The sequence below is a fragment of the Rutilus rutilus genome, assembly GCF_951802725.1.
Source record: "Rutilus rutilus genome assembly, chromosome: 14".
NCBI lineage: Eukaryota > Metazoa > Chordata > Actinopteri > Cypriniformes > Leuciscidae > Rutilus > Rutilus rutilus.
In genome coordinates this window covers 25,836,091-25,957,986 of record NC_140219.1, presented here as the reverse complement: position 1 = coordinate 25,957,986, position 121,896 = coordinate 25,836,091, and the positions used below count along the sequence as shown (strand labels likewise).

At 38.9% G+C, this 121,896-nt stretch overlaps 6 protein-coding genes across 18 annotated transcripts; 3 read left to right on the top strand and 3 right to left on the bottom strand.

The window, feature by feature from the left end:
• Positions 1-1,103: 1,103 nt before the first annotated feature.
• Positions 1,104-37,525, top strand: ctbp1 (C-terminal binding protein 1). Of its 11 annotated transcripts, XM_084429935.1 has the most exons (12): positions 1,104-1,185; positions 1,291-1,406; positions 3,906-4,018; positions 16,147-16,301; positions 23,344-23,488; positions 23,582-23,788; positions 28,680-28,894; positions 28,976-29,106; positions 31,681-31,808; positions 32,004-32,118; positions 34,311-34,361; positions 36,237-37,525. In XM_084429935.1, exons 3-12 carry the CDS (start codon positions 3,997-3,999, stop codon positions 36,421-36,423), a joined length of 1,356 nt encoding a protein of 451 aa, XP_084286061.1. In that variant the 5' UTR covers positions 1,104-1,185; positions 1,291-1,406; positions 3,906-3,996; the 3' UTR covers positions 36,424-37,525. The 11 variants fall into 11 exon arrangements, with proteins under 11 accessions (XP_084286061.1, XP_084286058.1, XP_084286064.1 ...); XM_084429938.1 differs by lacking the exon at positions 3,906-4,018 and having other exon boundaries at positions 1,137-1,185; XM_084429939.1 differs by lacking the exon at positions 34,311-34,361 and having other exon boundaries at positions 1,137-1,185.
• A 4,158-nt stretch (positions 37,526-41,683) lies between these two features.
• Positions 41,684-49,824, bottom strand: ppp2r2cb (protein phosphatase 2, regulatory subunit B, gamma b). The gene is given in 11 exon segments (XM_084430758.1): positions 41,684-41,895; positions 41,898-42,186; positions 42,300-42,391; positions 44,351-44,520; positions 44,966-45,130; positions 46,475-46,652; positions 46,723-46,835; positions 46,928-47,069; positions 47,971-48,068; positions 49,110-49,208; positions 49,774-49,824. Coding segments are annotated over 11 exon segments (1,467 nt in total). The 5' UTR covers positions 49,781-49,824; the 3' UTR covers positions 41,684-41,781.
• A 1,363-nt stretch (positions 49,825-51,187) lies between these two features.
• LOC311303387 (uncharacterized protein) lies at positions 51,188-55,783 on the top strand. Its single transcript, XM_084429832.1, has 8 exons — positions 51,188-51,268; positions 52,737-52,832; positions 53,169-53,252; positions 53,331-53,387; positions 53,479-53,559; positions 53,801-53,899; positions 53,994-54,293; positions 55,624-55,783. The coding sequence occupies exons 2-8, from the start codon at positions 52,737-52,739 to the stop codon at positions 55,648-55,650; spliced, it is 744 nt and encodes a 247-aa protein (XP_084285958.1). The 5' UTR covers positions 51,188-51,268; the 3' UTR covers positions 55,651-55,783.
• Positions 55,784-55,966: 183 nt separating this feature from the next.
• Positions 55,967-58,793, bottom strand: LOC311303388 (uncharacterized protein). Of its 3 annotated transcripts, none has more exons than XR_014629746.1 (6): positions 58,609-58,793; positions 58,236-58,388; positions 58,017-58,116; positions 57,576-57,706; positions 56,480-57,470; positions 55,983-56,381 (listed from the first exon to the last, which is right to left on the bottom strand). XR_014629746.1 is itself a non-coding variant. In XM_084429833.1 (5 exons), the coding sequence occupies exons 1-5, from the start codon at positions 58,660-58,662 to the stop codon at positions 57,177-57,179; spliced, it is 732 nt and encodes a 243-aa protein (XP_084285959.1). In that variant the 5' UTR covers positions 58,663-58,793; the 3' UTR covers positions 55,967-57,176. The 3 variants fall into 3 exon arrangements, 1 of the variants encoding a protein (XP_084285959.1); XR_014629747.1 differs by having other exon boundaries at positions 55,983-56,391; positions 56,486-57,470; XM_084429833.1 differs by having other exon boundaries at positions 55,967-57,470.
• A 306-nt stretch (positions 58,794-59,099) lies between these two features.
• Positions 59,100-62,036, top strand: smim19 (small integral membrane protein 19). The gene is made up of 3 exons (XM_084429835.1): positions 59,100-59,369; positions 59,594-59,721; positions 61,418-62,036. The coding sequence occupies exons 1-3, from the start codon at positions 59,143-59,145 to the stop codon at positions 61,477-61,479; spliced, it is 417 nt and encodes a 138-aa protein (XP_084285961.1). The 5' UTR covers positions 59,100-59,142; the 3' UTR covers positions 61,480-62,036.
• A 43,525-nt stretch (positions 62,037-105,561) lies between these two features.
• egr1 (early growth response 1) lies at positions 105,562-109,082 on the bottom strand. Its single transcript, XM_084429831.1, has 2 exons — positions 108,524-109,082; positions 105,562-107,830 (listed from the first exon to the last, which is right to left on the bottom strand). The coding sequence occupies exons 1-2, from the start codon at positions 108,732-108,734 to the stop codon at positions 106,515-106,517; spliced, it is 1,527 nt and encodes a 508-aa protein (XP_084285957.1). The 5' UTR covers positions 108,735-109,082; the 3' UTR covers positions 105,562-106,514.
• Between the last annotated feature and the right edge of the window lie 12,814 nt (positions 109,083-121,896).

The following is a 121,896-nucleotide window of genomic DNA, read 5'->3' as shown; positions in this document are numbered from 1 at the left end:
TTTAATATTCAAATAAAAATACACTTGATTGTTTTAAATATTGGTGTGAGAACAAACATCAAGCTGAAACACCTCTCTGATAAAGTCACCATAAAATCAAAATTGACTAAGATTTATTATTTATTATAAATGATTTATCCGTTCACTTTTTTTTGTGTGTGTGTAACCTTTAATCAAAATAACTTTCCCTCTCTCTTGAAACTGTGTTTACTGCTGTGAGGGCGGGACAACGTGTCACTCACATGACATCACAGCAGCAAACCACAACCATCCAATCAATTCCCCATGGACAAAATCAAGCCCCGCCCTACATTTGTTCTTGTTTGAAAGGCTGTTTCACTCGGATATACATCACAATAAGGAAGAAAAGACTATTGAAACTTACATTTCATGTCGACCTTACAAAACCGAGGACAAAACGTGTCACATAAGAAATTAAAAAGTTTTCTGACAGAGAAAATATAAGTATGAAAAAGTATAAAACTCACAAGCACCAATACTGACCTCATTGTAAATGAGTTGTCAAGACCTTCAAGATAAAACATAGCTTTGATTATGCGGATATTTTTTATATATAGTTTCATTTAATTTTTTAAATAGCTGACAATGTTGACAAAATGTACGCACACTGTAAAATCGTATAAAAAATGTAAAGGCCTGTAATATTTATTTTTTTATATATGAAGTATTGAGTTATGGTCTGAGGACAGCTGGGTTTAAGGGGTACATCTATTCAAGCTATATTACATTAAGTGTGTACCCCTTCATACTTCATTATTTAAAAAATGGAAATGTTGCTATTTTATAAACTAATGGTAGGAAAAGTTGTGGGTCGTGTTTTGCTTATTGTCTCATTAATCATGTATTTCAGTTCGATCCGCTATTTTAGAAAAAAAAAAAAAGTTTTTCCCTTTTCTCACCCTTCACCTCCTCCACTCTCACTTTCACCCCACATCGCGCTCACATTTCTCTTTCCTGCACGAGCATGCGACTAAACCCTCCCCCACCCATCGGTGTCCGCTGGAGCAATGAGTCTCGATATGATTGGTTCTCGTCCAAGCGCATCCTACCCTGATTGGCTGCCTCACCGGTCAGACGGCCCTGATTGGTCACATTTTCGTAGCATGTTTTACCCGAATCCCGGGCACATTCAGGGACTTTAGCCTTCAAAGCGGGTGATGCAAGGTTTGTGATTGTTTTGCTTTTCTCTTTGAGCTGTCCTGGGTGCGTGTGCTTGTCAAACCGCGCTGATAGAGCCCTGTTTTCATTTGCGCTTTTCATTTCTGTCAGGCAGATGAACGCGGCTGTGGACTGGCGTTGGAGTGGCTTTCCTAGCTAACACACTTGACTTGCATTTAAGGGCACTTAGTTGTCAACACTGTGGGAGAGTTCGGGTTACTTTGAGAGTAAGTGTGTTCACAGTCACTTGATATTTTAAATGAATCATTATTCCCTTTAAACAGCGGCAACAAGTGAGATACCGAAGCTGGAATTAGGACGTGGTAAATAAAAACCCAACAATATCTATAAAACTTTAAGGGTTTGTATAAGCGATTTAGTATTGGAGATGTAAAAACTGCAGAATCCAGTCATGCATACGTGAATTGGAACAAAATCTAATTTATGTTTGTCATTACATCTTAATATCAACATTTGTGTGATTTAGTCAGTGAAAACACATTGGAGTTTAATGTTGTATCTCTGGAAAATAGTGATCTATGACATTGTATTATGTTGAATATAACATGTTTGTGTCTATTTGTTAATGAGGGATTTGTGAACACATTCATGTTTTCTAGATTTGTGGAGCAAAATTTTTAGTTTTTATTCTGACGTAAAATAAGATGACCCTGCAGAATGGGCACAGAAGGCCTCAAGCGGCATGTTGTTACTAGGGTTATTATTCAGTATTTCCATAAATTAGTTGTACATTTCAGACACCTTCGCCTTCATTAAAACTTATAGGGTAGCTGAGTAAAATCAGTAAATTTGCATTCATAGTGTTGCTATTATGACTTATCTTCAATGAAAATATGGGCAATTAAATATGTAAGAATTCATATGTCTGTACATAAGTCACAGAATAATTGTACCTTTCAGATTAATAACTACTTGGTCTGCCATTGGTTACTCAGTTATTCAAATAAATTGTCAAAATTCAATATTAAATAGAATAGTTGATTTAGTACTTTACATTAATGAGACTTTAAAAATGTATATATAAACGTGAATCAGAATTATATCAAATGTAATTTATATAGGCTATTCTGTAAAAGTTTAGGACCCCAGATAGGGGGCCAGTAGTGGGGTAAGATGGCTTCTTTAAATGTTTTTACATCTTGTTCTATTACAACTAAATTAGCCTATTTTTATATTTATTTTCCTATAATAACACATTGGCTAATGAATCATCATCCTGCACATGCTAAACTTAAGTTAATAGCCTATATAAAAATCAAATTGGGCTGTGAAAGTGCTTGACATTTACATCCCTGAATGTCTAAACTGCAGCTCATTCATTTTCATTACCTATTAGTAATAGTTAGTTCCACCTTATTTATTTATTTATTTATAAAAAAGCATTAACTTATTATTTTTCCTCCCACCACCATGTCCCCTTAGGGGCTCCATAATACGATGCATAAGAGAAAGCCAGTAATTTTGACGCTGTAATGTTGTTCACAACTTTTAATCATTCTATTTTTTACCACCCTGTGGTGTGACAAATGAGTTTTTAAAATTACAACTTAAGTGCTTCATAGTCTCAATTAATATGAGGTCATAAAAATGGCATGAATAATAATTATACAAGAATTACAAAAATCTTTTTACAATAGATTTAGAGGGAATTTAGCTTGTTACACCACATATCAACTTCCTCAAAGTATTTACTTTGGTTGCAAACACTCTTTTTGCTACTGTCCGGATTTACTAAAGACACATAAACCCCTTTTCCACCATACCAAGGCAGTGCTGGTGCCGGTTCGGAGCCGGTGCCTACTCGCGAACCAGTTCTTTGTGTTTCGACAGCCAAAGAACCGGTTCTCGGCCAGGAAAATTGATTCCAAAGCGGCACCAACTCTTTACTGGACTAGAACCGTTCTTTTACCACGTCATGCTTACGTCGGGGGCTGGGGGCGGGGTTATTGTCGAACTTCTTCTCGAATGTAACCTGTGTCTGTAGTAATCCAGACGAGCAGCACAAATGTGTTCTAAACGTCTTCTGACCCCAATATAGGATCACAAAGCCAGGAGAAACATTTGCAGAAAGACGATGTAGTCCAACATTGTAATTGTTATGCTTGAAGTTGGTGCAAGCGTTTCTAGGAAAGCTAAGATGTAGCCTATGGCAACGTACACAGTGACGTAACGACGTCGTTCGCTGGGCTCTCTAGTCAGTGGAAAACCAAACTTGAACCAACTTTGAACCAGTACCAGTTCTGAACCAGTTCTTTTTTGGTGGAAAAGGGGAAAATTAGCATTGAAAAGACATGGGCAGGCTTTTTTGCAGGCTGACCTTATTGCATATGCATTTGTAGGAGTTTCCCTTTCAGATGCAAAATGTATGGGAGGAGAATATTTAAATTAATCACGCATGGTGATTTACTAAGGTTTGCGTTCGTCAAATTACTGGCACTTGCGCCATTATTTAAAGCCCCAAATAAGCATGTCTCAAACCAGACGTTAATTTTTTGCTGCTCTTGGTAGATTGTGTTGGTCATTTTGGAAATGATCCGGCTGCGTCTGCGTTCATTAATTTGCACGGCGTTAGTAGATCACGCACAGAACTTTCCACTCCTATTGGCGCTTTTTTGGAATTGCGCTCACATGCTAATTTGCCCTGTTTAGTAAATCCGGCCCTTAAATCAACACTAAAGAACTTTTCCTCTTCGGTCCCCCTACAGGTTGGAAGTGGAATTGTCCATTACCGCTGTCGTAAATAATTTAGCCTACTGTTGCACATACGCTATTTGTATATCCAGCACCGGCTTTGGAATGAACGATGTCCACAGACAAGGTAAGAGTATGTTGCATGATTTTACGAAAAGTATGATGTATTTCGACATCAGAAACGAAGAAAAACAAAATAATGACTATTGTAACGCTTGCCGTAAAGCAAGTCAAATTTGAAGTTTCTTATGTCTCATTCGAACTACAGAAACGCTACCCGATCTGGCAAACTTGCATAGTGCGGTTATATCAGATATAGGGCCGCAAAGCGAGTGCAGAAGTGCCTTTCACCCTGTTATGAATTGATGAACCACTGAAACAATTTTGGAAACATTATTTTAAGGTAAAAAATAATCTTTAGTGTTGCTTTAATGTCACTTGCCCTTCAGTCAGTTTTTGGTGTGTTTAATTTGTATTGATTTAATGTCATATTTTAATGTATAATTTGTATTTACTAAGTGGTTATGATGTGTGCAGTCTCCTTTGGTCATATGTTTAGTGTCTGTTTTGTCTGTAGTTGCAGAGCAGAGCAGAACGTCGAGTGCTTTCATAGGATCCTGTAGAATTTTGTCTGTTGTTGTTTGACTGAATCACAGCACCAGCTGCGCCAAGACTCCAAGAGAGAGTAATCTTGATCGAATCGATGCCTGTTTTCTGGCGTTCACCATGTAGATATTGCATAGATACAATCTGTTAATGGACTTTGATCTAATAATGGACTGTTAGGTCTCAGCGGGTGTTTTAATACAATTCTCTTGCTTCTGCACTCCCCGATTGCAGCCAAGTTTAATAGGATGCGTTCAGTCACACTGAATTTATTTAGGGAAATGTTATCCGTGCACACTCTTCCCTTCAAGATAGGCTATGTGAGGGAGTTTACCCATTCGCCACGCTGCAGTGTGTGTGTGTGTGTGTGTGTGTGTGCTGGCAGGGAGGCGGCATCAGCAGTATGTGTCTAAAGCAGCGTAATCTTTCTCAGGGGCATCTTTCTTATGCTCTTTGCCTCTCCCCACCTCTATTTTTCTCTCCTTTATTGTCTACAGGTTTTTGAGCTTTTCACCGGTGCCAGTTGCAATATTCCTCATTCATCATTGATTGTGTCCTCTGACAGGTTCTTTTCCCAGCTGTCCTCTTACCGTGGCTCAGAATTGATTTGACTGTGGTGGATGTGCGGTTTGATGTTGAGTTGGTTTTCACCTTGTTCTGTCCTTGCGCTCTTTTACAAGGAGAAAATATGCCCAGTTGGTTTTAGAGAAAATATATTGTAGTGGCAAAATTGACCAGCTATTTATTAAGAAGATTTTGACTTTCCTAAGTCACATTAAAGTCGGCATGAAACAGAAGTTGCGCAAGTCTTTTCTTCCATATTGTGATGTATATCTGAGTGAAATGTCTTCTCGAACAAGAACAAATGTAGGGCGGGGCTTGATTTTGTCCATTGAGAATTGATTGGATGGTTGTGGTTTGCTATTGGTGGATCTGGTGACAGGTTGTCCCGCCCTCGCACCAGTAAACACATCATCAGAGAAGAGATGATGTTGCAAGAGGGAGGGGAAGTTATTCTGATTAAAGATTACTAGACACATAAGTAAATAAAACATGATGATGTGCACGGATAAATCATTTACAATACTGCAATATTCCATACAGAAATAAGAATAGTCAATTTAGATTTCATGGTGACTTTAAAGTATAGGGTAACACTTTACAATATTAGTTAACATGAACTAATATTGAACCTTACTTCTACAGCATTTATTAATCTTTGTTAATGATAATCTCAACATTTAGGCCTACTAATACATTTTTAAAATCAAAAGTTGTATTTGTTAACATTAGTTAATACACTATGAAGTAAAATGAACAAACAGTGAACAGCTGTATTTTTATTAACTAACGTGTACAAAGAACAAATACAGTTAAATGTATTGCTCATGGTTAGTCTATGTTAGATAATACATTAACTAATGTTATCAAATGAAACCTTATTGTAAAGTTGTTTGCAAGGGTTGTTTAGAGAACAAGTTGTACCACGAATTTGTAAGGTGTGACGATAATTGTTTTTACAGATTTTAGGTTGTGTCATAGCTCGTTAGATAGCATTTATCTGTCGCCTGGTGTCTGGAATGTTATATTATGAAGTAATAAAACTAGTTACTTTAGTTTAAAGGGGTGGTATAATGCCCTTTTCACAAGATGTAAAATAAGTCTTTGATGTCGCCAGAGTGTGTATGTGAAGTTTTAGCTCAAAATACCCCACAGATATTTTTATATAGCATGTTAAGTTGTCACTTTTTGAGGGTGAGCAAAACGCTCCGTTTTGTGTCTGTTCCTTTAAATGCAAATGAGCTGTTGCTCTCGCACACAGGGGGCGGAGCTTCAAGAGCTCATGTCCTTTTACCTCACACAGACATGCACTGAAAATTTCAAAAACGTTTAGCCTTTTATGTTCAAACCAGAGTCAGACAATGAAGGAGAGACTCAAGAAGAAGTGACATGTAGAATGCAACAGGACATTTCTGAATGGTTAGTTGATGGATTTATGTAGTTTATGTGTAATCTTCTAGTCACTAATTAGCATATTCTGTCTTGATAATCTATAAATCGTGTTCAGGGGGCGGGTTTATGTAAATTGTGGGGTTCATGATGTCACTAACTCGGGAGGAATGTCGTGTAGTCCCAACCAGCCGTTTTTTGTAGTCCTTAAAAAGCTATTTCTTTAAAAGAAAATATCTCCCTTTGCTTTGAACTTTGAGCGCTGTAACTTTGCAGATGTTGTTTATGCTCAAACAGCAATATTACACACAAACTAAAGTTAGAAAAGTGAAATCATAATCAACCACCACTTTAATGGTTAATTGGAAGTTAGTTAAACCTGACTTTTCGTGAACAAATCATGGATTTTCCATAAAATTTCCTACTGGATCAATGCATGAGTGGCGTTTTATGGAAGAGGCATGATTAGCCAGCTTATTCAATGTGGCCAAAGCACTCGGATCGCATACGTGACGCATACTTTGTGCTGCACTTGCCAAAACCAACGGTCCCCTGAGGTCCTGACCAGAGCTAATGAATTCACAAAGAATGGGGCTCTTCTGCATGAGTGCCAATCTGTCTGACTTCTCCACTGGAGCGCACACACGCAAGATACAGTATGTCTGTGTTCCCAGACTGCCTTTTTATTAACGTACTGTAGCAGAGGCCTAGCAGAAATACAGTACAGTACGCCACACAACATAGCCTACAGTACATACATAGCCTTAAGGTGGAGTGTGATTTAACTGATAAATGTTTGTGAAAACTCAGCGATTCATTAAATAGGCTACATGAGAAGAGGATAGTATGTTTTAACAGTTCATGTTAAGGAAAACCTTTATGTGAATCAGTTAAGAAACTGAACCTGCATTAAATAATGTTTGGGGCTCAGTACAAATAGTTAAGGACAATATAGAGCTTATACAGCTTGTAATAATTCAATATTTTGTGCAGTAATGCACTTGCAGTGGAAGTCTTTGAGGCAAGATATTGATCTGGGATAACGTTCAAATAAACATCGTTTGAAAGTATAGCCAGTAGCCACTATAGGGCTGGATCATGTGGTGTTTGAGAGATTCAGCTATACCGTTTATACAACTGGTTTATGCCTGGTGTAATTAATAAATTCCCAGACTGAGCAGAAAACTGTAATCTACTCCGCAAAAGCAAGCGACTGCTTCCAGTGTAGGCAGCTTTGTTGATTTTAATGGGAGCGGTGTAGTTTTGAGGAGTTTAACCACACATTTCCAGAGTAATAATGATGTAATGACTAAAGTTTTTCATAATGTAAAGCTGTTTTTGCGCTGATGCCAGTATTATCATTCATTAGTTATGAATAGTATCTAAACTCAATATTCTTAACATTATAACATAGTATCTAAAGTATGAACTTAGTTATATCTACATTGTATCTAATGTATGAATATTCTTAACATAGTTTTAACTAAATAGTTATTTATTATGTAAAATGTTTTGGGATCGTATTTCAGCAAATAACTTTTGAGATTCTTGAGCATTAAAAAATTAGACTATTGTGGTAAAATTGCTTACTAACATTGTTTGCTATATCAAATCCTTTATCTCATGTCATGACACACTAAATGAACACTATCTTTTGCATGATAACAGAAGGATACTAGAAAGGAAGTGGCCTCCACTTAAAAGCATCTTTATTAACAATACAATTTTTCTGTGTACGGAACTACCAAAAGAAGTCTCTTATGCTCACCAAGACTGCATTTATTTGCTAAAAATGCAGGAAAACCAGCAATACTGTGTTTTCAGCATCATTCCTCCTGTCTTCAGTGTTGCATGATCTTTCAGAAATTATTTTAATATGAGTTGCTGCTCAAGAAACATTTCTTATTATTATCAATGTTGAAAACAGTTGAGCTGCTTTATATTTTTTTGTGGAAACCATGATAAAAAAAAAATTCAGGATACTTTGATAAATGAAGTTCAAAAGAACAACATTTATTTGGAATAGAAATTTTGTAACATTTTAAATGTCTTTACTGTCACTTTTGATCTATTTAATGTGTCAAAAAATAAATAAAAACTGTGATGACCCAAACTTTTGAACGGTAGCGTAAGTGCTTTAACAAAAAAGCATCACATTACTCCTTTTAAGCCTCCAGAATAGACTTCCATTGTAAGTTTGCATACTGTAAATGAAAATCCTTTGTTCATTTTTACAAACTGAGGTATGTGGTAATCAGCAGCATGCATATGATACATGCAAACGCCCTTTGACAAATTTGCATAGTACTGAATAATGGGTTATGTGGCCAGTGTCAACTTAAAAGAAGATGACTTGATCATAGCTTTGATGAGGATTGTGAGTTTATCTAAATGAATCAGCTGACAAATTATGCATGTTGCAGCTGAAGATGTTTGCTCAATCTGTTCTACCATTGAGCAAATGACTCATTAAGTAAAAGTTAGAATGACTTTTTAAAAACATGGTAAAAGTGGTAAAAAGTACGGTGACCGAGAGAGCTCCTCGCGCTGCAACTGAAGAAAACACATGCAAATAGAAAAAACACCAGCAAATTAAGAAAACATCTTCATCAGTTTGACAACACGTGCTGCAAGTAGCCTACTCATAACACAACCAAATACAGAAACGCACTGCATGTACTCAAAACTCAACCATATACAGAAACACGCTGCAAATAGCACAAACCACAACAGAAATGTTTCCAGGGGACCCCCAACAAGTGTCAAACCTGGCTGGGACATGCTTATTGTTCAATGTCTATTCATCAGTGGTGTTGTCGATGACCTTATAGGTGAGTTGTCTTTGCCTTGTGAGTATTTGCAGCGCTTTTCTGTGTTTAGTTGAGTTGTAAGTATTTGCAGCGTGTTTCTGTATTTGGTTGAGTTGTGAGTATTTGCAGTGTGTTTCTGTATTTGGTTGAGTTGTGAGTAGGCTATTTGCAGTGTGTTTCTGTATTTGGTTGAGTTGTGAATATTTGCAGTGTGTTTCTGTATTTGGTTGAGGTTATGTTTTGAAAGACGATGTCCTGTAGCTCAGGCACGGCCCCACTTTTCAACAGGCCCACCCAAAACATAAAAAAAAAAATAATAATCACCAATAAGCTCATAATTTGTGCTAAAATAGTGTCGTTTTAAAAACCATTTTAAAAAAAACGTGTTATATTTTGATGTTTCTGCGCAAGTTCAGCAGACAGTGAGGTTCGGGTTTGTTCCGATCAGAGCTCGTGAGTCTCCATGTCGTGATTCAGCTATATTTAATTCTTATTTATTAAATCCAGGCAATTGGTTCATGAAACATTGATTAAAATTAAGATATAATTAATTCAAAACGAAATTCAATTTAAGGAAAGGCAGCTGTTCTGTTTGAGGTCTCTGTGAAAGTTATGAAGCAGTCTTTTAGTGCCGCTTTCAGAGCACTCACGTCCGTAACAGAGAACTGACACGTTGTTTTTTCCCTCATAAATGCGAACACGAAAAATAAAATGAATATTATAATGTTTTTTTGTTGGGTCAGACAATGATTACCAAATTTCTCTCTCATATTGCTCCTCATAACCACTGAAAAAGAACTTGTCATAAATAAGGTAATGTCAACCAGAAAGTGACATTAAAGGTTGTTTTTGTTTCATAAATTGGTCTGATTGAATTTGTGCTCATTCTAGGATAGTGTGATCAAGAGCCGAAAGACTTGTATGTTTCCATGGCACAAAAGAAGGAATAAATAACAAAAAGAAAAAACATCGGCATCGGCCATCGGCCAAGTTGTTATGTTAAACATCGGTATCGGTATTGGCCCAGAATTTCCCAATCGGTGCATCCCTAGTGTTTCTGTATTTGGTTGAGTTGTGAGTATTTGCAGTGTGTTTCTGTATTTGGTTGAGTTGTGAGTATTTGCAGTGTGTTTCTGTATTTGGTTGAGTTGAGTATTTGCTGTGTGTTTCTGTGTTTAGTTGAGTTGTGAGTATTTGCAGTGTGTTTCTGTATTTGGTTGAGTTGTGAGTATTTGCAGTGTGTTTCTGTATTTGGTTGAGTTGTGAATATTTGCAGCGTGTTTCTGTATTTGGTTGAGTTGTGAGTATTTGCAGCGTGTTTCTGTATTTGGTTGAGTTGTGAGTATTTGCAGTGTGTTTCTGTATTTGGTTGAGTTGTGAGTATTTGCAGTGTGTTTCTGTATTTGGTTGAGTGTGAGTATTTGCAGCGTGTTTCTGTATTTCAGTGTGTTTCTGTATTTGGTTGAGTTGTGAGTATTTGCAGTGTGTTTCTGTATTTGGTTGAGTTGTGAGTATTTGCAGTGTGTTTCTGTATTTGGTTGAGTTGAGTATTTGCTGTGTGTTTATGTGTTTAGTTGAGTTGTGAGTATTTGCAGTGTCTTTCTGTATTTGGTTGAGTTGTGAGTATTTGCAGTGTGTTTCTGTATTTGGTTGAGTTGTGAGTATTTGCAGTGTGTTTCTGTATTTGGTTGAGTTGTGAATATTTGCAGCGTGTTTCTGTATTTGCTTGAGTTTTGAGTATTTGCAACGCTTTTCTGTATTTGGTTGAGTTGAGTATTTGCTGTGTGTTTCTATATTTGCTTGAGTTGTGAATATTTGCAGTGTGGTTCTCTATTTGGTTGTGTTGTGAGTATTTGAGGTGTGTTTCATTATTTGCATGTTTCTGTAATTGCTTTGAGTTGTGAGTATTTGCTGCGCGTTTCTGTATGTTTCTGTATTTGGTTGTGTTGTGAAGTAGCCTAATTTGTAGTGTGTTTCTGTATTTGGTTGTGTTGTGAGTATTTGCAGTGTGTTTCTGTATGTGTTTCTGTAATTGCTTGAGTTGTGAGTATTTGCTGCGCGTTTCTGTATTTGGTTGCGTTGTGAGTATTTGCTGCGTATTTCTATTTTTGCATGTTTCAGTAATTGCTTGAGTTGTGAGTATTTGCTGCGTGTTTCTATATTTGCATGTTTCAGTAATTGCTTGAGTTGTGAGTATTTGCAGTGTTTCTGTATTTGGTTGCATTGTGAGTATTTGCTGCGTGTTTCTGTATTTGGTTGAGTTGTGAGTATTTGCTGCGTGTTTCTGTATTTGGTTGCGTTGTGAGTATTTGTAGCGAGTTCCTGTGTTTGGTTGCTGTGGCGAGCAGGACGAGGCCGAGGGTCTTGAGAGAACGGCGCGAGGCCGGTGGCGTGATTGATAATGAGTGACACCTGCGCGTGGGCAGGGGACGTTTACACGACAAGGATATGCTTAAAACGGATACGTTTTTCCTTTGAGTTTTCCGCGTACAGACGACACCACTGTCAAAACAATCCATTCACACGGATCTGCGAAAACGACTAAAACGCTGTATTCTGCTGCCAGACCAGTAGATGGCGATGAAACACTATAGACTGAACACGTAATGCGCATGTGCATGGCGTCATTTTCTTCCGAGATTTGCGTTTTTGTTGTTTACACGGAGACCGTTTTCTAAAACTTCCACTTTGAAACCTGGTTTCAAAACATGGTGTTTTCAGGCACCCAAAACGCTGTTGTCGTGTAAATTAACGACCAAAACGCATAAAAAGTGTTACGTTTTTAGTTGAAAACGGTGTCGTGTAAACAGCCCCTAAATGTCAATAATGAAAATGAAAGTGAAACAAAGGCAAAATGTGACAGTACGAGTAGTCATCTACAGTTGGATGTGACCAAAAATGCGAATATTTTTTTTTTTTATTCTAATACAATCATAAACAATAACATTTTTAACAATAGGAAATACACACCCAAATTTCCATTCCATCATGTTGTTTCTTGCACAATTTTCCTTTTTTTTTTTTTTTTTTTGCCCCCTCTCAGGAAACAAAAGATCAATTTTGTGCGAGCCCAGGCTCCACCCCATTCCTCTTCAGTCTTTCTTGTAGCCACCTCACACTCGTTCCTCTCGCTCTCTCTCACTCTCCCACTCCCATAAATGCAGTGACACTTGCATTCTGTGTGTGCATGCGTGTTTGTCCGAGAGAGAGAGTCGAAATAGAAAGTGAGGGAGCAGGGGGGGGAGAGAGGGAGTTGGAGAGAAAGAGAAAGACAAGGAGGGGTGGGAGCGTGCTCGTGTGTGTGTGTTTAAGCTAGCTACTCACAGAAAAGAAGGAATAAGAAAATTGAAGTAGCCGCCATATGCTGAGGATTTTGGTGAATGCCTTGCTGAGGAGACACGCTCGTTTTTCCGGCGGATCCTAAGAGATGGGAAGCTCACATTTGCTGAACAAAGGCTTGCCTTTAGGTAAACGTTTACCTTTCCTTTCTGCATGGGGCCACACGTGAAAGTGTTGTACGGATATCTGTGCCAATATTTGAGCGTTCGTTCGGCTGTCGTACAGTATTCTGGCTTCCCCTCCCCCTCTTCCTTTCCTCCTCCCCTCCTCTCTGCTCCGCTTTTCCCTCTTTCCTATTATCTTTCATCTCAGCCATTCATCCGAGTACAATTGCTTGCTTTCTGCTTTCTGTTGCAAAAGACAATATTCATCCGAGTGCCGGGGCTACGGACCTCTGATGGCTCGCTTTATTAACTGCATAAATCTTCTTGAGCTCGAAAGATAAAAAAAAAAAAAACACACACACACTATCCCCTTTGGAAAATTTGAGGGGTTGGCAAGGACATGACTCTCTCTCTCCTATGGCCCTCCCGCACATTGTGCAGTGGAAATGTGGCTTCCAGTTCCGGCCTTGACTTACTTCCTAATTTTGCTCTCTTCAAAAGAAAAAGAGTCCAAAAACGACAATACTTAGCCTTAGGAAGAATAGGGTGTTTCAGGATTTCATTGAAATAGTTATGCCGTTGCTTAAAATAAACAATTCAAACATATTTGTTTGGGAGATATTCCTAATCTGATGGTACAAGAAAATACTTCATATTTTTAGGTTGATTGATTAGGAAGGTTGGGTAATGAAAGTTAAATACAGATAAAAAATGATTACAATTTTCTAGTGACTCCCTTTCTATCTTTTTGAAGAAAATTCCCAAGTGCACATTTCCAGGAAATCTTGGATGAGAACAATGCATTGGCTTTCCACAAATTACACCAAAAAAACCAAGATTCACCCCAGCTCACTCATGTGACGAGCAAAACTGTTTCATCAAAAACAGGTTTTGTTCTTTTCACACCGTGAACGTGAGGTTGGGATTTGAAATTGGCTTTCATTTTCACCAGAAGACAACAAAGGGGGGGGGATGTCAGCTTGAATTATCGCCTGTGGGCAGTTGAGGTCTTTAGACGCTATGTGTGACTGACCCTGTTGGTTTTTGTTGCTATGAACTGGCTAATTCAAACGGATCCAGCTCGCCCTCGGGGCAGGGCAATATGAGCAGAGCGCCTAGGGATTTTGACAGATAAAATGGTGCGAGAAACTACCATGTGTTTTTTTTTTTCCCAACGCAGGATTCTTGATTCACCTAGCTACATTCAAAGACGGAGAAAGTCAAAGATTGTTCTCATGAGCAAAATGTGTCATGCTTTTCTTCATTGTAGCATTTGATCCCAGAGCTGTGGGCTTTTTATGTGTGCTTGGAAGCATCTATTGCATGTTGTTGGCAGTTGTTTGTCCTAATCAGAAAAGGGAGATAACAGTGGCTGTGTTACAAGATAACCGGATCCTGCCGGGATAGTTTAGATGTCACCAACACATAATTTATGGTTGTAAAAGTTCACCTTCATTACAAATGGAGAAAACAGCTGGTTCTGTGTGGAAACGGATGCGTGAACGCAAGGGATCTTTTCACAGAGGTAAACTAGGTCTTGTTTGTGCATAAACGTGTGTATTGTGTGTGTGTGGGTGTGTCTGTGTCTTTTGGACATGATTACACCATGTCTGCACTTGCCAGACTGGGAGAGGTCACAGGTGTACATATTATACTTTTGTCAATGTATCATTAAAAAAAAGATAGGGCTCATAGAGATTTTTGAAAGAAATTAGGCCTTTTATTCAGCAAGGGTCGATCGAAATTGACAGAAAGGACATTAATGTTACCGATAATTTTTATTTCAAATAATAATAATAATTGTGTTCTTTTGAACTTTCTATTCATCAAAGAATCCTGAAAAAAGAATCACTGTTTCCACAAAAATATGAAGCAGCACAACTGTTTTCAACATAATAAGAAATGTTTCCTGAGCAGCAAATCATCATATCATGTGACACTGAAGACTGGAGTAATGATGCTGAGTAAACTCAACTTTGCATCACAGGAATAAAAAAAAAATTACAATAGCAAACAGTTATTTCACAATATTACCGTATTTTTTATGAAAAATACAGCCTTGGTGAGCATAAGAGAGACTTCTTTCAAAAATCGTACCGCCCCCGAACTTTTGAACGGTAGTATGCATATATAAATTGATTATCTGTCTGTCGGTAGATGTTTTTTCACTGACACTAGGCAGAATGAAGCCAAGCAGCAGACTTGTCGCCAATGTCAATACAGCGCAGCAGTGACGGCCCACTTTTTCAGCAGCCTTGGTCCTGGAAGTGTCTTTCCCATTTATAATATTTTTAGGGATTTGACCCAACCAACCAGTCCTGAGATGAATCAACATTACAAATATTTACTGAAAGCAAAAATATGTGAAAATCAGATACAAAGACAAGATTGTGTACTTTTTTTTTTTTTATGTGTGAATGAACTGCATTCCCATATAGCATTGAGAATGCTGTAGGCTAATAGAAAAAAAAACAGTGGTTTAGTATTAAACAGTAGATTTAATTCAACATATTTGAAGTTTATTCCAAAGGGTTTAAATCTGACTCGATTACATCAATGGCGAGTGGGCGACTGACCGCTGATAAGCACGTTTGGAGTGGTTTTTATATGGTAGAAGCAACGCATGTGGGTCTGTAATGGGAATTTGGCTCAAAAATCTGCCGGCATATATTGGCTTATCACAGTAAAATGATAACGTAGGACTGAAAATGTTGAGGAGCTTAAAAACAGAACAGTTTGAGGTACTGGGATAAGGCAGGTGTTCATGTCTTTATTATTCATCATCATCTGTTACATCAGCTGCAGTTACATTAAGATCATTCATTCATTGTTTTTCCTTTAAAGCTGATTTCACATGAGCACTTGTGTATTTCATCATCAGTCAGTTATCTTATTAAGTGTTTGATATCAAGTGTCTGGTTGAGTATATAGGCATCACAGCCTAGTTAATTCTGTTATCATATAGCCATTTTTTTGGACAAATGTTCCTCTTCAGTGCAACTGGTCATCTGCGCAGTGGAACGGAAAGATACATATAATCAACTGAATGAATAAGCAATGCACATTTAAATGTAAGAAAGGTCTTGTTCTCAGTAAAATAGCAGCATTAGTCCTTTTGATGTGTCTTTTACGAGTGGATATAAAACCCACAACAGCTCTCTGTGTGACTGAACAGCAGCTGCAAAACGTGAAAAACATTTTTAATATTGAGCAATAAAAACAGGAATCAGCTGCTAATACACAGTGTTGTCTTTTTCTGTGTTTGTGAGGCACTTTATTTTTAGAATCTGAAACTTGGCATTCAATATTTGTGTTTATCTTTGAGCCAAATCATTTGGAAAGATTGATATTAGAACGGTGAATTCACTTTGCTTATGCAGACCAAATGAACACACCTGAACACAAGCTCAGGACATGTAACAAATGTGATTTATTACTCTCTACAGGCATCAGGCCTCCCATAATGAATGGGCCCATGCACCCTCGTCCTCTGGTGGCACTGCTGGACGGCCGGGACTGTACTGTGGAGATGCCCATCCTGAAGGACGTGGCCACCGTGGCCTTCTGTGATGCCCAGTCCACACAGGAGATCCATGAGAAGGTAACTGTACAGTAGCACTTAAAGGGATAGTTCGGCCAAAAATGATATTAAACCCATGATTTACTCACCCTCAAGCCGTTCGAGATGCATATGTCAATCATTTTTCAGACGAACACATTTTCAGTTATTTTAGAAAATGTCTTAGATCTTTCAGTGGTTATAATGTCAAGTTATGGGGTCCACTCCTTCAAGTCCCAAAAATGTGCATGCATCCTTCACAAAAGTAATCCATCCAGCTCCAGGGGGATAAACGAAGGCCTTCTGAGGGTAATCCGTGCGGTTTTGTCGTAAAAATATACATATTTAAAACTTTATAAACGAAAATAACTGGCTTCCGGCAACGGTCGACGCGCGTTCACGGGAGATGGATGCCTAAATCAAATGCGCTGTGTCATATCATTACGCCTGCTGGACTCATGGTACGGCAGCAAAGTTTCTTGATATAGAAATAGTTCCTAGCCATATCAGCCTAGAAAATCGCAACTTTACATTTTCCGTCGGTCTTAGTACACGATGTAACTACAGAAGTCAAGTTTTAAATAGGAAAAATATCGAAACTCTTTGGTCATTTTTTTGAGAGAGATGCTAATGGTCCTGTCCGATTCAATGATCTATGCTAAGCTATGCTAAAAGTGGTACCGCCAGACCCGGAGTTCGGCTGAATGGATTCAGAAACGGTAAAACTCAACTGTTTAACTCTGGGGGAGTTGTAAAATTAGCCTATTTCCAAAAAAAGTGGAGTATCCCTTTAAGTTTGGGCTTTTAGGGAGGGAAGGTATAGTTTTAACTCCGATATTTCCGATATACTCCAAAATCGAAATAAAATTTTCTAAAATTACAATAATCACACAGCTCTAAAGTACAACCAGACTAAACTTGTGTTTATTTCTCTCCTTCATTAAATCCTGGCCACAAATTAAGAATTCGGAAGATGGAAAACGCTTGCCATTAATTCCCACTATTTCACTAAGGAATATGTCACGTCACAGAAGTCAAATGCATTGTGAATGCTGTTCATGTGTAGTTATTACTGTATGGAGTGGTATTTTTTCATCACTGGTTCATACAGATTAATATATCATGTAATGTATGTTTGAGAATGGTTTTGCAATTTATCATAGATCCCACTGGCTTGATATGATGGAGCCTCTTTGGCTTTGTTACATGGAAAAAGCACTTCATCTCACAGGCTAAAGAAGTATATTGCACAATGGGGTAATATTTATGAGTCTGTGAGCTATTCTGCCAGAAATGAGTCGAATGATTCATTACTGTAGATGAATTCACTGGGTAGCGTGATGAAATCGCACAGCCATCCTACCAGCTGTACTTCATGTGATTTATTTATTTCATTCTCAGTCTCTTGCTTGGCAGCCATTGATCATTCATTTTCTTTAGCATTTGTTAAACCTAGATCTGTCATGTTGTTTCCTTGTGAAAGAACAAGAACACGTTGCTCTTTGTCAATCATTACGAATGGTGTTTGACATGTTTCTCAGCGATGAACTCCAGTGTCAATGACTCCAGTGTCGTGTCTCGGAAAGAAATGTGCACCTGTAAATTAAATTCGGTAATACATTAAAATAAGGTTCAATTATATATTATGAACTAACAATGAACAACAATTCTTGCAGCATTTATTTATCTAGGGAAGTTTCTTTGTTTTTAAGTTAATACTTATATTCTGCATTAAAGGAGACATATCATGCTTTTAAATCGTTCCTTTTTACATATAAATCATACATTTGTGGTCTATATAAAGCGGAACTGCAATGCTCAACTTTTCTGTACTTCTAAACACTCCAAATATACAACAAAATGCATTTAAGGGCTAAAAAAGTGGATTTAGCATGATATGTCCCCTTTAAACCGATCAAAATGGACAGTGAATACATTTTTAATGTAATAAAAGATTTATATTTTAAGTAAATTGTGTTTTTTTTTTTTTTTTTTGCTTTCTATTCATCAAAGAATCTTGAAAAACAAGTATCACAGTTTCTACAGAAATATGAAGCAGCACAACTGTCTGAACAGCAAATCAGCATATGAGAATGATTTCTGAAGGATCATGTGACACTGAAGACTGGAGTTATGATGCTGATTCAGCTTTGCATCAAAGGAATAAATACATTTTAAAATATATTTAAATAGAAAACAGTTATTTTAAATGGTAAAATATTTCACAATTTTACTGTATTTTTAATAAAATTATTGGCAGCCTTAAATGTTAAAACCCTTACCCACCCCAAGCTTTTGAATGGTAATGTACCTATACTAGTACATTTTTGTTTATATTTAGAATACATTTAAATATACTATTATTCATTGTTAATTCATGTTTGTTCATAAGACATTACTCAACGTTAAAATATACAACTTGAAAATGTATTAGATCATGTAGAAATCAACATTAACCTAGATGAATAAATGCTGAAAAATACTACTGGCTGGAACAAGAGCAAGTGCACCGTTTGATAATGTGTTCGTACACAGAGGAAACCTGATTTGCTGCTGTCAGTGATGGTTTTCTCTTTCACACTACCCGTGAACCTAAATGAAATTCATTTGCTCCGTTCATTCGACTGGCTACACACGAAAGACCATCCATAAACCATTCCCTCTCAACACAATTCCCTTAATTCCATGTCATATATAAATATTTGCTCCCTCTGAATGCCTTAATGCTCATTCAGACATTTAATGTAGCCAGGGCCCGCATTTGTTTCCTGCCGAAGTGCTGATTCTGGCATGTTTTGTGTGGTTCTGGGCGGCTGCCAGGTTGATTCTCTAAGAACACTCCCCAGGCCTGCACAGACAGATGGCACTCGCTTTCTGCCCCTTCCCACAAACCTGCAAACAGCCTCCTTATTTGACTTATTTAATCGCCCACTGCTGAATGGACAGAAACTGTACAGTCTCTTCATATGGAGAAAGAACTTCTGATAAGATGCTAAATCAATTAGCAGGTGATAAAGTGACATGGAAATTGTGCAGTTAAATGTAAAAATCTCATTCTGTTGTTGCTCGTAAACAACACTGATTGCTTGACGCAGTTCTCATTTTCACGTCCAGCGCCATGTCGTTTAAATAGCAAATGCGTTTGCGCCCATCTGTCACCCATGGGCGTGCTGGTCTGAAAAGGAGGTTACCTTCATAGTCAAGTGTTTTCAAGTAAACTGATTAATCATCATGAACCCTTTGTTAGTGAAGTTGTACAGTGTAGCTCTTGTTTTTGGTCATCAGCAGAAACGAAACTCATGAGTAATATTACTCTTTACGCAGGCGTAGAGTGTGTGCGTTTACTGTCCTCAAAGAGTCTACATCGGGTTTTCCTTATCAGATTCACATACAAACATGATCACTGAAGCGCATATTATCTCATGACAATGAAACGCATCCCCACATTCTCATTACCATATATATGAAAAACATTGCTATCATTGCTTCAACCTCATAACCACGTTTTGTTCATCTTCCATTTTATTTATTCATTGTAAAGTATTTTTACATCTTGGTAGTATTTTTTGCAATGGTACGCAGCTGAATTGATCTTGATTAAAATCAGCATGAGTTAAATTCAGTACGTTTAATACCACCATGATGTAAAGTATTCTACAATTCAAATAATATGTTGTCGTTTCTGAATTGTTCAAAGAAAAATGCGTCAAACATAATGTAATGTAATCACACAATGTGTGATCAGATCTTTAAATGGCAGTTGAATAATCTGTTATGCATCAATGCAGCCATTTAAAGATCTGATCACACATTGTGTAATTACATTCATTACATTACATTATGTTTGACGCATTTTTCTTTTTCTTTTGAAATCTTTTGTAATGACTTCAATTCATCTGGTCTAATGTTTACCCGTATGAAGGTGTAGAACCTGGAGTTTCACTTAATTTCATTTCATAGCTTAATTTTCTTGGCCAGGATGAAATTGGCTCAGGTCTGCAACGCTGTCCGTGTTAATAATGAGCATTAATATGCACAGCATTGCAGGCTCGTGCCAGTTTCATTCAGCTTTCAAATAACTTGCATTGTGCACATTTGAAAATATAAAAAATAAAATATTGTTCTTGAGAAATAAAAAATAGTTCAGAGTTCATGTTTTTTTTTTCTAAGGAACGTTTATAAAAGCTACTTAACTCTTTCCCCGCCAGCATTTTTGCTCATTTTCACAAAAGTTTCATGGCCCCCAGAATACAGTCTCTCTGCTTTCAAGCAAAAAAAGTTTTATTCTAGCTTAATGCATTCTTTTTGATCAACAATTGAAAATGGGTATGGGTAAGCAACATTTTGAGCAAAAAGCTGAGAAAATCACATTTTTGTCAAAGACTACGTCTGAATCAGATTCAGAATGATGATCAAAACTTGTCCTGGGTCAACATTTCATTCAATAACATTAGGCAGTTTTGATTTATTCTGTTTAATGTTGATGATCACGTTAATTTACATATGCTATCGCTTGTTTCTGCTTCTTCTTCTGTGTTTTGATCAGATTCAGTACTCTTTCAGAAGATGTGTAATAGCGCCCCCTACTGTATAAAAGTGAAAACACAGAAAGCCGGAAATTTCCAATAGAGTCTGGCTGCAGACTTGCACTTGCACTCTCAGGCCCTGTCCCAAATGGCACCCTAAGCACTCGTGGTCTTCCTACGAGTCCGCACTTTCGTGACGTAATCCCGCTTTGACTGTCGGGAAGAAGTCTGCTGCGGAGCCCGAGGGTGCGCATCGAGGGCGCATATCTCGTGTGATATCAGGTCTCGCGATGTAAACAATTGCTTTACGGCCAAAAGAAATCTGCTAAAATGCCGTCATTATTGCGCTCCCTCACGCTGTCCGAACCCGAATGAAGAAGCCAACGAGTTTTTACTTGGGGCGCATATCGACCGCAAAGGGGGCGCTCGCGAGCACCCTTCTGAGGCCTAAAATGACAAATGGGACACCCTGCGGTCTCACAGACTTAACGGACACGCGCACGCGGCAGCCATTGTAAGTCCACAAGACCGAAAGTGCATATGAAGTGTGCCATTTGGGACAGGGCCTCAGACTTGCACTTTCAGACTTGCACTCTCAGACACCAGCGCTTCCTCTGCCTGTGACGTCACTTTCAATCGACACAAATTAACCGGAAATATGTTTCCAGCAGTAAATATTGTTATATTATTTATTTTTTCAGAAAAAAAAAAAAAAAACCCGGCATATTAACACAACATTTCCCCAAAATCATGTTTAATCGGAGTTACGAGATTTATGACTTGGGAGCAGGGAGATACGAGTTTACGCTGTCATTGATTAGAATGGTACGGACACAGACGTCGCTGCTGCCAGCAGTGTTCATCAAAGTCTGCGGTTGCGTTCAGCCTTTTGACAAGAGATAAGGCTTTAAGAGCTATTCAAATCTAATGATTGTGGTTACATAAATCTTCCTAAACTCCATTTTAAAGGTTTAAGAGCTATAAGTGAAGCAGAACAAAAAACGATGAGGTGACTAGGCTGTAATAGGTGGAAATTAGCCTAATCTGCACGCAAACTTAACTCAGTGGTTCACTCGCTTTCTTCTGCACCGAAGCATTGCATCGATTTTTAACAAAACAGGCCTACTCAAATGTATCTAACCTAACTATTTTCACTCGTTATTGTCTAAAAAAGAGACAGAGTTATCCAAAGATAGGCTAACTTACTTGGCGCCAGTAGACAGACCCTTTTTCTCCTATAAATTAAAACCTTGCTACTTGGGGTATTTTACATGCACAGTGCCAACTTCGAGTCAGTAAAATAAAAATAAAAACAATAATTTAATGCTGGTATCCAAAACATTTAATTCAATTCAAGTATTATTTTAGATACATTTTAAAGGTGAACTAAGTAACTTTTTTTACCTTAACTGAACAGCTTCGGAGTCATTGGAATGGTTATATTACTTATTTCGGGTTGAATGATGGTCGTTTCGCACCCCCCTGGTGCCCGTGAGCGGAAAATACGCACTTGCAACTTTGGGGCGGCGGGCCACCGGCCGCCGCGTCAGGAAGTCTCGTGTGATATCAGGTCTCGCGATGTAAACAATTGCTTTACGGCCAAAAGAAATCTGCTAAAATGCCGTCATTATTGCGCTCCCTCACGCTGTCCGAACCCGAATGAAGAAGACGTTTTAAAGAATGTCCCATCTGCTTTGATGTCGTTGATCTACTAGCCTCTGGTGTCTGAGAATAGCCAACGAGTTTTTACAACAGTGTTGTCAAATATCTATTCCGAAGCTGTGGGGGGAGCTCTAGAGAGAAACCTGCGAGCAAAAAGCGAGAATACAGCGAAGAAATCCCGAAGTTACTGAGCCCCGCTTTAAAACTTCATATAAACTTATAATAAGCCTAGTAATAAGTAGACATTTAAAATACATCAATAACTGATATCATAGTTTAACACAGATAAAATCAGAGTTAAGGCTTGCTTTACGTGTTGCTCGACGAGGATTTCTTAAATCTTGCGACTTTCAATCTTGAGGAGACAAAACGACAGCGACGATATATATTTATTTATATGTATATACTTACAGAAACAATTTTTGAACGACATTGATTGGGAGCTGTTCTCAATCCGACACGAACCACACTACGCGTCGATTGCAAGTGACGTCACTTGCAGAGGAAGCGCTGGCATCTGAGCGTGCAGGTCTGAGAGTGCAAGTGCAGCCAGGTCTGCAGCCAGACCCTTCTCGAAATTTCCGTCAATGGCGGGGAAAAAGTTGAATGTCCTAATTGAACTAAGGCCTAATCCTGGCTTAATCTAAGCCTTGTCTGTGAAACCAGGCCTTAAGGTTCTGCACTATTTCTATGTTACTAATCAAATAAGTACGTTTGTGACTGATCAAGTGATATTTGTCTCTTCAAATCGTCAACTGTGAAAATGTGTCAATCAATCACTGCACTTTCTTTTAGTTAGGAAAAATCATTTAGACTTTTTGCCCTTCAGTTTTGGAGCTGTTGTACTTGTGTGTATCTTTGCACAGACTGACTGTAGTTTCTGTATATTGTCTCAGGTGTTAAATGAAGCAGTGGGTGCCCTCATGTACCACACAATCACGCTGATGAGGGAGGACCTGGAAAAGTTCAAAGCACTTCGTATAATTGTCCGCATTGGGAGCGGCTTTGATAATATCGACATAAAGTCTGCTGGAGACTTAGGTAATGGTTAAGAAGGTTTTCCATTAAACAGCAATGTATGTGTGTGTGTTTGCTGTATGAAGAGCCTGACCGTAACCCTTCCAACATCTGCAGGTATAGCAGTCTGCAACATGCCAGCGGCTTCAGTAGAGGAGACGTCAGACTCCACCATGTGTCACATCCTGAACCTGTACCGACGCACCACCTGGCTGCACCAGGCTCTCCGGGAGGGCACGCGGGTCCAGAGCGTGGAACAGATCCGAGAGGTCGCGTCTGGGGCGGCCCGCATCAGAGGAGAGACGCTGGGGATCATCGGTCTAGGTGTGTTGTCTCACATAGCCAGACACTCTCGACATGAAGTCTGATCCACTTTGCTATGTATTCTGGCCAGGAAAAGTCCACTGAGACCGAAAGAGATATAAAGTAACAGCGGTGGTTTGTTTTGGTTTAATGTGCAGTGTAGGGGTGGGTAAATATTAATAGACTGGTGCAGGCTAAGTAAACATAAAAAATTCTGATGAAGGCGCCATCAGTGGCTATAAAGATAACAGGAAATGAACGGTAATGTGTGGAGACTATGCGATCATCCAGAAGTAATAAGCATTGATTATTTCACAGACCAAAAAGAGAGTTAAAGATACAGTTGTGCTCATTTCAGGGCTCAACAATAAGGATTTTTTTAAGAAGTTTCATTTTTAGAAATATAGAATTTTTCATACATTTTTATTTTTGAAAATTGCACACACACACACACACACACACACACACATATATACATATATACACACTGTGTTCCAAATTATTATGCAATTGACAAATCAGTCATTTTAGCACAATAGACATTCAGATTTTAGTTTTTTAAAGAAAGTGTTTTTTTTTATTGTTTTTTTATTCCTCCATATCTTTTTAGATAACTGATATCAATCTCAGACAGGTTTGTTAAGAAACGTTTACAGTGGGTGTAGAAAGACATTTTAAAAATATTTTATTGCTGTGGTGTTTTTTTTAGCATGTCCCTGCATGAAAATCCTTTTATTTCTGAAGGCACTATCCTTCTTTTTATACCATAGCAGAAAATGGTCAGTTATGAACACATATCTTGCAGAAGTCATTTTGACTCCTTGCTTACGTCGCAGTCTGGTTGGAACGGGGTGGCCATTCACCAACCGTCCAGAGCTCCATCCATCTAGACCAGAGGTGGAGAACGTCGGTCCTGCAGAGTTCAGCTCCAACCCTGATAAAAGTTCACCTGTCTGTAGCTTTCTAGCAACCCTGTTTGATTAGGGTTGGAGCTGAACTCTGCAGGAATCTGCATGTCCACACTAATACATTTTCGCTTGAAAACGCATCTTTTTGGCCTTCCGTCCACACGCATTTTTATTAATGAAAACGCTTTCCAAAGTGGATAAATATGAAAACGCCGTTTTCACGTTGTAGTGTGGCCTGTCAAAACTGAGGTATTTAAAGGTACAATATGTAAGAATTTTGCATTAAAATATCCCAAAATCTCAAGGCCAGTGTTATATATTTTGTTAATTTGATTACTTACAATATCCCAAATGTTTCCAACTATTTATAAATCGTGAGAAAATTGCGATTTTTACCAAGGAAACGGGGCGTTAGAGCAGGGGGGAGCTGGGAGTCGCCAGTCAACTGCGTCATATCCGCGTTACCCTCGGTTTCCGCTCGTACTGCGTGGAGTCCTGGACAAATGCGGAAGTTGTAGTTGTAGCGTCTATCAAGCAACAAACGTTAGCTTGTTTTGTGCAGTCGTTATGGAACACAATTATTCTTTACCGATTGCAGCTGGTTCTGTCGACAAAGCATGCTTAATTTTATATTTTCCAAATGTAGCATTCTGTAATGGTTATGTTTATGTAAAGGAAGTATTATTGCTTTAGATTTGTGTTTAGTTTATTGACATTGTTTATCACGTCTGTGTTTATGCCCATGTAAATAAATATAGCATGTGTTATACATAAAGATTAATCAGTATTTTGGCACATGATGTGGGTATGTTCGAATGTACTTTTAGAACATTTGTTTAGAACACGTAAAACTGCGCTGCGTTATCACAACAATGAATTCGACATAAAGTAACATCTATGATAACCAATTTAGTATTAAACCTTACTTTTCTTGCGGTTAATTCATTTTAATGAAATAAAAGTGTGATGAGGTTCAAGAGTCAGGAAGGAAGAAGACGGGTCGGCGTGACTGGGACTCGTACTTTATTAAAATAAAACAAAACAAACAAAAGTCGTGCACAACGCGCATTCACCGTGGCAACCGCGACGGCACAAAACAGTTAAAAAATTAGAGCTCGGATCCACCGGTTTTCTTTCTCTGCGTCCAATTTTCTCTTCAGTCTCTCTCTCGTTCCAGCGCGGCTTAAAAGCGGTCTCTCCACGCGGATCACAGCAATAAGACACAGGTGTTCGTCATTTGCACTTGACCTACTTGCGGGACGCTCGTCTCTTCTCTCTCCCATTACAGACCGTGCTGAACCACGCCCCCCTCGCCACAAAAAGCATGTCATTAAACGCAACATTTATAAAAATAGAACTTAGCCTCATCCATGAATATGATTTTTCGATTCCCGTCTGACTGATTTACATCAACGGTGGAGTTTAAAACGACAGTTCCCATCATTCCACGCTCCTTCACATCGTCATCAAGCTACGCCGTTGTTGTTGTTTGGAATGTAGCGCCCTCTAGAGGCCAAAAATTTGTGCATATTGTACCTTTAAAACCAATGACGTAAGTTTAGTCATGTGACGCATATTGCACCGATAGATATTCATGTTTATACCAGTATTGTGCCTGTTATGTGCTATTCACTTTCACACGGTTGCTAAAATGTTACTTTGCCCACTCTTCATATCGCAGTCCTGCAGAGATGACAGAAAACGTAATCACAATTTCTATCCTGCAGCAAAACATGAGAGCAGGTGCGTTTAAGACCAAACATATAACGGTGATTGAGTGTGACCTGGTGAGATCAGTGAATGGTGAGAAGAATTGTGCGATAACTTTATTATTTATTTTTCCGTCTGTATCATCTCAGTGAGCTTTTTTGAGACTCCAGAGACACCGGCGGCTTCAAATACATGTTTGCTGCTCAACAGTGGCTTTTTTACAGATGTTTCACGAGTTCACCTGCCCATTCAGTCTTAATATTTGGCTTGCTGTCCTCAAAGGAGGCTCAAACTCGAGGCTAGACCCCCTATATTAGTACTGTGAAGAGGAAGAATAAGAGAAATAGAGGAGGACATGGGGAGGAGGAGGGATGCAGGAAAAATTGTCGCTGGGATGGTGCAGTGACTGATGCTTATATACACTCGTAATGATGATTGACAGGAGTCACAGGACTGAATGTTTAGGCTCCTCCCGAACCTATGTTTGGAACCTCATTTAATACAACTAATTTGTTTGACAGAAACTTCCCTTGATAAGCCTTTATCTGACCGGGTTCTTCTGTGCCCTAAATCACCCACAAATCTCAGTTTTTAATGCCTTATGCAAGACATGGCACCATTTCATGCTTTTCATCTCCAGGAAGATCTTTCTTCCTCCTCATATTGCATGAGACATGTGACTTGCGTAATAATGTGGAACAACCTCTTTAAGTAGGTTTTCCATTTAGCTTAGAAGACCTGGCAAACTACTTAACAAACCGACACACACACACACACACACACACACACACACACGCTACTGTTCAAAAGTTTAAGGATCAGTTAGATTTAATTTTTTTCAATTAATACTGTTATTTACCCATTAAATTGATTAAAGATGACAGTATTTATAATGTTACAAAAGATTTCTATTTCAAATAACTGAACTTTTGAATTTTTTTGATCAGTTTCCACAAAATATTTAGCAGCACAACTGTTTTCAACACTGATAATAATAAGAAATGTTTCTTGAGGAGCAAATCATCATATTAGAATGATTTCTGAAGGATCATGTGACACTGAAGACTGGAGTAATGATGCTGAAAATTCAGCTTTGCGTCACAGGAATAAATACATTTTTAAATACAGACCCTTTCCAAAAAATGTCAACAATATCACCCACGAAACCAGGATTTCAAAAAATTTGAATATTACATGAAATCACACAGTAATTACACAGTGATACCATGGTCATTGAACCAGGTTTTGGTTATTTTGGCAGTGTGGGCAGGTGCAAATCCTGCTGGAAAATGAAGTCAGCATCTCCATAAAGCTTGTCTGCTGAAGGAAGCATGAAGTGCTCTGAAAATGTCCTGGTAGACGGCTGCGTTGAGTGGACAGCACAGTGGACCAACACCAGCCGATGACATGGCTCCCCAAACCAACACAGACTGTGGAAACTTCACACTGGACTTCAAGCATCTTGGATTGTGTGCCTCTCCATTCTTCCTCCAGTCTGGAGGAGCTTGGTTTCCAAATGAGATGCAAAATTAGCTCTCATCAGAAAAGAGGACTTTGGTCCACTGTGCTTTATTAAATCCAGAGTCAACGCAGCCGTCTACCAGGACATTTTCAGAGCACTTCATGCTTCCTTCATTTTCCAGCAGGATTTGCACCTGCCCACACTGCCAAAATAACCAAAACCTGGTTCAATGACCATGGTATCACTGTGTAATTACTGTGTGATTTCATGTAATATTCAAATTTTTTGAAATCCTGTTTTCGTGGGTTTTATGAGCTGGAAGCCCAAATTATGTACAAATAAACAACTAAATACTTCAAATCGTTTAAGTTGTTGGCCCTGAATCTATAATCTATGGAAGTTTAACGTTTTGAATGGAATTATGGAAATAAATAAACTTTTCCATGATATTCTAATTTTTTGGAAAGGGTCTGTATATTCAAATAGAAAGCCTATTTTAAATCATAATAATATTTCACATACATAATATTTTACTGTATATTACTTCAGTGTATTGCTGTGTATTTATTTATGTATTTTATTTTATCTTTTCAAAGAAGCTGGAAATAATTGAGCTATAATATAACTCCATTAACTAAACGAATTAAACACACTTTTGCTGGAAATTAAGATGGCATTCAAAACATTACTTTACTTTAGCTCAATATCAGCCTGGTACCTTTTAAACACTTTCTTTTGGCATACTGTGGCCTGTAGGAAGCAAACCCACCATTTTAATAATAATTATTATATGGCTCTTCATTCGTGGCTGAAGTGAAATGTTTGCTCTCAGGTCGTGTTGGACAGGCGGTGGCGCTGAGGGCCAAAGCATTCGGTTTCAACGTGATGTTCTACGACCCGTACCTGTCTGACGGGATGGAGCGAGCCCTGGGGCTGCAGAGAGTCAACACCCTACAGGACCTGCTCTTCCACAGCGACTGCGTCACCTTACACTGCAGTCTCAACGAGCACAACCACCATCTCATCAACGACTTCACCATCAAACAGGTGCTACTCACAAACACCAGAGCACGCCTGCACTGCTGTCACGTTTGTGTACGATCTATCACTATTTTGTGTTGACTGTAGATGCGTCAAGGCGCCTTCCTAGTGAACACTGCGCGTGGTGGTCTGGTGGATGAGAAAGCGTTGGCCCAGGCTCTGAAAGAGGGCAGAATACGGGGAGCAGCGCTGGACGTCCATGAGACAGAGCCCTTCAGGTGAACAACAACATTTGATGTTGAATTATTGTGTTGTTTTGACATTCGGTTCGATTGCTTGCTCCAAACCCCATTCCTATTCCACCCCCGGACTCTGCAGGTCTTTTTTCTTTCTTTTTTTCGCAGTGTATTATTTGGCTCCAAAGCGCACTGATAAAACATGCATCATGCGTCAAAGGCAAAACAAGGGATATAAAGAATGCGAGCTGCTTCCTGAAGGCAGTTTCTAAGGAGACTAGTAGCAATGCGAAATGCTGGGATTTTATACGTCATCTTTAGTGATTCACTTTTAAATTTACACTTACATTTACATTTAGGAAACACTTTTATCCAAAGTCGCTTACAAAAGAGCAAATCTAAAAAACAAAAACAATTTGTCAAAGAGCCAACTATATTCGTAGTATACAATGCCATGTTTATTAGACAACCAGATATGGAAAACTTTTGTGAATGAGGTCAAATTGCTTTCATAGCAATTGTGAAGTCTATTGTTATTTTAGTATTTTTATAGCTTTTACTTTTATATTTTCAGTTGTATGTGCTTTTTGTTATTTTTATTCATTCATATACAGTGAGGAAAATAAGTATTTGAACACCCTGCTATTTTGCAAGTTCTCCCACTTGGAAATCATGGAGGGGTCTGAAATTGTCACCGTAGGTGCATGTCCACTGTGAGAGACATAATCTAAAAAAAAAAATCCAGAAATCACAATGTATGATTTTTTAACTATTTATTTGTATGATACAGCTGCAAATAAGTATTTGAACACCTGAGAAAATCAATGTTAATATTTGGTACAGTAGCCTTTGTTTGCAGTTACAGAGGTCAAACGTTTCCTGTAGTTTTTCACCAGGTTTGCACACACTGCAGGAGGGATTTTGGCCCACTCCTCCACACAGATCTTCTCTAGATCAGTCAGGTTTCTGGGCTGTCGCTGAGAAACACGGAGTTTGAGCTCCCTCCAAAGATTCTCTATTGGGTTTAGGTCTGGAGACTGGCTAGGCCACGCCAGAACCTTGATATGCTTCTTACAGAGCCACTCCTTGGTTATCCTGGCTGTGTGCTTCGGGTCATTGTCATGTTGGAAGACCCAGCCTCGACCCATCTTCAATGCTCTAACTGAGGGAAGGAGGTTGTTCCCCAAAATCTCGCAATACATGGCCCCGGTCATCCTCTCCTTAATACAGTGCAGTCGCCCTGTCCCATGTGCAGAAAAACACCCCCAAAGCATGATGCTACCACCCCCATGCTTCACAGTAGGGATGGTGTTCTTGGGATGGTACTCATCATTCTTCTTCCTCCAAACACGTTTAGTGGAATTATGACCAAAAAGTTCTATTTTGGTCTCATCTGACCACATGACTTTCTCCCATGACTCCTCTGGATCATCCAAATGGTCATTGGCAAACTTAAGACGGGCCTTGACATGTGCTGGTTTAAGCAGGGGAACCTTCCGTGCCATGCATGATTTCAAACCATGACGTCTTAGTGTATTACCAACAGTAACCTTGGAAACGGTGGTCCCAGCTCTTTTCAGGTCATTGACCAGCTCCTCCCGTGTAGTTCTGGGCTGATTTCTCACCTTTCTTAGGATCATTGAGACCCCACGAGGTGAGATCTTGCATGGAGCCCCAGTCCGAGGGAGATTGACAGTCATGTTTAGCTTCTTCCATTTTCTAATGATTGCTCCAACAGTGGACCTTTTTTCACCAAGCGGCTTGGCAATTTCCCCGTAGCCCTTTCCAGCCTTGTGGAGGTGTACAATTTTGTCTCTAGTGTCTTTGGACAGCTCTTTGGTCTTGGCCATGTTAGTAGTTGGATTCTTACTGATTGTATGGGGTGGACAGGTGTCTTTATGCAGCTAACGACCTCAAACAGGTGCATCTAATTTAGGATAATAAATGGAGTGGAGGTGGACATTTTAAAGGCAGACTAACAGGTCTTTGAGGGTCAGAATTCTAGCTGATAGACAGGTGTTCAGATACTTATTTGCAGCTGTATCATACAAATAAATAGTTAAAAAATCATATATTGTGATTTCTGGATTTATTTTATTTTATTATGTCTCTCACAGTGGACCCCTCCATCATTTCCAAGTGAGAGAACTTGCAAAATAGCAGGGTGTTCAAATACTTATTTTCCTCACTGTATTACTATTTAGGTTTCATTTATTTTTATTTCAGTTTTAGTTATAACATTTATATTTATAGCATTTAGTTATAGCACTTCCAGTTAGTCATTTTGGTGCGTGTGTGTGTGTATGTGTGTGTGTGTGTTTGTGTCAATTCACAAAAGTGTTTCAGGGAATGATATCAAACCTCAGGCTGTTTCCAGGATTTTCAGCTCTAGAAAAGTCATTGTAATGTAAAATCCCAAAAGGTTTCAGCTCTGAAATATTTCATTGGCTAAATTTTGCTCTTTGTCGATGTAACCTATTTAAAAAGATTTTTTCCTTATCCAGTAATCACAAAGAGCTGGAAAATTCCTTGGTCTCATTGTGAAAAGTCCTTATTATACTGAAGTCATTTTCACTCAGACTCTTATACAGCTGCATGTGTGTGTGTGTGCGACAGTTTCAGCCAAGGTCCTCTTAAAGACGCCCCCAACCTGATCTGCACCCCTCACGCGGCCTGGTACAGCGAGCAGGCCTCCATTGAGATGCGGGAGGAGGCGGCGCGGGAGATCCGGCGAGCTATTACCGGTACATCGGCACATGAAGCCATCAATACCACTTTTTAATGCCTCAGACATTTGTCAAATGATTTGAGAGCCCTGGGCGTCTGATCTCTTTCATCAGTCCGGTGAAAACCGTTCTTTAATTGCAGCTCTGCAGGCTTGATGTACTGTGATCAATGTCTCGGGGTTTCCCTGTAATGAAGCTGTTTTCCTCCTCCAGGTCGCATTCCAGACAGCCTGAAGAACTGCGTGAACAAAGAGTTCCTCACACAGACCACTCACTGGGCCGGCATGGACCCGGCTGTTGTTCATCCAGAACTCAATGGCACCTATAGGTACAACAAACCATTGAGAAATGCTTTCCTCTGATCTGAATGTAGAATATAGATGGTGCTGTAAAACAAGAATCCACAACTGGCAATGCAAGATTGCTTTTACTGTGGTTAAAATCAACATGATGTCAAACTAGACCATTTGGACTTCTTAATATGTGTTATTGCACATAAGTGCATGTTATTAGAAAAGTCTTCACAATATTTCATCAAGATGTCATATTGAAAACGCCGAGCCAAGTGTGTGGGGAAAATAATTAGTGGTTGACTGAAGTGGAGTTTATTTTCCATTAGGATCTAGAGAGCGGATCCAGTATTAATTATGATATATATATATACACTCACCTAAAGGATTATTAGGAACACCATACTAATACTGTGTTTGACCCCCTTTCGCCTTCAGAACTGCCTTAATTCTACGTGGCATTGATTCAACAAGGTGCTGAAAGCATTCTTTAGAAATGTTGGCCCATATTGATAGGATAGCATCTTGCAGTTGATGGAGATTTGTGGGATGCACATCCAGGGCACGAAGCTCCCGTTCCACCACATCCCAAAGATGCTCTATTGGGTTGAGATCTGGTGACTGTGGGGGCCATTTTAGTACAGTGAACTCATTGTCATGTTCAAGAAACCAATTTGAAATGATTCGAGCTTTGTGACATGGTGCATTATCCTGCTGGGAGTAGCCATCAGAGGATGGGTACATGGTGGTCATAAAGGGATGGACATGGTCAGAAACAATGCTCAGGTAGGCCGTGGCATTTAAACGATGCCCAATTGGCACTAAGGGGCCTAAAGTGTGCCAAGAAAACATCCCCCACACCATTACACCACCACCACCAGCCTGCACAGTGGTAACAAGGCATGATGGATCCATGTTCTCATTCTGTTTACGCCAAATTCTGACTCTACCATCTGAATGTCTCAACAGAAATCAAGACTCATCAGACCAGGCAACATTTTTCCAGTCTTCAACTGTCCAATTTTGGTGATCTCGTGCAAATTGTAGCCTCTTTTTCCTATTTGTAGTGGAGATGAGTGGTACCCGGTGGGGTCTTCTGCTGTTGTAGCCCATCCGCCTCAAGGTTGTGCGTGTTGTGGCTTCACAAATGCTTTGCTGCATACCTCGGTTGTAACGAGTGGTTATTTCAGTCAAAGTTGCTCTTCTATCAGCTTGAATCAGTCGGCCCATTCTCCTCTGACCTCTAGCATCAACAAGGCATTTTCGCCCACAGGACTGCCGCATACTGGATGTTTTTCCCTTTTCACACCATTCTTTGTAAACCCTAGAAATGGTTATGGGTGAAAATCCCACTATCTGAGCAGATTGTGAAATACTCAGACCGGCCCGTCTGGCACCAACAACCATGCCACGCTCAAAATTGCTTAAATCACCTTTCTTTCCCATTCTGACATTCAGTTTGGAGTTCAGGAGATTGTCTTGACCAGGACCACACCCCTAAATGCATTGAAGCAACTGCCATGTGATTGGTTGATTAGATAATTGCATTAATGAGAAATTGAACAGGTGTTCCTAATAATCCTTTAGGTGAGTGTATAAAACTATTTAATGGCAGCAAATGAGATAAGACACGGTATTGCTTATATAAAATGCACATATTTTACAGAAAAAAAACTCAGTATGATAATGATCAAGAAATAAAAAAACAGGATTGTTTAATATCTACTGGCAAAGTTATTACATTTTGAAACTGACGGACAGGGTAAAGGGTAAAGGGTTCCCACGTTTTTTTAGCGGTGAATTTCTGTGACCTTTCCAGTCATTTGTGAGTACTTGATAAGGATTGTTGAAATCATTTATTTTAAGACTGATTTGCCAATGAATCATTCAGACCAATATGTGAATCTGTATGACTTATTCATTGAAAAGAACCGATTCAAACGAATGATTTGCTCATGAATCAAACATTACTAGCAGGGCTTGACATTAACACCCGCTAACCCGCCAAATGCGGGTCCATTTCAGCGGTGGCGTGTAATGCAGTCACTCTTACTAGTTACTTTAGCAGGTTGAATTTTATATATAATATGTACATTTTTCAATTGTAGCCTTTCAAAAAGGCATCTGAAATAATCAAATAAGTGCAATGTAGTGATGTCAAAATTTTTTCGATACATATCGATGCTGAAATATGAATATGAATAACACTTCCAATACTCATTTTCCGCAGAATAGATACACCCTATCAGCTGAGCTTTCTCTCTCTCTCATCTTTCCAACAGTGAGTTACACACAAACCCGCCTCCCATCATTCACTCATTTCATTTGCTCCGGATCAATATTGTTGGTGCATTGTACTCATTCCCGCATATTGTGTTCTCACACCCAAAGTGTGCGCACATAAAGCCGCCTCTCGGTACTAAATTGAGTTCTTTTTCGCTGCTTATTGCGCTTAAACAGTCAAATACACACAAAATAATGTCAAAATGCCAGTCTTGGCGAGTATTCAAGTAAACACAGTCAGTTGTTTTAAGTGGACGCAAACAGTTTAGAAAGAAAACGCATGTGTAACAGTATAAAGGATCAGTGCGTCAGGTCTTAAAGTGACAGCAGCCTAATATCCCTGCTGCAAAATTATGAGATAATATTAAAAATATCTATATGGCATTTTTTCCCCATGGTATTAATGTAAAAAATGCTGAATAGCTAGTAACTTTGTAAAACCACTAGCCACAGTGATTGGTGAGCAAAAAAGTTAATGTCAAGCCCTGATTACTAAAGTATAACTAGAATATATATTCACTAGTTATATTTTACGTGGCTTTTAAGAAAAACACAGTTTTAGTTTTTCCGTGCCATTACCACTATAACACACAGCCTCGAGCTGCTTAATGCTTTTATAGAACAGCAAAATTATGACAAATTTCCAATTAAAAAAATACATTATTACAAATAATAATTCAATCTTATTGTAATATAGCAATGTACAGAGCAATATACAGACTTTCGCGTGTGCATGGGTAACTATTTCGTTTTTTTATTGGCCGTTAAAGTTTTTATGGGACAATATAAATATATTGCCCTGATGAAATCAAAATTTTGAGCCATTTTTTACCGTACCAATCTTTTTTTGTGAACCATTAAACTTAGCATATAGGACGATGCACATATTAGCCGCATCCATGCTCTCGTTTACTTCAGAGTAAGATTGCAGTGACGCACAAAGGAAATAAGTTATAGTATACATAAACCGGAAATTGTGACCATGCTCATGTGAAAAGTTTCTCGTGTGCATGCAAAAGTCTGTATATTTTTGTAAATTCCGTAAAATTACAATTTAAAATAACTGTTTTCAATTTTAATATATTTTCAAATGTCATTTATTACTGTGACGGTAAAGCTGAATATTTCCAGGATTCTTTGATGAATTCCATTTTTTTTAACAGAAATCTTTTGAAACATTATTACTGTCTTTACTGTGACTTTTGATCAGGTTAATGCATCCCTGCTAAATAAAACTATTCATTTCTTTTTTTTTTTTAAGAAAGAAAAGAGATATCTCACTGACTCTAAACATTTTAATGGGAGTGTAGCATGTGATGTATGTACATTTAAACTTGGGCCATTCAATCAGATTGTTATGGAAGTGTATTGCATTCACTTGAGGAAAAATAATCTACTCTGTTTTTCTGAATTAACGAGTTAATTATCTCAAAATTATGAGATCATTTTTCTTGAAATAAAATGTATTTGCTCTGTTTTTCTGAATTATTGAGTTAATTATCTCAGAAAGAGATAATTAAGTCATTAATTCAGAAAAACCAAGCAAATATTTTTTATGAAAAATGATCTCATAATTCTGAGATAATTAACTCAATAATTCAGAAAAACAGAGCAAAAACTTTTTTTCATGAAAAATTATCTCGGAATTCTGAGATAATTAACTCGTTAATTCAGAAAAACAGAGTAGATTATTTTTCCTCAAGTGAATGCTATACGCTTCCGTAGATTGTAAAGCTGGAAGGAACTATCCATTTTTTTTTACGAACCATTATGCACACATAGTAGTTTCATAGAGACATGGAGGGCTTCACTGCAGGGACAGTTGCTCTATTGCAGGTGTTTAATAGGTTTTAACATTATCCCCCTTCCGCAGGTACCCCCCAGGCATAGTGAGCCTCGCTTCAGGGGGTCTACCACCGCCAGTGGAGGGCATCATGCCAAGTGCCGTGCCCATAACCCACAGCCTGCCCACCGTAGCCCACCCTCCACACGCCCCCTCACCCGGCCAAACCGGCAAACCCGAACCCGATAGAGAGCAGCACCCCAACGAACAGTTGTAGCCCCCCCTCTTCAAAGGCTCTCCGTACCACTATAGAACTCCTGGTCCTTCTTTACCCCAAAGAAGAGCAGCGGAAACAAGCTCCCGGGCTCAGAACCAGCCACTAAAAACAACCACCACTCCAAAGTAGCCAACTCTTTGACTGAAGCTGGTGGACTGCGCTCTTTGAAGTACTAGTGGGGGGAAAAAACAACAGCAACAAAAAAGAGAAAACCGTGTGGATTTCAAACAAAGTTAACTTCTCCCTGATGCAAATTCCTGCTGTTTTAGATTGTAGTCTGTCCAAGTGCAGTGGGCGATCTTTTATCTGTTTTTTTTTTTTTTTTTGTCTGTCTAATGGGTTTCATTGTTAAAACAACAGTAGCTATTACATGAATGTAACCTGTTTGTGTACAGTTTTTAGGACATGATTAATGGTTTGTAGACGATAAAAAAAAAAAACCGTAAAAAAAGCAGACCGTTTTACAGGAGGCATCTCACCACCTGATCATAGATGCGATAAAAAGCATATTAGTTTCACTCGTTTGATTTTAAAAGCCCCGAAAGAGGCGGGATTTGCACACCCTCTCAGGAAAATTTATTTCCCCCCTTCCTTCCTTCCTTCCTTCCTTCCTTCCTTTTAAATTAAACCACATAGTGCATTGTTTTTGTACCCATTTGTCTTTTTGTAGTCAAAATTAAGTACAGTACATTAAAGAACTACACTCAGTATGTTTTTATTTTTGGAGCATGTATTACCTTATGTGTTAAAGGTTAAAAAAGAAAAGAGAAAAATGTTCAGATTTTGAACAAAAAGTAAAAAACAAAACAAAAACAAATTTGTCTTGTGCAAAGCTGGCGTAATGCTTGCCTGTTTGTGTGTGACTTGATTGTACCGTGTGTGTTTTTTTGTTTTGTTTTTTTTGAGGATGCCGGGATAGTTGCAGCTCTCCATCGCCTACATAGTTTCCTTCCTGGTAAAGTGGTAGGCTAGCAATATACATACTATATATACTATGAGATATTAATATTTTTTGTTAAACAGAGTCCAAAAAGAAATGTTTGTGACTGTATGCATTTGTATGAATTATTTTAAATGAAATAAAAGTCAGAGTTAAGCGACACGACAACATTTCTGTGAGTTTATCGCACTTCCATGAATAAAGATATGCCAGGACAACAGAAATAGTGGAGGTTCAGCTCAGGTTTCCTTTGTATTTGAACCCATTTCCGAATATAAACAACACAATCACTGTGAACGCCCTCTTGTGGACATTGGTCATCATATCATATAAATAATGCAGATCAAAAGGTACCAACCAGGCATCATGCTGCAAACAGTTTGTATACCGGGGAATTGGGATCTTACCTCAAAGCTGTGAATTAGCTCGCTCTGAACGATTGGTGTTAAAGGATTCCTTCACCCAAATGTTCTGTTATTCACTCTCGTATCTTTCCAAACCAGTTTTGAAGAATGTTCACCTGGGGATACCAAGCTCCAGAAAGGCTTCATTGAATAATAATAATAAAAAACATTTTATGTTACCAATTGTTTTAGAGTAGTGTAAGGAACAGACCAAAATTGAAAGGGGTCATGACATGAGAAATTAAATTTGCCTTGATCTTTTGACATATAAGAGGTCAGTGTACCATTAAAACATCTGGCAAGTTTCAGAGCTTAAAATGTCCTCATTATAAACAAAGCAAATATTTAGTCAAGCTCCAAACACGGCGCTTTTTGATATTTGGAGAACTTGTGACGTCACACAGGCAAATTAATTTGCATTTGATACATCATTGCACCATAGCAGAGCCCGTCTACGGAGAGCCTTGGCACTCCCTATTCAGCCCCATTGTATTGATTTTGGTTGCAGTTCCATTAGAATTCCACTGGGGGTGATCGCGAGCGAGTGCAGACTGAATGGGAGTCAATGGGGCTATACGGCTAAATGTGTCTCTTTCACCCGATTGCCGTTGAGAAATCTCAGATTTTATTGTAGGCTTTGCAAGTTCAACATGGGTTATAGGTCGAAAGTTGAATGAACGAGTACTTATTTCTTTTCGATTTCTTACAGGTTGAGTTGTTGTTGCCCATAACACGCTAGCATTCTGCTAATGACGTCAGCATTCTGACGTCATTGACATTTTAAAAGACTTTTTAAACCAAATAAGTGGCTCTAAAAAATCTAACACCCAGCAATGTGTAATTTCTTTGCATCTCCTTTCGAATACAACATTCAAATTACTAGACAAAAAATTATATCCTGAGAAAAGTGGATTTTGAGGGTTTTTCGCCATAGACCTCCATTCATTCTGCACTCGCGAGCGAGCGCCCCCGCATGGACAGAGACGTGTTACTGCAACCAATCCAGAACCCGGAAGTAAGCAGAGAGTGCCAATTCTCTTCCTATTAGACATTCTCTGACCATAGCCACTTGCTTTCGCCAACTGAATGCTAGCATTGTGTCTAAAAGCAAACAGAACCCATTATAATCACTGACGCTGTCTACAGTACATATGCTCGCTGCACTCTTTAGTCTACTGACGAGGACTGAAGGAAGATTAGACGCGTAAAGGATCGTTCGCTTTGATGCGTCCAGTTTAAACAGCTCACTTGCTCATTTCTTTATAGATTCAGAAGGATCCCAGCGACTGAAACAAGTGGATGGTTTATTTTTAATAGAATCTTGAATCTCGTCGCAGGATTGTATGTTTGTTCAGAGACTTTGACTGCATATTGTTTTGTAAGCGAGGCAGTGTAATGGAGAGTTTGCAAAGAAACTTTAGCATTATTTCATAATGCTTTGTCTGTAAATTATGGTTTTATTTTGATAATGTTTTTAACAGCTGCCGTTTACTCACAAGCCTTAAAGGAGCCGCCCTTAAAAAAAAAAAATCATTGAAAATCTTTTAGAATATATTTTCTAAACGCATATTATTGATCTTACTGTGAACAGTTCATCAATGTGCATGTTTAATTTTCCACAATTTGTAATTAATTCCATCTTCCTGTGAAACGACAGGATTTTTCACTCATTTAGTCGCTTAAACCCCACCCCTTTCTAACAATCGACCATAAACTCGCATTCAGATCTGCCTCTATACCAAAGTGTAAGTTTGCCGATTTTCAACTCGCTTTGTATTGTTACAATGTCGTAGTATATGTAAATGAACAATGCTTACTGTTTCTCTGTGTTAGCTGGACAGAGAAATTCACGACTTATTAAGTCTGACTCACAGCTTCAGGGCTTTCGTGAAACCTACAGATTGTACTTCTGCATTTTTGTATTCCAGCCCAAAGACAAGTCAAATGAACTACAACGCTTTGGATCCAACAGTTAAATCCAGTCGAATGATGTACTAATTCAATTCAGATTGGATCATGTTGGTAATAGGCACTTACCTAACGCTAAAAGATGTTTTGTGCCTCTAACAAGTGCTTTTCAACCTTATTTTGAAAAACACTTGAGTTTTGCCACAGACTTGTCCCAGCGTCTAGAACGCAACTAGAAAGCGCCTCCATACTTGAAAAAACGTGGAAAACTAAATTTTTAAACAGGAAATGACGGAATATTTACGTACATATTTACAGCGGGTCTATTCGCACGGGATTAGTATTACCTGAGGTAATTTTTCCAGACCTTTTTCCAGAAGGTAAAAGTCAGTCTAATCTTTACTGACATTGTCCGTAATGATTACTGAGATGCACATTCGGACGGGACTAAAATCACTGAGAAGCTCTGGTGATAATTACTTTACCCCACCTCTCCATGTTAAACTAATCCCGTCCGAATAGGGCTTAAGTTCGCTGAAAATGCTCCCCTCCACTGCACCATTAAAAAACATGTAAAGTTACGCATATTCAAGCTTGCTTGTTTGACGTCAACAAAGGCAAACTACAATGGTCCTTGCATGTCTCTTAACTGTGCCAGTTTTGAAAACGCAGAATCGCGATGACCTTGCAAGATACTGAAGAACTACTGTGTGTTTTTTCCAACGCTATCTCATAACCAATTTGTACGAATTCAATCCGTACGAGTGAGTAAAAGGTGGCTAATTCGTACAAATTTGTACAACCTCACACGTACGAATTCATACGTTTTTTTCGAAACCCCAGTAATGGGGGGGCGGGGTCAGGGGTAGTTCATTCGTTCAAATTCATACGAATTGGGCAACTCGTAAAATATGTACGATTTAGCAAAAAGTATGAATTCGTGCGAATTAGCCACCTCGTAAAATTCATACGAATTGCCACGAGATCGAGTTGTTTTTTTCACATTGTGTGGAAAAGGGCAGCATGAACATCCCGCTGAATTTCTCTTCAGGAAGAAAACCAAACAGATTTGGAATGACATGAGGGTGAGAATTTCTTTTTCATTTTTGGCTGAGCTGTTTCTTCAACACATTAAATAAAATCATCCAACCAGTGCACTAGCTAGCAAATGCCTGTTAGTATGTGTTCAAAAGCGTTGAATTGGGAATGCTCTTTACACAATGAGGTGGGGGTGGTGATGACTCAGCATTGAAACTGATCCCTGCACATGCTGTTTTCCTTCCAGCAATGTCTCTCAGCAGACCTCCATAATTCCTGCATCCTGTCCTCTGCTTGTTCTGGATTTCGTTTTGGTGAGTTTTGCCATTGAACATAGGAAGAGGCCTTAAGGCCTCATTATACTTCTGCGTTGGACCTACGCCGGAGCCTATACGCCGTAGGCAACGTGTTGGTTTTAATTTATACTTCTGTGTCGTTGTCCGCGTTGACGCGCACCTAGGGAGCATGTGAAACCCCGAGGGAGGGGTTCTGGCAGACCAATCACAGCGCTTGTGTCCGCGTAGAATTGACGCGTTGTTACATTTTTGGAGAGGTGCACGTCAGGGTACGCCGTAGGGTATGCGCGCTACACACAGCCTACGACGTAGCTACGCCGGCAGTTCGACGCAGAAGTATAAATAGGCCTTTAGAGAGTCCCTGAGCAGTTTAGTCAAACCAAAGAAAACTGAAGAAACCTCAAGCCTGAGAAGAAACAACAGACACGTAATTCTATACAAGCAGTGCAGAGCGTTGTAAAGCATTGTAAAGGCTCTGATTCGCTTACAATCATCACTGTTAAATAAGCCCTGTTCATGATGAGCAAACAGCTTTGTAAACATGCATGTGCGATCCGTACGTTTCAGGGTAGCTGAACATTATCTAACCCGAGTGTTCATACTTGCATGCCATGCTATAGCACTGAATCTGAGCGATACATTTTCATTCAAAACCACAGTTACAGTTTCTATTATTCAATTGTTGGGGTTATACATGTTCGTGATAGTTTTTGAGATTGTTCTGATACTGGTGACACTGAACGCAGATGGGAAATGTGATAATAAAGGGCAATCAAATGGACTGGATCTTGCACGTGTTTTGTGCCAGAAGACTGTGTAACATTACAAAGTCAGATTTGGGTGCGTCTGTCATTTGGGAGGCGCACTTTGTATTTCCGGTGTGTTGTGATGTCCGTTGGCCGTCAGTCTGTCCTGAAAAATGTAGAGGTTGTTGCTGGCAGCGATGGCGATGATGTTTTCTTTGGGATGCCAGGCGGTATGGAGGATTTTCTTCCTGAAGTCCAGACTGTCCACGCTGACGTCCGTCTCTTTCCGTTTCTTCCCCACACACACGCGCCTCGGCTGCAGGACGGCACGCCGCTTACACATCTCACGACTGGCCTCCAGAGTCACGTCACGCCGGCTCGCCCGGTCAAACATTCGGAAGTAGTTGTTGTAAGCCCCCGTCATTATCACGCTGCGGAGGAAGAGAGGGATTGAGAGGGAACAGGTGCACAGCGGGTGGACCCGCTCGAGTTATATTTCAGAGGTCAGAGGTTAATGTTGTAAAGGTTATGGTTAGGGCCTCACCTGTCCGTTCCATTCCAAGCACATTCAAACTTGTCAAAAATACAATCGCTTTCATACAAAGAGCACAGTTTGGTTCGCAAGTAGTCGTGGACCTAAAAAGACAAGCAAAAAAAAGTTAAGCGCTCATGATAAATGCAGTGAAGTGATATATAACTGGAATGTTGGTTTATACTGTAGGTTAAAAACATAATCTGTAATGAAATAAAACCATTCTGGTTTTGGCTTTTCTTCAATAGAGAATTAAAAGGTTATTTTAAAGGTCTCACCTTTGAGGTGCTTTTTGTCCAACTACATCAAGATGTTTAATGGAGCTGCCCTCTCCCTTTCCTGAAGATTTATTTAGATCTATTTCTATCATGACAACTATTTAGCACGGTAATGGATATGACAAAGTTAATGTATTTGGTCCCGTCGGAACAGATCTGCTACGCTGCATCTGCAGAGCAAGTACAGAGACTTGCTCACAGCAGCGTGTCTGTGTATCTGTTAGCAGTAGCATGTAAGACATACTGTTGCAGATCTATACAGGTGGAGCTGGGGAAGGTGGAGGGTTTCAGAAGTACTCTGAAAGTGCGCTGCAAACTATTTCAATGTTGATCAGCAAGCTCATCGGCTGCAGATGCGACAGGAACCAATCAGCTAGTGCCGTGTAGTTAACGATACAACTGTCACCAGGTTGCAATAAGGACCCATTAGCCTGCGGCATCTAGTTTCATGATAGAACCTGAGCTGTGCCCGAAATCGCACCCTATACCCTCAAATAGGGCGCTGTTTGAGGGTACAGCCATTTGTAGTGGTGTCCAAAACCATAGTGGACGTTATCAAGTGCACTCATTCAATACCACAATGCACCGCAATAACGATTGTACAACCGTTGTACGCTCAACGGCTAGAGAATACCTATAGTGCACTGTGAGACCAGAAGATGGCGCCCGCAGCTGATTCATCCATTTTCCAAACCGCTGGTCCAAGGTGGCTACAGCGTAATATCAAACAGGTATAAATTCATTTTTAATTGATTAAATTGTTTCACTAAGGTTTTACGTAGTTTCCATGACATCTTTTCATTACTACTGGAGCTGCCAGTTTGCTAAGTTTCAAATGATTATTAAACAGCAAACACAAACTATGCAAAGGCGGCAGCCCTCTAGGCACACTCAGTGTCCGAATTCACTCACTCGTTTTCATTCACTCCTTCAAGTGAACTATATTAGTGGAGTAATGTAGGGAATAGTGAATGAGGGAATAGGGGGCGATTTCGGACACAGCCTTGGTATTTATATTATTAGTCCTCCATGGTTCATTTCTAAAGACAAATGTGCATATAGTTATATAATAACTATATTAATATTCATATTTTAATAATAATATCATACTTTGAATTCGATTTTATTATATATTTTCAGTGTTCTTTTGAATAAGTTTGAGTAATTTTAAGTGCTTTATTAGTTTTTTTTATTTCAGTTTTAGTCATTTTAGTACTTCAACTGAAATTTTATTTTAATCAGTTGCCAAGGCAACATTTTTACTTTTCATTGATTAAAAAGGGTTTTAAGTTTAAGCTTTTCATCTCATTTTTATATTTTCTTTTATTTCAGATTTATTTCATTTAAAGAAAACAATGTTTAATAGTTTTAGTTTCAGTTTCAGCTAAAAACAGTTGATTCATTTTTATAATTACTCTTAATTATTTATTTCCTTAATAATAATATACTCTTAATATAGGGTAGACAACAGATAAACTGTAAATTTAACAAAAAGTATTTTTTTCAGATATTTTAATTTCTTTTGGCTATAGTGCAAGTCAGTTTAATGTAGCAAACAACATTTTCTCTTTATAATATCACATTTACTATTACTTTTACATGAAGAAGTTTCATAATTGAAAACCAGTGGTATGGTACTATCATTGTATATGTCCAAAACAATATTTCTATGCTATTTTTGTGTTAGTGAGGCCACTTGCACTGTGAGGCTTGGATCCCTTCTAGCTAAAACACTGTGTGAGTTTGTGTAGGCTATATGTTTGAGTGAGTGAGTAGGTGAGAGACCTGGTATGTTTCCACAGGTTTATTTTCCATGTTGAGGTCCCAGACTTTAGCAGTGAGGTAATCTCTAGTCAGCAGGTAGCGGCCGCTGTGACTGAACTTCACATCTGACACAGAGGAAACAATCTCTGAGAAGAACGAGCGGCGGGCTGGATCCACTGCCTCTTCATACACTGTAATGAAGTGAGCACACAGATATAAAAACACTTCATTTAATACAAAGCATTGTGACATTAACAACCATTTGAATGTAAACAAGTATCACCTGACCTTACATTAAATATGGACGATGGCAAATTGAGTTTCAAATCTGAAAGTTTAAGTGCTTCAGGATATCTTAAGTTCAATTTAATTTCATCAAAAAAAAAAAAAAAAAAAAAACACTTTTAATAGGCTACTATTAGTGGATATGTTCCGCATTAGTGTATAAGTCTTGGAACAACATTACTGCCAACCACCAAGATTTTAGGCTTAGGACTGAAGGAATTGATGATTTCAGGGGTAGTTACAGGTTATGGTGGAAAGGAATGTTGTTTCAAGACCAGCAAAATCAGTACATTCAGGAAAATGTCGTACTTTGCAGTATGATTTTGCATTATATGCATGTGCGTGGCTTACATTTGGCATGCTGGTCGCAGAGCGCGCGAGCTCTCATGTCACAGAGGCGTGTGGTTCCTGTGCTGCTGCTGAAGGCCAGCAGGTGGCAGTGGTGAGGGTGAAACTCTGCCACTGTGATCACCTCACTGAGGTCCTCCATGTTTTCCGGCTTTAAATCTACAATATCTGACAGAAACTCGCTGAGGAACCCTGACAAACTGAGGTTTTATATCATCACTAATTCATAACAACATTTCTAACAGTAACTATTAACAAAAAGTCCAAAACAAAAAGCTTTCTTCTGGATTTCTGTAGGGTTGCACCAGCCGTTTGCAGGTTCTTGCTTAACCTGGAATGCAAAGAGGCTACGACACTAGCTAGTTTGTGACTAACTCTGTAATTTATTCACTTGCACCATTCGTTCTGTAATGGGTTGGTGGACGGTTGGCAGAGGAACTAGAGATGTGAGGTACAAAACTGTTTAGCCTAGAGTGTCTGTCTCTCTAAATGAGTTATTGAATCATTCACTCAAGTGATTAGTTTAACAATATTGATTTATTCAGGAACATAATATCACTGCTGTGTGCTGTTTAGAGATGCAAAGGTCGATTCTGTGATACAGTCTTTGATTCAGATTTGTTGGGAATCTTTTTGATTTCAGTGAAGCAAAACTATAGGCTAAGTAATCAGCAAATATCTAGTTAAGGGACTGAACAGATACATTTACACTAAATATAACATTTTCACCCCTTTTCCAAAACTCATTTGTTCGAACTTCCCAAGGCTGACGAACTTAGAGTGGTTTAAATTTATTTTAAACACTGTTCCTGAATATTATAATCCCAACGTTTATCTGTGTGCGACACATTTTACGGAGAACAGCTTCCGGAGCCACAGTGCAGGCTAAACGCACAAAAGCTTGCATACCACTCTGAAACGTCCTGTGGAATTTTGTGGTTGCAAAGTCCGTGCATGATATCCATTCTGGATGCTCCTCTTGTTTGTTAACATTGTCAGGGTCTGAATCAGGTTTGAAATTGCCGCCATCCTTTATATTTACACCTGAGCAGATGAAACTCGCGGTTATGGTAAGGGACGTGACATTTCCCTAACACTCGCTTCCCTAACACTGGGCCAGCTAACCAATCACAGCACATTTCAGAAGGAGGGGTTTCGTCTAAACAGAAACTAAATGACGCATTCAGGCCAGATTGGGAAGAGAGGACCTGTAATAATGTAAAATATGTGAAAAATAATGTTTTTTTTTTATTTTAACAATCATGCATGAAAGACTATTTTAGTACACCGCCCAAAAACTAAATCAGGACTTCGTAAAAGGGCATAATAGGACCCCTTTAATTTGCAACTCACGCACAGCTGATGCAACTGGCTCCTGCTAAAAAGATTGGTCACCATGTTGTTTGGTGCTCAGCAACATGCTAAAAGCCACTCAAAGCACCTTAGCACCTTTCAAATCTAGTTTTATCCATATCTGTGCAGCTCTCTCTCACAGTAAAATGACGAGGATACTGAAGCTGCGGTCCGTGATGCTGAGATGCCACAGGTTAATTCTCAGGTCATCAGCAGACAGGTACGTCTCACAGTCGCTGTTAACACTGATGGAGTTGATGTGATATGCATGTGCGTTAGCAAAAACACGGCGTGGGGTCGCCTCCACCAGCAGATCCATCGGCCGCAGGACAGGGACCTACACCAGCGGAAACTCACATCAGGCATTGAGAAGAAACAGAACAGAAGAAAGGAGAAATACCACACACCTGTAGAGTGGTGACTGTTGAGAGGTCCTTCAGTCTGCCTTCCTCGTCTCTGAGATTATAGCCTTCTGCTCGCTTGTCTCTCTCACTCACCTTCCACAGCTTTACGGTCTTATCTGACAAGAATCACAAAAGGTATGTTATTCTTAATGATTCATCATTGTGTTTTGGCATTGTTTGATATGTTATCAAGCGTTTTAGCGGCTACCATTGGTGGAGAGGAGGAAGTGGGCGGGGTTATGTGGAGGCAGCCATCGAATCTTATTGATTTTCTCCTCAATCTCCAAGCTTTTCAGGTAATCAAACTCAGGCTCATGACTCTGAAATGTACTATAAACATTATATTCGCCCTAAAAGAGAGAGGTAGCGGGACAAGATAACAAGCCGTTGTTATCATAAAGGAATTATGAATTCATTGTTTTGCTGTCAATTTTGCTGCTTACTTCCTGTGTTAAGATATCTATGAGTAAATGTTCAAATAAAAGGTTAAACTTGGTAAATATAATAAATATCATTTATTATAATAATTATAATTTCCATACAAAAATGTCATTTAATTAAAAATAAAAGTCCCCATGAAATCTAATTTAAAGCTTTGTGGTTTCATCTGTTAGCTTTTAGGGCATCTGTATGTGAAAAGTTAATCAAAAAAAGAGTAAACAAGATATGCATATTTAAAATGTATTGGGCCTCATTCTTAAAACATGAGGGGAATGAATTTTGGCTTAAATCATTCATAAAAGCATTCTTACGTAAACTGTCAAATCTGCTAATATACCCCAGATAGCAAATGGCATCTGGCCCAGTTGTGGCCCACATCTCCCACATTCTTCTGGCCTACATACTCAACCTGTGTGTGGATGGCAATAGCATACATATCCGGGCCTCATCTGGGCCAACTGTGGCACATATGGCTTAGTTCTGGCAGCGGCAAAGTAAAAATGGGCCGCATCAAGCCACAACTCACACTAAAACCGGCTTGATGTGTGTGGGCCAGTATGACCTTTACCACTGCCAGAACTGAGCCATATGTGCCATAGTTGGCCAAGAATGTCTCTTCCCACTACATTATAAACACCACCTGCCTTCAACTCACAATTGCAAGGAAATCATTGTGTTACTGTGATGTAAACTAAAACCTATTGACTTTAAAAATGCAACTTGTGCTTCAAAATCTCCCATCCCAACTTCCAGTTTCAATAGGAAGCTTGTCAAAAATGGAAAAGTGTGTTTGCCAGAGATATCTCTCACCTGTGGTTCTCTTTGAAAGATGACAACCCTCCCACCCTTATCACCCGTGGCCAAGAACTCTCCAGTCTGGTTGAACTCCACCGTAGAGATGACATCCGCTGAAACACAGACACGATTGAAAAAGAAATAAGTTGCATGTGAATCAAAATACTCTTTTGGTTGATCTGAGTAAGGAATCATATATATATTTGTAAAATCCACAGGCCTCTATTTATTGTAATGTGCTGTCAATAAAACTGCAGATCTGCTCAGTCAATATTAGACGTGCCTGAGTCAAACATTTCTTTGCCAAAGTAAACTAATGAAATATTTGTATTTGAATACAGATCCAAAAACAGTTTTAATGCCAAGGTGTGCACATTCACTATGTAAACACCAATACAAAGGTCGAAAAGTGTCTCTGTCTAGTTAAAGTGCTCATAAAAAGTTTGGACACTTTTTGTTATGACTAATTTCCACATTTTAAAATAATGGGGGAGTCATCAAAACTATGAAATAACACAAATGGAAATATGGAAATTATGTAGTAACCAAAATGATCTTATATTTGAGCTTCTTTGTCGAGATCCCAGCTCTGCACAGTAGGGTTATTATAAAAAATGAATGTGTTACGTGAAATAAATGATACAACAATACAATGTAAAAAAAAAAACGTACAATTATTTTATTTCAACTAGTTGCCAAAGAAACATTTCTAAAAAAAAACTAAAACTGAAATAAAAATGAATAAAATCTATAAAGATTTATATATATATAAATTTGACTATATATAGGCCTACATAAACCTAATAAAAAGGAAAAATAACAAAATGACTAAAACTTTAACTAAAATATGAAAATAATTTAAACTATTAATAAAACCTATAATAGTATCTCAATGATACTAAAATAACACTGATGCATACTCGTTCTCTCAAAAACTTCACAAGGTGCATCCTGGGATGCTTTTAAACAGTACTGAAGTTGTTCCTACGTGTTGACTGCGTCATATAAAGACATTTATCTATGTCTACAAAACTAATTCAAGTGTTTCATCAAAGCTTTTACGAGAAGCATCAGTGTGTCCAAACTTTTGACTGGTATTGTAGATCCACGTGAGTTTGTGGGGTATGATGGTGTGTGTGTGTGTGTGTGTGTACCCTCAGTGTACTCTGGCTCCAAGGCTGCGAGGTCTGAACAGAGAACCGGGCTCAGCATTCTGGGACGGAACCAAGGGCGGGGCTGCAGCTCTACCAATCCTGCAAAGAGGAGGAGTTTCATGATGAGACCGCGTTAAAAAAGTGGAAGGGTTAGAACAAGCTACCGGTGTTTTAATGTCTGCCAGAGAGAGATGTTCCAGAGGCTGATATTCAATGCAGATCTACACGATGGTTTTGATGTGCTGAAATGGGCCTAGATTTGAGATTAGTTGATGTAATCTTGTTTTGCATCAACATAAACAACAGATTATCAGAGGGGAGGGGAGGGGGGGCGGGGGGTGGCGGAGGGAATCCCAGATTTGCCACACATAAACATCTCCATCTGGTCTAAAAGCTTTTAAATGGCCTCTGAGATGTAGTTTAGGGTGTTTAAAGAGGATCACATGGCTCACTTTTGCTTGTAAACATTCGGACAGCAAAGCAAGCATGAACATTTAAATGGAAAAACAAGACGTTCATAGAAAAACACTCTTACCTTCTGTCACATCGCTGTGCTAGCAGTCGCGTTCAGATACTGATATATTCATTCAGTTCCATTGCTGAGTTGGTGTGTACAAAAGATGTCTGTGAAGGTGTGTGTGTGTTTGAGGAATGAGCAACACACCATCCATTTTTCATCCATCAGCATCGAGGTCTGCTGCAAAGCGTCATGGGGTAAATGAGGGGTAAGTCCGTGCGAAGAGACTGATGACTCTCTACAGGATGTGAACTCCACAGAAAAATGCTGAAGAAAAACCACAACAAGAATCTCTTGGCTCAGTTGGGATGCATCTACACCCAGAGGACCCTTCTGGTCAATTCATTCCTGTTGGGTTTTCCTGAAATCAGAAGTAAACATATGACAGCTGGATTTATGCGTAGGCATACTGATGTTTGTGCAGAAGAATGAGGGAGGGGTAAACATTCTGCCTATTCTGCTGCATAGACTCCTCCGACGAAGCACACCACAGAGAGGGAGACACAAAGATGCTGAGTGACACGCACTCGTCCAATCAGGCACACCGGTCCGGGAGTTGTAGCCAATGGGAGAGCAGATCAGCATCACAGAGAGCAGCATCCCCCCACTACAGCATCACACTGATACAGCTACAAGAGCGGTTGCCTGGTAACCGCATCTGTCTGTGAGCACAGCGCGAGTCTGGCAGGAAACATGAGGCATTGCAATGGTTACATAAAGATGTGAGAAACCTTAAAGGTCCCACTTTATGTTAAGTGGCTTTAAGTACTATGTACTTACATCGAAAAATAAGTACTTATTGTGTTCATGTTGTATTGTAAAACACTTTTGCTGCTATTGAGGTGTGATACGGGTAAGGTTAGGGACAGGGGTGGCGGGATGGGTGGGTATAAGGGTGGGTTAAGGTGTAAGGGAAGGGTCAACTGTGTAATTACAAATGTAGTTTTAACACGTCTCTTTTGTTCACTTTCGACCATTTTTGTCCTGATTTCTTCGAAGGGAGGGTCTATGGCCGGGTAAATGTATGGGCCTTTTCAGATCTTTTGATCTAATGGACGAAAGTGACAAGCTGGTTTCCCCTAAAAGTTCATTTTTTTTGCACATTCTGTTTTCTCAGTGTATTATGCATTTCATATCCAGTCCATGATTAATAATGAAGACTATCTTTTGAAGAGTTCTGTCTTTTGGGCTGCAAAGGCCAGAGAGCATCAAGTGTTGATGAGAGTGTAATGTTCAGCGTGTGAGTGAGAAGATAAAAGTAGACCGAGCTTAATTCACTTCCTGACCTGCATAGATAGCAGATCTATTTTGTTAACATGCTGCTTTTACAGATTTTGATCTTTTGCAACATTCTGTGATGCTTCATAATGACTAGATGAAATGGTGTGGTGTACCGATGGCATACATATATATTACAATTGATGTGAGAATAAAAAAAAAAAAACATTTAAATATATTTGTTGTGTTGTGCTGTGCTGTGCTATAGTTTTGAGTTTCTGACATGTTCGCTGCATGAGTTTCCCTTACACACACTGCCTGGAGGGAGAGAGGGAGGAGTCTGTTTTCACACAGATATAAGCCTTCTGAATGAAAATGAAAATGAACATTGGAATAGCAAAGACAAGAGCAGCACCAACATTAGGTAAAGCATGCAATCTCTCAATTTTATGAATTATTTTGCTCAGAAATGTTTATTTTACACACCGCTTAAGGGGCTTTAGAATGATATTTGAGCACTATTCTCAATAGTTGTAAAGACTGTGTTGGGTTGGCATAGGAACTAGACATGTGAGGTACAACATATATTTTATTGAATCATTCACTTAAGTGATTACTTTAACAATACTGATTTATTCAGGAACGAAACACCACTATTGTGTGTTGCTTAGAGGCGGTGTTCTCCATTTGATTCAGCTTTGAACTGTTTTCGAAGCAAAATATAGGCAAAGTAGTCTGCTACTGAATTTCTGTTTCCTGATTAATATAACTGTTTGATAGTTGGCTATAAACAAACCTTAAATGCCATGTAGAGACTCAAATCAGTGAATCTTTTAGTAATCTGTTAATTCACAAGAACAAAACGTCTGAACGAACCGATTTTCCAAAGTTACAATTGAGAGTGGGGACTGTTTAGGACGAACCGACTCACTATGATGAATCAGACTTTCCATGCTTGTAAAACAGAATGAAGTTCATTTAGGAAGAACCGATTCGCTAGAATCAAGAGAGAGATGAGAACTGTTATTTAACACTCGGTAGTAAACTAATACAAATGTGACATTAAAACTGTGATTGGTGTGCTACTCGCTAATCATTGGAAAAAGTAGCTTGTTACTGGAAATCTTTGGTTTAATTTCCCTGTCATCCATTTATTTTGCAGAAAGAAATAATCACTCAAAAAGTGAGCCAAATCCGCACAATGCGAATGAATTATGTGCGCTGGTGCCATACACTTCATTGAATGTCATCGTATCTTTCGAGAGCCAAGCAGATTCGTTACAGGTTCGAAATAATGAATAACTTTATAAACTATATGCTAGGCTCTTTTGCCAGGACTTATTTTGCCGGACCATTGGTATATTCTGGTAGTGTTGTTTGGGTGGGCCAACAGCACCAACCTAGACTTGTGGCATTGACCCTGGTTTAACTATGGGCACTTTTGGCCCTCTGGATTGTAAACAAACCTCAAAACACACTTTTTAAGTTTTCAAGTTGAAATCTGGTAACCCCTGGCTGGGACATAGAAGCATCCAAAGTTAAACATGCAGTTGCTCTATATTCAACTTAATCAACTTGTTGAGCTGTTGTATAAAAGAAAAAAACATTGTGGATAAATCACAGAGGTGCTGATCTTCAGACCAGCACTCTTTTAACATGTGAAACTGGTTAAGTAAAGGCTGTCAGTGTGATTGACAGAGTAATGTTGCTCGCCTCAACATTCTTTAGCTCCATAGTGACTCTTTCACATTGTTGGGAAGCAACTCTTCAGGTAAATCTTGATTCCCAACTTCAGGAATGAAAGCGTGATCCGTGACGTTTGGTTTCTAGGCACTAGGCTTCGACTGATTAGAAAGAGAAGACGTGTAAAGATACTCTCTGTGTGTTGAAAGATGCCAAAACCCACTGATGTGATGATGAGCACTGAAGTCTACCAGCAGCAGTATGACGTCTCCCAGTTCCTGAAGATCAAGCCAATGGGTTTGGGGGTAAAACACACTTTTTACATTCTGCTTTGTTTCTGTTGCTCTTAGTTTTGTATGTTCTTATTTTCCTGTGTTTAGTTTGTTGCCCTGGTTCCTGTTGCTAGTTTGTTTTCATACTTGTCATTATCATCTTGTTTAAGTCCTCCTTTAGCTTTGTATTTCCCTCAGTTCTCTGTCAAGTATTGCGTTTATGTTTGTTAGTGAAGCTGTTGCGTTTTACCTTCTCCTGTGTTAATCTTTGTTATTTTGGTTATATAAAGTAAAAGTAAAGTCCTTGCCTCGCCTGTGTTTAGTGTGTATGAATTAACAGGTATTATATCTAATGTTTTTCTATCACAGATATTGGAAATCTTGCTAGCCTTATTAGGACTTGCTTTGACAATCTGGAACGATATACTTTTTCTTCTCTGGCCACCAATTGTTGTAAGTCAATCATTTCAATATCAGTACAACATTATGCAATGAACAAATACTGAATTTTGTTCCATTTCTATTCTGCAGTTCATTATAATCGGAGCTCTAACAGTCTCGGCTGCACACACATGTAAACCACGTCTGGCAAGTGTCAACTTTACTGCCTCGAGAAGAAGCAAAACTTTTTAATAAATTGGCGTAAGGTGAATTTTATTTATTTATTGTTGTCTTGTAGGTTAAATACTCCCAAATACTCAGCTATGTGAATTTCGCAGTAGCTGCTTTCTCCCTACGCTCTCACTTTTATATCACTTGGGTAAGTGGTTTCATTCAGTATCTGTATGTGTGTCTAAATTAAAATGATTTACTGTAAATCTTTGTTTTTCCAAACTTAGATGAAAGTGCTTATATATTGTGACTCTGATGTAGTCTACAACGGTGTAACATAGCAGTAAACTAATCCACCCTTTGTACTGTTTGGATATGACAACCGGTTTTTGATTCATACTGTATTCATATTTTAGTTTATAATCACTGTATCTTTCTTATTCAATCAGGGTGTGTCCTGCTTTCTCCTAATGGCATGTGATATTCTGATCTCTATCTTCTCTCTTGCTGTTGCCGCAACCTTCTGTCCCTGTTGTTGCAAACCAAAGGTAAACATCATCAAGAGCTTAAAACATTAATCCTAGGAAAAACCGAATAAGATGAAATAGATGTATAATAAATGTGATGTTGGTTCTCTCTCAGTCAAGATCTGTCACGGTCAGTTACATGAATACAGATTTGCCGGTCAACCATATTGTGCTAATGGGCCAGCCGGATTCTTCTGCAATGGGACAGCCTGTTAGTTCAGTCCTGTACATGATGCCAACATCAGATGGCCAAGTCTCACCTGCACTTCTGCCAATGTGGGGTCCGTTTTCCAATGCACCTCCACCAAACTACAGTCAAGTACCAACTACACCTCCACCAACCTACGACCAAGTCTCAGCTGCACTTCTACTAAACAACAGTCCAGTCCCAAGGGCACCTCCACCAGCATACGAGGTAATTATGAGCATTTTTGAGTAAAGGCCCGTTCACACCAAAAATGATAACTATATAAGTGTCCACACCAACATACAATAAGCACGCTGCGGGGTTTGTCGTCTGCCGCTTCAAATGCCCTAGCTCTTTAAAGCAGGATGGATTCTGATTGGCTGTCAATGTTTCAGAAAAAAGTTCTGAAAGTGATTCCAACAAGGTCTTTTCTCTGTGCCGTTATAGGACATCCTTTTATACTTAGAACGATAACTTTATTAAGTTGGCTTGAGAGAGCCAACTTACTGATATTGTACTTAAACTTATTATTATTCTTCTTACTAAAAATGTATACTCTATCTCCTCCTAGAGCTTTAACTCTACATACTCCAAACTCGGCTCAGACACTCAAACTGATCTGACCAGGTGTGCTCTATCTTTTCAGACTGATCGGACTTACGGTTTTCCTAAAAATGACGATCAAAACTCGGAAAAACTCCCATTGACTTAACATTGGGCATTCTAAAAAAAATAAAATCCAAACCGACGTTTTCACACACACAGACACAAAGGGTCTGACACCCCTGCGTCTCTCCCTCTCTCTCTCCCTCAGAGAATTTATATTATCGAGCAGCCAATAAGTAATGGCCTAAAATCTCCATAGCAACCACCCAGGACACCCTGGCAACTGCCTAGCAACCACCCAAAATATCCTAGCAACCGCCTAGCAACAACCCAGAACACCCTAGTAACCACCCAAAATACCCTATCAACCACCCAAAACATCCTAGTAACCACTCATAACACCCTAGCAACCGCCTAGCAACCACCCAAAAGACCCTAGCAACCACCGAAAATATCCTAGCAACCGCCTAGCAACCACCCAAAAGACCCTAGCAACCACCAGAAATATCCTAGCAACCGCCTAGCAACCACCCAGAATACCCTAGCAACCACCTAGCAGCCACCTAGAACACCCTAGTAACCACCCAAAATACCCTAGCAACCACCTAGCAACCACCCAGAACACCCTAGCAACCGCACAAAATACCCTAGCAACACCATAGCAACCACCCATAACATCCTAGCAACCGCCTAGCAAAAAACGTTCTGCTCCAAACTTTCTCAAGCCAACTTAAAGTTTGTCTCGACGAACTTTCGCATCTAGTTGTTATTGTTATAGTTATCGTCCTTGGTCTGAATGGGCCTTAACTGTAGATAATCAGAAAATGAATTTATAATGGTTTTTACACATTCAAATCATATGAATAAACTTCACCTTTAATCATATTTGCTTGCAACTCTATTGTAATTGCTGTACTGCACGGTTTTGATACAGTGCGTTTTACAATTACAGCATGAAGATTTACAGGCCAGAAGATGAACTCAGACACAAATTGGGAAATTTGTTGTTTACACTATTTATGGCATTGAGATTTGGTGAACGGAAAACCGAAGTTTGTAAATCATTTGTAAATAATTGTAATATTACAATGTAAATAAATTATTTATGAAAAACAAAACTGTGAATGCATGCTTTAACTGCATTTTGTCATACAAAAATCAGTAATGAAACCAAAAGTCATTGATAAAAAAAAAAAACACACTAAAATATGTCTCACACACACACGCGCACACACATGCCTCATAAATGACACATAGATGAGAAACATGCATGAGTCTTGTGCTTTCATTATGTTTAAATATTTTTATTTTATGTACATAGACAAATGAAAAAATTCGTTTATGCGCAGTTTTCTTTTTTTAAATGTCAACAAACCCTCAGTCGTGTGTGAGCACAGACTGCGAGTTAAAAGCCTATCAAACAGTGTTCAGTGTGTACTTTAGAGAAAAGACAAATATTCAAGTCTGTATCACTCAAGCAAATGGTTGGAACAATCAAGGTATAAATGGATTATGTATTAACTTCTAGAATTATCTTAAGAACAGACTAACAGGATTCACATTTTATATTTTAATTTGTTTCCCGTGTCCTGCGTTTTTAAATTAGTTTCCTCCTGTTGACACCTACAGGAGAAAAGTGTAATGTTCAGAGAAAAAAAAAACAGCACTGGATATTCACATTTCGATAGTCCACTTTAAACATTCTACTAACTATAAGTAACTTTGCAACTACATGTCAACTAATTCTACTAACCCGAACCTAACAGTCTACTAATACTCTACTAGTTGGCACGTAGTTGCAAAGTTACTTATACAACTTTAGTTTAGTTAGTAGAATGCTTAAAGTGGATTATCGAAATAAAGAGTAACCCAGATAATAAAGGCAGTAAAAATGGTCACAGAACTACATTATAGATTAGATGATTATCTGGCTGTATAAGACAGCCATTCACGCTAATTCATTCCAAACGTTGTCCTCACAACTGTATGTTTTATGAATGCATTTGTGGAACTGGATATTCAGATCTTCTCTCTCCTTTTAATAAATTATCAACCAAAGCCTAACCAATTTAAATAAACAAGGACTTCTTTATTGTACAGTATATAAGCTTGTTTCTGCCATTTTTTTCCTTGCAATTGCGAGATTTCAGATTTTTTTTTCCTCAAAACTGCGAGTTTATATCAATTGTGAGAAATAAAGTCTGAATTGTGAAATATAAACATGCAATTGCAAGAATTGCGAGCTTTTACCTTTTTTATTTTCGTGTCGGAAACGAGTTTCCATGTCATTGTGAGGACTAACACTGAAACAAATGTAGGCTAACTAATAAAACTCAAAATGTACATGTGCATACATCAGTGGAAGTGTAAGAGAAGCCACTTAGGGTGAAATTTTGCAAAACATGTTTTCTTTCCTGATTTTAACAATCAGCTTAATGATTATTTGCCAGTTTTTTTGGGGGTGTTGTACAATATTATACCTTTGATTCAAAGTCTGATATGAGTCTATTCGCCCTTGACCTGCCCATCAGAGGCTTTTGCTTTGTCTCTCGGCACTCTACCCATGTTGTAAAACTCTGTGTTGGGTCTCATGTCAGTCAGGTGGGCCATGCGGTTGGACAGGGCGAAGAAGGCAGCAATGGCAGAAATGTCCCAAATATCCTCTCGGTCAAAACCATGAGCCTCCAGGGTGCTGAAATGTTCTTCAGTTATTGTTTCACTCCTGCAGACGGTCAGAGCAAAGTCCAGCATGGCTTTCTCACGCGCGGTCAGATCGGCAACCCTGTAATTAACCGCAACCTGTGGGTCAAGACAGTACCAGTAAAATCAATTCTCACTTTTCACTTTTCATCATCATTTCATATTACTTATAGGATTCTTGGAAAACGGACAAATTTTAGGTACCTGATCAGCCAGCATGGGTTTTTTGGAATAGATGCGGTGCAATGCACTGTGGGATATCACACAATACAAGCAGTGATTGTGAGCACTGGTCGCAACAACGATCAGTTCCCGATCCGCTTTCGACAGACCACCTGTTACAAAAGTACAAAAAAACACATCCTGATTTTTTACTGTGTCTGTGACAAATGTTTGACCATAGAATTATTCCATGTGGTTTCCAGTTATATTGATGAAAGAACTACCAAAATCTTTTAAAAACTTTTTTTTTTAGATGGATGATACATGACAACTTTGTAACACTAATTATTCAAGTAAATCCCAATCTTGCGCAGGTTGAAACCTAATTTACAAAAAAAAATGTATATGCTGAATAGATGTGGATTAATTAAATAAAAAAGGAGCTACTTGCTACTATGAAGCATTAATAATAATAGGTCGTACCACTTTCCTTGTTCATGAGGGCATTATAATAAGAGAAGAAAGCCCGAAATTCATCAGGACGATGGGCAAGAACCTTGAAGACATTGGGCAAAAACCCTCCCTGTAGATGAACACAAGAAACACAAAATTCATCATATTTTGTGCTTCATGAGGAGCAATATGGGTTTGAAATGTCAATGATGATGAACTCTCCCTTTAAACGTGAATGTGATGCCAAACCTTCTGTTCAACCTCCTCCATCAGTTCCACAATATCAAATGGCAGGTTCTTCTTGTTTGGCACTGGATAGCGACTGATGTCCTCTGAACTGCTGTGTCGTGTGTGAGGAGCTGCTATTTTCACACAAACTCTGCTTGCTGGGGAAACTGAGCACTGCAAAGGACATGACTTGGTTAATAGTTGCATCCATTAATTCATACTAATAAACAACTTGAAGAAGTCATTTTTCAAGCTCAGCAATTACAGAGTGATAAATGTGTTTATGATTACAAGCAGTTACAGACAGACATACAGGTTTACAATTATTGAAGCTTTAAAACAATATATGGTTACGTCACAGTTCAGAAAACTCATTCATTTATAAAAACCTTACCATTATCCCAAAATTAGACCGGTGAATAAGCTTAAAAGCGCATCGTAACGACATTGTTAAACTTTATCATGCAATGGTGCTCTCTGTGTTTATTTTGGGGAAAGACAGTCACGTGTTCTAATGGGCAGCCAATCAGCGAGTCTTGTTCTGACACGCCTTATTGCCGATCGACCAATGAAAACATTGTATGGACTTACATTTTACTTCCTGCTTTCACGTAAGGAAATGAAGCAAAGCATAATAATGACCGAGTACATAAAACAGTTTCAAAGTAAAAGTGTAAGCAACAGAGTTATTATTATTAAATTAGAATTATAGTGTGATCCAGGCGCTATCATTTATGTGACTGAATTTTCCTAACTAATTCTCCAACTACCACTGAAGTCCTGATAACATGTTCTGTGATCATTTATAAAGATGATCGCCAGTGTTTGATTAGCCTAGTGATAAAAGTCGAAATCCCCGTCAAACAGTTGCACAGGGACTTTTATTTTGAACTTTACTCTGCGCTACTCTCTGCTTATCCGGAAATAAATGTTATTGTTGGAGTCGCTGTTTTCTGATCAGATACAATCCATTTTACATCATAAATATATATATATTATTTTGCATTTTAATAAACGCGTGATTATGGCTGGGTACGGGGTGATGGCAGATGAGGAATCTCTGGATTATTCAGTACATGAAGCCTGGAATGAGGCCACTAATGTTTACCTGCTGGTTATTTTGGTCAGTTTCGCCCTGCTAATGTACGCCAGAAAGTAAGTCTCCGTTTAATTTCATATTCACTATCGCACGATCATGTAAATATATTGTCCTTGAAGTAAAAGCTGTCTCGATTAAATATTTTAAACAAAGCGCTTATGATACGTCTCTTAAATAAGAATCTCTCTCTCATTTTCTTTCTTTCTTTCTTTCTTTCTTTCTTTCTTTCTTTCTTTAAATTTTTTTAAAAAATAATTTTTTTTTTTTTAATTTATTTAAGAAATAAGAGGAAGATCATGCGTATATTTACGCTTCCACCAGCAGTCGTCGGCAGTTCACCAGAGCCAAACTTCTACGACAGTCTGCAGAAAGTCAGGCTGAGACAACAACTGGAAATGTATTCACTGGGTGGGTTGGGCTCATTTTCTCTGCATAATTATGTTTCTTGTCCTTTCTAAAAGTTGCCATGGTAGGTAATAGCTATAGTTTCTGGCAACATGCAGTTAAAATACAGATATTATGCATTATTCATCACTTAAATAGTGACTGATAAAACAAGTCTAGCACTCTCACAGTTCAGCTAATGCTGCATTAAATTGCTTCCCTACCCAACTGTGTTCTCACTACATTTTTCATTTGTTTATCATCATGTAGTAGGCTACATGTTTTTTTTTGTGTGTTTTTTTCCATTATCATTATTTGTATTACATTTTAAAGGCACAGTATGTAAGTTTTGCCATTAGAGGTTGCTTTTTCAAAACAATAACAAAGGCGTAGTTTGATGGATGTCATCACCTCCACAGCCGATGGAAAGCAGTCCGATGGGACTCAGGCAGAAATCGTGTTCATTGGTGAGCTAATGTATTAAAGTCTTATTAACATTACTGTGCTATGAAGCAAGGCAGAGTCGAGAGCCTTGGACATTAACATTGCTGTTTTATTATGCTTATATGCTGCAGACGGCCGCTGCCACTCCTTTCGCTTTGTTGTTTACACATATTTTATGATTAAAATTACCATAAAAGTTAAAGTTTAATATCCACCTCCTCCTAAAATACATTTGAGTGTGTGAAAGTTATGTTATAATGTTACTCTGTGCGTTCGCTCGGTGGCTGGAATGAGACACTTGTTGCAAACTGCAATAAATTGATATTAAAATATCATATTAATAAAAGCTGGATGACTTATATTTCTAAATGGAATGCAGTTCATTTTAAAATATATTGTATGGTGGAAGAAAATGCTGTATTATTTTTACTACAAATAAAGCTCTTTCCGATTATGTTATGTTAGCCACTTAACAGATTAGCATTGGTACAAACATGCTACTCGCAGTAAATCAATAAAACAAGAGATTCAAACAATAAGACTTCCGTGTTGAACTATATAATAATAATAATAATATTAGTTTGCGGTCGATAAAAGTATCCTAACAGTTGCTCACTTGTCTAATAAAATGGATAATATATTAAAGCGTCTTTGGTAACGCGGATATGACGTCATTGACAGGCGACGCAACGACACAGGCCGTTACACTGGTTAGAATAGCTGATTTCTCTGGATTTAAACATTGTTAATGTAAGTAGGCTCCAGAAGTCAACAAAATATTGTTTTAGTGTTTTTTGGATATTTGAATCCAAATATCTTACATATTGTGCCTTTAACTGCATTTAAATGTCCATGTATCAACACAAACACCTCTCATTAAGTTAATATTCAGAATCATCTCTTTTCTTAGTCTTCTGTGAGCACACCACCATGTTTTAAGAACAATTTAAAAGTTCCTCAATCTCCATCAGAAATCTTATATTCCTAAAAAGCTATCTTTACCATTTTGACATATTTGTATAATTTCTCTCAGTCAATGTACATGTGTTTTAATGGAAAGCTAAACATACATGCTTTTTTTGTCATAATTGTGCATTACTATGCCAGAAAGTTGATCTGCAAAACAAACTGTTGAAAAATCCAGATTTTTAATAGATTAGTCTTCAGCACCCTTATGTGAGGATGAACTCATTCTTAAAGAGAATAGGTTATCAGCGTAGTTTTGCAAGGTTATAATCGGTATATTTTCATCCCCTGTTGTATGTTGTTTTCCCAGCTCGTAAATATGATCAGCAGCAGCAGTCGCAGTCAGACAGTGTGCAGCTGTCAATGGAGTGAAGTCACCAGAGGAGGCGCTCTTCACCCGCAGATGGTGCAGAAATGCAAAACGGGTCACAGAGAGAAGGGGAATTTTGAATGTTATTTTTTATTTGAAGAGCCTTTCTTTTTCTTCATTACCTCTCAAACATTCAGAAGAAGTGACAGTTGTGATTTTCTTACAGGGGGCATTGGTGGACTATGACACAGACTGCCCTCTGGTGTTGGAAGTGAAATTGCTTGTATATAGGCTAATATCTCAACGTGTCACATGTTTGACAAACATCATCTCTGTGCCGTAATGTTGATCACTGTTTGTGATCCGCACCCAAACATTAAGATCAACATTTTAACTCACCTCAAAATCATTGTTACAAAATGCTATTTAATGTTGACCAATTAAATCTGTTGAAAATACTGTATCCTGATTTTGTTGTGCATGCTAGGGTACCTTTTTCTCCAGTACTGTATTATATTGCCCTCTAGTGCTAGTTTACATGCATGTCAGTTGTTTTGGGCTGATCTGCCAGGCTGTATAAAGAATAATCTGCCAAAAATAAAGATTTTAACGTTAAACAAATGTAACTGAGAAGTCCTCTGTTCTTTATTTATTAAAAAAATCTAATGTAAGATCATGTTAGCCTACACTTAAAGTTGTCACATTTTCCTGGCTAAATAAACATTACATCAAAAAAAGAAACCAAATACAATTCCATTTTGTATTTTTATATTAACAATGTTATTAATGTTCTATTTATTAAAAACGAGTATACAATTCTTCAAGTTAGTGTTTTAAGCATTTTTACATTTATTCCAAAATAATAACTAAAGCCAGTAACAATTTAAACAATATTTATTTGTGAACTGATGTTCATCTGTTCTTTTGAATAGTCAACTTATTTTCGGATCCTCAGTCATCAAGCTGAGTAAACACTGGTCACAGATGTATCTTTAATTTCCCCAAGCTGATTACTCACTAAAAACCCCCACAGTCATCATGTTTTCAGGCCATTTCGAGTTTGATTTTGACGTGATATAAAGCGGTGATATCTTAATGGCTGAGCTGTTTGTAGTCTAGTCTTCCCTTTAACCCATTTATTTTTGTTCATTCAGACTGATTCGCGAACGCGGAACGCGCACGAAAACAAAAGGCAGGATTTATTGAATCATATATCCAATCATCATTCATTACCAATCACTTCCAATCATGGCGTGATGGAGGCATTGCCTCCTCTCATATGACTTTCCCACATTCATTCTCAATTACCCAATCTCAATTAGGGTGTCAGTTAAAAGTCAATGGGCTCAGGGGAGGCAAGAGAGACGCGCTGTAACTTCGCCTGCAGGTGTCGCTGTTGGACAGTGTTACTTTAAAAAAACAAGTTATTTACACACTTTTTAATGTCACAATTTAAATTAGTTATTTTTGTAATATGGATTATTTTCTCATCCTATTTTTTTTTTTTTTTGGAGGAGGCACTGCCTCCCTTGCCTCCTCGAAGGAAACGCCCCCGAGTCTCATACTTCCCTACAAGTTCAACAAACCCTTAATACTAAGTATTAAACAAGTGTTCATTAAACATAAACTTGTTTAAATTATACTGTACGTCAAATTGTGCAAATTTTTGAAGTAAAAAAGTGATTTCCTTCTTTTCTAAATACACTTTAAAAAACGAGTTCCTTTGCCCATATAATCTTTAAGTTAATAAGGTTAAGCGCATTTGGCTTGCTGTCCGCAATGGAGGGGCTCGAGGAAGCAGCTTCAACTCGAGCTTAGATACACCCCACAGTGGTACTACTAATGATTAGATGATGAGTATGGTAGCAAGATGCCTCCATTATGTTGGTGGAGGTGGAGGGATGCCAGAACAACTGATGCCAGAGCAAGGTGAGCGGCTCCGGCAGTTAATTGAAAGATTAGATGGTTTTCACTCCTCCCGAAATTACGCTGTGAACTTCACTTATTTGCACCTATGGTTCCATGAAGAACCTTTAACATCTCTGGAACCTTTCCATTGTTTATAGAACTTAGCTCCGCCCCTTTTCAGCGATGCACTCCTTGTGTTCCGGTTTTTATTTCCACGGCATGAAGGTAAGATGATTTATGAATGAACCGCTCAATTTAAAATCTTCCCCGGTCTACTAACATTTATGACATCCTCTTCAAACATTCCAATGCTTGTGATTACTTTTGTTAACTCTACAGTAAGTAAATCCACTTCACCAGCTAATTACTCTTCGACAGCGATGCCAGAGCTACTGCAAAAACGGAAGTTCAAAGACAAAGTTCTAAAGATGGCCGTGCGCTTGATACACTGCCGGTCTACAGCGGAAAAAGGTTCTTTAGATTTAACACACTTGCTACTGTTAAGAGCAGAATAGACATATATCAAATACTGTGACACACACCAAAGCATCATGTTGGCAACTCTTGTATGGATAAGTACCACTCAAATTTTCTCCACAAAGTGTTAAAATATATATATTTTTCTTGTTTCAAAAAACACTGAGTGAACAAAGTGCAAGAAATAAGTCCAAGTGATACAGAAGTGAGAAAGGAAAAACATGGTGTGAGAAATAAAAGTTAAAAGGTGTGAGAGAGAATCACAATCTTGGACAGTCTCGCTTTTGTTTTTGCGGCTTTGTTCTAATCGTTTATTTTTTTTTTCCTTCATGCCGCTCTTCTATCATTCTCTGGCTTCTGATCCGCTGTGGTATCATTTCCCCAGATGAATCACAGAAAGCTAAAGAAATGATGCCTCGCCTCATCTTAGTCATCTGCCCCCCCCCCCCTCCCTCCGCTTCCTCTTGTGCTTTCCCTCAGGTCTCTATGGAAATAAGATGAACAAACTCTTTTTTATAATCATTTTCAACCTCCAATAATTCTAATTTTATTTTATATCTGCCTTTCCCTTTTATCCTAAACCCCGAGAGTCTCATAGCAAACCGAATGCTGTTGTAAAACAAAAAAGAGAATTTTGGAAGAATCTTCATGCAGCTTTTTTCCAGATCCGTCAAGCTCCAAAAGGAATCATGAGATATGACTCATGTGCTACATTCCAAGTATTCTGAAATCTGTGAAGAAACAAAAATCTGAAAGTCTTTCCCCGAAATCTAGTACTAAGGTTACAAACCATGCAAGAACCAGTGGTGATTATTGGTGTCATTGATGTCAAAAGGCACCATATTTGATGTGAATAATAGTCATATGGACTATTTTATGGTGCTTTTTGAAATGTTGACCGACATAAAAACATGAGCTGTGGGAAGATTCTTCAAATTCCTCTTTTCGTGTTCCATGTGGATTTGGAACAACGTGAGGCTAAGTAATTTTAGAATTGTCTCTTTTTTTTGGTGAACTGTTGCTTTAACACTCAAATAACACATTATCCTTCCTTCTGTCTCTCTCTTTCCTCTTTTTTCCCCCCAGGTCACACCCCTTCCATTGTTTAACGAACACACAGAGAACTGAATTCCAGGTATTAACGCATGACATGCATCAACACAAATCTTACACGTTCGTTCTGCATCCGTTTGCAAGCTCAAACCAGAAAAAATAATCAATAAACCAGAGGAAAAATAAACCAGAAGGGTTGAGGAGCAACGTCCATGGCCGCTGGATTTCAACACGTTCATCAGCGTATGGTTGATGTTTACTGTCTGGCTGTCGTTCCCTGCCCTGTCTCGATCCACTGCGCTGTTCTGAGACCTGTGGCTGCTTGAAGCCCAGACAGATGTAAACATGGCCTGACCGCACGCACTGGCCCCAGGCCAGCGGCTGGCAAAAACAGCCAGGAATGTCAGTGCCACGGCCCAACTCCCTTATTCTGGATTTTTACACCCAGTTACACTGGCCCACTGCCACAAGGCCCCACAAACCAGTCAGTGTTAAACAGAATCACTTTATTTAAAGGCATGACACAAGGAGGTTGTGATCTGCTTATACAACATGCTTATGAATAGTACAAACATTTATAAATGCTGTGAGTCAGCAACATTTGAGCTGGAATAACAGTTTATGAAACCGCAGTGAATGCATTATGCAGCTTCCAGACCTGTTACTTGGTACAGACGGTGAGATTATTATTTAATGTGGCTGTCCGGTCTGCTTTTTTATAGAGTTCAAAAAGCTACGGACAGCCACTTGGAGGTCATACATTATGTCAATGTCACATCCTCCCGACTCCTGGGGTATCTTATCATGAGCTGCATTTCCCATAACCCATTGCCTGGACCTGCCTATTTAAGCCCTGTGTTTTCACTCATTCGTTGTGAAGTCTTATAAGTGTCGCACTGCATTTCTGAGTGCTCTCCCTCTGGTTGCCTGTGTTTTGGTTTTGACTTTCTGCCCAGTTTCCCACATTTCCATGTATTTTTCAGCCCTGTGGTCTCTTTGGTTTATCTGCCCTGGATTTTGATCTATTGCCTGTTTTATGGATTATGATTCTGGATTGCCCCAATAAAGCTGCAATTTGGATCCTCAACCGTGTCATAGCAGTTCTTGGCAGTCAAATCTAAATTTATATTGCACAATTTAATCGGATACCTTATCAGTACAAAACTGTAAACATAACTGTAAGATTGCTTTTATACAACAGTTCAATAAACTAAAAATTCACATTGAAAACACAACACAGTATTGACAGATACTTTCCATAGTTTTGCTCAGCCAATGAAAATACCCACAGCATAATTGCTATGCACAGTAGATATAATAATAGATAATAAAATGCTATCATGAATTGTACACAGTAACAAAAGAAACCTATTAAGGAAGTAAACAGTAAATTATTTAGATTCTATGTTGACTTTAAAGCTGCAGTGCTTTAAATATTTCAGATGCCCTACCAGAAAGTTGAGACTCATTAGGACACCTCTGTGTTTGAATTATACGCAGGGACAAATATGGGTCACAGTGAAATATCCAGCACTGCACTGAAACCTGTGCTTCTCTCTCCCTCCCCGTTTCATTTCTCCACATAGCTTTCTTCTTTCAAAGGCATCCGCGTTGCACAGAAGCGCAAGTCTGTGTGTGTTTCCATGCTGCGTGTCTCTGGATCCAAGCGCAGATGAGACATGACAAGCTCCTTCATCCTCCCCTCCGCTCTAGCGTTGTGGGGCCAAGCGCTTTGCCTTTCTCATCTTCATTCCACCATTCTTTCCTCTTTTTTTTTTTACACTTTCTCTTTATGTCACAGGTGGAAACAAGACATGACTGGGAATGAAAGAGAACAGGCGCTAATTAGGGAAGGGGGACTGGGACAAAGAGACTGGAATAATAAGACGTTTAAAACAGGGAACTCTAATCTGTGAGGATTGGAAACGAGGCTGACTGGTGGTCGCTTTCTTTTTCTTCTCGCAGAGCAGGAGGATCAAAAGAGGAACACAGACCTTTTCAACTGTCTTGTTTCCATGTTTTGCTTCTTTTTCTTTTTTTTTCAAACACAGAGACCCTTTAAACCAACAGAGTTGAACAAAATAGAAGCCGTAGTCTCACGGTGTCCTTGTGGTATCCACTGCGTTCTATAAGGATTTCAACGTCAGGTTTGTCAGATAATGAGAGTGTATGAGGCCCATTCTGGAGCCTTGCTTGGGGACAGTCTGATTTTTTGGAAAATAAATGATTGAGAAAGCGTCTACGGCTCTCACCGTCTCCCTGAGGTCAACTGCTCTTCACACCAAGGTTCCACAGAGCCTCCTAAAGCTCAAAGCTATTAGTCATGTGTGTGGTTTCAGGTCTGTCTTAAGAAGAGCCCCTCGGGGGCTTCTGTGCCGGGGCAGACAGCTCCGGTCATTGGCAGAGAACAGCCCAGGTATGACCCAGAGTTCTGTCTGACCGCCAGCCTTCGTGGAGCCAAGACCTGAACAACAAACACAAGGGACCCAGGCTGAACCTCCTCTCTGGCCCCCACACAGACTGTATCCACGGGGCCCGTCATCACACGTATGGACCTCCGTATGGACGTGAGCCATGGCCCGGCCGCAGGCTCCATTTCACCTCACGCTTTCTGCAATAAACAACAAGAGGAGAATTGAAAACCCACCATCGCTTATGGCAAGCCAAGAGGACAGCTCAGTCAATATTTGCCTCAGTTGTGAAATGGACACAAGAAGGACAAACTTAGGATGGTTTGATCTGATGAAAAGCCAGACATTTTTGTCACCCTAGAGATGATACCATGAAATATTTTACCACTTAAACAAATAACTAAATATAAAATGTAAATATAACACCTTAAATGACTGTCGCCACTGTTGGTACCAACTGGTTATTGCTTGCAACATGCTGCTCATTTAAGTAACGTTCAAGTTTTGCTCACATCATCATTGATCAATCAAGTCCTTTACTTTCTTTCCTGTTTTTTTCTATCTCTGTGAATGAATATCCCGAAAAGGTCATTAAATTAGTGTAAATTCAATTAAATTAAACAGAATTTTTTATATACTGTATTATAAATCATTGTATATTTGAGTCTTTTCTATCTTTTTGCCAATTAAAAAAACAACAACAAAAATACACGCAGATTCAGCAGATTCTTATAATTCGCTCCATCAGTGCTTCTCAGGACTATTTTCCCTCTGTTTTTCCTTTCGTTCCATCTAACCATAGTTTTCATGGTTTGAACTCTCTCTCCTTTACTTTCAGAAGTGTGGTGTCCACTGTATTGACACAGACAGACTGCCTCTTGTCTGTTTGTTGTTAGTGGTATCTGTGCTTACTCTTCTAACCTCAAGTATTTCATTGGACAGTGCTATAAACCTCTCTCAGCTGCAGTCGTATCAGGAATAGCGAGAGACTTTTCTCTTTCTGTGGGCACTGGTGTAGTCGATGAGAGACGGGTGGTCGTGTGGTCATGTGGCGGTCAGTCCCCGAAATCAATCTTCTGGGAGTTCCAGAGGTGTATCAGGACAGAGAAACTACATCTGGTTGACATTTTCAAGCTTGTCGCTGGAAATTTTCCATCAGTGGCAAGTAGCTTTTTGTAAATTGGTTTTGTGTTTGTGCTGATGGTTAGAGAGGGTAAAGTCCATCTTACATATATATGGTATACTTAATGGCAGTTGCAGGTGAGGAAGAGGTCATGGCACTAGTGTATATCAAACTGTGTCACTTTTCAAAAGTAGGTTCTCTGCATTATTACATAAGAAAGCCACTAGTACTAGATGTCCAGACTTCCAATATCCAGATAAATACCAAGCCAAAAGTATATGAATGGGATTCAAACCAGCATCAACTGGCATGGGAGGCGGACATGCTCTAGTCAGTGTTTCTTAACTCCAGTCTTGAGGACCCACCTTCCATAACGTTTTAGGTGTTTCAATAATTAAAACATCTGGTTCAACTCATCAGCTTCCTAGAATAGGGAGACATCTAAAACATTCTGGGAGGTGAGTCCCGAAGACTTGAGTTGAGAAACACTGCTCTAATGTGCTACTTGTGAAGTCACAAGCTGGCCTCTATTACACTCACCCTCTAAAGTGTAACACCCTCCAGATTTCATCCGGGTCACGGCACCAATGTAACTGGCTGTACTTGCAGGGGCAGGGGGAATTTACCTGGTGTCCGTTACACATCCATGCTGAAACTGACTGCACTAATTGTTGGGTCCACTAAGTGGCAACACTCACAGTTGGGTCACTGCTTTTGATTTAAACCAGCGTCAATCAGCATGGGAGCACACAGGCTCTGGTGTCAGTCTCTAGTGTCTCTTCACTGTAAAAAAAAGTCACTGCCTTACATTTTTAAAGGAATAGTAAACTAAAAAAGTTAAATTCTATCATCATTTATTCACCCTCAAGTTGTTTCAAACCTGTTGTTTGAACACATTGTTTCATCTTTAAGTGACCTAGCCTATTCCTTTAAGTACAATCAACTTGGATGTTTAAGTCATTTAAACTTCAATTACATGAAACTGACTTAAATCAGTTGAATCTTGTACAGTACAAAGTTGCTTAACTCATTTTGATGAGAACGCAATGTAAAAAATATATGTTGTCATAACTTATTGATCATGCATTTTCTTTTACAGTGTTGTAGCAGGGGGATTGAGGGTTACCTGGCCTACATTACACGTGCATATGCCTGAAATTGACGGCACAGTTGGGTTACTGATTTTAAGAACTAAGAAAAAGATGTAAAATTTCAGTGTAGACAACAGAAGACCAAGGTGGAAAATACAAAAATGGATTCACATGGAGGTCAGTATACTTGCGTTCACAACCTCGTTCCGGCTTGGTTCCATCCGGACCACGGGACATATAACTGCGCCATTTTACTTTTTCTACAGTTTAAAGTGAGCAGCGCGTCAAAACAATGGAGTGGTACACACCATTAGACAATAAAAAGGTAATTGCGACTTTTTTTCTCACAATTGTGATTGTTTACAATTGTTTTCATCTCACGGAAAAAAGCTTCCATACTGCCCCGATGGAAATGTATAACTGTTCCAAAAAAAGTTTTGGTCGGACCTCCGCTGGGAAGGAAAAATAGAGGCCGGAACTCTTGGAGCTATAATTGAAAACCCCTGGTATAATGCATACATTTGAACAGAGTTCAAGACTGATGACTGTTCAAGAGCGGAAAAGGAAAACCCTTATATGGACATGCTTGGGTGTGTTTTATGGTAATTACAAACTGTGTGAACACTGTAGAATCTGGATTTATCAACATTAGAAGGAGATTAATAACAAATGTATGTGCATACACTACAATAACAATTTTCTGTGCACATAAGTAAGAAACATTTGTATGAATTTTTTTAGTGGATGAGACCCTTTAAGTTTGCAAACAAAAGCCAAGTCCACATTTATGTGGTTTTTAGTGGTCTCAGTACCAAGACCACCAGATTTACTGGGGTGGTATGGGCACTTCGCCAACAAAAGACCCGTACTATATCTAATGCCATATGTGATAATAATATCTGCTGCCAATAGTTGCAGCATATGTCACTTGAATGGCTCAGTGAAGGACCACATCTAAAGGTGGACCCCTTCCACCACACCCCCTCATGACAATCAAATCCGGATATCCTGCCGTTATGTTTTACACTTCCCTCATTTGTGCCGCACATGTTGCAGTTTCTGATATTCAGCTTTCTTCCATTAAGAAGCCTTTACAAGCTCTAGTGCCTCATTAAAAAGCAAATGTTGGTCCTCTTCCTGTACAGTTCCACCTGTTTTCTGGAAATGGCGAATGAGAAAGAAGTAAAAAAGGGTCTTTGAGGGTTTTTCACTCCACTGAACGTGTCGAGGGCAGGTTGGGGATCGGGTGGACAGTCTTGGCACTTTTCAGTTTGGCCCACACTTTGATTTAGAGCCACTCTGACGGCCATGTTTCTTTGATGAGGCCTGTCGGTACGGTTTAGCTCAAGCCAACTCTTCTTGACAATTGATCCTGTCCTCGGGGCACGTCCCTGGTCCTCAACGTGCTTTCAGTCACCCAGCTGTTTACGCTGTGAACTGACTTGGTTTCTCGGACTGGGGGCAGGAACGAGGATGTGAACCGCAATCTTTAACGGGGCCATGAGGGAAGGAGCAGAAGATGACCTGAGTCACTTGGTGAAGTTTGACTTGGACCCACTCATTGCTGTTCTTTGACTTTAATTTGTCTTTCCCAGTAAGCAGACATTCGTTGCCAAGGCATCTGTGAAAGAATGCATCATCTGGAAAGCATCATGTTCTATTTTTCATATTCGTCTACAAACATCTGATAAACATCTTAAAGGTCCCACTTGCACGTATGAATGCAAGTGGTCAGTGCTAAAAAAGGGGGAAACAGTGTGCTAAACGTTTTGTGATTTGTTCACTCAAACCACTTTCAGAAGTAGTGAGAATCGCATGTGTTAAAATACTGATGCGTCCTGATGAGTCACATGACCCTTCAGAAATCATTCTAATATGCTGATTTGCTGCTCATGAAGGATTTCTGATTATTATCAATCAAACTTTGTGCTACTTCATATTTTTATGGAAACTGATGCATTCTTTTCAGGATTCTTTGATGAATAGAAAGTTCAAAAGGACAGGATTCATTTAAAATCAAACTAATCTCTTGTAACATTGTTAAAGGGATAGTTCACCCAAAAATGAAACTTCTGTCATCATTTACTCACCCTCAAGTTGTTCCAAACCTGTATGAGTTTCTTTGTTCTGCTGAACACTAAGGAAGATATTTGGAAGAATGTTTGTAACCAAACAGATCTCGGTCCCCATTGACTACCATAGTATATTTTTTTCCTACTATGGAAGTTAATGGGGACTGAGATCTGTTTGATTACAAACATTCTTCCAAATATCTTCCTTTGTACAAAGAAACTCATACAGGTTTGGAACAACTTGAGGGTGAGTAAATGATGACAGAATTTTCATTTTTGGGTGAACTATCCCTTTAATGTCTTGACTGGCATTAAGTATTAATTTCTTAAAAAAAAAAAGAGAGAACCTTGAATCAGGACTCAAACTAAAGTCAATTGAAGAATGTCTGCGAAATATGTCGGAGCCCAACAAGGCGGTTCACATACATTCTAAATAATAGAATGTCATGGAATGATCTGTCGTTCTGACATCTGACGTTTGAAAATGACATCTTGCATATGTAAACAAGCGCATCAAATCTTGAATGTGTGCTATCATGGATCACACACAAAGCCATACCAACGCACTTTTCTTTGACTGTGCTGCCCTACATACAGAAGGAATCCACCAAACATAGCTTTTGAAATAACTTTGGTTTCACTTTGAGGAGAAAAACTGAAGGAATCTGGTGAAAATTCCCCTTGCGGTAAAAAACAGGGCCGTGCTGATGGCGCTCTATAAATATGAGTGTGAGGGGTGTGTGTGGTTAACCATAATTACCAGCCTCTTAAACTCTGGCTCAGCTAAACTATCTGCCTGCTGCCCCGCACACACATGAACACACGCCATCGAGGATGTAAACACTCCATTTTCACAACACTTGTCTAGAACAATAAAAAGACGCGTTAAAACGTGTTACATAACGCCGTCTCTTTTGAAAACAACTTGTTTTTCGGTTGCACAAGTTTACAGACTGTAACCTTTTTTGCAAATCATGTTTTTTTTTCTTCAGACAGACAGACAGACTTAATAACGTCAGATTCGCAGAGCCAAGATTTCCAGAATTGGAACCATTGATTTTGGTTTTCTGCAAGTTGATTATCTCAGTATATTTATGGCGCTCTGAGTGACTTCTTTGACTCTAGCGCTCATTTATTGCTTTTGGACAGCAGACAGTGTGTGTTTTACAGTACATCTATCAATTTAAATGTTACATATAAACTTCTGCCCTACTTTGACGATGAATTGTGTGTGATTGTAAAGAGAGAGAGAGAGAGAGAGAGAGAGAGAGAGAGAGAGAGAGAAGACAAATAAACACATGACCAGTAACTCTCATTGGAATATCATATAATCATAAGACAGGATCCGTCTGGAAACATAGGCCTTATTTTTGGAAGGGAATTCATGGAATTCTTGGGAAAAAATTGTACAACATGCCTGGTTATATTATAATCATTTGGAATTTGGTTTCTTAGAAATGTCTATATCATTATCTCATAAACAAAACATATAATTAGCCATTAGTCAAAGTTTCGACAAACTCTATCTCCATTTATGTAATTTTTTTTGAGAGTAGGCCTATAGTTAAAAAATATATTTCTGTATAGGAATGTTACTTAAATTCTTGACAAAAAAAAAAAAAAAAACATTTCTACCATTACTGCAACATTATTGAACACATGTTGACCTTTTGTGAGAGTAAGCCCAAAAATTCTATCTAATAGTATAATATAATAATTAAATAATTAATTACCCATTATTCAAAATTTTTGAGTGATTTTATTGTTTACTTGTTTACCCAACAGCTTCTACAAAAACATGACAATATTGTATACCTTTGAAAGACAGAATTCACAAGAATTCTAACTTAATTCCGTTTTGAACATGTCGGAAAACTTTCAAAATTCAAAATCAATGCCATAACCTTTGTGTAAGTTGATGTTTGGCTAAAACTCGCAACTTTCTGTGTGACAACTTGCCCCACTGCCATGTGAAAAAAGTATACACTTAAGTGCGAACCGAACGCCATGTTTTCGGAAACTTAATTGAATGTTATTTACGAATAAATTCAATGTTTATAGTTAAAATTTATGTTAAATGCAATTAGTTGAACTTAAGAGTGCTTTTTTGACCCACTTAAGTAGGTACATGTAATTTCTATAATTACTTATATTTTCTGGTTAAAGTGTACTGCCGAATGTACTGACAAGCATTTATGATAAACTAAAATACACTTTAATGTCATTTCTATTGAAAGTTGCATGTCATGTATTTAAAAAAAAAAATTATTACACATTTGTAATGATGAAGTTGCAGTTTTGTACATTTAAAGGAGACATATCATGCTTTTAAATTGTTCCTTTTTACATATAAATCATACATTTGTAGTCTATATAAAGCGGAACTGCAATGCTTGGGTCTGAATTCCTCATTATTATAGCTCCACAGGCCCCTTTTCTACCCCTTTTCTGATGTGCGTCTGAGAGCAACTCGTTTTGGTGCGGTCTCTTTAAATACAATTGAGACACTTCATACCCCGCCCCCTCTCCAGGTTGCAGAGGTTCAACTCCACCCCGTTCGGCCATTTTTGTAGTTTGATAGCAGAGATACGATTATCTAGCGGCACAGAAACTTTTTATTCACACGTTATTAACAAAATGTCAACAACGGAAGACTTGTCCAGCCAGCCTTACATGTTCGAGCCAGAGTCGGAGCCGGAGCGAGATGAAAATGAAGACGACGAACCTGTAGAACAACGTCTTCATATGGATGTATCGCACTGGTGTGTTACTGTATTTACACATGAAACTTTGGTCTTCCGACCTTTACCACCGTGTCGATTTATTTCGATTAATATGTGCGAGGGAGAGAGAGCAAGACAGCGTCTAGTTTGGATACGGTGATGTCTTGTTTACACTTTCGCCTGGCTCTGAAGAGAGAGAGAGAGAGCGCGCGCGTGACCGGGTCTCTCTCTCTGCTCGTTCTTTCAGTTAAACATGCGCCCTTGTCACAAGCGCGGCAGTTTATCTACATTAGACGGTGTAATGAAGCGTGTGGGTTACTACATCCAACAACCGAACATTTTAACTTACCCTCTCGTTACTTCTGCATCCTTTAGTTTGGACTACAAAATTGCAGCGAGAAATAAAAATGGCGGATTGCTCGAAGTGTTGGGCCGGAAGTCAATGTCCTTATTTGGCAGTTCCGCTGCAAATACTGTGACGTAATAGTTCAAAAAACGTCATAGATAACAGAAAAATCGGAACAGGTTGAAAAATATGACCAAAACAGAATATAAAGATATCAACGAAGCACCTGAAGAGAATAATTTCATATTTTCTGTACTTCTAAACACTCCAAATATACAACAAAATGCATTTAAGGGCTAAAAAAGTGCATTTGGCATGATATGTCCCCTTTAAAATACTATATTAACTAAATGTAATATTGAATAACACAAATACAGGTAAAATTATAATCAAGTACGTTAGTCAACAACACATCAAAATAAGTGTACTTCTAAGCACAACAAAAGATTATTAAAACAATTATTTAAAATGTACTTTAAAGACCTATTGTACTATTACTGTTGTAATAACTATAAATTATGCACAATTACATGCAACTTACCCCTACAAGTACATGTAGCTAATTAATATTACTTAGTACTTACATTTATAAAATTCCCCTGTAACAAAGACAAAGTGTCTCTTTAAGTACACTTAAGTGGACTTTTATTTCATTAATATGATATTATCTGTAAGTATCCTTAGTGTAATTATACAATGCTAATGAACTACATGTACTTGCTATAGGATTAAGATTAGGATTGGTGTTTGGTTTAGGGTTAGTTGCATGAAATTATACAAATGTATAGTTCTTACTACAGTAACTACATGTAACCTGTAACAAGGACAGTGTAAAATAAAACCAAATCTTTTAAGATTTGTATTACACTACAAGTGCACATTCAATCTGTACATCTAAAATATGTAACCAACTCATACTGTTCCGGCAAGTTTAAAGTGAAGTGTTTCCAAGCTGCCTCTTCTACAAGAGAATGATCCCACTTTACTACTAACCGGCTTAATTTAAATAATACATCTATATATATTCCAAAACTGTGGTGTAGCCCTTTGGACCGGGGTCTTTACAAGAGCCTCTTGTTATTTTACACTTCCTGTCTCACTTCTCCCTGGAGCCCGCTGGTTTAGGCTGGGCTTAGACTGTGGTCAGATAGACAGGGGCCAGGCGTTTCTGTCTGTTTCTCTACACACTCCATTTCTGATGTTCTCTGAAGGCTACTGTTCATGGCTGCTTCACGGCTTATATAACACACTCTCATTGAAAGGTTTATAATAGCACATAACACACTAGCCCGGTGCTGCTTTTTAAGCGCTGTTACCTGCTGTACTATCAGCTTGTGTTTTAAAGCCGTCCACAGCGCTCATAACATTTGCTATCATGATTGTGGTCGTTTGAGCATGTACTTTGTACTGAGTGTGTGTTAAGAGGCTGCATCGGGTGTGAGTACAGCAGCGCTTCTCAAAGTCCATTTCTCCAACTGTTCATCTGTATAGTGATTTTCGGATTAAAGTGCAAACCCACTGACTGCTCTGTTGTGTCGCTGCTGCTCTCCTCAAAGTCATTCCTTTCTTTCCTGACAAATGATTCACATAGTTCATGATGTTTTCTGACAAAATCAAGATTCTGTCTCAATAAGGATAGACGTTCTGTTCAAAGTTGTTCTTTTAAATTGCAGTGAGACGTTTGACACTTTGGATGTGTTATTATCAGAGTGCAGGAGTTTTTAGTGGGTATGAAGAGTGAAAACATTTGAAATTGCTCACATTTCTTTTATGTCCTGTTCACAGTCTGTTCAGTTCTCATTTTTCTGTTACTCAAACATCATTTCACTTTGTTCTATGCAAATCTATGTTATTATAGAAGTATAATTTTTTTATGTAAGTGCTACTTTCCTCATCATAGGGTGTTGATATGTGGTTGTTAAAATATTTGAAATAATAATACTGAATATCATCCTAATGTTATTATTTCTACCAATTTCAAATGTATTCATTTGATTATTCCCATGAAGTGGATTTGCATTTTCCCTTTCCTTCAAGCAGGTGGAGCTGGACCTGATTTAGTCATGCATCAAAGTTTAATGAAAAAAGAGAGTGTAAATTTAACATGTAACACCTGACTTTGCTTGTTACTAGGGGTGTAACGGTACACGAAAAATGGCGGTTTGGTACAAACTCAGGTGGAGCCTGATTCAGAGTTTAACGCTCATTGGTTCACAAATCACAAATTTTCAGTTTGAACAACAATGAGATTAATGATTTCCTTCGCAAACGCCACTAATAATAAGACCAAATGAATCTCATTATCCAGCTCAGTTATATCCCAGTCCAGACTTACACATTATTTTTCAAGCAGGACTGCGGCACCTCAGTGAATGAAGAATTGAAGGTTCACCCTAACATTTACTGTAGGTGTCAGCAGAGCCGTGTGTTACCATGTGGTCTGTCTGGATGGTGCCGGCGATGCTTTGAGCCAGATGTGGCCATGACAGCCGGGTCGTTTTCTGGGGCCATCATCAGCTGTCAGTCACTTGGACATCTGTGGATGTACTGTGTATGTTTGTTTGGTGTAGAATATCAGGGCAGAGATGATATGTTATGTGCAACTATTACGCAGAACTATCAGTCATTCCCGCTGAAAGCTTCATATGAGTTGCTGTGGAGACTTTTGTGCTTTCCGTCTGTGATGATTCATTGTGTTTGTAGCAATACACAAACACCACTCAACAAACACCATCTTTGTTTAACCTTCAGCTGTGCCATTTTGAACCTGTACAAATGGGATAAAGGCAGGAAGGTTTTCTTGAATGTTTCTGCTTTTATAAAGAACCTTGAATTTATTTTAAAGTGTTCTTCTCATAGTGTTGACTATTGCTCTCCTTGAATAAAGCTAAACTGTGAATTGGACAACCTAGACATGAAAGTATACAAAACCTCTAAAAACAGCACGCAAACTCCACTCCAGGAATGTTCCACAACATTACTTCTGATAGGAAAGTGCCTTATGCACTATATATATTTAATTATGTTGCTTTTTTATGTTTGTAAAAAAAATTACATAAAAATAAAAATACTTTTTCTTACTGTCAACGGACACTATTTCTGTCATCAGGCTAAAGGGAGAGGCTTTCCAACCCGATCTCACGGCAATTTCGTACGGATTTTACGAGGTGGCTAATTCGTACGAATTCGTTCACAAATTCATACGACCTCACTCGTACGAATTAGTACGATTTTTGCTAAATCGTACATATTTTACGAGTTGCCCAATTCGTATGAATTTGTACGAATGACCTACCCCTGACCCCGCCCCTATAACCACCATGTGGGTTTAGACAAATCATACGAATTAGTCACCTTTTAATCACTCGTACAAATTTGTACGAATTAGCCACCATTTACTCACTCGTACGAATTAGCCACCAATCACTCGTACAAATTTGTACGAATTAGCCACCATTTACTCACTCGCACGAATCCGTACGAATTAGCCACCATGTAATCACTCGTACGAATTTGTACGAATTAGCCACCATTTAATCACTCGTACGAATTTGTACGAATTAGCCACCATTTACTCACTCGTACGAATCCGTACGAATTAGCCACCATTTAATCACTCGTACGAATTTGTACGAATTAGCCACCATTTACTCACTCGTACGAATTTGTGCGAATTAGCCACCATTTAATCACTCGTACGAATATGTACGAATTAGCCACCATTTACTCACTCGTATGAATCCGTACGAATTAGCCACCATTTACTCACTCGTACGAATTTGTGCGAATTAGCCACCATTTAATCACTCGTACGAATTTGTACGAATTAGCCACCATTTAATCACTCGTACGAATTTGTACGAATTAGCCACCATTTACTCACTCGTACGAATCCGTACGAATTAGCCACCATTTAATCACTCGTACGAATTTGTACGAATTAGCCACCATTTACTCACTCGTACGAATTTGTGCGAATTAGCCACCATTTAATCACTCGTACGAATTTGTACGAATTAGCCACCATTTACTCACTCGTACGAATCCGTACGAATTAGCCACCATTTAATCACTCGTACGAATTTGTACGAATTAGCCACCATTTAATCACTCGTACGAATTTGTGCGAATTGGTCGTGAGATAGTGTTGGGCTTTCAGTTGGTTTTGTCAGTAAATAAATCAGCTAAATAGAAAAGTAACATGCATCGCATATTTGAAGTAACAAAATAAAATTGTGTGTGAATTTAACATGTAACGTGATAACATACAACATGTAACGTGACTTTACTTGTTACTAGGGGTGTAATGGTACACAAAAATGACGGTTCGGAATTGGTACGTAACTCGGTTTTGAAGTAATGGTGTGTTTTCGTGTACAGCAGAGGGAAAAACAAAACCAAGTTTCTTTTTTAATAAAAAAATAGCTTAATTAACAAACAATGACTCTGTCTTTGAATACAAATGTCTGTCAATACTGCTGACACTGGCTGTAACACTATGGTGCTGTTGTAAATGGGGGAAGAAATTTGAAGTGCTTCCACTTTTGGATGCAAAACATTTTGAGTCAGAATTATTACATTCTTTTGCAGTCCGTCTGTTTGACGCACATGCGCACGCTGGCGCTCGTTCAGTGAATTTTGTTTGCTTATCAGGATGAGCCTTTATGCGAAATGGAAATAGAACAACTTGGAAGTTCTGCATGTGCAGTGGTTAAAACAACGCTGCATTTGTTAGGTAAACTGAACATGCATGCCGGCAGCTGTCTAGTTGTGAGATATATATAACCTCATGACCCTAGCAACAAGCTGAAGTATCAAGGAATCAAAATGTGCTATTACCTAGTAACAGAGAATTATACATATGAGAACCATCATATTGGAGAAAAATTCACCTTTGCCATGCTCCTATTCTATAAAAACTGTCAGGGGAATTTTCTCTATATTTGGTCCGAGATCCTCCCGGCCGTGATTAAAACATATTGAAAGGCATAGTCAGGAGTCTGTCTGTCGGCTGCACAACAGGTTAGTCGAGCACTAGAGACCTCATTCCCAAGTGATAGTGTTCATAAGGGGCGAGACGTCGTCCGACTGTGTAGAAGTGGAGACGCCATAGAGTATAAATTTGTAGTTGTCAAAGAGGAGACGCCTAGGGTGTCGAAGTGGAGATGCCACGACGTTTAGCTTAAGTCAGGTATGGGGAATTTCAACCACATGCATTACTTGTTCTAAAATATGTTACAATTTGTAGGTTCTCATGTTACACATAACGTCCCCATGCTAGTTGAGAGAAGATTAAGTTGAGATGATTTTAACTGTGCCCGACCAGGATGTTTGTCCCCAGCACTGCAGGAGCGCAGGTGTCCCCCTGCAGACCGTGAGTGTGTATTGAGAGGGGAGATGGAGAACAATGGGATGGTTGCGGCGACCGAGCTGCTTCTCTGGGGCTTGCGCTGCGCTTGCTAATTGCGGCTATGGATGTGTTCAGATCTCTTTGAAGTATGTCTGAAGAGGATGCATGAAAGACCGGCAATTACCACACATCATGTAATTGCTGTGAGACAGGCAGCCGTATGAGAGAACTCACTGCTTTCTCTGAGAGAGCGAGCGTATGTGCGTGTGTGTGTGTGTACACTTTCTTGAATTAATGGAGTAATACTTCACAATATCTGTGTAAGAAAACATCAAATCAAAGGGATTGGAAGCCGAGCACCAGAGCTGTTTGAGCTTTTGTTTGATGCGCAATTTGTAAATAGTTTCATATAAATGGCTGAACTAAAGCTTAATTTTGGTTACATCAAATTAATCTCGTTTACATTCAACGTGTGTTTTAAGTTTTTAAGTTTCATCAACTTAATTGATGATATTGATCAGGATTAAAGTCACTATGAAATCAAAATGGACTATTCATATTTTTTAATGGATTATTGCAGTGTTAATTATAAATGAATGATCTGTTATAAATGAACTCCTCTACACAATAACATCTCTTCTCTGACGACGTGTGCACTGGAGCAATTGGTCGGGACAATAATCACAAAAGAAAAGACGATTGCTATTACATTTTTACGTCTTTAAAGGAATCATTTATCAATAAATAAAAAATTCACTAAGAAAATATATTTATCTATCAAACCACTGCACCATATTATATTATACTGTCATTTAAAACCAGTGTTGGGGAAAGTTACTTTTAAAAGTAACTCGTTACAATATTGAATTCCTCCCTAAAAAAGTAATTGTGTTACTTTATGGAAAGTAATGTTAAGTTACTTTTGAGTTACTTTTTTCATACCTGGGCAGAGCTTGCTTGTTTGTTTTTTAACAAAAAAGAATAAAAATTCTATTTTTGGCAAATGTAAAGGCTTTTTCACACCAAAAGTGAAATGAATAAGCCTCAGGCTGAAGGAAATGCAAAATTACATCTGTACAGTAGAGGGCGCCGCTCAAACAAACCTTTCTGCTGTGCTGCAGTTCTGGATCACAGAAGAAGAAAGTTCAACACTTATTTCAGCAATAAAAACAAAAACTGAAACACAAATGTGAAGTTTATCTAAAACAATTTTTGCTTATTAATATGGCAGAACTGGATAATCGAAAGTCAGCAGCAAAGACATTGGGTAATAAAGTGAGATTAAATACATAAAGGCCTGGTTTCACAGACAGGGCTTAGATTAAGCCAGGATTAGGCCTTAGTTCGATTAAAGTTCAACAAAACAATGGCAGTGGCATATTTTAAGATATGTCAGTGCAAGTTTGTTTCATTTAAAACAGACTGCACTAGACTTAAGCCTTGTCTGTGAAACCGGGGGATAGTATATTTTTATTCTTTAACATATTTAATTATTGGAGGTTTGCGTATTTACACACAACACCTCTGTACTTACTCACGATTTCCCTCAACATGGAGACAAGAGTTGCTGTCAGTCATGGGAAAACAACTTGCGTTACTTATTTGAAAAACTAACTCCGATATTTGGTTGTAAATCTAAAGTAATGCACTACTTTAGTAGTTACTTGAAAAACGCAATCTGATTATGTATCTTACATTATTTGTAATGCGTTATAATGTTGGGTTAACTCAGTGGTTCCCAATTCCAGTCCTCGTGACCCACTGCTCTGCACATTTTGTAGGTCTCCCTTATTTAACACACCTGAACCAGATCATCAGCTCATTAGGAGAGATTCCATGAACTGAACTGAGTGTGTCAGATAAGAGAGATCTACAAAATGTGCAGAGCAGTGGGTCACGAGGACTGGAATTGGGAACCACTGGGTTAACTGATGTTGTGCATTAAAAAAAATTATTCGGATCTTCTCTTTGGTCTGCGTGTAACAACTATGTTCTGGATGTGCATTTAAGCAGATCTGGAAAGGTTCACACAACAAATTTCACACTGAATATATAATTTATATGGCCACATCTGCTCTTTGCTTGAATGTGGATCTACATATGTGTTTTAGAGAGAGAGAGAGAGAGAGAGGGGAGGAAAGGCAGAGGAGCGGTGTGGATGAGTGCCAGATTCCTATGGAAGTGCTGGCATGGACAGCCGCGGTGTTTACCTGAAGGTCACACTGCATATCAGCAGGAGCCGCGAGCACATCCCATCACAAACAGACACTGAAAAATCTCATATAGAGTCAAGACTCCACTCGGTCAGAGTTAACCTAGTTTAACATATAAACATATTTTAAACAAGATCAATAAAGGTGAGTGTTAATGCTTCTCTTTATTTTTTAGTATAGTGATGCCCAGTCCTGTTCTTGGTGACATATTACCTTCCTGCAGAGTTCAGCTGTATTCCAGAAAGCAAGGTTATCTTACCGTCAAACATACCCTGAACTCCCGGTTGATTAAACCAAACCTTGTTTACTCGAGGTGTGCTGGTTCCAAAACCGCGTCCGGGAGTAAGTTCATCCAACTCAGAGTATGTTAACGGTTAACACACAAGACATCCTCAACAGTCGACGAGTCACCATGGAAACGCACATAAGAAAAGCACTCTATATTGCTTTCTTCTTCTTTTGTTCAATGGCGATTTACATACTTGCATAGTGCATATCGCCACCTATTTGGTGGTTGTGCAATCATGTTTCAATAATCGTTTGATAATCTTTAATCACTATAAATAAGAACTGAATTGTTAAGACTGATTGAACTAAATAACAGTCTGTGCTTGCAAAGATAACATGGCTGTATACGTTTTTATTGGTTTAATTTTGTCATGTTTAGTCATTTTGCTTCCACATTGCTTGAAAGGTACGATACATCATGCGTTTTTTGTATATTATAGAAATACATTATAGCATAGAAAATGTCCTGTTGCAAAAAAACTAAACAAAAACACACACACACACACACACACACACACACACACACACACACACACACACACACACACACACACACACAAAGAAAAACACCTCTGAATGCAGATCAACGATGTGTGAGATGAGTATAATCTAATATATATATAGTTTACAATAATATATATTGGTAAGCAGACAGTTGACAGCACCCACTGACTTCCATAGTAGGAAAAAAATACTATGGAAGTCAATGGCAACCAGCAACTCTCTGCTTACCAACATTCTTTAAAATATCTTCTTTTGTGTTCAACAGAAGAAAGAAACTCATACAGGTTTGGAACAACATGAGGTTGAATAAATGACAACATTTTCAGTTTTGGGTGAACTATCCCTTTAACTTTGACCTCTGTCCTCAGTTGCTGTTTTACTTCCTATCCTCTAGTGGGAGCTTGTTAACAGTTATTCAACAAGTTGGTTTGTGATCACTCTAAGGCTACATGTCAGTCAGAATCAATTTTGTGCCTATACCAATTGAAATCCGATCAGATTTAGCATGTGTGAATGACAACAAAAAAAAACAAAAAAACACATGAAATACATGTTATTTTACAAATCCATTTTGAGCTACATTCAAACGTTGTTTGAAATCCTATTCAAATCACATTTCTGGAAATCCGTTTCAGCCTGACTGCTCTGGGCTGCGTTTCTCAAAAGCATTGTGAGATAAGTTGATCGTAGAGACCAATGGTGGCAATGGTTCTACGATGCTTTTGGGAAACGCAGCCCTGATCGGATCTCGCGTGGTTTATTTAACTTTCTCACGCCATGTAAAACGTAAACATCAGACGTTGTTCTAGGAAACATGCTGAAAGAAGCTGCTGAAACAAGGTTGACAATGACAATATAGGAGACCAGCGGAGACGACGTCATGTTGTAAATAAGACAACATCTGTATTGGAAACCACTCCATGTTGCAGCTGTTGTTGTTTTTCATGTAGGCCTATACCTACCAACGCAATGTCATCGCAATAGAAACCAATGCAGATATTACGGAAAACGAAAAAGCCGCATGGACACACAAACGGATCTGAACCAGTTGCGATACACAACGTGGACTGACTCAGTCAATAATTTAGATCAGATTCCAGCGGGATACACAAATAATAGGATTTGGACTGACAGTGTGAATGTAGCCTAATGTATTTAAAATGATTATTTATTACGAAAGTGTATTTTAAATGTGAATTATTAGCAATTTTCAACTTGTTTTTATCATTTGAAATCTGAAAATGACGGTAGTTTTAAGGGATCCATTGGTAGACTTAAAACAGGCCGATAACAACAGAAACTACAGTTGGTAGCTGATTTCCTTCAGAGCCTTGATGTGTTTAGCTACTCTGCAGATAATGCTTTGATATGAGTCGAAGAAACAAAAACAGCAACCTTGAGGCAAACTCCACGTTCGCAGTTATGCCAGGTATGCAGCCGTACTGCGCCTGTCACATTTCGAGCGCAGCAGAGAATTTTAAGGGAAGGCATACGGCATGTAACCTTAAAAAAAGTTCAACAATGCAAAAAAATGGTCTTTATTTTGATAATAGTGTGTCATACAACAATACATTTTTAGTTTTCTATTTCATGATCTGGAGTCATTGCAGTTTAAATATCATGTGTATTATGTTTCAGTAAATACATTTATATTGGTCACATAGCAGTTGAAAGGGGATCTCTTTAATTTCTCTGTTGTTGTGCCTAGACAGCAATGAGATTATATGGAGAGTTTTGCAGTTTAACAGTAGCTCCACACTTTTACTGTGTGAGCAATTGCATTTGGCTACACTTTATTTTAAGGTGTCATTGTTACAGTGTAATTGTATATTTAAGTACTGAGTAATATTAAGCAACTATATGTACTTACTATAGGGTTAGGGTAGGATTAGGATTTGATTGAGGGTTAATTGCATGTAATTATGCATAATTTACTGTTATTACTATGGTAAGCACATGTAACATATGTAACAAGGACACTGTAAAATAAAGTGTTACCCATTTTTAGGGACTTTATAGGGGGAAATAATATAGGAGACAACGTTTATCCTTAAATTAATCTAACAATGATAAAATAATTATAAGAAATGGATAAATAACTAAAGAATTGTATTTTGTTGCACTTAAGCTTTTCACACAAGGCCAAAGGATTCAGTTTCATCCAGTCTGTGATGTCAGTGTTAAATCTCCTAACTCCATTGGTCCAGAGCTCAGCAGGCCATGATGTCAGTAGCTCAGATGGGGGTTGTGGTAGTAATGGATTAGTACAGCCATTGGTGCTGGAAAGTGCACGTTAGGACATATGATGTAATTGTGTGACTTCTAGGCCATACGTGAGGATAGTCCTATTTGGTTTGCGATCGGAGGGAAATTGTGACATGTGGCATTTTTTTGAAAGTGTTTAGAAATCATACTAGTATTGATTGTACTGCATTTATGCAGAGTTAAATAAAAATCTAAAAAGACTGTAATGCAATACATATACAACACTGTAATCAGCTTAGCCCCATAAAACATGCATGATATTTGATACATTTCCAAGGCCTCCTGATTATCAACTTTGTTGAAAAACCTGTTGCACACAACCTCTACTACATGCTTTCTGCCTGAAAGATAGAGAGTGAGAATCGATATTTATATGAATTTTATGTAAATAGTCTGCTATACTGTTATAAAGATGTCATTGATTTACATTACAAGCTATTGAATTTCATCGGTTTGGCCATATAAATGGCATCTGCACCAAATTGCATATTTTTGCTCAGTGTAAGTGCTTTTTTCCCCTCCTCGATGATGAGCTCCATATTCTCACTATGTCATATACTGTATGAGCCATAAAAGCCAGACCAAATATGTATCAAAATCAATATATCATTTTTTTTTTTTTTATATATTTTGTCAAAAGGTTCAATAAACTGTTCCATTTAAAAACTATTAAAGCTTATAATTTCATATTTCAGGCTTTACAGTTAAAAGCAGTGCAACAAATTATAGTATGGTTTATAAAAACTTATTGAAAAATTAAATATAAAATATATATGTGACCCTGGATCACAAAACTAGTCACATGTTGCACGGGTATATCTGTGGCAATAGCCAACAATACATTGTATGGGTCAAAATTATAGATTTTTATTTCAAGCCAAAAATCATTAGGATATTAAGTAAAGATCATGTTCCATGAAGATATTTAGTAAATTTCCTACCGTAAATATATAAAACATTTATTTTTGTGAGTGAATGCAGCACAATCACGAACATAAATGAACAACTTTAAAGGAGATTTTCTCACTGTTTCGATTTTTTTGCTCCCTCAGATTCCAGATTTTCAAATAGTTGTACCTCGGCCAAATATTGTCATATCCTAACAAACCATACATCAATGGAAAGCTTATTTATTCAGCTTTCATGTGATGCATAAATCTCAATTTCAGAAAATTGACCCATGTGACTGGTTTTGTGGTCCAGGGTCACATATTTGTCTTATTAAAGTAATGAGAATTTTTTTTTTTTCATTGTAAGGACAATCTGAGGGGAGTCTTTTTTGTATGTTGGATTTTTCCAACTTTTGCATTTTCTTAAACTTTTAAGACTGTTCTGGGTTCAGTTCTTAACATATAAAGTGCATCAACATATGTCTGATAGCCTAAACCCACACACCCTGTTCTCACAAGGCGTTAATATAACATGCATGTATAACTACACACACTACACACACACACACACACACACACGGCCGCCATTCCTTCACACAGCAGCAATCAGTAATCAGAAACCTCTGGCCTGCTTTCCACACACAGAAAAAAGGCAACTGCCGTAGAGAGAGAGAGAAAAAGATTTCACCCAGCCAGTTTACCAGGGCAGACAGCCAATACTGAGAAAGAGAAAAAGAGAGTGAAAGGGAGGGAGTGAAAGGGCAGGAAACTCCATACATAGCCAACAGGAAGACGAGAGTTGGGGAAGGAAGTGCCTTGTATGGTCACAAAAGGTTTCCTGGCTGGCCGCGAGAGACCACATTTCTTTAGCTGGTTGGTTCCCTGAGCCCGGATCACATGACACGCAGCGGGAGAGGAGAGATTTCAGGGCCCGGGCCACAGCATGTGTTTATGTGTGTGTTCAACACTGAAGCCACTCCCTGCTCTCCTGCACTCCAGCTATCGCTCTGTTACGCAGCTCGCGGTGACTGCGCTAAGCTAATCCGCACAGCTCAGACTGTGGTTATGTATGCTTAGAAAAAAACCCTCAAACAACCACTCAGGCTTAGAGCGCAACCCAAACATTCCTTGTCGTCTTCTTTATGTCACAAAAGACAAAACAAAACTGTTCAAACTTGTTTCATTAAATGAGGAAAGTTCAACAAAATAAAGAGCATAGCCCACAGTCATAGAGAACTGCTAGCTAGATGTGCATGAGGTGCATTTTGGCCAGCATTTCTGATAACATACTCTTATCTTAGACTAATATTTCATGCATGTAAAACATCCCATGAGAGTCTGGCCAGATATGAGGATCAGCAAAAGATTCAGGTTTGATTGCTCAATTCGAAACCTGAGACACTTAAGCATAATCTATCATTATGCGTATTTTCTTCCATTGCTAAAAATCGATTAAACTGTGGGATGACATTTGATCATCATTGTCATCACAAAGTGCCTCACTTTTCACTGTTATTTACCATGAAATATTGGATTTACCATAAAAACTTTGCACGCACAGATAGATAGGCACTTGTGTTTGTCTGCCGTGGATCCTTTGCAATCAGTCAGTTAATCAATCTGTCAATCAATCTCCAGAAACAGAGAAATCTGACAAAAGGTAAACGGGTCCATGCAAGAAAGAAACAACACATAGAAAAGAACGTTTTCAAACTTCTTGTTAAACAAGAAGAAACTTTTAGAAAAATAAACATGCTTTTCTCTCAGTTAAGTTTTTTTTTTTTAAGTCCAACTGCCATTTTTTTCTTATTTTAAACATTTATATTTTATTTAAAAAAAAAAAGACCTAATATCTTATTAATGTAATTTTGATTCTCAAGTAGCCTAAATGTATCTTTCTACCATTGCGACAAAGAAGTGTGCTTAATTGTATTTAATGTGCACTTATAGTGTTCTTCAAATCTTAAAAGTATAGTTTTAAAAACTGCATTTGCAGTTAATGAAAGGCCACTTAAGTGTACTTAAGAGATTATACTTTTAAGTGTACTTTGTAATGTCAAATTAAAATAAATTTTAAACCATTGTGTTTTTATAATCTTTAGAGTACACTTATTTTTAAATGTTGACTAACATGCTAAAGCATATCCCTGGTTTCACAGACAAGGCTTAAACCTGTAGAGTCCCAGACTAAAATGCATGCATGTGTCATTGTTTTGTCTCAAGATGCACACCAGTAATGTTTGTTTGTAAGGCAAGTTTATAAAAAGCTACTTAAAGGGGTGGTTGACTATGATTTCACTTTTCTAACTTTAGTTTGTGTGTAATATTGCTGTTTGAGCATAAACAACGTCTTCAAAGTTACAATGCTCAAAGTTCAAAGCAAAGGGAGATATTTGCTTTTAAAGAAATTGCTTTTTAAGGACTACAACAAACGGCAGGTAGGGACTACACGACATTCCTCCCGGGTTAGTGACATCACTAACCCTAACATTTGCATAAACCCCACCTGATGAACATGATTTATAGATTATCAAGAGAGAATATGCTAATCAATGAAGATAACTACACATAAGCTACATAAATTCATCAACTAACCATTCAGAAATGTCCTGTTGCATTCTACATGTTGCCACTTCTTCTTGAGTCTCTCCATCATTGTCTGACTCCAGTTAAAAGGCTAAAAGTTTTAGAAATTTTCAGTGCATGTCTGTGTGAGGAGGTAATTGAAGCTCCTCCCCCTTTTCGCGGGAGCAGCAGCTCATTTGCATTTAAAGGGACAGACACAAATATGGTGCGTTTTAGCTAAAAACACACTCTGGGGACATGAAATACTTATCTTGTAAAAAAGGCCATTATACCACCCCTTTACATGTCTTATTTATTCAGAGACGAGAAGCTATGAGAAATGCATGTTACTATAATACTGTAACAAGGAGCGTGACAAGATCCAAACTATATGCCATACATAACAGTTTACTTTCATGAATAAGGACAGATTGCTTTCATGCAAACTGTGGACCGCAACAGAGTTGAAATAAAAGAAAAAGCACACAAACCGAATTCTGACATCAAATGAATCAACACACAAGTGGACTGTTAATTGAGCACTTTACAATTTAAACACAATCTGGCTTTTTATTTGTTAAGCAATAAAACACTTTGGTAATGCAAGCCCTCTGAAAGCTCAGACTGTGCAGGCTGTTGGTTTTCAATTCAGGATTTCTACATCAGGCTGTTTTACCTTATCAGCTCATGTGCAGGGCAGCATCTGACCTTTTAAACTGCACTGAGAACATAGTAGTCGATTTTCTAGCCTTTGTGGCGGTGAACGTGAAAGAGAGAATCTGAAAAAGAGGGAGAGAAGACAAGAAACAGAATCACTGAAATCGGAGTATTTAAGCCATGTCGATGTATCGATGGCAAGTCCTACGAGATGATTGACATGTTGATGAGCGGAAATCGATTCACACTCATTCAATTAGCATCAGGATTCATTGTAACTTGCTTATCTTGGTGCATATCAAATCATCATTGATTGAGAAAATTAATGTTTGTGGGAAATTCACGACAGTGTTCGTGAAAGCAAATCTGGTGTGGATATATTAAAACAGCCGTTGTTTAATTTCAAAGAAAGTTTAGAAGCTCTGTAATTCCTGGGATAATTTACATAAAATATGTAGGTAAACATACTGTAGCAGGTGCGTGTTTTCTGATTAATAATAAAAAATATTGCTTTTTAACACTTACAGAGGCTCAGATGCATACTGGGACTTCAGGAGCTTTTTAATACAGACCCAGAGAAAGAAAGAATTATTCATAAATCTTTCCTGCATGTGACATGTATAAGTCCATGCACCTGATCTAGTTGCGTATAGCGAAGATGATGGATGGATGTATGTGTGTGTTTGTAGGGTTGGGCTGTAGACATGAGTTGTAATGAAGCAGACATGTAAATTCTTATGTAAATTCATAAGATTCGTTAACTCCGCATTTGTGTGAATTCACAGAACAGTACCCATAAAAACACAGGTCATGGACAATATACACAGAACAATATATTAATGGCACCTGAGAGCAGCAGGGCCACCTTTCACCTTCAGTCCCTCCAGGAATGCTGCCAGACCTGAAAGTGCTTCATTTCTTAAATGAGTTGAAAACAGTTCTTAAAAGAACAAATTGTCGTAGTGCTAAAGGCCCCCTGAAATCAAAATTTAAGTTTTTTAGCTTTTAGTATGAATATGTTAGCCTTAAAGGGATAGTTCACCCAAAAATGAAATTTCTGTCATCATTTACTCACCCTCAAGTTGTTCCTAACCTGTATGAGTTTCTTTGTTCTGCTGAACACAAAGCAAGATATTTGGAAGAATGTTTGTAACCAAACAGATTTCGGTCCCCATTGACTTCCATAGTATATTTTTTTCCTACTATGGAAGTCAATGGGGACCGAGATCTGTTTGATTACAAACATTCTTCCAAATATCTTCCTTTGTACAAAGAAACTCATACAGGTTTGGAACAACTTGAGGGTGAGTAAATGATGACAGAATTTTCATTTTTGGGTGAACTATCCCTTTAAGGTTATGAATAAGCTGGTGTTTTCCAAAACAATAACAAAATTCGCATTTATGAGATATAAGCATTCAAAACTTACAGTCTCTCAGTCCCGCTAAAATGGATCACGGATTTTTATGACATCACCGCGGACTTCAGCTTCTCATCACATCTTCTGTCCAATCAAATGCTCTCTAGAATCTAAAGCTCCGCCCCCTATGCTATAAATACCACCTGGCAAAAGCAACCGTTGACACGTCATGGAGAAATATGGGTTGGAGATGTGTGTTCAGTTGCTCAAACGCTCAAGTTTTATTCTGTTTTCCAGTTGGTTAAGAATGATTTGGCTAGAATTTGTTTACACCTCTACTTTTGAATCCAACATATCATCAGCGCTCGGATTCGCTTCCATGGTGTTGTCAAGTACGACTTGCAGTCTGTGAGGTAAACTAAACGCTATTGGCTATATGAAAAGGGGGAGGAGCCATTCAATATGTCCCGCCTTAGCTTCCTTAGCTTATTTCATTGGAAATGACGTCAACGCATCATTCAAAGCTGCGCGTTCCAAGGCACTTCAGTGGGCCTGATGTTAAAGGACATATAAATGGACTATTGAAGCCAGTAAATAACCTTCATATATATATATATATATATATATATATATATAACCCTATTCCTATCAACCAATTGTCACAGTTGAGGTGGCTGCAATGAGCGCACGACGTTAGAGAATAAATAGAAAGTCTTTGTTTGACAATCTAATAATGGCCATGCAGGAGAATCATGGAAAAACACAACCACTTTCAACAAAGTGTTAGCAAGACCAAACGAAGAACTGAGGACACTAAGGGCTTAAATACACAGGGAGAGTAATCAAGGAAAAAATGGAACAGGTGTTCACTAATTAAGAACCAAGGAGACTAACTAGGGAACTAAGGCAAATGGGAACACAGAAACTAAACAAAGCAGAGTAAGCTATACATGTGACACCAATAAGGATAGGAACATGTCCAACTTGGCAAAATGATGGCCACCTCACCATATCAAATAAGGTGAATGATAGTTCATGAGACCATATTACCTTTTGCATCATATTACGTTCTGGTATTTATCACACATTTGATTAAATATATTTGTATGTTGTTCTTTTCAAAACAAGCAGTTTCTAAGTGGCACTTGTCCCATTAATTCCAGCTTTCTAGAGTTCAGAATGTACAGTTTTGGTCTCTGACGTGCTGATTCAATGCTGTTGCAATATTTGAGGCTGTATTGTCACAGCTATCTGTGACGAGTCCATCTGTCTCTCAGCTGTGGCCTGTGCTGTCATTATTTTGAGACTGTTCGTCTTGACCCATTAGACATTTTTGCACTTGCAGTTTGATCTCATTGGAAATCTGTTAGCTGCCTAAAATGAACATGTATTAAAAATCTAAAGTAAGCACAACAAGATTTTGACATTTTCTGAAATGCTTGCTGAGCAAAAGTCCCCACCACATTATTACATTGTTGCCAGGTGATTATTAGAGTGTTACTATGTGGTTTATACAATGTTTTAAGTGGTTTTTAGCATGATTGATTGTTGCTAGGGTGTTGCTATATCATTTCTGGGATGTTTGTAGTTCTTTTTATTATGCTCCTATATGTGGTTTGTAGGGTGCTCTTAGTGGTTTTAAAAATTTGTTTAAAAATTGGCAAAACTCTGCAGGACAGCGGTGCTCCAGGACCAAAGTTGGCCGCCCCTGTGAGAGTGTTTCTCGCTGCTTGTTGTTAGAGTGTTGGTGATTGCTAAGCGTTTCTAGGTGGTTGCTGGCAATTCAATACAATACACGGAGATGATAATTGTATAATTGTCAAAAACGTGCACTTTGAAACGTGTAACGACCCCTAAAGTTGAAATGTCTTTTTCTCATGGTATTTTTTCAAATAATTTTATCCATCCACCATGCACGTGTGACTTCCTGACTCATGCCTTGACGAACTCCAGCACATGCACACACAAACATGGCTTGGCTCAGTGTCAGACAGTAAATAATGGGCATCCCATAGGAGGTTACTTCACTCAGCGAGATTGTCAGGGTCATGGCAAGAGCCTTTACAGTGTGGGATTCATGTGTGGCATTGCTAGCGTTCCTCTGGCTGGAGGAATGTGTGTTCCCTGCATTCATTTTGTCATAAGATTTCCCCGGTGGAAGTGCAGAGGCAGTTCAGCTATAGAAAAAGACACTAGTGGATGTGCTTTTGGACCTGGCAGATGTCAGTGAGTAAGAAAAGTACAGCTGAAAAATATTGTCTTTAAAGCTGTGGTTTTAAAATATTTCCTCCTATTCCAGTTCAATATACAGCAACATCTAGGGTGATTTCAGCTTAATTTCATACTTTTAGCGTCAGAAACTGGTAACACATCTGCTACACTATAAGCAGCCAATATGATAACAGTATACATGTGGTTTGAATATGATATAAGCCTATATAAATTTTTTTTTTTTTTATCATGGTTGTGTTTACAAAGGGTACATTTACACGACAACAATGTCCTAAAAATAGAAACGTTTTTCCTTCGCGTTTTTCGCGAACAGACGACAAAGTTGTAAAAATGATCCCCGTTCACGCGGATCAGCGAAAATGCTTAAAAATGCTGTATTATTCATGCCAGGCCTGTAGTTGGCGATGAAACTTTGTAAAGAAACACTATGCACCTATAGACTGAACATGTAATAAGCATGTGCATGATGGCACCGTTTTCACAAATTCGCATTTTTATTGTTTACATGGAGATGATAACAGTATCGTTTTCAAAAACTTGGTCTTTGAAACCTGTTTTCAAATGTTTGCATGTTCAGGCCCTTAAAACTCGGTTGTCGTGTATATGAACAGCCAAAACACATATCAATTTTTTTTCCGTTTTTAGTTGAAAAACGTTGTTGCGTAAACAGCCCCTATGACCCTTGAGCTTGACAGTGACACTGGCTCAACCGATGGTGTAAGTTGAGCTGGGACTAACTGTTTGTCCAACCAATGACAGACAGGTGGAGTTTGTGTGTGTGTGTGTGGGGGGGGGGGTGAACCTCTGGAAACTGTCATTATTCTTGCAATTACATTTGGTGCAGCTAATGGCACAGAAATTACACAGTCCACTGAAAAAACTGTGTGAGAATATATGTGTGTGTGTGTGTGTGTCTAAAAAATGCATTTATCACTTACCTCTTCAACCTCAACATACGCTGATAATTGCTTTCTGACATCCATTAATGTCAGTAAGCTTTTGATGAGAGCTTGAGAGGTAAGTTCTCCACTTCCCCATTAAAGTAAACAGAATTTCGATTTTCATGTACAGGAGTGCCATGCCCGATTATAGAAAACTGCCTTCTGACAATATAAACCACATTTCAAGCTTCAGATCTGATATTTTTTTTAAAGTGTGCGCTGTAATTCAGCATCTTTCGCACTTGCTTAGATTCTTTCTCTGCGCCATGCAAACATCTAACCTTCTATAAACCACACGCCTCTCAGCTACATACATTTTGTCACTGCAATGGACTCTGTGACACATCACTGAGACTCTTTTCAAATCAGGCCTTTCAACGAATTCCTGAGGACGTTATGAACGAGCGATAAGTTACATCTGCTTTAAAGGCCAATATCAAGCAGCGGAGAATGGCTGGCGAAGTGAAGCCGACGGGTAAAAGCTTAGCGCTCATTTCCATTCTTATGCGAGCTTTTACCCTGTTGAACCAGATGGAATAACAGCACGGATCGGAGGGTCATTATTCACAATGGAGTTCTATTAGGGCGCATCAGGGTCCACGGCTGAGCCGCAGCCGGCTGGTGTGAATAACACTTAACAGAGCCCGTATTTCCAGCGGGGGGAGAGGGGAAAAAATACCTGCGAGGTACTCTTTTGTAATCCGACGCAATTATCTGAGGCTTCACGTACATTAGAGCCGGAGAATAGTGCAGGTTAGAAGTAGGGGAGGTTAGAGGGGGTTATTGTGTATTTATAGCGCTGCGGCTGCTTGACAGGCCGGGTCTGCAATCCAATCACGGCTTAACGCTGTAATGAGGATGGGTGTTGGAGCGGCAGGGTTTTTAGGGAAAGTGAGTGTGTTTTTCTCTTTCCTTTTTTTTCCTCTAGTGATTTTGTGTTTAACCTGGAATAGCTACAGGTTAGGGTTGTGAATACCCATGAGTGTCACTGTAATGGACAATAACATGTTAAAAGCACATGAGATATATTACATTAGCACTTTACGTGGCTCAGTTTGTATGTGGACTGCCCTCGGTATATACGTCAGAACCAGACTATATACAGTCTATGGCCTATAATAGCAAAATACATATAAAATGATCAAAAAATAATTACTTAGGAGTGACAGATCTTCTGGAGAGTGGTTGAAACTGTGAGACAACAGCTCTTTTCCTTTTTGAGTAACTTGGGTTTCAGATCAATTTTGGCCAGTTTGTGTGTATATTTTTCTCCATCAACAAAAATAGTTTCAAAAGAGCTATTTGCTTTTTTGCATATTGCCAAGCAACGCGCAGACGTTTCCCATCCTGCTCAAGTGTTCTGTAATCATTTCACTGAACTCCATTCCAGGTTTTTGTATATTTTCCACAGCCCACTCACTTGTAAGAGGAACCCAACTCTTAGCGACGAGGATGCGAGAAAAAACACGCGCTGAATTTGGATCACATACTAGGATACTATTTGTACTGATAATAACTAGAATATCAAAATCGACTGCTGGCGGTAGATCCTTTTCCTATTTAGCACCAAAACTTTGGAACAGTCCTCCTAACATTGTCCGGGAAGCAGACACACTCTGTCAGTTCAAATCTAGACTAAAAACACATCTCTTTGACCTAGCATACACATAACACATTATAGACTTCTATAACTCAATGTTAGGCTGCATAGATCAGGTCAGCCGGAACCGGAAACACTTCCCATAAATCCTGATGTACTCGTTACATCATAAGAAAGATAGCGTCTACGCTAATATTAGTCTCTCTGTTTATCCCGAGGTTTACCGCAGTCCGCCGGATCCAGGCCGTATCCAGATCTGATGAAGGACCTGCGCCTGGACGCGACGACAACGCAGTCCTGAAGTGTCGACTAGTCTCTCCCCTGTGAAGGCCTCCCTTCAAAAATTCTGTATTATAAATTTTAAGGCCAGACAAGTTTGTTGAGGGTTGGTTTGTAGGGAAGGACTACACACCTGTGCGCATATATATATATATTCAAACGCGCATACCTATTTAGACTGAACTCGTAATACGCATGTGCACGCCATCAGCGTTCTCACAGGTTCGCCTTTTTGAAGTTTGCGCTGTTAAAACGGTATCATGTTAGCGGCTCCTAAGTTAATAACTAAAGATCGTTGCGACGGAAGTGAATCAATCAAAACTAACTTTAGCTGGACAATAACTTTATTCTAGAGCTGCTATAAAGCCAAAACAATCTCTGTTACTTTAATTTCCTATTATCACTGTAAAGCCGCTTTGGAACAATCTACATTGTTAAAAGCGCTATATAAATGAAGATGACTTGACTTGACTTGACTTGACTACTACGATTAACATATTTTTCTATGGCAGAAATAGTATGCTAGTATGCCGTTCCGAGTGTAGCGTGTGTGAGCAGCAAGCTCATCGGCTTCAGATGCGACATGAACCATCAGCTTGCGCCGCATAGTTAACGCTGTAAATATCATCATCTTGCGTTAAGGACCCATCAGCCTGCGGCATCTAGAGTTTCATGACAGAACTTGGCATTTGCAGAAAGCACAAATGCAATATAATAAGCCTAATTAGGGATACTACAAGTCCATTTCCAAAAGCAAAAAAATAATAATAATAATTTGAAAACTCAAATAACTGGAAACAGTATTCAGCTTGTGAAAATTAAAATATTAAATACAATTACAAAATGTTAATCCTACGTTATTAGGTTCTCATTTATTTTTGTATGTTTTTTTGTGAAGTCATAATTTTGTTATAATACTGATTTGATGTTTGCTATTTGTGAATCGTAATTTGTGTTTTTAATGAATCGTATTGAAACCAGATAGGGTTTTAATAGAGGCATCATGATAATTATTCATTATAAGAATAGTAGCCTATAATAATAATAATTAATAACAATTTTGTATTGTATTGTCCCCATTTTTAATTCATATAATAACAAGTGAGATTTCAGTGGTATTTTGACCACCAGGAAACCGGTTCCCGTTTCAGAAATCTCCTCACCTTATTGAGGCAGTTCCCTCAGTTGAGACATTGAGAACTACTCCACTAAACCTAAAACAGATTTGAGAGAGCTCTAACAGAATCAGTTCTGTAAAGTAGCATGCATTTTGTGTTAAAAGATGTAGTACATTAATAAAATGGATGAAATGTGGATGTTGACAACAAAGCCAGTCTAACATTCTCCTCATTCTCACGCAATAAGCCAAATCAATTCCGTACAAAAGCAGCACCATCTTTTATGTTAATGTGATTTAAAAATGTTTGACATTGGAAAATCCATAGAAATGTGAGAGCATGTAGCCGACATTCAATCCACAGGACATATCTTCACTGGTCAGTGCGCAGCTCAGCAATCTATTACACGCATGTTCTGCACAGCCTATATCAGTATGTAATTTGTATTGCTCTAATTTCTGGGTGGTAAGAGACTACACATTTTCACAGCAGGTTACCCAGCATCCCTGCCTCATGCCCACGCACCCTGGTGACATCAGCCTCCATAGAGAAGAGAGATTGGTTCCACCTCATCACAAGGATCCTAAAAATACCGCAGCTTCTTTCACTGTATCAAAGACAACCATAGAGGGGGCACAGGAAAGTGAAGGGTGCCAGGCATTTTGACTTGAACAAACACATGCGCACACGATGGTCCTCGTGCTTTCTGTCTTTTCAAAAGAGGAACTTTTTAGCACCATGCTGCCTTTAGTTTGTACACCTTGCATTGTGTGGATCCGTGGCCTTGCAGCTATGCAAACACCGCGGCGGTATTCACTCCGTATTCCAGTTCTCTTGTAGCCGTGCCTAACAAAGACTGTCAGCAAGCAGTATTTGAATTCCCAGTCTCGCGTCCCTGCAAGGATGCCTGTGGCAACAGTGGCAAAGAAAACAACTAGGCCATGACACAACAACAACAGCAACAAATTATAATCCCTAGATATTCATGCAATAAAAAACGTTAGTTAGACTACTAATACAATCAAGAGAACGTGAGTTATTTCTGCAGACACCTACTGTATGTTCTGCTCTTTCTTTAGCTTAGTTGAGTTGTATAATGAGTGTGTGTGTGTGTGTGTGTAACACAAACCATATAACATACAGTTTTTGTTTAATGTATGAGGTTGTGTGTGATGGCTGCCCTCATTGTTGGGTTTTCATGTTTTATGGGGACTTCCCATAGACATAATGATTTTTATACTGTACAAACTGCATATTATATCCCATAAACCTAAACATACCCATCACAGAAAACCTTCTGCAATTTTACATTTTTCAAAAAACATCACTTAATATGATTTATAAGCTGTTTTCCTCATGGGAACCAAAACATGTCCCCACATGACAAGGATTTTGGATATTGCCATCTTTGTGTCCCCAAAACATATGGTATACCTGACAAACACACACACTATATATATATATATATACAGACCCTTTCCAAAAAATTTGAATATCATGGAAAAGTTTATTTATTTCCATAATTCCATTCAAAACGTTAACCTTCCATAGATTATAGATTCAGGGCCCACAACTTAAACGATTTCAAGTATTTAGTTGTTTATTTGTACATAATTTGGGCTTCCAGCTCATAAAACCCACGAAAACAGGATTTCAAAAAATGTGAATATTACATGAAATCACACAGTAATTACACAGTGATACCATGGTCATTGAACCAGGTTTTGGTTCTTTTGGCAGTGTGGGCAGGTGCAAATCCTGCTGGAAAATGAAGGAAGCATGAAGTGCTCTGAAAATGTCCTGGTAGACGGCTGCGTTGACTCTGGATTTAATAAAGCACAGTGGACCAAAGTCCTCTTTTCTGATGAGAGCTAATTTTGCATCTCATTTGGAAACCAAGGTCCCAGAGTCTGGAGGAAGAATGGAGAGGCACACAATCCAAGATGCTTGAAGTCCAGTGTGAAGTTTCCACAGTCTGTGTTGGTCATCGGCTGGTGTTGGTCCACTGTGCTGTCCACTCAACGCAGCCGTCTACCAGGACATTTTCAGAGCACTTCATGCTTCCTTCATTTTCCAGCAGGATTTGCACCTGCCCACACTGCCAAAAGAACCAAAACCTGGTTCAATGACCATGGTATCACTGTGTAATTACTGTGTGATTTCATGTAAAATTCAAATTTTTTGAAATCCTGTTTTCGTGGGTTTTATGAGCTGGAAGCCCAAATCATGTACAAATAAACAACTAAATACTTGAAATCGTTTAAGTTGTGGGCCCTGAATCTATAATCTATGGAAGTTTAACGTTTTGAATGGAATTATGGAAATAAATAAACTTTTCCATGATATTCAAATTTTTTGGAAAGGGTCCATGTGAAACCATATCACATACAGTCTTTGCATAATGTATGAGATTGAATTTGATGGCTGTTTTACATCACAGCTGATAGAGATGTGTTTCATTACATGGCAGCGTATTTCTCATTTTGACATCAGCTTTCTTCATTTGGCACCCATTGATGAAGTGGTCATCATCCTTACTGGCATGTGCCATCAGTCAGTGGCTTTAGCATGAAGAAAGCCATTGTTCTGTTGCGTAACTGAATGTTTCATTCATATCACTTATTGCATTATTTATCACAGCTAAAGTTCACACACATGATGGCGTTACCTAACAAGTGGCGTGATGGATTTGTGATACCACGGCTCGCTCTGTTGTCATGGTTAAATGTGATCAGATCAGCCCGTGAGAAACTTGCGTGTGACATTCCAACATTCGTGTGTGAATGCGTTTCTTTTCACTTCCATTGCAGCTGTAAGCTTGACTTTTAGCTTTTGAATGGCATGATAAATCATTGAAATCAGTATCTAAATGAAATGCCTGAATGTTGGTCATCTAGTGAGGGTTATTTGCAGTGAAACACAGATGGACAGTTGGCCGTGGTGTGTATCTGTGCGCGTCAGGGCAGGTGTCAGCACCATGGCGAGAAGCTGCTCTCACTGTAATTGACAGGTGGTGTGTGTTACGGCTGAAGTGAAGTGACATCACTGGCATGAACGCAGCAGGTGTAAATGACACAGGACATGCGGAAAAGTGCCGGAACATTCTGCCCAGACCAGCAGGACAAAATATAGTCAAGGAATTCATGGCTTCAGCTCATGCTTAAGAAGATTTTGTAATGACAATTCTGTTAGGTCATGCAAGCTTTTTTATCCTTCCCACTCTTTCATGGGATTCTGCAGGAAAAGGGGCCGTGACACTACAAACAGCCTTTCACTCCCGGATCTTCGGCAGATGTGTGATGCGTTCGGACTGATGCTCCTCCTGTGCAGCAGATTGAATGATGTCACTGCTGGCTACTGCAGTTTCCCAGAGCATGCGATCGCGATCACAGATGCGATTTCACATCTGCACAGCTCAGTTCTCTGGTAATTTGACACATACTGGCCTTAGAGCGCATCAAGTCCCATCCAATTTGCTTGAAATGTGTAAACAATTAAAACATTTACGTTTAAGTGCCTAGCATACGCTTTCCTACTAAAGCAGCTTATAAATTGCATGAGTGCACGGCGAGGCACATGTTTTATGAACGTTTGCTTGTGAGAAGAATGATCTGTTCTGACAATGCAAGCAGAATGAATTATTGCATGAAGCTCTTACAAGATCAGTATCCCTGTAGTTTTTAAATAGAATCTTTCAAAATAGAAAAAAAATAAAATCATGTATTTTTTCCTCAAACTGCTTGAACAGATTATGTACAAACAACTTTTTGACCACTAACACCAGGCAGCATATCTAGAAATAGGAGTCAGGGTGGGGCACGGAGTTATAAACTTGAGTAATAATGTTCCTGCTGAAGTTGATGCCTGTTTCCCAAAACTACATTAGTGCCCAAAATGTTGCCCTGTGTGGAGCACCTTTATGTAACAGATGGATAGCTTTACTTTTTAATACAAACCCTGCAGGAGGAAAATGACTTTTTGCTTTGTGTGAGTCATGACCAGTGTGGACAGCTCGTCGTGAAACTGCTGTGAATGTTCGCTGAACAGCACATGGACCATTGGCAGATATGATGTGCATTATTGATGAGGCACGGAGCAGGTGTACTTTTGGGTTTTGGAATTTGTGTTTCAGTGCTTTTGGAGCAAACAGTGACATATCTGATGACTGTAATTAAGTTAGGTGGTTGCAAAGATTCAAACAGGTCCGACGGCTTTCAAAACGTTAGTAATTATGTATTGCATTAATATGATTTCTGCCCATGTCCCGTCATATTCTCCATCGGCTGTAGAGGTGAAGACAACAACTCCCATGATTCCGCCAAATCAATGCGTCATCAACCTACGCCTTTGTTTTGAATGAACAACCTCTAGTGGTGAAAAATTACAATGTTTGTGATTGGCTACACTGCTCAACGCTGCAAAAACACATTGTAAATAGAAACCTTTGATGCTCTCCAGAGCGCAAACACTGGATTGTAATAACACTGCTGTTACACAGAGGCGTGAGACACGATCTAAGGGGTGAAAGTGTATCCTCCTGCATTTCATCTATGAAGAGGTGAGCAGATTTGAGAGTTGAAGTGCAAAGCCCCGTGCCTCAACATCATCAATTCTCTCAATTCTTTCTTTCTCTCTCTCTCTTCCTCTCTGTCGCCAGCACATTAAAGTCAAGCCCTAATCACTGTGGGGACTTAGCCAATGATGTGCTTATCAAACGGCATATTTCAAAAAGGGATCTTAAAAGGCCCGAGGGCAAAAATGCAATAAAAAAGCATTTGTAGTTGGATGAAAGGGAGAAAACGACAGAGTGAAAAAGAACGAGAGAGAGAAAGAGTTGAATACGGATCTTGCATCAGAAATGGATGGAGCTTATTAGCATATGCCTTAAATGGATGCAAGGATAGAGGGATAGACAATGAGAATGAGCACTAGATCCTTTTCTTTCTTTTTTTTCTTCTTCTTTCCCCCCCCCCTCTCTACACCCCCCTAAAAAAGGTCCAAAAAGAATAAGAGAACAAACACTTATTTTAACAGGCAGAGGCCTTGAAGTGGAGGCTCATGGGAGAATTGGTGAGGTGGCTTTATTGTGAGTCGACGAGTGGGGAAAAGAGCGATGCATCATCTTGCTTTTTCTGTCTCCATGGCTGTCATTCTCGCTTTCTCCAAAACTGAGCGAGGCCTCCATGTCAGCCGATCGACTTTGATATAAGCAAAAGCAACTAAGTCTCTACGAAAGCCAGCAAAGGGAAAGCATTATCAACACATCCAGCGCTCTTGAAAGAGCTTGTTTCTGCTCTAAAGTTGGGTGTGAGGGACACATTGTCCCAAAATCGGCTTTTAAACTTGTAGTGGGACAGCGCTTTGAATTCCCGCTCCCCTACGGAGTCTTCAAATGCTGCTAGTGCTCGACTAGCGCAGCCCTGTGTGATGCCTGTTGAAATGAAACTCACACCGTTGTGAAATGACCACGGATGTAGGGATAGGGGTTTGTTATCACAGATGCTTCAGAGCAGATTGACGTGTGGGTGTTCTGGCTTTGAGGTAGTGTTCGTTTACATGACCACAATGTACTACAAACGGAAAAGTTTTTCATTTCGCGTTTTTCGCGTACAGATGACAGCGTTGTCAAAATGATCCCTGTTTACACGGACTAGTGAAAACAAGTAAAAATGCTGTATTGTGCTGCTAGGCTAGTTGGTGGTGTCACTTTGTAAAGAACACTACGCCTATAGACTGAACACGTAATACACATGTGCACGACGTCACCGGTTTCACAAATGTGCATTTTTGTAGCAATTTTCATGGAGACGATAACAGTATCGTTTTTACAATGACGTAACTTGCTGCTAACTACCATAATAACGCAATGCATTGTTGGAGAAATTAACTAGTAAGTCATTACTGTTTCTCAAAATCCAATTTTGAACCCTGTTGGTTCAACAATATAGCACTGTTGCTAATGTCATCGCGCAGGTGGTTGAGTAGTAACTTCTGCAAATGAATTGATTCAGGATCGAATAAATGTCTGATTAAAATTCTGTAAATAACGAACATGGCAATAAAGGACATTTTGCTCTCTCTGTTGTTTTGCTTTATTTTCAGATGCTTCATTTAGTCATTGCTTCCCTCTACGCCATAATCCGGGTTACTAAAGCACATTTGCACATGCTCACACTTGCATTCTCTTGACAGACTAAAAGATGTTAAATGAAAAGAGTAGATTTTACTGCATGCTAGCTTGCGAATTTTCATGATATTTCATGAGCATGAAATATTTAAGTCCACATGTCATTCTAACAAGAAACTGTGCTTCAAACCACAAGTGGAGAGCTGTATCTCTTATCACACAACTTTGCGATGCCTTTGGCAAATGTTCATTAGAACTATGGTTTTGGGAAACGACAAATCGTTGAACTATGTTGGTAACTAGTTGCCTAATGATGCTTTCGGGAAACACACAGGTTGAATCCGAAATCGCCCCCTAAACCCTCATTCACTATTCCCTACGTTAGTCCACTAATACTGTTCACTTGAAGGAGTGAATGACAACGCGTTGTACACTTGTTATTGCGGTGCAATGTGGGATTGAATGAGTGCACTCAATAACGTCCACTATGGTTTCGGACACCACTACAAATGGCTGTCCCTATATTTGAGGGTATAGGGGGCAATTTCGGATTCAGCCACAGTGAACCAGAATGGAAACTTATGCTGGTCTAAACTGGTCTTTTTAGCGGGGGAGGGTTTCTTGTTTGAGACCCCCAGGAGACTATGAATGTCCATTAACGTGACCCTGTAAAATAATAGGTGTGTATGAACAAGCGAACAGCTTTTCCTTTTTTGTGGTTCATTGACATCAGATTCAGGCAACGTCTGTCTCACTGAAGACATTTGTAGAGAGTCAATTTGGGATTATGAGACCAATTACCCTAATTACTTTCCTTTGTGTTGTTCTTTCCCTTCGACTCGCTCTGTCTCACGGTTGTTATCCCTCTTTTAGATGCGTTCGAATCTGGTGCTGTTCTGTGGCTTCATCTTTTGGGCTGATATTGCCTCATAGTTTGGGAAAGTCCCCCTATACAAACACAAGCCAAGTTTTCCATCCCAGAGCTGCTGACACACCCTAAAAGTCTGAGATTTAAACATAATATGCTTCAATTGGCCCAGCTATCAATGTGGCATTATAACATCTGATGAAAAAAAAGTTCTTTAAATCTGTTCACTAATGTTGTTATGTTATGTTTATCCACAGTAGTAAGACAATCAGCCTTTATGGTCTTTGGCTTTTCACTATGATAAACAAGGAAAGAAATGTATAGACATGCTACACATTTACATAACACCCACAACTTCTGTCACATTAAATCTGTTCTTGTATCTCGCATCTCATAAAACTTGTATCTTGCTTGACATGACAGTTTAACCGAGCTGTAACGAGCAAACAAAGTGTGTTCGGATGCCAGGATGGAAAGAAAATAGTTTTTTTTTTTTTTCATTTGATCTTTTTGGTGGCAGAGAAATTAGTATGAGCAGATTATTATTTTTCTTTTACAAAGGCACTGATGTGGGAAGGTAAAACATACAATCGAGCAAAAGCTGCTTTGCTCTTAAAAGCGACTTCGATACTGAGACTTTTTTCCCCCCTGACAAACTCAATAGACACGGAAGCCCATTACAAGGGCGTCTTATTAGTGTCGACTGATTTTACAAGATTGCTATCTATGTATAATTAAGCCCCAAGCGCATCCAGTCACATTCGTACATGCTATCTTTTGATAACATATTCTCATGACGCCCAGAAGCTCTTTTGATAAGTAATAAAGAGAGACAATCTGATCTGCCGTATCAACTCCATGATTGGCTTCTCAGTTTGCCGAACTTCTGAACAAAAGAACGCATCAGTACATATATTTTTGATGTCAAGTTTTTATTTATTAATTTTAATTCGTGGCAATCTTCTTTTTTCTTTTTTCGCTCTAGGTTATATTCCAGTTTTGATCTTTTTTGTTATGAAGGATGTGACTTGTTCAAATGTTATATATATATATATATATATATATATATATATATATATATAAATCTGAAATACACTTTTTGTTGGTGAAACTTTGTCATTATTAATCTGAGGTACTGAAATTATTCAGTATGTGCTATATCACATATCCTTTTATTATGAACTTATGCTGTCAGTCTATGAGAATTTTTTTTAGGAATTTACATTTTGTAACTTGAGACCATGAACTAAAGGCTTTTAATGACATTACACTAAATAGTTTTTTAATATGCAATGGTGTGTGTGTGTGTGTGTATAGGTGCGTGTGTGTGTGTTCACTCTCTAAAGCAAAATTCATCTAGACCTGTTGCTAAGCGATGAAAAGCACGACAGGGATTCAACGTATATATTTATATATTTATGTTTTATTTATAGTTCTGTTCTTGAAGGATATCTTGTACACCAAATATCCCATTGGCAGTTAAGCGCATTCAATGTGTTTAGAAGCCATAAACAGTCACTTTTTCGAACAAACACAAATACAAAATAAAAATAACAACAAAATAATGGACCGCATGTAAATAACATACAAAAAAATCCCATGCCTACTCAGTAGGTAACTACAGCATTCCAACTCCTCAAGATGTAGATATTTACATTTCCATTACAAAAATATAGTTTATAGTTTTCTTTTTTGCTTACATCCCAAAGAAATGCAGTGCCCTCGTATCCTTTCCCTTCTTTCCTTGAAATGACTTTCTGAATATAGAAAAAAAAAAGAAAATCCCTTACACCTTAAGGCTAGATGCAATGCATCCACACGCTGATATCTGTCAAAACATCTGCAAGGCTTCACAAAAGGCACCAAAAAAATTGAAGATTTGTGGTTGATTCTTTTCTGATGTTTTCCCCTCCATTTACCAGGTTTTTGTTGTCACATTTGAGAAAGAGAAATATAGTACCAGTGGATGATATTTACAAAATAAGAGAAAACTAACATCACTCTTCCACATGCGTCAGAATACTTAAGTGCTTCTAGTCAAACAAAGTCAAGAACTTATCACAGCATTTTTACTACTTAATACAGAATGTATCTTATAAAATATGGCCCTGCTCAAGAAGAATACAATGCAAATATTCAAATCAATTGTCACAACAATGGTACTAAAAAGTAAAAACAAAAAGGAAACATGGCACATGTACAATATACTGTAGCTTATGTATATTATTCAAATGTCTTTTGTAACTGTACACCTGTCGAGTCAAGCTTCTGAGCCTGAAGCCCACAGGCTTCGATTACACCATCAACGTCCTTTAGCCGCTTTGTGTCGCAAGTACGTCTGTACACGCACAGTCTGAGGGAAAACTTGCCGAAGCCTGTTGCTTTTGTTTGTCGTTTGAAAGTCTTATATGCCTCGTTTTGAAAGGATAGGATTCGAAGAGAGAGAACGAACACAAAAATCCCTTTTGTGTTTAAAAGTCTTTGCTGAGTCCTTGACTGCTTTGTAACTGAGCCATGTTGGGAGCATGGGCAGAAAAGTGCTTTTTGCAGAGGGGACTTAGAACTCACTGATGCTTTCTGTTCCTTTGAGTCAAGAGAGAGCCTTGGAGGTCTGGGGTGGGTGACAAAAAAAAGTCTCAGCAGATGTCGCCTGTCCGAGGGGAAAGCGTGGCCTGCATGTCGGGCAGTGGGGTGGTGACAGGAGAACTGTAGATGTTGCTGACCACTGAGGTAGGGAAGGTGGTGGCCACCTGCGTCTGGAAGCTGCTGGTTGCCGAGGGGTAAGTGGTTGCGATGGAAGGGGAGGGGTAGGAGTTGTGGACCGGTGAGGAGTAGCAGGAGTTCACTGGGGATGGGAAGGAGGAGACCGGAGAGGGGTACGAAGTGATGGGAGAGGGGTAGCTGGACACTGGCGAGGCAGCTGAGATGGATACGTTGGCAATTGAGCTCTGCACTGCAGCACCGCCTTTCTCAGCCTTCTTGTCCTTCTGCCGCAGGTGGATCTTAGTGTGGCGCTTGCGCTCGTCGCTGCGGGCGAACTTGCGGCCGCAGATCTCGCAGGCGAAGGGCTTCTCGCCGGTGTGTGTGCGGATGTGGGTCGTCAGGTGGTCGCTGCGGCTGAAGTTGCGCATGCAGATCCGACACTGAAAGGGCTTCTGACCGGTGTGGATGCGAATGTGGCGTGTCAACTCGTCTGAGCGCGAGAAGCGCCGGTCGCAGGTCTCGACTGGACAAGCGTAGGGGCGCTCGTGGGGAGGTGTCTTGCTTGGCCGGTTAGGGTACTTGCGCATGCGACTAGGCTTGATGAGCTGAGACTGGTAGACGCTTTTCAGGTCCTGAGACCCGGTTTGGGTCGCAAAGGCTTTGATGGTGGACAGCGGCGTCAGGGAAGGCTGTTGTCCAGCTTGCGTCTGGAAGGGCTTCTGGTCTTGGGCCACCAAACTGATTTCACTCTGCTGTTGGGGAAACAGGTAGTCTGGGATCATTGGCACAGGGAAGCTGGTGCTACAGGCCTTGCTGTTGTGGTATGTCGATGAGGAGTACTGCAGTGAGGTGCCCACTGAGGTGGAGAAGTTTGTGCCAGCATCAGGGAAGATGTCTGGGCTGGAGTTGGTGTAGGTGGGAGCCGCTGAGTAGATGGGGTTGGGCTCGCTCTGGTGGACGGAGCAGCTCAGGCTGGCACTGGATGTGGATGACGAAGAGGAAGAAGGGATGGAAGACGAAGATGAAGATGGGAGAGTTGCCTGAGAGTTCGAGGATGGAATGGAGGTGGGTGGGTTGATGCCGACCAGCCCACTGACCAGGCTGAACAGTGGCTCAGCCCACAGACTGTTACTGCAGTTGGTGGCGGGTTCGAGGGTGAAACGGCCCGTGTAAGAGATGGGGGGCAGCCGCTGGGTGGAGTAGGTCTGATCTGCCATAGATTTCTCGATGGCAATTTCTGAAAGCGTGTCTGCAAAAGCAATCACAAAACAGAGAGAGAGTGGATTAAAAACCATAGCACTGCTAGTTAACTCTAAACTGTCTTGGGCTAATTTGAGTGCTCATAAATGATCCCAGAGGTTTAGATGGGGGGGGTCCTGCTGGCTGTCGAAACTGCATTTTCCCACAATCTCAGACAGAGCAGCAGGTGCTGATGGAGTGCAGGACTACCCCCCCACCCCCAACAAAACACACACACACACACACACACATTTGCCGATCTCCCTCGGAGACAAGAGCCAGCGCAAGCTAAACCATCTGCATGTGCGCTTCTCTCAGAGTCAGTGCTCTCTTTCTCATTACTGTCATCCCGATCTCCCTTCCCCTCACACACAGCTTATATTTATTCACTCTGCACTTTCAATGATTCATAAACTGGGTTTAAAATTAAGCTGTTCTGCAAATTTTAAATGCCTCATTCATTCAAATGATTTTACTGTGACTATTCTGTAATTGCTGCCAGCTTTTGTTACAAATTTATTTTAAACTTTACATCAGTGCATATTATTTTATTACAATAACTCTTAAACAAATAACTTTCCATTTAAACAAAGCCAAATAAAGCATGAAGATTTATTAACTATTCAAACAAGTGCTTCTTCAAGCAAACAATTCTCTGTATTAAACAAGCATGCAATTTAATCAAGAGGGATTTTCTGCTTACCTCCAGTAAGGTGATCAAAATGATCCCCGGGCTCCCCAGAGCCAAATCCTGTGCCTTCAGGTGCTGAGGCATTGAGGAAGGGGGTGCCTGCAGAGTTCAGCATGATCATCTCCTCCAGCTTGGGGTAGTTATCCATGGGGGAGTGAGGGAAGCTCAAGGGGTCGGAGATCTGCAGAGCGGGCAGGAGCATCTCTGTCTTGGCTGCAGCCATCTCTCTGGAGTGTGCTCGGAGAAGAGAGAAGTGTGCTGGAGAGATCAGCAGCTGACCCCTCTGGGATGACAAATGTGAAGATGCTGCGATGTCTGAATCTCCTTCTTTCTGGTTGATCTCCTCACTCTCACAGTTTGTCCTCTTGTTTGTCTTCCCTTTTCTCCGTGTTGTTTGTCCAAAGAGGCAGAACAAATCCACTACGTCTCAGATGAAATAGCTGAGATTCAGAATGTCCCTTCTGATCATTCCCTTCTTGAAAATTTCACTTTTTCAGCAAATTAGGTCGCTGTGTTGTTTCTGTTGTTGTTTTGAATTGACTTGTCACATTTATTTAATGTGTCAAAATGTATTTGGATATATATATATATATAGCCTATATATATATATCGCAAGTGTTGACTATCGGCTGTCTGCACTAGTGCTGAATCGCTTGGGCTCTCTAGGCTCTTTCTCAGCTCAGAGAATCCCCACTCCTTTATATATCCTCTTGCCGTGACGTAGATGTCCATATTTGGACTGGAGGAAGCCCATATTTAGGCACTGCAGTGGAGGACACATGACGTTTGCTACAGGAAAAAAGCAGATTGGGGAGCTTAAACATTAAGTCTGTGCATTAAATGGAGGGGAGATGCCTGTTCCTCCTCCACAGCAAATCATTGTGTGGTAAGTGCAGTGTCTCTCTGAGAGAAAGAGAAGCACATGTCTACATTTTTCTCCTCAAAAGTCTCGCTAAATGTTCGGGTTTCCCGTCTGCGCTGTAGCAGAGCCCTGGCCGGAAGATCCCGCTCCGCCATGCCATATAAGGTCGTGACTACATAAGGTTTGATTCCGGTGGGTTTCCACTTCCATGCCCTTATTTGGAGCTTCCTGATGTAGCGCTGATCGGCGCTCGGCAGTGAGAGGGAGGCTTGGGTGCAATTGAAGTCCAGCGCTCCGCACAATAACTAATGTCAGCACTATGCTGCCTCGCCCGTTCCAAGATTTATGAGGGAGAACTTTTTTTCTCAATACTTAAACAACAGTGCGCTTTCAGTGCCACGAACGCACAGAAATATTAGGATATTTCAACATTAGCACAGGCAGTTTAATGCGTTATGAAACTCGCCTTTTCGATTGCTGCGCTAGTTCTAATCAAACGCTCGTGCAAGAAAGGCTTATTTATTCCGACGAACTGATCTCATTGCGAGCTGAATATAGCCTAGTCTATTCCTACGTGCAAAACGCAGTTTTCCATAGACGCTAAAACGAAAGCTCTACTTTGTGTTTTGATTTGTGCAACTCCATAATTTGGAAATTTAGACACTGTTGCAAAACGTTGTAATATGATAAATATAAGGTTTCAATACACATCTATCTATCTATCTATCTATCTATCTATCTATCTATCTATCTATCTATCTATCTATCTATCTATCTATCTATCTATCTATCTATCTATCTATCTATCTATCTATCTATCTATTCAGTTTAAACTGAAAGACTGCTGGTGTTACACTGCTGATCTACTAACCAGCTGAAAAGTGCCCAAACTCAACTTTTTATTTATTTATTTATTTTTTAGCATGACGTAGCCTATTAAATATCAAAATATAGGAGCATATTATGGCGATACCCGGTTAAGTATATGTATTATCTACAAATCTCTAGTTTTATTTATTTAGAATTAAACTCGATTGCTTGTTTTGATGAGGAAATCACACTTGGCTATTCGGTGCACGGCCAGCGCGTTGGCACTGATGGATGGAGGGTGCTGACAGAGGAGAGAGGAGATCTGTTTAATTGGGGGATGTCCCGGACTCGATACACAGGGATCCTCTCTGTCACTCAACTCCCGACACCCATGCAAATAAGCGCTGCAGTTTGCTCTCCGGACGCCGGTGGTGTACCGATGCTCTGTACATTGAGGAGAAGAGCAGGGAGTGCGGCGTGGCTTTGGCAGGGAGATCGATGTAACTTTGCTGACTCAATAGACTTAGTCAGAGCAGACGCCATTTTAATTTAACGCGAACGTAAACGAGGTTGTGAGGGACGGACGAACAGTTAACTTGGTGCATGGGTTGTAGTTGGCTGCTGTTGTCTAAAATTACACAAATTGCACAGAAATAAACCTTGAGAGAGTACAGCATAGGCCTATTAAGTGGGATAGGCTACGTTCATAAATCATATAATGCCAGTGAATCAGAGTTTTACCTGTTTGTGACTTCGCAAATAACACAGCTTTTTAAAGTTGGCTCAACTGAAAATGACATGAAGAACATAAGATTAGTGAACAGGCAGTCAGTGTATGATATTTATTTAGGAGCTGTTTCCACACAAAAGCAGTTTATTAAGAAGGTTTTGTGACGTCAGCCAAAAAGAAAAGTAGTTTCACAGGTGAAGCAGGTTTTTACATTGCGATGAAAGATTATGAAGACAGACCTATGTCAAATTAGAAATCTTCTAAAAAGCCACAAAAAATGAAATAAAAAACAACAACACATTATTACAACTTGAATATAATGAAAGATAAAGAAAATACAACTCATTTTTGATGTAGGCTAGTAATTGCACCGGTGTCTCGAAGAGAGATGCAGGCGAATATCATCCTTCTAATGATCAACATCTTTATACCTCAGATAAGAAAAGGGGGTGGCAGTTGGTGACTCACTTATAAGTTTAACAGGAGTAGTGGGAAGGTGTTCCCTTCCCAGGGAATGGGGGTGGAAGATGTGGGACATCCAGGACAGCCTGGGTAGCTTGTATAACCTGATGTGTTATTGCCTTGTGTGTGTATATATATACTCGAATAGAGGGGGTTTCTCCTTTTCCTTGTTATGAAAGACCGGCTCTCCTCGCACCTACGCCGAGGCCCACGCCTGTGTCTGTCCTCGCTTGCTCGGTCTATCTCCTGCTGGTTAATATTTCATTAAAATCTGCCAGCCAGCCTGGGTACAGAGAGAGAGAGAGAGAGAGAGAGAGAGAGAGAGAGAGAGAGAGAGAGAGAGAGAGAGAGAAAGAGAGAGAGAGAGAGAGATTCACACCCCCACGTTCAGAGGCAAATACCAGGCATCTGCTGGAATTAATCACTGGCTCTGGCTGGCAGCCTGATGGAGATGCTCTATCTCTCTCTCTCTCTCTCTCTTTCTTTCTCTCCTTCACCCACCTTTGACAACCCGCTCCCCCCCACACCCCACCCCACCCCACCCCAAACCTGTGCCATCTTCATCATCAGCATACAGGTGAGCCCGTCAGGGGTGGCAGAGGAGCAGACAGGATGACTGGTTGATAAATGAGTATTTGACAGTCTATTACATGATTTAGGGAGGACGGAGCAAAAGAGCAGCGTGTGTTATTCTAGCTTCAGGAGAAAAGTGAGTGGAGTTCATGGATGTTATGGTGGTACAGGTGCTCGAGATGAGGATGATGCTGATGATGGTGGTAAGAGAAGACTTTAGAAATTAAGTAATGGTCTCTCTTGATTTAGATTAGGCAAACATAACTAAGTAAAGACTCTTGTGAATAGTTATGGTCTTGCTTGAATGGATATTGATCAAGGTGAGAGGCATCATGAGGCATGATGAGTGGCATTATTAGACATACAGAGAAAGCAAATGTATCTTTGTCGCTCTTAATCAGACTGTAAATCCTAAGTTTTTTATCTTCCATTAATGTGGCGACTTGCTATATATAGCACTTGCAATAAATGCGTTTGCAAGAAGGAGATAATGTATTGATATGTTTGGCTCAATAACCTTTTACAGGGTTTACTCAATCTGGGTTTTGCCTGGTTAGGCCTTTCAATACAGCAGAGTAAATCTTTCTTGCTGTGACTCCCTAAAGGCTTTAGTCAAAGAGTAGTTAGCAAAACATGGCTTTAAATATGGATAGCAAACTGATATTTTTTTTTATTATTTATAAACTTTTTTGAATTCATCTAAAAAGTGTAGAAAGCCAATGGGAAGTCAAAATTTATCCTACCTATACTCATACTTTCTAAATATATGTTTTTGGCCTATGGTGCATAATTCTTTATTATCCCCATCAAACAAAAAAGATTTGTCTACGTAATCTTTTGTCAAGGTGCCATAACTTGGGGCCCAATGACACATTTTTGGAGTATTTCGATATGAGGGAAGACAAGCTACGTTATACGTCATGCATTGGGTCAGAGGTAACCCCCTCCGCCAGAACTCCGGAAGCCAGTTGCCAGAAGCCAGTGATTTATAAAGTTATAAATATGGATATTTTTCTTACAAAAAACATTTATTAAACAGGGCATTTATTAACCCCCTGGAGTTGTATGGATTACTTTTTATGATGGATGGATGATTCAAAATCTCAGTTACTATTCACTCCCATTATAAAGCTTGGAAGAGCCAGGATATTTTTTTAATATAACTCTGATTATGTTTGGCTGAAAGAAGAAAGTCATATACACGTAGGATGGCTTGAGGGTGAGTAAATTATGGGATAATTTTCATTTTTGGGTGAACTATTCCTTTAATCCATCAATTCTCAATGGATAAAATCAAATCAAAATTTTTTTTCTCACTGAATATCATGTTTAATTTGGAATTACGCCACATTATACAAATGTAATGTGGATGTCATTTCATATTAACTTAAACCTCAAGTTTTAGTTTGAATGTTTGGTGTACACTACTGTTCAAAAGATGGGTGTTAGTAAGATTTTTTTTAATTTGTATCTGTTTTCAACATTAATAATAAGAAATGTTTACTGAGCAGAAAATCATCATATTAGAATGATATCTGAAGGATCATGTGACACTGAAGACTGCAGTAATGAAGCTGAAAAATTCAGCTTTGATCGCAGGAATACATTTACATTTTTAAATATATTAAAATAGAAAACAGTTCTTTTAAATTGTAACAGTATTTCACAATATTACTGTTTTTACTGTATTTTTCGATCAAATAAATGCAGCCTTGGTGAGCATGGCTTCTTTCAAAAACATTAAAAAGCTTGGCTCCAAGCGGTGTGTTTATAGAAACTAAAAAGACATGCTATATTATGAGACATATACATTTGTATGTGTTCTAGATATGCTCCGTTAAATTATTCTGCCCCACCTAACCTGAGGATAATTGTTACACACTAATCTACATCAGCCACTAACCACTGCATGTTTGTCATGATTGTGAAGTAGGCCCTAAAGCGTGACTTACAGTGTGTCCTGACATCTGATGCACACATTTGTGTCATTAATATGACAAATGCCATGAAGCCACTGCACTCTTGGGATTTTTAGCCAGCTGAAGGTTACAGGCGACAGGAAAACAATTACCAGAGCCCACGAGGCAGCGACAGAAAGCCAGCCTCAGACCTGCCCCCAACTGAGTCATTGCCTGCTTTTGTGCTATGTTTGATGTACAACAAAAGGAGGTTCAGATATGTGTCAGAAGACCACTACCTGAGGCCTATCTGTTACATTTAAGGGAACTCCCTGAAAATAACTGCATCACATTTAGTTTGCTAATCTAACCAGATATTTGAAAAGATTAGAACAACCTAGAAGGTTCTAAAAGTCTAAAATAAGATGGAATCAAGTCACTTTTGAGCAGTTTTTCGCCATGAATGGTTATGCCACATGTACGAAGTATAAGCTTTAACCATTTACTGTGGAATAAATGTCTAGCTAATGTTTGTAACTGGTGTGAAACAACAGAGAAGTGAAACCGAATGACTTGCATGGTTTGGTACAGTTTTAATGGATCATTGTGTTTCTTATGCAATATTCTTTCCATCTGTGCTTGGGTAATACAGAGTGTAAACTGGGAGTGCAGTGTAGTGGCAAAACTGGCTGGCTGGTTTTTTGTTTGAGAGGTTAAAATGGGTGTGATTCCACATTCATTTGAAGACAGACACTTCCAGATTTCTGCTAGGCTCATATTTCACTGTTCTCAGTTCAACATGAGCTACCGCATTTCCCTTTTATAGTCTATTTAGAGATGAATGTCGTTCTCTAATAATACAAATCTATATTCTGAAGAAAATGTGAGGTACTTTCCCATGCAAAACTCAGAGCTGATGCTAGTCTGTGTGTGTTGGGTGGTAGATGAATGGCTAAGGAGTTCTGAGTGGTTGTTAGCACATTGCTATAAGATTGCTACAGTGTTCCAGTTGGTTGCTATAAGGCCTTGATTAGTAGTTTCTTCAAGTCAAAAAGCACCCTGGTAAAATTTCAAAACTTGTAAGTCAAAACTTGGCTAGATTTAACTAGCTAAATCAGTAAATGCTAACTTGTTAAGTGGTAATACAAAGCTTTGATAGCATTAGCATAGGATAGCAATTGCTGAAAGAGTATGGCAATACAGAAATATTTAATATTAATCTGTTCTCAAATCAAGCTTATGCTCCACTCCAATAATATTGGTATTTCCAATAAGCCTAGGCTGTTAAAACACTAACTCTAAGTGTGGGCAATAATACTGTAGCGATGCTTCCCTTGCCAAATACAAATCATTATTAATATACAAATAATGAGAATACATTTGAAGAGTTTTTTTATTTTTTAAATCCTTTAGAAGTTTACTTTTCCTCAAGATACATTGTGTGTATCAACCTGTTACGGTCTACCCAGTGGACAGAGTGTCAGATGAGGTTAGGCTGGAACGCTGGACCACAAGATCTTGTCGATTCAGGATTGCCTGCAGGTAACTCAGCGGCGTCTGCAAGCCAGAAATGGGCGGTGTTCCAGAATCATACAATAATCATAACCATTGGAACACAGCATGTCATGAACGATGACAAGCAAGAGGTAGACGTGAACCCGAAACCATCCCGACAAACAGCACAACAGCAGTTGTGAATCTGGCCAAAAGAGTGAATAAATCAGAAGGCCCTGTCAGAACAGCTCCAGTCTGGATCTCAAAGGTGGTTAGTGAAGTGGTTCACTATAGTTCAGAGAGATAATGTTGAGGCAAATGTTCACAGTAATGGTACACAGAAAAGCTTTGCAGGTGATCCGGTTCATTGGATACGTTACATCCCAAGTCGTGACTATCTATCACAACCTTATTCTTTTTATGGACGAGACTCCCGACGAATCTCGTTTCACACACAAAGTGCATGAAAGATGTGACTCGGGTTACATTAGATTCTTTTCCCACTGAGATTATTGCAGTGCATTGTGGGATTGCGCCTCACATTATTCACTGACTATATTTAAAATTGATGAATTGTCTGGGTTTTTTTCACAGAGCTTGTCGCAATGTATTATGGGATTGCTTTATGTGTGAAGGACTCATATAGTGCAGAGCGGTATCCAAGAAGACAGCATAATTATACACTTCCTACTGTTTCGCTTCAGGAGCAAGTCTATAACGCCTTAAAATACTGTCTGGGAAGGCAGCTCTAGGTGTTGGAGCAGAGCACTAATTGACTAATACTGTTAGTATTGATCGAATGGTGAATTGGAGGCCTTGGCCTGAGATGTTCAGAAATTCATCCTTGTGCAGATGGTTTGGTTTTTATGGGATGCTGGGAGGCATATATCATAATGCAGATTTGAGACAGCTGTTTGGGTTATGTCACTAATATCTCTCCTCTGCCAGCCCATACCACCGCTTCAAAAACTGATCAAGGTCTATTCCACAGCTGAGACACACTCTGGTTTTGATATTAAACTGCACGTTCATATTTTTGCATTAACAAACGATATTTGCCATATGAAATTTACCATCCAACCGAACCCTCAGACAATTTCTATGTACACAAAGCCAATAGTTGAAGGCTAGAAGAGACATAAACAGCTACACTAGGATATGCTGTTGTTTTGAACTCATAAAACTAGGTTCTCTGTTAATGGGAAGAATGTGACTTGTGTTTTGATAGCACACGGAAAAGCTTCTACCCCGGACTTGCTAGGGTACAGACTTAACAGCTCCTTCAAATAAATCTTTTGATGAAAGATGGGAACGTACACATTGCATCTCTTATGGAACACCTCTTCAGTGACCTATACATGAGCGTCAATGTGTTTTAAAAGGCAGTGGAAGCAGCCGGCGGGGTTAAATGAACTTTACATGACTTATTTCGTTTGATAACTTCATTCCTTCGTTCATCTTCCATTCTTGATCTCGAGACTGTGCGGGTCACTGGATTACCCTTGTGAAAAGGAAATACACTTTAGAGTACTTTTAAAAAGAGTTCTTATTGCAGAAATAAAAAGAATATCCTTATACTTAAACTTTGAATTTCATGCCATTTGCTATTAAATTAAAATGTATTATAGTTTAGATTTATATTAAATGCTTAAAGTGCTTTTTCTGAACCCACTTAAGTAGGAATTTAGTACATCTTTATACATAATTACTTCTTTTGTCGTTGAAATACAGTGTACTGACGAATGTACCGACAAGCATTTACAGTAAACTACAATATACACTGTAAAATAGTTGCTGCCTTAAATTTTTAAGTACAATCAACTTGGATGTGTTTAAGTCATTTCAACTTAAATTACAACTTAGAAGTACATGTTGTTTTAATTTAATATTACTCATTTAAATATTACTTATTTATTGTCTGGGTCAGTTCTTGTTTCATTTTCATGGACTCATGAATTAAATTTTTCCTGTTTCCTTTGTTCCATTTTCCCACTAATCATTGGTTGCCATGGTTTTTCATTAGTTACTCACACCTGTTTCCTTTTAGTTCATTACCTGAGTGATTTTGCTTTTGTGGATTATCTTCTTGTTTGATTATGGTCTTGTTTTTGTATATTAAAGCGTTGCAATTAGATAGTGATGGTAGTGATAGTGATAGTTTCTTCTCAGATTTACCAGTATCACGTCTGGCACACCATCAAATCAGTCATACTTTGTTAAGCCTCCAACAAATCAATCAACTATTTCCTTGAGCAAAATATGTCAGCAATGCCGAATGAATAGCACAACTGCTGTGAAGAAAGAAAACAACTGAGGGCATTTCTTCCTTCATCTGAGTCACATGACCTGAGTTACCCTTTAACTCATTGTTAAATGCAGTGCATACAGACGCTTCTTTCTTTGGCCACAGGAAATTAACACAAGCTTTCTCCACACACAGTACCTCACACTCTTCATCCCATGTCTGCTGCTGTGTGTGTGTGTGTGTGTGTGTGTGTGTGTGTGTTTGCTTTGCACTCCATCGTTTGAGGAATACGAGTGAGGGAGAGACGCAGGGTAGACAAACACACACCCATAGATGTGCATTTACACATACCTGTGTACCTAAACTTGTAGAAAAGCAATAGAGATGTCATCTATTGAAAAAACTGAAGATCTGTCTTTTTCCGTTTGATGAAATCAAGGCCTGTAGCTTTAAAGACATGATAAAGCTTGATTTGATGATGTCCATTGGTTACTAATGAAACCCAACAGTGCACACAATAATATTGTATAATACACATACTGTGTTTAGAAATATACTCAAAAGGAAAAACCGGCTTTTGTTGAACAGCGTACAGTGCCAAACGATGTTAACAACTTTATTTGGGTGCACTACTAGACATTTGCTCGATCAAACATGTTTTTTTTCAAAGGTAGGTTTTCAAATATAATGCTGTGAGATGCAAAGTATGCTGAAAGACAGAAGCAAACACACTTTCTGCATTCTTTCACAGAATGTGTTGGTGAAGCCACATCACTGCACCGTATCTCAGCACAGTTGCCATGGCAAAGAAGTCCTACTGGTCTCCAAGGTACCCAAGCCTATTGTCTTTGCTTTCTTTATTTAGATGAAAACATGATTTATTGTAGAGGATACTAGTCTACTTTGCCATAAAATGGGCAGATACGGTTGTGTGTTATATGTACTAAAGTGCAAAAATATGACTTTACGTTAAAGTGCTTTTTCGACATCTTTATATGCATTTTTATATGTAATTTCACAATTATTGATATTGTCTTTGAAAGGTTAAAGTACCACATGTACTGACAGGCATTTAAGGTAGCGGTTTTTAAACTCAGTTCCTGGAGGGCCACAGTCCTACAGAGTTTAGTTCCAACACATATGCCTGTAGTTTCAAATAAGCCTAAAGGACTTGATTAGCTGGATAAGGTGTGTTTGATCAAACTATGCAGGTCTGTGGCCCTCTAGAAACTGAGTTTGACACCGATTTAAGGTCAACTAAAATATAAAGTCATTTTTATTGAAACATGTATGTTATATATTTAAATAATTACACATTTATAATGATAAAGTTGCAATTTAGTACACTTAAAGGGATAGTTCATTAATTAATTACTCACCCTCATGTTGTTCCAAACCCGTAAGACATTCGTTCGTCTTTGATACTCAAATGAAGATCTTTTTGATGAAATCTGAGAGATTTCTGTCCCTCCATTGACAGCTACGCAACTACCACTTTGACGCTTCAAAAGTTCATAAAGAGATCGTAAAACTAATTCATATGATTTGATCGGATTAGTCCAAATTTTCTAAAGAGACACGATCGCTTTATATGATGAACAGATTTAATTTATTCACATATAAACATTCATCAACTCACACATCAGTTGTGGTAAACGGAAGCTCAAGCATGTTCGCTTGACGAATGACAACCAATGAGGTTCATTCTCGTGTTACGCATCACGTTTGAGCTTCTGCAAGAACCAGTGAGGTTCATTCTCGTGTTACGCATCACGTTTGAGCTTCAGCAAGAACCAATGAGGTTCATTCTCGAGTTACGCATCACGTTTGAGCTTCTGCAAGAACCAGTGAGGTTCATTCTCGTGTTACGCAGCACGTTTGAGCTTCAGCAAGAACCAATGAGGTTCATTCTCGTGTTACGCATCACGTTTGAGCTTCAGCAAGAGGTTTGTTCTTGTGCATCAAGCAGGTTCGGTTGAGCTTGTTTATTTTTGCTGATCAATGTTTATATGTGATTAAATACACATATAATCATATAAAGCGATCATGTCTCTTCGAAAAATTTGGACTAAACCGCTCAATTCATATGGATTACTATTACAATCTCTTTATGAACTTTTTGAAGCGTCAAAGTGGTAGTTGCGTAGACTGTCAATGGATGGACAGAAATCTTTCAGATTTCATTCAAAATATCTTAATTTGTGTTTAATTAAAACTAAATCCATTAAATGATCACGACAGGAACCCCTAAAAGGTTAAAAATATGAAGTTATACATAGAACCTTTCTTCTAAGAGTGTATAGCTTTAAATTTACCATCGAATAACACTGCAGTTAAAATTATAATCAATACGTATATATATATATATTTCCAATGGTCAACACGTCAAGTGGCAAACGTGACTACTAGTAGGTGACAGTTTCCATTGTGCACACTGCATGAGTGAATGCTAACCCTCCAGTGCTGTGACCATTTTACTATGCAAAAACCCTCCCATGAGGTTTGCACCTGTGGTCTTAGCGGGGTGGAAAGTACAGTATACAGGCTGTTGTTTGTTCCACACCTGTTTTACATAAACTGATCATATATCCTGAATTCAGTTCCCTTGATTACAATAACTATTCTACAATTAACTAACTTTGAGAACACACGGTTCACTTTTAAACCGTTAAACTGAGTTGTTGCTTATTGTATTAACTGCAATACGTTACCAAAGGCAGCTCTTGTAGATTTAATCAAACTAAAAGCCTTTAAACACTAAATATGTGGCACAGTATTTGTCTCCATATGAAAAACGGTACGCATTTAAGCCTGTTGTTAGAAAAAGGCAGAAAGACTGCAATAAAGCAACACGGTTATGAGGCTAATCTCTAACCGCACTCGTATCCATTTTCCAGCACAGCTGTCATTTGTCGTCTAGCCCACAATTACCAGGCCTCACAAACAAGGACGTGATGTCACTTCCTGTGCTCCGTGATATCACAAACCCAGAAATGGAGAGTCTAATGCTGACGCGTGGAAAGCGGAAACAGCTCTGCCTTACACACAACACCGCAACAAGTCAGATCCTAAAAAACAGCCATGTGACCTTGCTTACAAGCAGACAAACCAAAACGATAAAGGCACTTATCTGATGAAAACGGGTTTTGATCTCTCGCCAACACTGCTGGTTAATGCTTTTCATCAGGAAACAGAAATAGGTCTGCGCTTGTCTGACTCAGTTTACATGTTTAAAAAAGTTACACCTCTAATAAAATCATGCTTTTATTCATAATCTAAACCAGACATGTTGCAATGGAGCGCTCTGTTTATTCTGTCTCGGTTTCCTGAACAAGATTTCTGCTTGAAACTCACAAATGAATACTTTGTGTTTGAAAGCACAAATGAAAGGTCTTTAGGCCAAATAATGTCGCAAATGCTATACCATTAGCTCTGTGACGAAAGGCCAAGTTGACTAACAGCTTTATATATGGAAAATTTGACGTGACAGAGGTGTAATAGTCGTCTGACTGGTTGTGATTGGATTGCAGTGAAGTGCAGGACAAGTGCCTACATGCTCTCCGGTCCTCAGCAGGGCTGTCTCATTATTACAGAGAAATGCTAATCTCAAACCTGGCAGGTGACTGTATATATCCTGCTGTTCTAGCACATTACAATGGCTGGACATGAATGTTAAAAAGTTCAGTATTTACAAAATCACATTTGCTTTTGAGCCCGATTCATATCAGCATGCTCTTGACTAGTTGTTTCGCACCCTAAAGCTCTTTACTGGCAATAAAACGGCACAGCGTATAGGGCAATATCAGTCAATCTCTGTGGTGTGAATATAAATGTCCCCACCAGACCTAGCTATAGCCCCCTCTGAATTATATGGCAAATCCTTGTATAATTCTTGCAGAATAAACGCCCACCAATAATATCCCGCCGGCTCACGCTCTTTATTGGCATCATATTTCCCCCTCTGATTACGCAATAATTTGAGATAGAAGATTTATGATGGCTGGGAATTGGAGCTCAGTTGAGATGGAAACTACAAAGTTTTATCTAAAACCCTGTGTTTTAGTATTCCCTGAAAGCATGCTTGCTGAGTGTTGTTGATTAAAAAAAAAAACTTGGATGTGCTGCTGTTACATTTGCTTGAGGAATATTCTGGTCAGAAACATTAAACAACATTTTAGAATTTGGCACCAATAAAAACTGTACATGGTAGAATGTAGTAAAACTATTATTAACATATTCATGTACCATGGTATTAACTTTAAATGATCCTATAAAAAAAGTAAAAAAGTAAAAAAACAGTAAAAAACTCCT

What these genes read in the sequence shown, in the direction of transcription:
- ctbp1 (XM_084429930.1), top strand. Translation starts at nt 14,162, where the DNA reads ATGGAGAAAACAGCTGGTTCTGTGTGGAAACGGATGCGTGAACGCAAG. An exon ending in CAAGGGATCTTTTCACAGAG is followed by an intron (nt 14,226 to 16,146) that starts GTAAACTAGGTC and finishes TACTCTCTACAG; the next exon opens with GCATCAGGCCTCCCATAATG. An exon ending in CATGAGACAGAGCCCTTCAG is followed by an intron (nt 29,107 to 31,680) that starts GTGAACAACAAC and finishes TGTGTGCGACAG; the next exon opens with TTTCAGCCAAGGTCCTCTTA.
- LOC311303387 (XM_084429832.1), top strand. Translation starts at nt 52,737, where the DNA reads ATGCCAAAACCCACTGATGTGATGATGAGCACTGAAGTCTACCAGCAG. An exon ending in TTCTCTGGCCACCAATTGTT is followed by an intron (nt 53,253 to 53,330) that starts GTAAGTCAATCA and finishes TCTATTCTGCAG; the next exon opens with TTCATTATAATCGGAGCTCT. An exon ending in CCTGTTGTTGCAAACCAAAG is followed by an intron (nt 53,900 to 53,993) that starts GTAAACATCATC and finishes GTTCTCTCTCAG; the next exon opens with TCAAGATCTGTCACGGTCAG.
- LOC311303388 (XM_084429833.1), bottom strand. Translation starts at nt 58,662, where the DNA reads ATGTCGTTACGATGCGCTTTTAAGCTTATTCACCGGTCTAATTTTGGG. An exon ending in TGGAGGAGGTTGAACAGAAG is followed by an intron (nt 58,117 to 58,235) that starts GTTTGGCATCAC and finishes GTTCATCTACAG; the next exon opens with GGAGGGTTTTTGCCCAATGT. An exon ending in AACCCATGCTGGCTGATCAG is followed by an intron (nt 57,471 to 57,575) that starts GTACCTAAAATT and finishes CTTGACCCACAG; the next exon opens with GTTGCGGTTAATTACAGGGT.
- smim19 (XM_084429835.1), top strand. Translation starts at nt 59,143, where the DNA reads ATGTTATTGTTGGAGTCGCTGTTTTCTGATCAGATACAATCCATTTTA. An exon ending in CTGCTAATGTACGCCAGAAA is followed by an intron (nt 59,370 to 59,593) that starts GTAAGTCTCCGT and finishes AATTTATTTAAG; the next exon opens with AAATAAGAGGAAGATCATGC. An exon ending in ACTGGAAATGTATTCACTGG is followed by an intron (nt 59,722 to 61,417) that starts GTGGGTTGGGCT and finishes TTGTTTTCCCAG; the next exon opens with CTCGTAAATATGATCAGCAG.
- egr1 (XM_084429831.1), bottom strand. Translation starts at nt 108,734, where the DNA reads ATGGCTGCAGCCAAGACAGAGATGCTCCTGCCCGCTCTGCAGATCTCC. An exon ending in TTTTGATCACCTTACTGGAG is followed by an intron (nt 107,831 to 108,523) that starts GTAAGCAGAAAA and finishes TTGCTTTTGCAG; the next exon opens with ACACGCTTTCAGAAATTGCC.